Source organism: Oncorhynchus masou, chromosome 5, assembly GCF_036934945.1.
Source record: "Oncorhynchus masou masou isolate Uvic2021 chromosome 5, UVic_Omas_1.1, whole genome shotgun sequence".
NCBI classification, from domain to species: domain Eukaryota; kingdom Metazoa; phylum Chordata; class Actinopteri; order Salmoniformes; family Salmonidae; genus Oncorhynchus; species Oncorhynchus masou.
In genome coordinates, this window is record NC_088216.1 from 12,199,485 (window position 1) to 12,343,663 (window position 144,179).

Here is a 144,179-nt window from a genome sequence, read left to right on the forward strand (position 1 = left end):
TCGAGTCCAGGCTCTGTTGCAGTCAGCCGCAACCGGGAGACCCATGTGGCGGCGCACAATTGGCCCAGCGTCGTCCGGGTTAAGGGAGGGTTTGGCCCAGCGTTGTCCAAGGTTAAGGGAGGGTTTGGCCCAGCGTCGTCCGGGTTAAGGGAGGGTTTGGCCCAGCGTCGTCCGGGTTAAGGGAGGGTTTGGCCCAGCGTCGTCCGGGTTAAGGGAGGGTTTGACCCAGCGTCGTCCAGGTTAAGGGAGGGTTTGGCCCAGCGTCGTCCAGGTTAAGGGAGGGTTTGGCCCAGCGTCGTCCGGGTTAAGGGAGGGTTTGACCCAGCGTCATCCAGGTTAAGGGAGGGTTTGGCCCAGCGTCGTCCAGGTTAAGGGAGGGTTTGGCCCAGCGTCGTCCAGGTTAAGGGAGGGTTTGGCCCAACGTCGTCCAGGTTAAGGGAGGGTTTGACCCAGCGTCGTCCGGGTTAAGGGAGGGTTTGGCTGGAAGGGATGTCCTTGTCCCATCGCGCACTAGCGACTCCTGTGGCGGGCCAGGCGCACTGCACGCTGACACGGTTGCCAGGTGCACAGTGTTTCCTTCGACACATTGGTGCAACTGGTTTCCAGGTTAAGTGGGCATTGTGTCAAGAAGCAGTGCGGCTTGGATGGGTTGTGTTTCGGAGAACGCACGGCTCTTGACCTTCGCCTCTCCCGAGTCCGTACTGGAGTTGTAGCGATGAGACAAGACCCTACGAGGTTCCGGAGATGGTTTTCTGTTCTACCTGATAATTAATTGCACACACCTGGTGTCCCTGGTCTAAATCAGTCCCTGATTAGAGGGGAACAATGAAAAAAGGGGACTGTTGTGTGTTAAAACCTGTTTTGAGTGTTGTTGACCTTCAGACACTATCAGAAGGTGTCTACGTTCAGACTCCTCCTGTCTGGGTCCCACTGTGGTTATCTGGTTTTACTGAGAACACAAGGCTGCCACAGACCTGATGAAACCAGCCCCCTGTCAGAAGATGCTTACACTCGTTCACCTTGTCATGACCCTGTACTTGTGATGAAAGGTCAAATTTCAGTCAAACCCACTTCTGAGTTTTTACTTGCTGAGTTTTTAGTTGATGATGGTTCCTGCTGTCAAGGGGAGGTTAGATTTATTAAAATGTTGTTGCCAGTGAAAGTTACGTAAGGGGGATTGGGGAGGCTAAATTAGTTACAGGATGTCTTAGACATTTTGCAGAACTTGGGGAAAAACTATCATATACTGTCATTCTGTACTCTGTACCAACTTCTGCCTACAAATTGTATTACTGAAGGAGTCTTTTTTTTAATAGTTAAACAACGAGTCTGTGTTTCCTTTCCATTATTAATGTATGTTTGATAATTATATAGACCTGATCATCTGTTGAAGAAACTGACCAACACTACTCTAATGACAGGATCAAAAGGCATCGCTGCTCTCGGATCAGGTTTCTTCATTCAAATCTTACCTTCACATTCAAATTATTTCACAACACTGAAGAAGGATCAGCTCTGAGTGTTGAGGAGGACAGGACATGAGACGGGAGGAGAAACTAACGTGGGCATTGTTTAATGCATTTCACAGGACAAAGCATTCTAAGCATTCCAACGTAGATAAACAACATGATTCTAGGTTTAGCAGGATGTCATGTCATGATGAGAAACGGAGATGAAGGAGAGAGAGAGAGAGAGAGATAGAGAGAGAGACAGAGAGACAGACACAGAGAGAGACTGAGAGATATGGAGAGACAGAGAGACACAGAGAGACGGAGAGACAGACAGAGAGAGACAGACACAGGGAGAGAGACACAGAGAGAGAGGAGACAGAGAGAGACAGACACAGAGAGAGAGACACAGAGAGAGAAAACACAGACATTTGTAATGTCTTTATTGTTTTGAAACTTCTGTATGTGTGATGTCTACTGTTAACTTTTATTGTTTATTTCACTTTATATATTATCTACCTTACTTGCTTTGGCAATGTTAACACATGTTACCCATGCCAATAAAGCCCCTTGAATTGAATTGAAAATTGAATTGAGAGAGACACAGAGAGAGAGAGAGAGACAGACACAGAGAGACAGACACAGAGAGAGACTGAGAGAGATGGAGAGACAGAGAGAGAGAGAGAGAGAGAGAGACAGACACAGAGAGAGACGGAGAGACAGAGAGAGAGAGACAGACACAGAGAGCGAGGGAGAGAGACACACAGAGAGAGAGAGAGACACAGAGAGAGAGAGACACAGAGAGAGAAACACTGTATATATATATAATATGACATTTGTAATGTCTTTATTGTTTTGAAACTTCTGTATGTGTGATGTCTACTGTTAATTTTTATTGTTTATTTCACTTTATATATTATCTACCTTACTTGCTTTGGCAATGTTAACACATGTTACCCATGCCAATAAAGCCCCTTGAATTGAATTGAAAATTGAATTGAGAGAGACACAGAGAGAGAGAGAGAGAGAGAGAGAGAGAGAGAGAGAGAGAGAGAGAGAGAGAGAGAGAGAGAGAGAGAGAGAGAGAGAGAGAGAGAGAGAGAGAGAGAGAGAATGGTTGTGCATCACATTTTTACAACCAGGTAAAGGTGATGAAACAAGGAGCAATATACAATGTCCAAGTCGTGGTCTGGTAAACAATCAGAAACATTGTGGAGACGGGATAAAGTCAGCAGGATGAGGATTCATTAGCAGATCTCTGGTCATAAAAGGTCAATCAGGATTATAGATTTGTCCAAACATGATTTAACTGTACAAATATGTCCATGACAAGATTTGCAGATGTTTTTGTTTTCCAGTGCAACATGTCTTAATGAACATGACCCACCTCATGGGCCTTTCTATTTATATCAAATCTCCAAACAATATTTATTATAAGTACATTCCAATAGAGGGCGCTAAACACCAAGGTTAGAAGAGGCAACGCAAGGGGGCTTTTTTTTGCCTGCCACTGCAAAGGTTAGTGGAGGTGCCTGAAAGAGATCCTGGATGGGAATCAGAGGAGCCTAAAGCATTGAGGAATGGGAGGAGCCTAAAGCATTGGGGAATCAGAGGAGCCTAAAGCATTGAGGAATGGGAGGAGCCTAAAGCATTGGGGAATCAGAGGAGCCTAAAGCATTGAGGAATGGGAGGAGCCTAAAGCATTGGGGAATCAAAGGAGCCTAAAGCATTGAGGAATGGGAGGAGCCTAAAGCATTGGGGAATCAGAGGAGCCTAAATCATTGAGGAATCAGAGGAGCCTAAAGCATTGAGGAATGGGAGGAGCCTAAATCCTTGTCAAAACAAACAGTTAATAATAACCACAGTTAACCTCTCCACCCTGACTGTTGTTAAGTTGGCATGTAGTGAGGGCTTTCCCTGACAGTTGGTTGACTAGCATATTTATAGACAACAGGTGTGAGTGTTTTAGGAAAGGTGTGATCACGGCAGTAGTCAACAAGGGCTTCCCCTGGGCTGGCAGGGAGTAGTTATGGACTACGGTGTGTGTGTGTGTTTTAGGAAACAGGCAGGGGATCACCGCAGTAGATACGTGTGTATGTAGAAGGAAACACAATGGAACATTTTTTCAAAACGTGTATGATTAATGCCTTTGAAATGTCGCATGCCTGCCATAAAGTATTGCTCCTCAGGGATTAATGAGGTTTAGTGCATTAAATTGACGCTTGTTTGTAATTTGTTTCATAATTACAGGATTTAAAATATATATATATATTGCTAGGATGTCATACCATTTTAGGTGTCTAATCTAGTATGAATTGGAACAGAATCGTCTTTTCACTCCTTTGTTCACTGTATTGTAGATCCCTCTCCATTATTCCCGTTGTTGTATTGGCACAGTAAACCTGATATCAATTCAAGCTCCAAGATGGCAGCGATTAGAAAAACTGAAAAAGTAGATTCAGCAAATGTACGGGCGCATTGAACCATGTCGCACGCCATAGCCTTCGTTAGATCACATTAGATCGTGTCTTCTATGTTTGGAAAAGCCTAGAGTGTTGATATTGACCGCTGAATGCATGCATTTTTACTATACAGCATGATGTAAATACAATATACTGGTAGTATGGTAAGTACATAGTATATACACTGAGTGTAGAAAACATTAGGAACACCTGCTCTTTCCATGACAGACTGAGCAGGTGAGAGCTATGATCTGTAATCACTTGTTAAATCCACTTCAATCAGTGTAGATTGCAAGTTCGAATCCCTGAGCTGACAAGGTACAAATCTGTCGTTCTGCCCCTGAACAGGCAGTTAACCCACTGTTCCTAGGCCGTCATTGAAAATACGAATTTGTTCTTAACTGAATTGCCTGGTAAAATAAAAAAATGTATACCTTTTGCCTGATTTTTAAAGGTCAACAGCCATGTGTCACTTTATGTTTGTGAGTTCTTTGCCTCCTGAACCATCTTCCTCTTTGTGCACTGGAATACGATACAGAATAAGGTGAATTCACCAATTTGTAAGTCGCTCTGGATAAGAGCGTCTGCCAAATGACTTAAATGTAAATGTAAATAAGTTCATCACTGTTCTAGTGGTTTTACACTTCTTAGTTGTTGGAATAATAGTGGCCACTATTATTGCTATTATTTTATACCTGTTGCCTGATTTTTAAAGGTCAACACCCATGTGTCACTTTATGTTTGTGAGTTGTTTGCCTTTTCCTATTGTGATGGACAACACATGGATTTTACATTCGCGTTCTCATTTGTAAACCCAAGTGAAACAGGAAGCCATGGAAGTGCACAACACAGTTCCTGACATTAACTTTAAAAAGTAGAATTTTAATGCAGATTTTATTTTTGTTTGATTGTAATTTCTAAGAATTTGTGGCGGTGCCAATCATTTTGACACCCATCTTTCTGAGAGAGAAAAAAGCATTTCAAAATCTCTTTCTCTGGGCAATTGTATTTGTATAGCACACATGCCAGTTCTCCTTGAAGCATCTTATTCATGTATTCTGAAAAATATAAATAACATTCCACCCATGATGCGAAAAGAGGGGTCATTGACTGCAGTAAAGGGCTACAATGCCTGGATTTACAACTAATGTGCCAATCAGGACATTACAGAATGTAAGAAGCAACATTGGCAGAGGAACTGCTAGCTATTCGGCAGCACTTTAGGCTGAGCAGTGAGTTTCACAGATACCCATCTCTTACGTTCACCCCCTAAAACTAACTCCATAGCGACCCCAACGTTGATCTGAGCGCAACTGTAAAGGATGTCATGTTGCTTGCTTAGTGAATACCGCTTCCTCCTTATTAGGCTCATTATCGTGGCTCGAACCCAGGAACTCTACCTCACATATGACCAGCCTCCTGAAGCATCTTGCCCAGTTTCTCCACCCAAAAGCAAATGTAACTATTCAGCAACACAAGTGGAGACGCTGCAGGCTGAGGAGTGCTTTTCGCAGATCTGCTAAACAAGCAATAACAAGTCTATTCCCATTCAGGATTAAAGCATTTCAATGTATTTGGTAATGTTACACTTATCCAGGGTTCAAATTGCATTGAGTTCGATGCCAGATCTCTTTGTCAGCATAGCGGAGGCTTCATACATAGCCGAGGCTTCACACTTTTATGAGACGGCTATAAATAGAATCCACAGTGGCGGGAGAGGTTGGAATGAAGGTCCAACAGTCAGCCAACACAGACTAGATGCATGGTGTCAGAAGGCTTGTTGACATTTGGTTGTCATTTGTATCTTTTTTGTTTGTTTGTTGCGGTAACAAGTAACAACACAAAAACAAAATGCCCACTATACAAAACATTCTAATAAAAATGGTCAACATATGATTTCTAAATTCGTATCTTAAAGCAGAATTGAGAAAATAATTTATTGAATTTGTGACATTTAACGACCCTGTTAAAACTCTGCTATGTGGTTCTTGATAGTGGCTGAATGGAACAGTGGTGAGAGGCGAGAGGAGCGTGTTGTGTTCCTCCATCCAAGTTGATGGGCAAAGTTTCATCCAAATTGTTGTCATATTGGCTTAGATGTGATGGTAGAATGATTTGAATTTAACATTGAACACTGATCTGTGCCGAAGAAGCCAGTGGCCTCATGCACCATTATTGAGATGTTTGCAATTATAAAGTTTACTGTTATTATGACTGTTTGATATATTATACTTTTTGTTGGTACATGGCCCTGTTTGTGGTATAAATTGCAGAACTATAAAGCCGAGGCTCCTATCATCAGGTCTTCAGTCATCCCAGATATAACAGCTGCCATAGAGGTCAAAGCTATTACCAAATCAGCAGTTAAATGTCGACTGCCCTTAAAAACCAACTTCTCCTTTTGGAAACGGCCTATGATGCATGATATGAGTCAGAAACATTTACTCTAGTGTCAAAATTGATTACAAAGTGTAACTAGGATAATTTTGTTCATAAAGTCAGTCTCGTCAAAAACAGAGTTTGAAAAGTGACTGCATAACAACGGGTAAATGAAAGTTGTGTTTGGATTACAATTACTGTACGTCAACAATTCAGCCCTCCCTTTGCATATTAACTAGCGGTGTGCTGATCTCGTATTAGTAATGGTATCATTTTGTTTTTATCCCACTTCATACTCGTAATCGGAATTGATCGGATAACTTACGCTTCGCGCAAACAGTACGCACCATCATTTAGATATGTATGCAACATAAATTCAACATTCAACCATACAGTTTGACGCATACGTTCGATAAATCCAACGTATGTACCATACCGAACGTACTGCAACTGCCTCTGCAACGCAATGTTGCAAGGCAAACGCAGCGTTTAATTGGAAATGAATGTAATTCTGGTGTAAAATGCTAAATCGCTGTCAGTGTGTTCAAAGCAGTTCAAAGATCGCTCCGTAAGCCACGCCCCAGTGGGCAGAGCTAGGCATGTTGGACACGGACAGGGGTTTTAATACCATAAAAAGCCTCTCATGTTACAGTGGGTCCGCAATGGTTCTGTGTAGCCTAGTTATGCTAATATATTTGAGACCAGCATATTGCAGTTAATTCGGTCTTTGACTTAAACAGCACACTATCTTTGAGTAATTAACAGGGAAACAACAAGGATTCCCAGACAGTTCTCAATTGAACATACCAGAGGGGGGCATCGTTTACTAGGCGACCTACATTATTGGGATCATCTGGTCACCACAAGTGTTTGGAATACATGGAGCTCATTGACAGAGCAGACAATGGAACGTCTTTTTACGCAAAGATCCGCGGTGGGTCTGTGTTCGTTATGCGATTATATTTGAGACAGGTTTAATAGCCGCGAATGTCGTCTATAAATGTACTCATAGTATATCTAAGTAGAAGCCAGATAAACTAATTGCTCTGACGTTATGATACAACAGTCAGAAATGTCTGTCTGACTGTGGGGCTTTTTACCTGAATTCTTCTGATTGTCTTGTGATCCCATCAAAACTACTTATTTTGCTCAAATAGTAATATGACAAATTGTGCCTGGCTGAGAATAGAACATTACGTTTTCTGCCTGCGTGTGGCGCTGTTTATGGACCGTGACTGAGTACACCCTGACCTGACACCTGGATGTGCCTGACCCAATCCTACCTGACCCAATCCTACCTGGCCCAATCCTACCTGGCCCAATCCTACCTGGCCCAATCCTACCTGGCCCAATCCTACCTGGCCCAATCCTACCTGGCCCAATCCTACCTGACCCAATCCTACCTGGCCCAATTCTACCTGGCCCAATCCTACCTGGCCCAATCCTACCTGTCCCAATCCTACCTGGCCCAATTCTACCTGGCCCAATCCTACCTGGCCCAATCCTACCTGGCCCAATCCTACCTGACCCAATCCTACCTGGCCCAATTCTACCTTGCCCAATCCTACCTGGCCCAATCCTACCTGGCCCAATCCTACCTGGCCCAATCCCACCTGACCCAATCCCACCTGACCCAATCCTATCTGGCCCAATCCTACCTGGCCCAATCCTACCTGGCCCAATTCTACCTTGCCCAATCCTACCTGGCCCAATCCTACCTGACCCAATCCTACCTGGCCCAATCCTACCTTGCCCAATCCTACCTGGCCCAATCCTACCTGGCCCAATCCTACCTGACCCAATCCTACCTGGCCCAATTGTTATGGCCCAATCCTACCTGGCCCAATCCAATCCTACCTGACCCAATCCTACCTGGCCCAATCCTACCTGGCCCAATCCTACCTGGCCCAATCCTACCTGGCCCAATCCTACCTGACCCAATCCTACCTGGCCCAATACTACCTGGCCCAATTCTACCTTGCCCAATCCTACCTGGCCCAATCCTACCTGGCCCAATCCTACCTGGCCCAATTCTACCTTGCCCAATCCTACCTGGCCCAATCCTACCTGGCCCAATCCTACCTGACCCAATCCTACCTGGCCCAATCCTACCTGACCCAACCCACCTGGCCCAATCCTACCTGGCCCAATTCTACCTTGCCCAATCCTACCTGGGTCAAACCTAGAATCTCAATATCACCAACAGAACTTTTCACAATTGTTATGATAGACGGACCAAGGCGCAGCGTGATTCGAGTTGCACATCTTTATTTAAAGTGAAACTTCAGCAAAACAATAAATACACAACGAACCGTGACCTACGTGGTGTTACATACACAATACAATATCCCATAAATACAGGTGGAAACAGGCACACCTTAAGTATGATCCCCAATTAGAGACAATGATAATCAGCTGCCTCTAATTGGGAACCATACTCAAACCCAAACATAGAAAGACAGCGACTAGAACACCCCCTGGTCACGCCCTGACCTACAACACCATAGAGAACCAAGGGCTCTCTACGGTCAAGGTGTGACATTATAACCAGTTTTAGAAGAGCAAAAAAGCAACAACAAAAAAGCCAGAACCGTAGGAAGTGCTGGCAACGTTTGAATAGAACAAGCTAAAGGCAATGCTACGGGACGATTATCAGCACAAACTGTCGTCACTGCGAGAGCTTTCACCAACGTACGTTGTTTATGCGACATGAACATGCTACTCCAGCACATCAGGGAATATACTGTGGCTGAGGTACACAGAGGGCAAGGAGACTGCCTGTGATCTGTCTGTTGATGAGCGCTTCAGAGAGATCATGCGTTACCTCCGCTTTGAGATCGCAACGCTCGGAAACAGACAAATTCGTCATGGTATCCGACATATAAATAATTGACTCCCGTCATATTGACACTTAATATTCATGATAATGCCTATATTGCTTTTGTGCTGATTTTCACTATTTATCAAGTTCACTTAGCATTTATAATCATGTTTAGGCTACTGATGTTTTCTTAATTTCCCTGTGCGTCTTGGTGTTTGGGGTATTTTGGGTTATTCATGTAATTTTGTCATTAGAAAAGGAAGCTGTTTCCGTGTTCCAACACACATGATGTCTGCTTCATAGTTGGAATAAAGGCTCTCCACCAGTAAAATAGATTAAATAGAAGGTATAGAATAGAAGGTATAGAATAGAAGGTGTATAATAGAAGGTATAGAATAGAAGGTATAGAATAGAAGGTATAGAATAGAAGGTGTAGATTAGAATGTGTAGAATAGAAGGTATAGAATAGAAGGTGTTGAATGAAGGTATAGAATAGGTGTTGAATATGAATAGAAGGTATAGAATAGAAGGTGTTGAATAGAAGGTGTAGAATGAAGGTATAGAATAGAAGGTGTTGAATATGAATAGAAGGTGTAGAATAGAAGGTGTTGAATAGAAGGTGTTGAACAGAAGGTGTAGAATACCTATCCAACACCTATTCATCCTCTTCTATTCAACTCCTTCTATTCAACACCTTCTATTCAACACCTTCTATTCAACACCTTCTATTCAACACCTTCTATTCAACTCCTTCTATTCAACTCCTTCTATTCAACTCCTTCTATTCAACACCTTCTATTCAACACCTTCTGTTCAACACCTTCTATTCAACTCCTTCTATTCAACTCCTTCTATTCAACTCCTTCTATTCAACTCCTTCTATTCAACACCTTCTATTCAACACCTTCAAACACCTTCTATTCAACTCCTTCTTTCAACTTCTATTCAACTCCTTCTATTCAACTCCTTCTATTCAACACCTTCTATTCAACACCTTCTATTCAACTCCTTCTATTCAACACCTTCTATTCAACTCCTTCTATTCAACTCCTTCTATTCAACACCTTCTATTCAACACCTTCTATTCAACACCTTCTATTCAACTCCTTCTATTCAACTCCTTCTATTCAACACCTTCTATTCAACACCTTCTATTCAACTCCTTCTATTCAACTCCTTCTATTCAACACCTTCTATTCAACACCTTCTGTTCAACACCTTCTATTCAACTCCTTCTATTCAACTCCTTCTATTCAACACCTTCTATTCAACTCCTTCTATTCAACTCCTTCTATTCAACTCCTTCTATTCAACTCCTTCTATTCAACACCTTCTATTCAACACCTTCTATTCAACTCCTTCTATTCAACTCCTTCTATTCAACTCCTTCTGTTCAACTCCATCACTGGCAGACAGGAACACTTCCCATTTTCCCCATGATTTAAATCAGTCTTCCAAATGTGCGACTTGATGCGAAGGGTTTAACTCCTAAACATTGATCGTTGGTGGGGTCATCTAGTGGATTGGGCTGTCACTTGTCCTTTCTGTTCCAAAAGGCTTGGCTAGGAAGAGTCCCCTGCTCCCCCAGAGACACTTGTCTTCCAACAGCTGCAGCTGAAGGGAGGTTGTGAGATTCCAAGTTTATTTATGTTCTCTGTTATGGACTTTACTTATATTGTCCTTGACTGTGTCTTCCTGCGATCTCTGTTGTTTTTACATTTGAAAGTCTAAAAATAAAGCTGTCCAAAAGAAGCAGGTTTTTGACTGGTCCGTTTAATGGCCATATCAGTTATAAGTCTGTTTCATATATGGTCATATCCCCTGGTGTACGGCTCAAATTGCAGCAGATCTGCCAATAAACCAATGACAAATTACCTTAGTTAAATTGCTGAGGAAGCTGGATGTATTTCTGACACACTCATTTCTGAAGACGGCCATATTGGGCTTGTAAATGATCTGTTGCTTTAAGTACACTTCTTGTAACTCTGTCATCAACTGTACTGGATCAAATTTGAGTTTCTCAAACAGCTCAGCAATGTGGTCTGCTACCATCTTTATGACGGGTCATGTAGCAATCCTAAACGACTTCAGGCGACATTTATTTCTGACAGCCAGTTTGGATGGTTGGAGAAGGTCACTAACAGGGGGTGATCATTTGGACTACTTGTTAGTCCAGATATAAAGCTTGCTGACAAACACAACAGCTCCCCTGATACAAGATTTGAATCGCTGTACAGTTTCAAAAAGTAATAATATTTCCTTTAACCCTCCATTGACGTCACGCTGCATGTTGAAAGGTGAACACCTCATACCTTTACTGTGGACCACAGAGAGATCTGATACAGGCCAGCACATTATTTTGACCTTATTAGTCGACCATGAGGTCCTCACATTGCTGACACCATAATAGATTTACAGACAGACCTGGAAAATAAGTTCTGAAATCACCTAGCCAAGCTTGGTTGTTTTGTGGATCCATACCACAGCATGTGACATTTCAAATCCAGTTATAGATTTCTATTGGCTTTGACATTTACATGGATTGAATCATGTAAAAAAAAATGCTAACGTGAGCCAAGGTGCTGGGGTGTCTCAGGCAAATTACTTCTTACACAACAAAATATATTGGATCAGGAGTTACTATCTGATCCTCCCAAGGCCCCTTAAAATACGTCAAATATGTACAATAACAGTTTTATAATGACAGTTTTGAACGATTAAACAGCATGATAATTACACAGGTGCACCTTGTGCTGGGGGACAATAAAAGGCCACACTAAAATGTGCTGTTTTGTCACACCACACAATGCCACAGGTGTATCAAGTTTTGATGGAGTGTGCAATTGGCATGCTGACTGCAGGAATGTCCACCAGAGCTGTTTCCAGATAATCAAATGTTCCGTTCTCTACCATAAGCCACCTCCAACATTGTTTTAGAGAATCTGGCAGTATGTCCAACCTGCCAGACCACGTGTATGGCGTTGTATTTGTGAGCGGTTAGCTGCTGTCAACGTTGTGAACAGAGTGCCCTGTGGTTGAGGTGGGGTTATGGTATGGGCAGGCATAAGCTACGGACAACAAATACAATTGAATTTATTGATGGCAATTTTAATGCACAGAGATACCGTGACGAGATCCTGAGGCCCATCGTCGTGCCTTTAATACGCCGCCATCACCTCACAAGACATGTCACTCTTTGAGCATGTTTGGGATGCTCCGGATCAACCTGTACAACAGAATGTTCCAGTTCCCACCAATATACAACAACTTCACACAGCCATTGAAGAGGAGTAAGACCACATTCCACAGGCCACAATCAACAGCCTGATCAACTCTATGTGAAGGAGATGTGTCGCGTTGCTTGGCAAATGGAGGTCACACCAGATATTGACTGGTTTCCTGATCCACGCCCCTACCTTTTTTTAAAGGTATCTGTTACCCACCAACCGACCGACCAGTCCATAGATTAAGGCCTAAGGAATTTATTTCAATTGACTGATATTCCTTATATGAACTGTAACTCAGTAAAATCTTTGAAATTGTTGCATGTTGCATTTACATTTTTGTTCAGTATATAAACAAATTACAAAGAACAGTGGCTGGCGTTTATATCTACAACAAAAACATACGCCGAGAGAGAGAGAGATGTTCTGGTTGTAAACTTCTTTTCTAGTTGTATGTATATCAACTAACCAGATTACAACCAGGTAAAGGTGATGAAAGAAGGAGCAGTATACAATGTCCAAGTCGTGGTCTGGTAAACAATCAGAAACATTGTGGAGACGGGATAAAGTCAGCAGGATGAGGATTCATTAGCAGATCTCTGGTCATAAAAGGTACATAGGGATTCTTTTTCCATGACGTTGCACAACTTTCAGATATTCTATTCCAACCATACATTTTAGTTTCCTTTTGCAACATTTTTGAAGATGTTTTTCATTGGTTGCTCTAATGCAGGGTTTCCCAACCCTCTCCTCAGGGACCACCTGACGTGTCAGATATTTGTTGTAACCTCAAACTGGCACAGCTGATTCCAATAGCCAACTGCCTCCAAGTCCTTGACTAATAGAATCAGGTGTTGCCAGTTCAGGGCTACAACACATTTGTGAAACATCTGGGGATCCCTGAAGAGCGGGTTGGGAAGTATTAATGAACATGACCCACCTCAAGGGCCTTACTCTTTATTGCAGATCTCCAAACAACACCCTTGGGTGTAAAACAAGGAGAAGCCTTTTTTCTGACTTTGATTGCTTTGTTTATAAATGATTTGGCAAAATAAATTAAAGAGTTAAATATTGCAGTGAGATATGATGATGAAATGCTAAGTATTCTTTTATATGCTTTATGATATTATTTTGATGGCAGAAACTGAACAAGACCTGCAGAACATGTTATTGTGTGCAGTCACTTGGTGTAGAAGATGGAGACTCATGATCAACCAGACAAAAACACAGATAATGACTTTTAGAAAACCAGCTACTAAGAAAAGTGCTTTTCAGTTTTGCTTTGGTGAAGACATTCTTGAGTTTACTAGCATTTCTAAATATATATATATATTATATTTTTTATTTATTATTGATGGAAAAAGGAAAAAATGAAACCACTCAAAGATCTTGGTTGTGCCACGTATTCCAAACTGTATCAGACATGCGTGTGGCCTGTTCTGGACTGTTCAGCAGGAATGTGTGGTGCTAAGAAGTATATATTTTTTAAACAAACATGTTCATAACAGAGCAGTACGTTACTTTTAGGTGTCCACAAGTTTGCACCTAAACTTGCAATAACTGGGGACATGGGCTGGGAACCCTGTGAGGTGACATGGAAGGTGTGTATGACAATAACAGGGGACATGGGAGGGAACCCTGTGAGGTGACATGGAAGGTGTGTATGACAATAACTGGGGACATGGGAAACCCTGTGAGGTGACATGGAAGGTGTGTATGACAATAACTGGGGACATGGGAGGGGAACCCTGTGAGGTGACATGGAAGGTGTGTATGACAATAACTGGGGACATGGGAGGGGAACCCTGTGAGGTGAGATGGAAGGTGTGTATGACAATAACTGGGGACATGGGAGGGGAACCCTGTGAGGTGACATGGAAGGTGTGTATGACAATAACTGGGGACATGGGAGGGGAACCCTGTGAGGTGACATGGAAGGTGTGTATGACAATAACTGGGGACATGGGAGGGGAACCCTGTGAGGTGACATGGAAGGTGTGTATGACAATAACTGGGGACATGGGAGGGGAACCCTGTGAGGTGACATGGAAGGTGTGTATGACAATAACTGGGGACATGGGAGGGGAACCCTGTGAGGTGACATGGAAGGTGTGTATGACAATAACTGGGGACATGGGAGGGGAACCCTGTGAGGTGACATGGAAGGTGTGTATGACAATAACTGGGGACATGGGAGGGGAACCCTGTGAGGTGACATGGAAGGTGTGTATGACAATAACTGGGGACATGGGCTGGGAACCCTGTGAGGTGACATGGAAGGTGTGTATGACAATAACTGGGGACATGGGCTGGGAACCCTGTGAGGTGAGATGGAAGGCGTCTCTGACAATAACTGGGGACATGGGCTGGGAACCCTGTGAGGTGACATGGAAGGCGTGTCTGGTGAGACCTCTCCACCCTGACTGTTAAGTTGACATGGAAGGACAATGTGTCTTTTAGGAGACTGGGGATCACTGCAGTACTCCAGAAGGATAGACTGTTGGAGATACCAACTGCCAGAGTAGCTAGGAAAGTTTTTCAATGGGATCTATCCATAGGGGGAGCCTGGGCAACTGACATTCTGATCTATTTCAACAGTCTGACTGTAGACATCTGTATGAAAACCAAATGAAGGGAGACATAGATATGATTAAAAAACAACAGTTGATGCATTATGAAAAAATAGGAGATGAATCATAAACCCAAATTTGAGATTTTTTTGTTTGATCAATCCCCTAAGGGATGGGTTGTCAATTGGCGATTTGACACAAAAACACAATTGAACTAATGAATGAATGAATGAATTCATTAATTCATTCATGTTCATTCATTCATCCCCTACTCATCAATAGGGGGCAACAAAGGGCCTTTTTATGCCTACCACTGCAAGTGTTATTGGAGGTGCCTGAAAGAGATCCTAGAGGGGAATTGGAGGAGCCTAAAGCATGGAGGAATGGGAGGATCCTAAAGCATGGAGGAATGGGAGGAGCCTAAAGCATTGCCAAAACAAACAGTTAATAATAACCACAGTTAACCTCTCCACCCTGACTGTTGTTAAGTTGGCATGTAGTGAGGGCTTTCCCTGACAGTTGGTTGACTGGCTTAAATAGACAATGTGTGCGAGAGTTTTAGGAGACTGGGGATCACTGCAGTACTCCACAAGGGCTTCCCCTGGGCTGGCTGGCAGGATGTATGGACCACCATGGTGTGTGTTATATTTAGGAAACAGGCAGGGGATCACCACAGTAGAAACAAGGGCTTCCCCTGGGCTGGCTGGCAGGATGTACGGACAACCATGGTGTGTGTTATCTTTAGGAAATAGGCAGGGGATCACCACAGTAGAAACAAGGAGCTGGTACTGTGTCCAGATGTGTCATTCAAACAAAAACATAAGCTAGCTAGCTAGCCAAGCAATAAAGAGCTAACCTGCTGGAAAATCTGCAAACCTGTAAATCTGTGGGAACAAGTGAGGAGCTCCAGAGTTCCTCTGTGGAGATGGGAGAAAATTTCCAGAAAGACAACCATCTCTGCAGCACTCCACCAATCAGGCCTTTATTGTAGAGTGGCCAGACGAAAGGCACTCCTCAGTAAAAGGAACATGACAGCACGCTTGGAGTTTGCCAAAAGGCACCTAAAGACTCTTAGACCATGAGAAACAAGATTCTCTGGTCTTATGAAACCAAAAATTGAACTATTTGGCCTGACTGCAAATGTCACGTCTGGAGGAAACCTGGCACCATCCCTACTGTGAAGCATGGTGGTGGCAGCATCACGTCTGGAGGAAACCTGGCACCATCCCTACGGTGAAGCATGGTGGTGGCAGCATCACGTCTGGAGGAAACCTGGCACCATCCCTACGGTGAAGCATGGTGGTGGCAGCATCATGCTGTGGGGATGTTTTTCAGCGGCAGGGACTGGGAGACTAGTCAGGATCCAGGGGAAAATGAACAAAGCAAAGTACAGAGAGATCCTTGATGAAAACCTGCTCCAGAGTGCTCAGGACCTCAGACTGGGCTGAAGGTTCACCTTCCAACAGGACAACGACCCTAAGAACACAGCCAAGACAACACAGGAGTGGCATTGGGACAAGTCTCTGAATGTCCTTGAGTTGCCCAGCCAGAGCAAACATCTCTGGAGAGACCTGAAAATAGCTGTGCAGCGACGCTCCCCATCCAACCTGACAGAGCTTGAGAGGATCTGCAAAGAAGAATGGAGAAACTCCCAAAATTCAGGTGTTCCAAGCTTGTAGCGTCATAACCAAGAAGACTGGAGGCTGTAATCACCTTCAAAGGTGCTTCAACAAAGTTCTGAGTAAAGGGTCTGAATACTTATGTAACTGTGATATTTCAGTTTCAGTATAAAAACTGTTTCAGTATAAATCCAAAAACCCTGTTTTTGCTTTGTCATTATTGGGGAATGAGAATGAGTGACTTCGTGGGTGGCCTTTTATTCTTCATTTTAATGATTTTGTTCATTTAAAAAAAAATTCTTCATAAGAAAGGATCATGGAAGCCATTAAACAATGGCAAAAATAGACATTTCAATGTGTGTTTTTAAGTGTGTAGATTGATGAGGAAAAACAACTATTTCATACATTTTGGAACAAGGCTGTAATGTAACAAAATGTGTAAAAGAGTCAAGTGGTCTGAATACTTTCTGAATGTACTCTATTGGTGGGGAGGCTGCATGTATTTCTGACACAACCTTTCTGAACATGGACATATTGGGCTTGTAAATGATCTGCTTTAGTTTGCTTACTGAATCTCTGCCATGGACTGCATGGGATCAAATTGGAGTTTCAAGAACAGCTCAGCAATGTGGTTTGATACCATCTTTATGACGCAGGGTCATGAACAAATCCCAAATGACTTTAGGCTGCCAGTTCTGGATCACGGTCATGGTGGGAGACGGTCACTGGCAGGGGGTAATAACTGTGGACTTGTTTGTCCAAAGATCTGTACAACTTGCTGAAAAACACAACAGCTCTCCATTTAATCCAAGTGTTTCTCCTTGTAAATGTATTAGGTTCCTATTACATGCATCCCTCCATTGACTTCACTCTGTATGCTGAAAGGTGAAGACCTCATACCTTTACTGTGGACCACAGAGAGATCTGATACAGGCCAGCACATTATTTTGACCTTATAAGTCAGCCCTGAGATCCTCACATTGCTGACACCGTAATAGATTTACAGAGAGATATGTGACCTGGAAAATAAGATCTGAATTGACCGAGCCAAGATTGTTGGTTTTGTGGATCCATGCCACAGCATGTGACATTTCACTCCCAGATTTAGATTTTTAATGGGTATGACATTTTAATGGATTGAATCATGTAAAAAAAATGCTGACGTGAGCCAAGGCTCTGGAGTGTCTCAGGCCAACTACTTCACAGGTCATTTTACAGAACAAAATGTATTGGATCAGCAGTTACTATCCGATCCCCCCAAGGCCCTGCTAAAATACAAATGTACAATAACAGTTTTATAATGACAGTTTACTCAACTGCTTAATGACATCTGTCAGTTAATAACAGTATATCAGGGGGCTGTAACTCCTGCTCTGGACAGCCCATCCACATGGTGTGCAGGCTTTTATTCTGCCCCAGCAATAACACAGCAGGTTCAGCTGAATCAAATGATCATAACCTTCAATTTAGCCCTTAATTACTAGAAATCAGGTTGGGATTCTTATGAGTTGGGAGACATCAGCAAATGAAGAAGAATATAGTTAACTACTCTAAAATGGAGATAGCCTCAATGGCACTGCCCATGCTGTCACAGACACTATAATGGCACAGATACAAATATGAGTCCTCTATCTATCTGTTGTTAACACACAGTATCTGCCCTCTCATTGGCTAAATTGTTCCCACCTCGTCTCGCCTCCTCCCACCTGCTTTCCATCTTTGAGGACATGTATTTCCAATGTTAGAGTGGTCACTCGAATTTCTTGTCAATGTAGTATACAATCTTTGGATAAATCAACTTGTTTCTGAAGAGTCATGCCACTCCGACAGGACTCCCAATTGCTCCTAATTACCCTAGGCCACGCCCCTTCCCTCCACACCTGTTCCCACTCCCCAATCACCTGTTGCTGCCCTTTTCCACCCCTTTCATTTCCCATATAAATAGCATGCTTCTACCTGAGTACTAGTTCATGCTGGTTGATGCCTGATTCTGTCTGTTCTTTGTGTGGAACATGAGAAAGTTAATTCTGCCTTGAACTTGCTCCATGTTAATCCTGATACTCATGCCTTCAGTTTATGCTAAATGCTATTGCTCCCATGTAATGTTTATGACTGTAGCTGTACTATGCCACTCCTTGATTTTCACAGGAGCAAAGTGGAGCTCCAAAACGCTAAGACATTAAGGTTCCCAACACAAGCCTTCTGAATGAATGATAGAAGTACACCCAAATACCAGAAAATAGCTTTTATTTGTAATATTACTCTTTTGATTGAGTAATGGTTCAGTTCTGATCTTTGATAGGGAAATAGTTCATGTACAAAACCACAAATAGCTTGATTCCAATGAAATGCTAGACTCAAATAGAGAGAGAGGCCAAGTCTTACTGATATAAAGAAGTGGTTCACTGCACTCAGTTAGGATAAATGTCCCACTTGATTTCACTGCACATCTATTAAAGTCCCAACACCAGTTTGTACACGTGATAAGTTTCCTCGATAAGTCACACTGCAAAAGGGTAGACTATTGGCCTAACCCACTAAATGACAAGCTAATGTCATATGGGAAGTGGTTTGTCTAATGTTTACATTTACATTTACATTTAAGTCATTTAGCAGACGCTAATGTTTAAAAATACAACTTTTTGTTTCCACAACCTAACCTTCCCATCGGTCTTTACAAGCCCCACTCCAACTCCAACTCCTAAACCTCAATCAAACCCTCCCCTCATGTGCTCTGTGTTCCTGTTCCGCTGTGTAATAAATACAGAACCTGGATTCTTAATCTCAATCTCCTCATTGCATTCTGACCAATGAAAACATCTTATTTTGGGGGATTTGCCTCTATTGTATTGTTAGGTATTACTGCACTGATAGGAACATAAATGTTTCACTGCACCTGTGATAACATATGTAAAATATGTGCTACGTGACCAATAACATTTGATTTACAACTAATCATGATCTTCAATTTAGCCCTTAATTACTTGAAATCAGATCCAGTATGTTAGCGCTGGAGTGGAAGAAGTACAATTCAGTTCAATCAGGAAGTAAACTGAAATTAAACATTTTCACAATGCTTTCCTTTTTTAAAAATATTTCAGTTAACTTCCTGAATTGACTTGAAATTACCCCTGATATGCATTGTGAGAAGACCCATGGCTGTAAAGTCAGTTGAGGTATTTGTGGCCAAATGCACAGTTGTCTTGTTGGGTATGACAGCTGTACATATTCCTCTGACACTGATCTAAGGTCAGCATTATCCCAGAGGGTAACTTCTGCCAAGAGCAAGTTTGGAGCATAGAGAAACATGTCCCTCAAATACAAAAACACAGGCCATAGATCATGCAAGATCTTTGCACATTAAAATAACTTGAATGTCTGCATGGTGCTAATGTTCCCTCCACCCACAAACATGGCAAGTAAATATATTGTCTAATAACAGTGGTATCGGTGCCAGAATTAGGCTGCGTTGGCAGATATACCAAACAATAAACCCTGGCTGCAGTGAAGACGAGACCACAGTCCAAGACATGAAAAGGCCTTTCCCCTCATGGCTCAGCCACATAATGCCAGGGTATAGATGGTGGGCTTCCCCTCATGGCTCAGCCACATAATGCCAGGGTATACATGGTGGGCTTCCCCTCATGGCTCAGCCACATAATGCCAGGGTATAGATGGTGGGCTTCCCCTCATGGCTCAGCCACATAATGCCAGGGTATAGATGGTGGGCTTCCCCTCATGGCTCAGCCACATAATGCCAGGGTATACATGGTGGGCTTCCCCTCATGGCTCAGCCACATAATGCCAGGGTATACATGGTGGGCTTTCTGCATTAAGGATACATGTATTTCATCCTCTATGAGGTCACAACAGTCTTTCCTCTTCTATCTCACCACAATATCGACCTGTTTCAATACGCAGGGGAAATGTCCCTGAATTTCCCTGTTTCAATGCGCAGGGGAAATGTCCCTGATCTTACCTGTTTCAATGCGCAGATAAATGTCCCTGATCTTACCTGTTTCAATACGCAGAGAAATGTCCCTGATCTTACCTGTTTCAATGCGCAGGGGAAATGTCCCTGATCTTACCTGTTTCAATACGCAGAGAAATGTCCCTGATCTTACCTGTTTCAATACGCAGAGAAATGTCCCTGATCTTACCTGTTTCAATACGCAGAGAAATGTCCCTGATCTTACCTGTTTCAATGCGCAGAGAAATGTCCCTGATCTTACCTGTTTCAATACGCAGAGAAATGTCCCTGATCTTACCTGTTTCAATACGCAGAGAAATGTCCCTGATCTTACCTGTTTCAATACGCAGAGAAATTTCCCTGATTTTACCTGTTTCAATACGCAGAGAAATTTCCCTGATCTTACCTGTTTCAATGCGCAGAGAAATGTCCCTGATCTTACCTGTTTCAATACGCAGAGAAATGTCCCTGATCTTACCTGTTTCAATACGCAGAGAAATGTCCCTGATCTTACCTGTTTCAATGAGCAGAGAAATGTCCCTGATCTTACCTGTTTCAATGAGCAGAGAAATGTCCCTGATCTTACCTGTTTCAATGAGCAGAGCAATGTCCCTGATCTTACCTGTTTCAATGAGCAGAGAAATGTCCCTGATCTTACCTGTGCACGTTGCGTATTTTGCTTTTAGGTTGGTTGTACATAATATGCACTAGATGATGTGTGTGGACACCTGCTCGTCGAACATCTAATTTCAAAATCATGGGTATTAATATGGAGTTGGTCCCCCTTTTGCTGCAATGACAGCCTCCACTCTTCTGGGAAGGTTTTCCACTAGATGTTGGAACATTGCAGTAGGGAAATGCTTCCAATCAGCCACACAAGTGAGGTCTGGCACTAATTTGGGCGATTAGGCCTGGCTCGCAGTCGGCGTTCCAATTCATCACAAAGGTATTCGATGGGGTTGAGGTCAGGGCTCTGTGCAGGCCAGTCAAGTTCTTCCACACCGATCTCCACACCACACGGACCTCGCTTTATGCATGGGGGCATTGTCATGCTGAAATAGGAAAGGGCCATCCCCAAAGTGTTCCCACAAAGTTGTAAGCACAGAATAGTCTAGAATGTCATTGTAAGCTGTAGTGTTAAGATTTCCCTTCACTGGAACTAAGGGGCCTCGCTCGAACCGTGAAAAACAGCTCAAGAACCTTTATTCCTCCTCCACCAAACGTTATAATTGGCACTATGCATTCGGGTAGGTAACGTTCTCTTGGTATCCGCCAAACTCAGATTAGTCCGTCGAACTGCAAGCTGGTGATATCAGAGTTCAACCTCCCCCCTGCTCTTCATTAAGTACCTGTGTGTTATCAGAGTTCAACCTCCCCCTGCTCTTCATTAAGTACCTGTGTGTTATCAGAGTTCAACCTCCCCCTGCTCTTCATTAAGTACCTGTGTGCTATCAGAGTTCAACCTCCCCCTGCTCTTCATTAAGTACCTGTGTGTTATCAGAGTTCAACCTCCCCCTGCTCTTCATTAAGTACCTGTGTGTTATCAGAGTTCATTACCTGTGTTATCAGAGTTCCCTGCTCTTCATTAGGTACCTGTGTGCTATCAGAGTTCAACCTCCCCCTGCTCTTCATTAAGTACCTGTGTGTTATCAGAGTTCAACCTCCCCCTGCTCTTCATTAAGTACCTGTGTGTTATCAGAGTTCAACCTCCCCCTGCTCTTCATTAAGTACCTGTGTGCTATCAGAGTTCAACCTCCCCCTGCTCTTCATTAAGTACCTGTGTGTTATCAGAGTTCAACCTCCCCCTGCTCTTCATTAAGTACCTGTGTGTTATCAGAGTTCAACCTCCCCCTGCTCATCCTGGACTTCCAATGGATTTTTTTGTGTCGTTTTGTTCCTAACTTATTAGGTTCCAGAACTGTAGAGTATGTCATATCTGTATCTACTCAAGGTGTAGTAACTGCCCTCTCTGTAATTTGTGTTAGAATTGGCAGTCTTTTATAAAACACATGCTTTCTAAGATGGCCTCTTGTATTCCTATCTTTACACTGTATAAATAAGTGCTCCGCTCTGCACATTACAGACCACAGGTCCCTTAACTCATCATTCCAATAAGGTTTTTTGTTCAGCTTGTAAACCTTCCTCACTTGGGGGTGTATTCTCTATTCAGATAATTGCCCTCCCATTTCAAAATATATGACATCACAAAATGTTTCATACCAATTGTATAAATCAAATTTGTGTCTCTCGAATTCCAAGCAGAGTTTTGATGAGTTCTCTCAGTGTGCCATTTCAGAGCATAGAGAATATTGTGCCACATTTATTTTCATACATTTAGCCCTTTGTAGGGTATGCATATTTTGCCCTGAGTGAAGCTCAGTTATCACTCAGAAAATATATGTCCAACAGAAAAGGTCATAAATAAAGGTCATCATTGAAGCCAGTTCAGCTGCTAAGCGGTTAACTTCAGAGTGTAATAAACGTTTGAGGCAGTTATATCGCTGTCAGCAATATGAGTGGAAAAGATTGTTGAAATACTGTACTGGTGATATGTGTCATAAGAATCCTACTGGACCGTTTTAGCCAACTGACATGTGAGACAAATAAAAGTGCCTCCAGAATCTTTAATAGATCATGGGTCATTCCATGAAATGAGTCCCTTTTGGGTAGTGAAACTTGGTGAATGAAAACATTTTATTTTGCCTAAGTTTAACATTCCTTCATAGACATCATGTGTTCAACTTAATAATACACATGTTTAACCATCTCAAGAGGTTAAATAAAATAAATACGTGGCTATTAAGTGCCAAATAAAGTAACAGGGTGGACCAGGGTTTGAAATCAGCCATAAATCCCCTCGTGACAGGGGGTATGGAAGCTTGCTGTGTGCAACAGGGAAGGGCAATTGAATGCAAGCTTCACAATTAAAAAAAATGGTTATAACATTTCAAGCCTGTTTATCTATGGTAAGAGGCTTGACACGTAATTCTTGACCCCTTTGGATTTCCAGCACAAAACAATAAGAGTAGAACCAGCTCACCTGCTTTTACACCAAGATTTGACTATAAGATGTTTGTTTGCTTTGAAAAAAATATTTTAAAAGGAATAGATTCATCATATTAAAACGAGTTTTAACAGAGATGCAGGGAGTCAGGAAGCAGGTGCAGTGGTGAGTTTAATAATAATGAACATGGAGAGATTCAAAACAATAGCAATACACTACATGACCAAAAGTATGTGGACTGCCTTCGACCAGCTAATTCCAAAAATCATTAGCCCGCACCATCATTAGCCCTCACCATTATTCCTCCTCCACCAAACTTTACAGTTGGCACTATGCATTTGGGCTGGTAGCGTTCCGCCAAACTCAGATTAGTCTGTCGGACTGCCAGATGATGAAGCGTGATTCATCACTCCATAGAACGCGCTTCCACTGCTTCAGAGTCCAATGGCTTTACACAACTCCAGCCAACGCTTGGCGTTGGGCATAGTGATCTTAGGCTTGTGTGCGGCTGCTCGGCCATGGAAACCCATTTCATGAAGCTCCCGACAAACAGTTATTGCGCTGACTTTACTTCCAGACCGTGGCAGCTCTATCAGGGCAGAAATTCGACAAACTGACTTGTTCGAAAGTTGGATTTCTATGTGGGTGCCACGTTGAAAGTCAATAAGCTCTTCAGTAAGGCCATTCTACTGCCAATGCTTGTCTATGGAGATTGCATGGCTGTCTGCTCGATTTTATACACCTGTCAGCAACGGGTGAATTTCCGAATCCACTAATTTGAAGGGATGTCCAAATACTTTTCTATTTACATTCAGAAAGTTTTCAGACCCCTTCCCCTTTTCCACATGATGTTACGTTAAGCCTCATCAATCTCCACTCAATGCCATGCTTCACGGTGGGAACCACACATGCAGAGATCATCCCGTTCACCTACTCTGCGTCTCACAAAGACACGGCGGTTGGAACCAAAAATCTCAAATTTGGACTAATCAGACCAAAGGACAGATTTCCACCGGTCTAATGTCCATTGCTCGTGTTTCTTGGCCCAAGCAAGTCTCTTCTTCTTATTGGTGTCCTTTAGTAGTGGTTTCTTTGCAGGAATTCGACCATGAAGGCCTGATTATCACAGTCTCCTCTGAACAGTTGATGTTGAGATGTGTCTGTTACTTGAACTCTGTGAAGCATTTATTTGGGCTGCAATCTGAGGCTGGAAACTCGAATGACTAACTTATTCTCTGAAGCAGAGGTAACTCTGGATCTTCCTTTCCTGTGGCGGTCCTCATGAGAGCTAGTTTCATCACAGCTCTTGATGGTTTTTGTGAATGCACTTGAAGAAAAATGTCTGTATTGACTGACCTTCATGTCTTAAAGTATTGATGGGCTGTCATTTCTCTTTGCTTATTTGAGATGTTCTTGCCGTAATATGGACTTGGTCTTTTACCAAATAGGGCTCTCTTCTGTATACCACCCCTACCTTGTCACAAGACAACTCATTGGCTCAAACACATTAATAAGGAAATAAATTCCACACTTGTTAATTGAAATGCATTCCAGGTGACTACCCCATGAAGCTGGTTGAGAGAATGCCAAGAGTATGCAAAGCTGTCATCAAGGCAAAGGGTGGCTACTTTGAAGAATCTCAAATCTCAAATATATTTTGATTTGTTTAAGACTTTTTTGGTTACTAGATCATTCCATGTGTTATTTCATAGTTTTGATGTCTTCACTATTATTCTACAATGTAGACAATAGTAAAAATAAAGAAAAACCCTGTAATGAGTAGGTGTGTCCAAACTTTTGACTGGTACTGTATGTACTGTATATGTAAAGTGGTTGATAAGGATTAATGCCACTAAAGTTTAAATAAATAAGGCTTAGATTTTCAAGAAAACTGTATTAGTTGTAGTGGGGCAACATGGACTCAGTGGGAGGTGCTAGTGAGACACAGACACACAGAGGTCTCTCAGTCAATACATGTCCTTTCCCAGAGTGGTCCATAATTAACTTTTGCTTGGTTGGCACTTCCAACCAGATATAAGGAGGCTGAGGCCCCAGCATCCATAAGTCAGAAACCTTCTTCCTCTGTGGTAAGACCTCTCCACCTCCTTAGATGTTTACATTTATCCCATCTTTGTACTCAGCATCTGAGGCAGTAGCTAACTGCACTGTTTGAATTGACTTCTGCATGTCTCTTGTAAGATTTGACAATATGATATCAAGTGGCATTTCTAAAAAAATATGTCAAAAATATATATATATATTTGTATTATGTGTTTTACTTTAAATTGGTAACTTTCATTTACAGTCAAAGGTGGTGCTCCTGCACTTGAAAGGGTGTTCTAGAATGTAACTGGGTTTTATAGGAATTTATTTGAATTCCTGACAGAATGTGTAGTATAGTGAGTTGGTGTTCTAGAATGTATTGAGTTTCAGGGGAATTTATTTGAATTCCTGACAGAATGTGTAGTAAAGTGAGTTGGTGTTCTAGAATGTATCTGAGTTTCAGGGGAATTTGTTTGAATTCCTGACAGAATGTGTAGTAAAGTGAGTTGGTGTTCTAGAATGTATCTGAGTTTCAGGGGAATTTATTTGAATTCCTGAAAGAATGCTTAGTAAAGTGAGTTGCCAATAGAACAATAAAAGATATCAGTTGCACCTGTAGTTGAATTTGACATGGCTGTAATGATTGAGTTACATGTTTTCTAGCCATTCGGGGCTAATTGATAAGGCTTTGGTTATGTGTGTTTTCACAACACTCTAATGTGTCACAGGGTCCTTCAAGAAGTACACATTCATCTTTAGGAGGGGAAAAAGAAGGTGAGACATGGTTTGAGTCTTCACATAATAAGTGATGAGAATATTCTGAGAGATACCGCTCACCTAATCGTGTTGACTGGGGAGGAAGCACCACAGAGTCAATCATGTTTCTTGTTTCATCTCTTTCCTAGTTATCCGTCACCATGAGTACGGACGCGGAGATGCAAATCTACGGCAAGGCTGCCATATACCTTCGTAAGTCTGAGAAGGAGAGGATGGAGGCACAAGCCACGCCCTTTGATTCAAAGAACGCCTGCTATGTGGCAGACAAGGTGGAGCTGTACCTTAAGGGTCTGGTCACTGCCAGGGCCGACGGGAAGTGTACTGTAACAGTCACGAAACCTGACGGCACTAAGGAGGTAAGCCTGATCTGAAAAGTATTCAAATTCAAGTATGTGTACTCTAATTCTTGTAAAATCTACTAAATGCAACAGCAAAGAAATACTCATGTTTTTTGTAAGCAGAATATAACCTTCAAGTACATCATTTTCATCGCTGCTATTTAAAAATGGCATGGATTGTTTGTTATTGACTAGTAAAAAAACAGTCATGTGTCAGTGGGTGGTAAAAAGAAGTAGTTGGATTAATGTGGGCATTTTGTTACTGATTATACTTGTATTTAATGAGCAAAAAGCATTCAGTCATGTCCACTTTGATCTGTGTTGTAATCTAGATTTCTGAATGTTTCAGGAAGGAAAAGTGTTCAAAGATGCAGACATCTATGAGATGAACCCCCCTAAGTACGACAAGATTGAGGACATGGCCATGATGACCTACCTGAATGAAGCCTCTGTGTTGTATAACCTCAAAGAGCGTTATGCAGCATGGATGATCTATGTAAGAAACCTGCACATACAAAAGACACACATACATGAACATAATAAATATACACATACAGTACTACACATAAATTAATGGTAGAAAACATATCAATAGTTAGACCCACATCAGTTTACCAAAGTACACCCACATTCTCACATAAATCCAGGTAAATGTCAATCTGACTTTGTTAATCTCCTAAATTAATTATGCTTTCATCCAGACCTACTCTGGGCTCTTCTGTGCCACGGTGAACCCCTACAAGTGGCTCCCAGTGTACGACGAAGAGGTTGTCAACGCCTACAGAGGGAAGAAGAGGATGGAGGCTCCACCCCATATCTTCTCCGTCTCTGACAACGCCTTTCAGTTCATGATGATTGGTACGATATCTCATGGATGGATGGTTGGATGGATGGATCAATCAATCACATTTATTTATAAAGCGATTTTTACATAAGCAGATGTCAGAAAGTGCTTTTACAAAAACCCAGCCTAAAACCCCAAACAGCAAGCAAAGCAAATGTAGAAGCACTGTTGCTAGAAAAACTCTATAGAAAGGCAGGACCTAGAGAGGAACATGTCTCTGTGGGGTGGCCAGTCCTCTTCTGGCTGTGCCGGTTAGAGATTATAAGAGTATATGGCCATTAAGGCCAGATTGTTCTTCAAGAGGTTCAAACGTTTATAGATGACCAGCAGGGTCAAATAATAATCACAGTGGTTGTAGAGGGTGCAACAGGTCAGTACCTCAGGAGTAAATGTCAGTTGGATTTTCATAGCTGAGCATTCAGAGGTCGAGATAGCAGGTGGGGTATAGAGAGAGGGCGTGAGAGAGAGAGAGAGAGAGAGTGGGAAAGAGAGAGAGTCAAAAACAGCAGGTCAAGGACAAAGTAGCACATCCAGTGAACGGGTTAGGGTTCCATAGCCAGAGGCAGAACCGTTGAAACTGTCGCAGCAGCACATCTAGGTGGACGAGGGAGTCATCAGGCCAGATAGTCCCGAGGCATGGTCCTAGGGCTCAGGGCTTTAGAGATAGAGAGAATACTTAAGTTCACACAGGATACCAGATAAGACAGACATACCCAAGCTCTATTCTTCAGTAAAGACTGAAAGGTTGAGACAGAGTCTGCGTCTCTTACATGGATAGACAGACCAATCCATAAACATGTCCACAAGTGCCGATGGATGGATGGATGGGTGGATTAAAATATGCTTCAGAGAGGTAGGTATCTACTGTTTTCTAGTCTAGCTAACAACAGTTTGCTGGGAAAATCTGATTTCACTACCCTTGAATGGAAAATGTTCCAAATTGAAATTTGTGATGATGCTATGAATTAAATAATGTCCCCTGAATGTTGCTTGAGTATGATAAGCAATGTGTTTTTTTGGTTCCAGATAAGGAGAACCAGTCCGTCCTGATTACGTAAGTTGTTTACTAAAATGTCACTTGAGAAAGTGTTTCTATTGTAATAAGTTGGGTCACTTGGTGTGTTGAAATACATGACAATATGAATGGATTAGAGCATCAGGTTATGTGTAATAGAGAGTCGATGAAAGGGAATATTTGTTAATGATTTACTTATGTTAGAAAACAGGTATTTTTCTATGCTATTTCTAGTGAAAGCCAATCTGACACTCAAACATGTAACTAAAACCCCTCTTTCTCTGTCATATAAACCAGCGGAGAATCCGGTGCAGGAAAGACTGTCAACACCAAGCGTGTCATCCAGTACTTTGCCACCATTGCAGTGTCTGGTGGCAAGAAGGAAGCAGACCCCAACAAAATGCAGGTAAGTTGTGCTTATGTTTGATTTTTAATCACATTTCAGTTTGGTTTTCTGAGCAAACTTTTTTTCCAGCTGTGAATCATGTTTCAAGAAATTTGTTCAAGCAATCGAGCGAAAACAAACTTTAACACTTTTCCAGTTTCTGAGCAACTTGTGTTTGTCTCAATCAGGGGTCTCTTGAGGATCAGATCATTGCAGCTAACCCTCTGCTGGAGTCTTACGGTAATGCCAAGACAGTGAGGAACGACAACTCGTCTCGCTTTGTAAGTATGAAGGGCGACTGTGGAAGTTACCTTATATTGGAAACATTTATTTCAGTAGTTCACTATTGTTATATCAATAGATGTCCAACAAACTGTATAATTTAAAAGGGTCTTCAAAGTAAAATGTTGATTAATTTGTTGACCTATTTCTGACCCCCATGCTCTACTACAGGGTAAATTCATCAGGATTCACTTCCAAGCTGGTAAACTGGCTAAAGCTGACATTGAGACCTGTGAGTTGGTTTTGATTGTTTCTCAATTCTTTCCTAAATTCAAATACTTTTGGGGGGAGATTATATCATTAAATGTTATCTCATGTTCTCTCTCTCTTTCTCACTCTCCTTGTGTCACTAAAACTTTCTCTCCCAGATCTGCTGGAGAAGTCCAGAGTGTCCTTCCAGCTGCCCGATGAGAGAGGCTACCACATCTTCTTCCAGATGATGACAGGCCACAAACCTGAGATAGTTGGTACGACAAAGTAGAGGTTCATGGGAAATTATTCCCACCCCCATCTGTGGAACTTGCTAAAAATATTCATAGTCCACACTAATAATACTATTACAATGATTACATCCAAGGTAACAAGGCATCTAGACATGGGTCAGGTCTTTGGGAAATATCTATCAAGTAATGCACTGTGATGCACTAGTCCACAAGTCTCAGTCTCCTCTTTTGATCCTATTCAATATATACTACATGTATTATTGAGTCCATCTATTGAGTAAAGGAGGGAAAGATACTGCAAAGTTAGAACAGCAGAATTCTAACATATTTAACTGACAAGCTGTTCTCTGTTGTCCACAGAAATGGCGCTCATCACCACTAACCCCTACGACTTCCCCATGTGCAGCCAGGGACAGATCACTGTGGCCAGCATTAATGACAATGAAGAGTTGGATGCCACAGATGTGAGTCAAACAAAGGGTTAACCAAACTCTAGATATAGAATGGGTTGGATCACCATACACACTGAATGCTATGTGCAATTAAAAGTTGGTAGCAGCTGAGAATGTATGATTTTTTATTTAGTCATTTAGGAGACTCCATTATCCAGAGAGACTTACTGTAAGTGAGTGCATACATTTTCATACTGGTCCCCCGTGGGATTTGAACCCACAACTCTGGCGTAGCAAGTGTCCTGCTCTACCAACTGAGCTACATGGGACAAATTACTTACTGTATTTATACACATACAGCATATGAGTCCATTCCATATGTTAATGAATTTACTTCCCTCAGGTCATCTGCCACCATTATCTTTCAGTCCAGACTTTCTGCTTGTTCATGCCCAATAACGCCTGTATCCGCTCTTGATTAGATTACAATGGTGGCAGGACCCTCTCGTGTCCTAAAATTAATATATGTCTATCTTACCCTAAGCACTTATGGCCTTTAACCTAAGCACTTATGTCCTTTACCCTAAGCACTTATGGCCTTTACCCTAAGCACTTATGGCCTTTACCCTAAGCACTTATGGCCTTTACCCTAAGCACTTATGTCCTTTACCATAAGTGTAACTGTGAGCAGCTTACGGCCTTTTAAAAAGAATAGAAAACAAAGTATAACTGGCACTGTACGTGCATTATTTGGTCAGTCCAGAAAGTTTACTCATTAAAAAGTATTAGTAAATTCATAGTATGTGAGAATCTTAAAACATCTAAGGTAAAAAGATGCACTTTGTTGATAGAGATCGATAACATTCATATAATTGTGTTAAAGTTCAAATCTGTCAAAGTTTACCCTAACTTTATTTTGTTTAAAAGTGTTAATCTAAGCACTTACGGCCTTTAATGTATAACAGGCTATGAACACTTTAACCTACGGTCCTTTACCCTAAGCACTTATGTCGGCCTTTACCCTAAGCACTTATGGCCTTTACCCTAAGCACTTATGTCCTTTACCCTAAGCACTTATGTCCTTTACCCTAAGCACTTATGGCCTTTACCCTAAGCACTTACGGCCTTTACCCTAAGCACTTAAGGCCTTTACCCTAAGCACTTACGGCCTTTACCCTAAGCACTTACGGCCTTTACCCTAAGCACTTATGGCCTTTACCCTAAGCACTTATGTTTGTTCCTCTCTATCTAATCTTTATAATGGTGCCCTGCTCTTTCCATAATAGATCATGTATTTAAGTGTCACCACCTCCTCTTTGCCCTAAGCCCTTATGCACTTTAAAGCACGTATGGCTTCGGCCATTACACTTATGTCTGTTTCATCTTTGGTTTCCTGTCCTCTTTCTGTTTGTGGTCTAATGTACACCTGTCCTACCTCTAATTTGTCATATCTGTCTCTATGTCTAAGCGCTTACTCCTACAGAGTGAGCCCAGAACTGTAGTGTAACTGAGAAAACTACTGTTCAGTTCATCTCTGTTGTACTTCCTCTTTAATGCCAGGATGCCATTACCATCCTGGGCTTCACTAATGAAGAGAAGATTGGCATCTACAAGCTGACAGGAGCTGTAGTGCACCATGGAAACTTGAAATTCAAGCAGAAGCAGCGTGAGGAGCAGGCCGAGCCAGACGGCACAGAGGGTGAGTCCCACTCATAGATATACAATATGTAGAGCATTCGTCCCATTCCCCAACATAGAAATAGAACACCTAAGACAGACAGTGCCACATGAAAGTCAGGCAGGAGATTTTTGGAGACCAAAATACTACATTCAGATATGATTTGGCCAAACTATTTTGTCAGTGTGACATCATAAACAATTGATCTTGTGTCCCTGAGTCTGTTGTTGTTGGTTCTCTCTCCAGTGGCTGATAAAATTGCCTACCTGTTGGGCCTGAACTCAGCTGAGATGTTGAAGGCTCTGTGCTACCCCAGAGTGAAGGTCGGCAACGAGTATGTGACCAAGGGACAGACTGTGGCTCAGGTAAGGCGGCCAAACACAGCATCTAACATTTTCTGAGCACAGGAATCTTTGTGGAGATGAGTGCTATGCTTTTTTGAATAGTGATGTTGTTTTTTTCCAAGCTTGTATCACCTTATCACTGGACATGGTCAATATTATGTATTAATTTGAGGGATTATCATTGCAGGTTAATAACTCAGTCAGTGCTCTGGCCAAGTCCATCTATGAGAGGATGTTCTTGTGGATGGTCATCCGTATCAATGAGATGTTGGACACCAAGAATCCAAGACAGTTCTATATCGGTGTGCTTGACATTGCCGGGTTTGAGATCTTTGATGTGAGTATGAGACCAAAACAAGACAATTAGTTGTGATTCAGATGGATTACAGCCTTGTATGATGAAATTATCCCTTTTAAAATTCCATCAACAGTACAACAGCATGGAGCAGCTGTGCATCAACTTCACCAATGAGAAACTGCAACAGTTTTTCAACCACACCATGTTCGTCCTGGAGCAAGAGGAGTACAAGAAGGAGGGAATCGTCTGGGCCTTCATTGACTTCGGCATGGACTTGGCTGCCTGCATTGAGCTTATTGAGAAGGTAAGATGTCTGTGAGGATTATAATGGACCTCAACAGCAAAACTCAAATGGAGCGCTGTGTGATATATTATCAGTATCTGAGATCTCAATATGTTTCCTATTATGTGCCTCTAAATGAATATAATCATATAATAGCATGATTACTAAAGGAATAAATATGATCCTAAATGTAAATATCACTAATTTGATCTACATCTCTTTTCGTAAAGCCATTGGGCATCTTCTCCATCCTTGAAGAGGAGTGCATGTTCCCCAAGTCTTCAGACACTACCTTCAAGGACAAGCTGTACGCCCAGCATCTTGGCAAAACACAGGCGTTTGAGAAGCCCAAGCCTGCCAAAGGCAAGGCAGAGGCCCACTTCTCCCTGGTGCACTACGCCGGAACTGTGGACTACAACATCACTGGGTGGCTGGAGAAGAACAAGGACCCACTGAACGACTCAGTTTGTCAACTGTACGGGAAGTCCGCAGTCAAAATTCTGGCTGCCCTGTATCCTGCTGCCCCACCTGAGGGTAAGACTAGCCTCATGTCAAAATAATTAATGAAGCACTAGTTACAACTTCGAAGTAAATGTTCTTTAAAGTCTTTGAATGTATCACAATTTCTCAGGGTTAAGCACTGTGTTCATTTACTCATACACTCGGTTAATTTAATCATACAATTAGTCTTATTTTACAGTCTCATTGGCAGCATTTGCCTCTAGATACCTGTGAAGTTAACCAGAGATTCTCTGGTTTATAATTAGTGTGCTTGCTGAAGACAAGACCACTCTAGACTTCTTACATACTCTTATTATTATTCTATTTATTCCACCCGCTCTAGGAAATGTACTTTTCTAGTCATCTTTAACTTTACCCCATTTTAACAGATAAAGCCAAGAAAGGAGGCAAGAAGAAGGGTGGTTCCATGCAGACTGTGTCCTCCCAGTTCAGGGTGAGCTTTTGAAATGTGTAGATTCAGTCCTTCAAAAGGTGCATTGATTATCATAAATGATGTCTGAGAAAATGGTTTGTAACCCTCTTACAGGAGAACTTACATAAGCTGATGACCAACTTGAGGAGCACTCATCCTCACTTTGTGCGCTGCCTGATCCCGAACGAGTCAAAGACTCCAGGTACAGGAAATATTGAGTTAAATATGTCATCTTATCACTACAGTATCAGTAACTTTAACAATCCCAATATTTAACCTGTTTATGAGTATTAAAAGAGACTTGTTTTGGTTTACCAGGTCTGATGGAGAACTTCCTGGTTATCCACCAGCTCAGGTGTAATGGTGTACTGGAGGGTATCAGGATCTGCAGAAAGGGATTCCCCAGCAGAATCATCTATGCTGACTTCAAACAGAGGTACACGTACACACACACACACACACACACACACACACACACACACACACACACACACACACACACACACACACACACACACACACACACACACACACACACACACACACACACACACACACACACACACACACACACACACACCACATAAAATATCTGCTCCAAGGGTTTTCCCAGCATCAGAACAGGCTTACCTTTTATGAAATATAACCAACCTATTACAACTTGACATACTTTAAAACTGTCCTCTCATTCAGGTACAAAGTACTGAATGCCAGCGTCATCCCTGAGGGCCAGTTCATGGACAACAAGAAGGCTTCTGAGAAGCTGCTTGGGTCCATTGATGTGAATCACGAGGATTACAAGTTTGGACACACCAAGGTCAGTCAAAACCCCCAGTAAAAGCTGACAACAAAACACAACTTTAATGATAATTTAAACCCGTACCGTATAGAATCTCTCCAGGTGATCTATCCATCCTTTTGTTCTTTCTTCTTCATTTAACTAATGGAAAAGGTGGCAAAACATTGTACTGTTTTTTTCTTCATACATGACAAGTATAGAAGAGAAACTAAACTCATTATCATTTGCATTTTGTTAGTCGTATGGCTGCAGTTATCTGTATCAGTGCACATTATTTATCTACAGTGCCTTCAGAAAGTATTCACACCCCTTGACTTTTTCCACATTTTGTTGTGTGAAAAGTTGGGATTTAATTGTGATTTGTTTTCAATGAGCGACACAAAATATTCTAATGTCAAAGTGGAAGACAAATTCAAACATTTGTAAATAACAATTATGAAAAATAAAACATGATTACATAAGTATTCAACCCTCTGAGCCAACACATTTTAGACTTACTTTTGGAAGCGATTACAGCTGTGAGCCTTTCTGGGTAAGTCTTTAAGAGCTTTCCACACCTGGATTGTACAATATTTGAACATTACTCTTTAAACAATTCTTCAAGCTCTGTCAAGATGGTTGTTGATCATTGCTAGACAGCCATTTTCAAGTCTTGCCATAGATTTGCATGCCGATTTAAGTCAAAACTGAAGCTTGGCCACTCAGGAACATTCAATATCATTTTGGTTACAACTCCAGTGTAGATTTGGCCTTCTGCTTTGGGTTATTGTCCTGCTGAAAGGTGAATTTGTCTCCCAGTGCCTTTTAGCAAGCAGACTAAACCAGTTTCTTTTTATCGTAAAAAAAACTCAAAAGTTTTTGTCAACAACAAGCATACCCACAACATGATGCAGCCACCACCATGCTTGAAAACATGTGGAGTGGTACTCAGTGTTGTGTTGGATTTGCCCCAAACATAATGCTTTGTATTCAGCACTTAAAGTACATTTCTTTTCCACATTCTTTTGCAGTTTTACTTTAGTGCCTTATTGCAAACAGGATGCAAGTTTTGGAATATTATTAATCTGTACAGGCTTTCTTCTTTTCACTCTGTCATTTATGTTAGTGTTGTGAGGTAACTACAATTTTGTTGATCCATCCTCAGTTTTCTCCTATCACAGCCATTAAACTCTGTTTTAAAGTCACTATTCGCCTCATGATGAAATCCCTAAGCGGTTTCCTTTCTCTCTGGCAACTGAGTTAGGAAGGATGCCTATATATTTGTAGTTACTGGGTGTATTGATACACCATCCCAAGTGTAATCGATAACTTTACCCATCTACCAATAGGTGCCTTTCTCTGTGAGGCATTGGAAAAATATCCCTGGTCTTTGTGGTTAAATCTGTGTTTGAAATGCACTGCTCGACTGAGGGACCTTACAGATAATTGTATGTGTGGGGTAGAGATGAGAAAGTCATTAAAAAATCATGTTAAACACTATTATTGCACACGGAGTGAGTCCATGCAACTTATTATGTGACTTGTTAAGCACATTTTTACTCCTGAACTTATTTAGGCTTGCCATAACAAAGGGGTTGGATACTTATTGACCAAAGACATTTCAGCTTTTCATTTCAAATTAATTAATTTGTAAAAATGTGTCTAAAAACATATTTCCACTTTGACATTATGGGCTATTTGTGTGAAGGCCAGTAACACAACATCTCAATGTAATTCATTTTACATTCATGCTGGGAAAAGTTGAGGGCTGTGAATACTTTCTGAAGGCTCTGTACAACAGTACAATAACTAACCACTTAGAAACAACCTGTCACATGGTTTGTTTGTGACCATTGCAGAGTTAATGTTGTTTAAATCAATCTAGTGGTGTTGTTCCCCTCTTTTGATTCAACCCTTTCTGTCACATCTGTGGTTCCATTGACCATGTTAACCTGTGTCTCAGGTGTTCTTCAAAGCCGGTCTGCTGGGTGTCCTGGAGGAGATGAGAGATGAGAAGCTGGCCACTCTGGTCGGCATGGTCCAGGCTCTCAGCCGTGGGTTCCTCATGAGGAGAGAGTTTAGCAAGATGATGGAGAGGAGGTGAGGAATAGTAGACATCTTGGCAAAGCTTTCTGTCAACCACCTGTATCTAATGCATTTAATTACATACTGTATATGCTGTGAGTTCTTCAGAATGAGAAGGTACATCTTATAATTCTCTACTAAAGCTTTTGGGTGATTCAGTTAGTCCAGAAATGGATATAGCAACTAACGATTCTAGCTTTATAGCTGCAGTTTGGGATTTGGATGTTCAATTGTCATTTAAATGTGTGGCATTTAAATATTCATTCTTGAAGAATATAAAATGCCTCATTCAGCTTAAAATGCATGACCCGTCAGGCCTTGCATCTAGAGCACTGTCTATGAATTTAGGAGGGGTTACATTTCCCTAGCCCCATTCAGCTGTAAACAAACAGTGGCAGGTGGTTCTGTTTTGTTGTTCATCTAATCCCAGAATGTAGCTTTAAGCATGTCACTCACCATGCTACTGTATCCTTTCTGTCGACCAGAGAATCAGTTTACGCCATCCAGTACAACATCCGCTCATTCATGAATGTCAAAACCTGGCCATGGATGAAGTTGTACTTCAAGATCAAGCCCCTGCTGCAGAGCGCTGAGACTGAGAAGGAGCTGGCCAACATGAAGGAGAACTATGAGAAGATGACAACAGACCTGGCCAAGGCTCTGGCTACAAAGAAGCAAATGGAGGAGAAGTTGGTGGCCCTGACACAGGAGAAGAACGACCTGGCGCTCCAAATAGCATCTGTGAGTGAAAAACTACCCTCAAATGGGCACATTTACACACACATGAATAGAAACACATAAACACTCTCTGATGTATGTGGCTAACTCACATTCTATTGCCCATGTTATATGCTGTATATGTTTCATGAATGTCTATTGATTTGCTCTGACATCTTTCACTAAAGTGAGGCCTCTGATTTTTTCCCTCCCTGTTCTGAAACCAGGAAGGAGAAAGTCTGAACGATGCTGAGGAAAGGTGCGAGGGGCTCATCAAGAGCAAGATCCAGCTGGAGGCCAAACTCAAAGAGACGACCGAGAGGCTGGAGGATGAGGAGGAGATCAATGCTGAGTTGACTGCCAAGAAGAGGAAGCTGGAGGATGAGTGCTCTGAGCTGAAGAAGGACATTGATGACCTGGAGCTCACCCTGGCCAAAGTGGAGAAGGAGAAGCACGCCACTGAAAACAAGGTATTGTGTTTTACCATAGACAGTCTAACCAAACAATAAACAACTCAAAACATAGCATAACAGAAATGGAATTCAAGTTGTATTGTGGGTGCAGGAAAAATGAAGACACAATAGTAGAATTTCAGTTGTGGGTTACTTTCCATCTAGTGTTGAATCTACAGTGCAGTAATTGTTGACACATTTCTAATCTAAATTAAATGAATGTAATATATAACAAACTAAATCTCCCCTTTATGGTGAAGTATAATTATGTTGTGGCCATTTTCAGGTTAAAAACCTGACAGAGGAGATGGCGTCTATGGATGAGAGTGTTGCCAAGCTGACCAAGGAGAAGAAAGCCCTCCAAGAGGCCCACCAGCAGACACTGGATGACCTGCAGGCAGAGGAGGACAAAGTCAACACTCTGACCAAGGCCAAGACCAAGCTGGAACAGCAAGTGGACGACGTGAGTGGAGTTTGACATTTTGGCCATGATAGTATGTAAGATGATATTATCTTCAGTTGTTTAGATTTTAACAATACATGTGTTTTTATCTTCTAGCTTGAGGGTTCTCTGGAGCAAGAGAAGAAGCTCCGTATGGACCTTGAGAGATCCAAGAGAAAGCTGGAGGGAGATCTGAAACTGGCCCAGGAGTCCATAATGGACCTGGAGAATGACAAGCAGCAAGCTGATGAGAAAATCAAGAAGTAAACACAAACACATAAGAACAGTATTACCTGCTATAATGGTTGTTCTTGACTAATTATTGTAATTATGAATTAGCATTTGATTCAGTAAAAAGTGAATGGTATAATACTCTCCCTTTACACTATCAAAGCAAAAACAACTCTGCAATCAACGTGTTTGTGTTTCTTAGGAAGGAGTTTGAGACCACCCAGCTCCTCAGCAAGGTTGAGGATGAGCAGTCTCTGGGAGCTCAGCTGCAGAAGAAGATCAAGGAACTCCAGGTACAGTACAGGATATAAGCTCCAGTACAGAAAAGCAAACACCTGACTCATTTCATGTGAAACATTATTCTGGTAGCAAACATTTTTCCCGGTGGCTTCTGATGGCTGAGTAGGTTGGAAGGTGATGCTGTTTTCTGGTGCTTCCAAACGTTGTAAAGATGGTGCTTATTAACCTTGTGGTTTTTGTTCCTGCATGGAACGCTGTCTGCTGAATAAATTAGTGTAACTGTCCTTGTCGTAACACATTTATGAAAAATATACATACTATTATTATTTTGTTGAGTTTCAATTGTTTCAACTGTATTGTAGTGTTCATCCCCCTGCTCCTACCCCTGTTCTAGGCCCGTATTGAGGAGCTGGAGGAGGAAATTGAGGCTGAGCGTGCTGCCAGGGCTAAGGTTGAGAAGCAGAGGGCCGATCTCTCCAGGGAACTTGAGGAGATCAGCGAGAGGCTGGAGGAGGCCGGAGGCGCCACTGCTGCTCAGATTGAGATGAACAAGAAGCGTGAGGCTGAGTTCCAGAAGCTGCGTCGTGATCTTGAAGAGTCCACCCTGCAGCATGAGGCCACAGCCGCCGCTCTGCGCAAGAAGCAGGCCGACAGTGTGGCTGAGCTCGGGGAGCAGATCGACAACCTGCAGCGCGTCAAGCAGAAGCTGGAGAAGGAGAAGAGCGAGTACAAGATGGAGATTGATGACCTCTCCAGCAACATGGAGGCCGTCGCCAAGGCTAAGGTGAGTAGTGATGTTTTGATCAAGCAGTGTTGAGGAGGGTCAACTACATTACCATTCAAGTGACATGAAGTTGACAGGAGTCACATATATAAAGTAATGATGGAACATGTTTCACTAACAGGGCAATCTGGAGAAGATGTGCCGTACTCTTGAGGACCAGCTGAGTGAGCTCAAGACTAAGAATGATGAGAATGTTCGCCAGGTCAACGACATCAGCGGACAGAGGGCCAGACTCCTGACAGAAAATGGTACCATCAACAATGAACAACAAGCCAATGCTTTCCTTCAGTAGAACACAACATGTATTAGGGGCTATATCCACAGAGTTTCTACTGTACTATTCCCCACCTAACATTGCCCTATGATACCTCAGAATCCATATTCAATCTTAGAGAACAAAGACCCTATTAACAAGATGTCCCTCTGTCCCTGCAGGTGAGTTTGGCCGACAGCTGGAGGAGAAGGAAGCCTTGGTGTCTCAGCTGACCAGAGGAAAACAGGCCTTCACCCAGCAGGTGGAGGAGCTGAAGAGGGCGATTGAGGAGGAGGTCAAGGTAAGGGACCCAAAATGGAAAGTTTAGAGCCATATATTTACATAGACGGTGACAACGCCACCCTCAGAGACTCCTACTGTCTCTCCATCCTGAGAGACCCCTACTGTCATTTGTTTGGCTTTCTCTCTCATCTCTCTTTGCATTTTGTCTTTCTTTCTCACAGGCTAAAAATGCACTGGCCCACGGTGTTCAGTCTGCCCGCCATGACTGTGACCTCCTGAGGGAGCAGTTTGAGGAGGAGCAGGAGGCCAAGGCAGAGCTGCAACGCGGCATGTCCAAGGCCAACAGTGAGGTGGCTCAGTGGAGGACTAAGTATGAAACTGATGCCATCCAGCGCACAGAGGAGCTGGAGGAGGCCAAGTGAGTCGCACGCAACAGAAAAAACTCAAATATAGGGTGTGGATGATGAGGGGGGTATATGATTTAACATTTCTTTCAAACTGTAAAACCGACCTCTATTGTCTAACAGGAAGAAGCTGGCCCAGCGTCTGCAGGATGCTGAGGAGACCATTGAGGCGACCAACTCCAAGTGCGCCTCCCTGGAGAAGACCAAGCAGAGGCTGCAGGGAGAGGTGGAGGACCTCATGATTGATGTTGAGAGAGCCAACGCATTGGCCGCCAACCTCGACAAGAAGCAGAGGAACTTTGACAAGGTGAAAATGAATAAACCTCACCATAGGCTGATATTTACTGACTGCTATATGATCAATTGTAGTAAAATTGTAGAATATTTCTGATTCAAAACTCATCACTTGACTTCTGATGAAAATCCCATGTATTTTGCTAGGTTCTGGCAGACTGGAAGCAGAAGTATGAGGAGGGCCAGGCTGAGCTGGAAGGAGCTCAGAAGGAGGCTCGCTCTATGAGCACTGAACTCTTCAAGATGAAGAACTCCTACGAGGAGGCTCTGGATCATCTGGAGACTCTGAAGAGAGAGAACAAGAACCTGCAACGTGAGCATTTGACAGCAGTTCTATTTGGCTCATGTTTAATCCGCAAGATGATTTGCTGTTAATAAACTTGTTCATGATTCAATGTCAACATTGGCGATATCCACTTAAAATCTCCCAAGTCTAAACTTCTCGTGTAAACTGCTTCTGTGTGTGTGTGTGTGTGTGTTTGTGCAGAGGAGATCTCTGACCTGACTGAGCAGATCGGAGAGACTGGCAAGAGCATCCATGAGCTGGAGAAGGCCAAGAAGACCGTGGAGACAGAGAAGTCTGAGATCCAGACCGCTCTGGAGGAGGCTGAGGTACAAACTACAGCTGTTTGATGGGAAAGCAGTGTTAACTAACCAATGCCAGCTAGAGTGAAATGCCCTCTGTATTGGTGTTATTGTAGTAATATATATTTAATTCCTACATCCAAATGTATTGAACACAATTGGCCTGACTGCCTCTGTTTGTCCAGGGAACACTGGAGCACGAGGAATCCAAGATTCTGCGTGTGCAGCTGGAGCTGAACCAGATCAAGGGTGAGGTGGACAGGAAGATCGCTGAGAAGGACGAGGAGATGGAGCAGATCAAGAGGAACAGCCAGAGGGTGGTTGACTCCATGCAGAGCACCCTGGACTCTGAGGTCAGGAGCAGGAATGATGCCCTGAGGGTGAAGAAGAAGATGGAGGGAGACCTGAACGAGATGGAGATCCAGCTGAGCCACTCCAACAGGATGGGCCTCTGAGGCCCAGAAACAGCTGAGGAACGTCCAGGGACAGCTCAAGGTAAAGGGACTGGGACATCAGGTTCAAACACCTGAACATGGAGAGGGATTTGTTTGTGAATCTGTAGAAAATAACAGAACAGAGGAATTAAATAGACTGAACTATATACTGTAGAAAGGTAGGGATATTGAGTAAATTCTTCACAATGAACATTTTTATCACCCATCTATCACCCCTACACAAGTCCTAATGAACGTATGTCATTGTGAACCCCAGGATGCCCAATTGCACCTTGACGATGCCGTCCGCGTCGCAGAGGACATGAAGGAGCAGGCAGCCATGGTGGAGCGCAGAAACGGTCTGATGGTGGCTGAAATCGAGGAGCTGAGAGTTGCTCTGGAGCAGACAGAGAGAGGCCGCAAAGTGGCTGAGACTGAGCTGGTTGACGCCAGCGAGCGTGTTGGACTGCTGCACTCCCAGGTATCTGTCTAAAGCCATTTCTAATGAAACTCAACCAAGCATACTATTTAAACACACCTTGAATTCAACAGTTCTTGCTCTTAGACTTTCATAATTTCAGGCTTGTGCTTGTAGGTTATCTTGAGAGTCAAACAAATTGTCTTGTTTCCTCCTTCAGAACACCAGCCTTCTGAACACCAAGAAGAAGCTGGAGACTGACCTGGTGCAGGTGCAGGGAGAGGTGGACGATATCGTCCAGGAGGCCAGGAATGCAGAGGAGAAGGCCAAAAAGGCAATCACTGATGTGAGTCTTTGAATTACATCAACTTGACTTGTCCCTAAGGCCAATGGTAGCTGTGCTGGTTAACCACAATAAAGATCTCAGAGACGTTATGATTGGTGCCAATTGGTGCATGAATTAAACAAACTACTTTTCCAGGCGGCCATGATGGCTGAGGAGCTGAAGAAGGAGCAGGACACCAGTTCTCACCTGGAGAGGATGAAGAAGAACCTGGAGGTCACAGTCAAGGACCTGCAGCACCGCCTGGATGAGGCTGAGAATCTGGCCATGAAGGGAGGCAAGAAGCAGCTCCAGAAACTGGAGTCCAGGGTGAGTTACCAGCAGGGTGGATTAGGGTGGATTGAAAGACTGATTGCTGGAAAAGTATTTGATCATGTTAAATACAAAGGAGCATTGTGTCATGACTTTTCTCGATCAGGGGTTCCCAAATTTCTTTGCATTGGGGACCCATTTTGTGATCAGGGACGCCTTCATAATATCGGAACACAATTCCTACATGAGAGTGGGATAAAACATAGTTTCCAAGCAGTTTTACTATTACTTCTGCAGTGCATGGTTGGACTAATCAAGTCTCGGACCCTAATAAATAACATTATAGAGCTTAAATTGGTCTCTCTTTATGTAGCGTTGTGTTGTCTCAGTTATCGTTGATGTGTGTTTTGTCCTATATTTATATGTTATTTATTATGACATTTTTAATCCCAGCGCCTGTCCCCGCAGAGGTCTTTTGCCTTTTTGTAGGCCGTCATTGTAAATAAGTATGTGTTCTTATTAACTGACTTTCCTAGTTAAATAAAGGTTAAATAAATACAAATAATTACAGTGCAATTATGTCCAAATAAAAAACGTTGGGAATGTGTTACACTTATGCAGTGGAGTTGAGAAGAATTGGAACCAAGAACTTCAAATAAATTGAAGACATAAAAAAAATGTATTTATCTGGTTGTTTCATTTAGGCTTCTTCTAAACTGCTATTCAATTAATAGAATCAATAATAATTATAATAATAATACAATTTCTGATACATTAACACACATTCATCCAATTCATCTCACAGTGATATTTGATATACATCTAGTGTGTTTCATTTATCTCTCTATATATATCGCTATCAGCTTCATGTCTCATTCATTCTGCTGCAAAAGGGCTGTTACTAGGGAAGCTAGCGTTGCTATGCGGGGCTACCAGCTAGCACTCTAACGGCTAAATTAGCTTGTGAGCTAGAGGACTTTCATAAGTTCATAAAAACATAAAATCTCAACAAACATATGTACATACCCCGGAAACATTACACTGAAATATGGTGCTTCTCAATTTGCTTACCTTACAAATAAATACATCAAAAATGTATTATTTTAGCTGCTTTTGTCTTGCTGTTGACTCACTTGACAAATTTATGTCAACAGCGCGAGCCCATAATTGAAGTCACGTCACAACCAGAGTTGTCAGGCTCAGCCAAAATTTCTAGACCAATGACGACCCAAAACCTGCCCACAAGGCCTGAAAACAAGCCAAAAATAATAATTCAAAAGCAAGAGAAAAGCAAAAGCACATTTAAATAATCATTATTGTGAGCTAATGTGACTGATAAAGGAAATATGTTACAAGAGAAAATATAATTAAACTCGCCAGGCAATTTTCAATCAATGGATGTTAACTTGTTTGACTGCAATGATTGTCAATAAATCCCTTGTGCGTATGTGCATAACTATAGATCATTCCAACAGTAGAGTTTGAGGGATGAAAATTGAGAGAACTTTTTTTAACCTGTAGCCTAATCTGACTGACTGTTACCTTCAGTCTAATGCATTCTCTCAACAGCTAATTACTAAAGAACTGTGACCCGAATCACAATTTTCAACATCAAATTTCAGTAACTAAACATGGTCATTAATCATTGAATAGGAACACAGCGCTATTTATTCAGTACTTTTGCCAGCACCATGTAGGCTACACAAATGGCAAAAATTTATTTGCAATTATTCCAGTGATGTCGTCATTTCAACATATTTATTGTATCAAATGGTAGGCTATAGTACCCTACATAGGCATTGAAATTAATCGGCTAATTAATGGCCACATTTAATGTTAGTTTCATTGTGGACTTTTCCCCTTTACAGAGGCGCATACTGTATTTCCATAACTTCAGTCTAAAATGTCCACTCGCGCAGCACTCCAGACCCAAGAACTGTACATGCGTAAAATCGTTTGCTTGTTATAAACAACGTCGACATTAGAATGCTGTTTAAACCACCTCCGACCAAATGTATCTAATGCGCTCTAGAGCGCCTTAAGTCGTTATCCTGTGCTTTGTCGCCTTATTTCTTGATGCACATCAGTTCTAGCGCGTTAGTATGTTTTATGGAAATCTAAATTGCCTACCTACAACTGGTAAGAAGTTGTAATGAGGTGCAGGCACATCCATCTGGCCCTCCACCTCCACCTCCCCACCACTCAATTCAATTCAAAGGGCTTTATTGATATGGGAAACATGTTCAGTTAAAAATATATATGTAACCTTTATTTAACTAGGCAAGTCAGTAAAGAACATATTCATATTTACAATGACAGCCGACACCGGCCAAACCCGGACGACGCTGGGCCAATTGTAGTGACGCCTCAACCACTGAGATGCAGTGCCTTAGACCGCTGCGCCAATCGGGAGCTCCTGGTTTACATCTATATAGTTTAAAGAAAAATGCTATGGCCGCCGCAATGTAATTTAGAAGTAACCTAAAAACCCGAAACATCGTTTTCAAAGTCGACCAATTTTGTTGGAAAACCGCAACATGGCAAACCCTGCTCACAACATTTAAACAGTGGCCTCTAGTGGTCATACTGGTACTGCATCATACACCGCTAAATGCATGACAAAATAGGAACAGACAATTGTGCCTCCTTGACTGGGTAGAAGACTCTACCTGTTTTACAAGATTTGTTACATCTGATTTCACCACTTCAAACAAATGCCTAAATGTATTTGTTCCACAAAGGTGCGTGAGCTCGAGACTGAGGTGGAGGCTGAGCAGAGAAGAGGTGCAGACGCAGTCAAGGGAGTCCGGAAGTATGAGCGCAGAGTCAAGGAGCTCACTTACCAGGTAAGAGAAAGTGCATTCTTCACATAGACAGGTTTGTGTATATAACTATGGGACATTGATTCTTTGCTCTTCTCCCACAGACTGAGGAGGATAAGAAGAACGTTAGCAGACTTCAGGACCTGGTAGATAAGCTGCAGATGAAAGTGAAGGCCTACAAGAGGCATTCTGAGGAAGCGGTGAGTCACAGACTGAGTCAAATACTCTGAAAAAAACATTCAAGAAAAAAAATCCCTAGTAAACATTACAAAACTTAATGTCCATAAAATGTAGTTTGAAGAAAGTGTTGCTACAGCACATCAGTCAACAATGACAATTGATAGTGCAAGTAATTGCTGATGAAATTGTACACATTCGTGACTGCCTCCTATTCGTTACCAACATAAAGGAGAGGGGGTTGAATATGAATTTGCTGCAGTGATCGTGCTGGATCTTCTAGCTCCCTGTATACATTGTTATCCTAAAAACAGAATATTAATTTGCTACCTGAAGCTTCAAACTTTAAATGCTGATGTTCTGCTCTCCCTCTCCTTTCCTCACCCAGGAGGAAGCGGCAAACCAGCACATGTCTAAGTTCAGGAAGGTTCAGCATGAGCTGGAGGAGGCTGAGGAGCGTGCTGACATCGCTGAGACTCAGGTCAACAAGCTAAGAGCCAAGACCCGTGACTCTGGAAAGGTACAGAACTGCTTCTAAACCTGTACCTGACTCATGTTCAGATATGACCACATCAACACCACCTATGATTCAGTCTCCTCAGAGGTCAATACGGACCTTTTACACTCAACTGTATTGAAGATCTCCAAGAAGAACATTTCAGGAAGGACTAAACAATAAAGATGAATTCAGTTGGAAATTCAAAATTGAAAATCCAAGCTGAGCACTGAGCATTAAATGCTTGATATATTATATTCTATCCAAGTCTATCCATATATTTATCATGTTCATTATTATTACTGATCCATTATATTCTATCCATATATTTATCATGTTCATTATTATTACTGATCCATTATATTCTATCCATATATTTATAATGTTCATTATTATTACTGATCCATTATATTATTTCTTTTCTTACAGGGAAAAGATGTTGCTGAATAAACAAGACCAAAGAATTGAAGATCACCGTCTTACCATTTTCCTGTGTTTCATAAAATATGATTTTCATGGTGAAATGTTGAGCATTGATTAAAAACATGTGGATCTACATACACTTCCTTTGTGACTGTGGACTTATTACTCAGCAAACAGCTTTTTAATACCATAAAATATTGCACTTTAATTAAAGGAGCTATCTGGGATTCCAACAACAACAAAGTGGTACCCCATCAAAGCGTTCACATCAGCTGAGGGATTAGGCTGGAGAAATGTAACCCCTCAAATTAATAGACTGAGCTATGGATGTAAGGTCTGACCAGCTAAACATCTAATTATAGTTTTAACCCTTTACAGTCAGGGGAATTGGCCTACATTGACAGGCCCAAATTGAAATGTTTAGAGAGTGTAATACAATACAAAATTATGAATCCACTATGTTAGTTCTTAACACTTAGAGGCACAACGTCCCTGGGAGGCTTACAGTGATATTTTAGTCACTCTCTCCAATTTGTTCCACTTGATTTTATTTCGAGTAAAATAGCAGCCTACATGTTGCCTAGCTTCCCAGACTCCATGCTCCGGCCAAACACTACGCCACGTCCGAGGACACTAGTTTTCTCTCCGCAATGAAGTGTGTAGCAAACGACAGATCAGCGGAAGGATTTGGTGTGAGTCGTCAGGCTCGCTTACACAAGAAAATACTTGTAATATTGGTAGTCACCGTTTGGATGCCACGATGATACAGACTACACTGCTCAATGGGGAGAGTTTGCACCGGCAACACAATGACATGAGGCAGGCACAGTGTTCTAGCTCCTGCTTTCCTCAGTAAGAAATGGGAAGTAGTTAGACAGTGTAGTTAGACAGTGTAGCCAATATCAGGCCAGGGGAATGGCTAAAGCACATTTATCAGTGATGTAAAGTACTTAAGTAAAACTACTTTAAGTTTAAGTATATTTTTGACCATTTTTATTCCACTATATTTCTAAAGAAAATAGTGTACTTTTTACTCCATATATTTTCCCTGACACCCAAAAGTACTCGTTTCATTTTGAATGCTTAGCAGGACACGAAAATGGTCCCATTCACGTACTTATCAAGAGAACATCCCTGCTCCTCCCTACTTCCTCTGATCTGGCAGACTCACTAACACGAACGCTTTGTTTGTAAATCATGTCTGAGTGTTGGAGTGTGCCTCTGGCTATCCGTAAATTCAAGACACAAGAAAATATTTCCATCAGCTTTGCTTGCATCCACTTATATCAGTGCATTCGCTACAAACTTAGCATTATGAAATTTCTATTCGATCAAATAAGCCTCACGTTGTCACATGGAATGACGCTGGAGAGACGAAGCAGGTACGGGGAGTAAAACATTTAATAGAGAACGGACATGGAACGAACATGGAATACATTTCGAAATCTATATTATTCAATTATTGCACCCACACTGCTCGCGCGCGCCACCGTGCGTCTGTGTTGCCAAGGGCTAAAATAGAAGTCAGTTCTAATCCGGATGCAGATTGTGCTGCAAGTCCTGCCTCTCCCATCTCCTCATTGGTTTATAGAAGTAGGTACCCACGTGCCATCTCCTCATTGGTTTATAGAAGTAGGTACCCATGTGCCATCTCCTCATTGGTTACATCCAAGTGGGTGACTGAAAGAGGAACGAGATCGGTGGTAGTAATGCACCTAATTTTTGAAAGTTGCCAATCGCAATATAAAGTCAAGAGAAGAAAAAGCCTAGAAGGAGGAGAGATGAATAGAAACGATTTAGTTGACCGTTTTATGTGTGGATTAATTGTGGACCTTGTGCATTTCAGGTAAAATAACAACTTAATATTTATATCCCAGGACAAATTAGCTAGCAACAATAAGCTAGCTAAATAGGAAAATTAGCTACCAAGTGCAAGCTAGCTAGCTAAATTGCCATAAAGGTTTAATTATTTTCGACCTGTCCCCAATTAATGTAATTGGTTCAGAGTTTGTTTTGATATTTTAACCTGCGTGTCGTGATGACGTTTGGTGTGGGGGGACAGATACATTTATGTACGATGGCGCACACACACAGCCAGTTTGGGTTCCGTGTTAGGGATCCCTGGTTCCATCGGCGGCGACCCAGAGCGGATGCCACCGTACCTACCGGAACGCCTGTACTCCCCGATGCTTTGTGTGTCGGCTGCTGCATTCTGCCACATGGAATGATGCTGGAGAGACGAAGCAGTTACGGGGAAGGCAGGTGTGCGTAAGAGATGGAAGGAGTGCGTGATGCCTGGTACCCTTAAGCTCTGGGGGGAGGGGGGGGGGCTGCACTGTGTTAGTGCTGTGTTAGTGCTGGGATGGAACAAGAGCCTGCACACCATGTGGATGGGCTGTCCAGAACCGGAGTTGCAGGCCCCTGATATACTGTTATTAACTGTCATTAAGCATTTGAGGTGACTGTCATTATAAAACTGTTTGTACACATTTGATGTATTTTAGCAGGGCTTTGGGAGGATTGGATAGCAACTCTTGATCCAATACATTTTAAGGGTGCTTTAAACAACTCAGTCTGTGCTCACAAAGTAGTTTTATCACCACAGACAGCAGTTTGCCTGAGACACCCCAGAGCCTTGGCTCACGTCAGAGTTATTTTCATGATTCAATCCATTAAAATGTTACAGCCAGTAAAAATCTGAAACTGGATGTGAAATGTCAAATGCTTGTGGCATGGATCCACAAAACAACCCATCTTGGCTCAGTTAATTCAGATTTTATTTCCCAGATCACATATCTTGCTGTAAATCTATTATGGTGTCAGCAATGTGATGACCTCATGGTCGACTAATAAGGTCAATATAATGTGCTGGCCTGTATCAGATCTCTCTGTGGTCCACAATATAGGTATGAGGTGTTCACCTTTCAACATGCAGCGTGATGTCAATGGAGGGGTAATGTAAAATAATCTAATACATTTACAAGGTTGAACACTTGGATAAAATGGGGAGTTGTGTTTTTAGCAAGATTTACAGATCTTTGGACAAACAAGGAGTCAAAATCATTACTGTCAGTAACCTTCTCCAACCATGAGCCGAAACTGGGTGTCAGAAATACATGCAGCCTGAGGTTGTTTAGGATCGATTCATGACCCTCCGTCATAGAGATGGTATCAAACCACATCTTCTGAGCTGTTCTTGCAACTCCAAGTTGATCCCATACAGTCCATGACAGAGTTACAGGAAGCAAACTAAATCAACAGATCATTTACAAGCCCAATATAGACATTTTCAGAAACAGGTGTGTCAGAAATACATCCAGCTTCCACAGCAATATATCTCAGGTAATTTGGCATTGCTTTATTGCATCATCAGCAGATCTGCTTCCATTTGAGCCGTACACCAGAGGATATGACCATATATGATATAGATTGTAGGAAGACACAGTCAGGTCCATAACAGAGAACATAAATAAAACTGGGAATCCCACAACCTCCCTTCAGCTGCAGCTGTTGGAACACAAGCATCTCTGGGGATGCAGGGGACTCATCCTAGCCAAGCCTTTTGGAACAGAAAGGACAAGTGACAGCTCAATCCACTAGATGACCCCACCAATGATCAATGTTTAGTATTTTTGTTGTTGTTATATTTTTTGTAAAAACAACAGAGATCGCAGGAAGACACAGTCAATGACAATAAAAGTCAAGTCCATAACAGAGAACATAAATAAAACTGGGAATCCCACAACCTCCTTTCAGCTGCAGCTGTTGGAACACAAGCGTCTCTGGGGGAGCAGGGGACTCTTCCTAGCCAAGCCTTTTGAAGGGTCAGGACAAGTGGGCAGACCGATCCACCAATGATCAATGTTTAGAAACGATTAATTGGAAGACGGATTTAAATCATGGGAAAAATTGAGTGTTCCTGTCTGCCTGTGAATGAGTTGAATAGAAGGTGTTGAATAGAAGTTTGTCCAGTTTAACTGCTGCTCTGGTAATAGCTTTGACCTCTATGGCAGCTGTTATATCTGGGATGACTGAAGACCTGATGATAGGAGCCTCTGCTTAATAGTCCTGCAATTTATCCCACGAACAGGGCCATGTACCAACAAGTCCTAATATGTTAAACAGTCATAATAACAGTCAACTTTAGTATCACAATCATCTCAATAATGTTGTCCTCAACTTGTTGGATCAGAATCAGGGCTGTGTTCATTAGGCACACCGTAGCAAAACTATAAGAAGCCGGTGGCCACCGGCTTCTAAAGAAGGCACTGTTCAATGCTCAATGTTAAATTCAAGTCTTTCTACCATCACATCTAAGCCAATATGACAACAATTTCAATGAGCCTTGAGCATTCAACTTGGATGAAATTACACAGCACGCTCCCTGCCTCTCGTCATGTTCCGTTTCCGAGAACCACCTGATTTTTAATTGAATTCATTGAATTATTTCTCAAAAATGCGTTAAGATACAGATGTCAACAACCCTTCTAGGGTTAGAATTTCATTAGGATCCTCATTAGCTGTTGCTAAAGCAGCAGCTACTCTTCCTGGGGTCCACTCAAATCATGACATCATACAGAACTTTAATAGACAAGAACAGCTCAAGGACAGAACTACATACATTTAAAACAATAAGAATAGAAGTTAAAAAGTCCTGTACAGACACAACAGTGAGATAAACAGAGAGACCTATTACTGTAGACCTACATTAACATACATATGTTACATTTACACACATTAGCATCTATCAGGTACACAGATACCTATCAGTATACAGGCCTACAAGTTATTTAGGTCAGATAGGGGAGAAGCGTTGTGCCGTGAGGTGTCATTTTAAATGTATTTTCTGTATCTCATTTTGATGTGATCATGGTTCTATATAATACTATGGGTTTCCTTGAATTTGTTTAGAATTTGGGGACTGTGAAGATACTATCTATGGATTAAATGTTGTTTAAATCGCCTAAGAAATCATTGAAATGACATTGAAGTGCCAAGGAAACTAAACCAAAGTATGCATTGCTGTCATACAGTGTAAGGAAACTAATGTGTAATTTTGTAAACATCAATTCAAGCGGTTATGAGATCTAGCATGCATCTGCAATTGTGTTTAAGAACCACAGATGTCACAAAACCTGCAAATGAAAGTAAGCTGACAGAACTGCTCACTGCTCCAAAACCTGCCTTCTGACACCATGTCTAGTCTGTGTTGACTGACTGTTGGGCCTTCATTCCAACCTCTCCCGCCACTGTGGATTCTATTTATAGCCTTCTCATAAAACTGTGAAGCCTCCGCTATGCTGACAAAGATATGTAGCCTCAAACTCATTGAAATTTGAACCATCTGGTAAATCTATATAAGTATAACATTACAGAATAGATTTTTGTTGTTGTTGTTGTCCTAAACGGGACTATTTCTGTCCTATTTCAATAATTGTCTTGCAAATTCATAGGCCTGTTGTGTGTGTGTGTGTGTGTGTGTGTGGGGAGGGGTTCTTCACCTCTGATAAACAATCAGCATTTAGTGTGAGTACTTCAGTCCCCCCTGTTCTTTTCAGCTGTAAGGTCTTGTCAAGCGAAGACGTTCGCCGGAACATCGATGGTCCCCTTTCAGTCAGTCAACTTCAATACCACATACAGTAGTATGGGGTGTCACACTCTCGAGACTTCAGGATCTACAATCACACCTGGTGAGACCAATGACATCCTCGCCTAGCTGGAAGGCCTGCCTAGGTGGACCTGGCTCCAACCAGTCCCAGTGCTCATTGACATGTTGATATAGAATTTTATTATCAATTTTCATACATTTCAATTATCCTAATCGGTTTGCAACCCAGAGTGTGTAAAGTTCTGGTTTAAATGAAAATTCCCAGCTCACAATTAGTCAAACACAAGTTTATTCACGAGAGCTCTCCCATTCACGTACAAAGATGTTTCTTTTATAACATTCTTCTGACCGATGCACACACATACACACTAACATTAGGAGAGCTTTCTTCTTCTCTTCAATTCTCACCACAGTTTATCACTACCCAGCGGACAGTTCCAGTCCCCCCCAGATAAAGGAAACCTGGAGGGGTACTCCCTGTCCCCTGTCATCCAACGTTCCTGCTTTTGTCAATAGTTGCTCAGTTCTCTCCACCTGCCCCCTCATGTTAGCCATGTCTGGCATGTGCTTCAGCTGTGCACTGTGGTATTGGACAGATGCCACATGTTTATGGCGATACATCAGTGCAAAAGTGGAGAGAACCGTCACAAAGCCTGTTGATTTTGATGATGGTTTGATGGTTGATTTTGGAGCGTTCGCAATTTCGGCTGTTTTTTCGCTAATGGCATAATTAGGGTTGGTATTGCTGCTGAGGTCAGAGATCAATCCTTTTATGGGGGGAGGTTCACTAATTAGCGGAGGAGTGGTGACCACCTCTGATAGCTTGCACATTATTAGAAAAATTTAGAGGAAAATTGTTCCTATTTTTTTTTTTCAAAGTTTGGGTTTGGAATTCATTGGAAGCTGCAAAGACAAGTTTAATCTATTTATAGATGTTGATGAACCATCAGTATCGTACCAGTAATGTGGAAGTTGGACATGAATTAATTTGCAAAAGCAAATTGAATTAATTAATCAATACCAATGATTAACCCTTGCTTCACCTAGGTTAGTTTAGAAAAGGTTTACAATGTCTTATTTAGAAAACTCATCAATTGGGATATTATTTAAAAGATCTATTTCAGAATGTAAATTGCCAGATTTACACTTATTAATTCAATTGGATAAGACATTGACATCCGTCTGGATATCATAAGTAATGACTTGAGTGTGACCTGAATAATTCTTCATGAACGAATGTAGTAGGGCACACTTCAGCGGTCAATGATTTCACACGCTGAAATCAAACGGAACTACCCAGGGCGGGACTTCCGTTCCGCAAGGCGGAGGAATTTCAACGAGGCACAAGAAAAGCTAGCTTTAGCCTCTCATGCAAGCTAAACCTACTTTGTGCCTGAAAAATGCAGCACATAGGATTCCCTTAGCAAGGGAAAGGTTTTACTTATAACGTATTATGTTCAAACCCTTTTCGGCGTTTTTTGACGATGTTTTAACCGGAACACGCGGCAAACAACGAAATGCACTGGGGTCTACTCACGAGGAAGATAAGAGATATATATATCGCTGGTCAAGCTTATATCTATTGAATTTCAATCGGCTGGCTCTTTGTCCTCGCTCGAGAAATTAATAATGACCGAGCCTACCCGCGTCTGATACGCGCTAGGCAGAAATAGCCCTACGTTTGGCCAAACGCTCTATTTCTCAGATTTCTATAATTAGCTTTATCAGCCCTCATACAGAAATGTATTCGCTTACGTTACCCACTGTCTATGTCAGAGAACAACACGGAGGCGGGGAATCTTCAGCACACACACACCCAATAATCATTGTCTCTATCACTCCACAAATGTGTATGTTATGTAATCTGCTTTTCAATTATATACAGGCTGAATCAAAATGAAATCTTCATTCTATATTAGATTCCTCGCACGGGAGACCCAATAATGCCGTGTCTTTGGCTATGCCTGATTAAGTGATATGACATGCTATTCTATAAAATCATTTCTCCGTAATTAATATTACCTGATTGAGCTAATCATGTAAATGTAATTAATTAGAGAGTCGGGGCACCATTAAAGAATATTTATAGAGCTGTTATCTTCTGAATAAACTCTTAAAGACCTAGTAATATTTTACATCATGAGCAGTCAATATTAATCGTCACCTTAATTCAGTCTCATCTGAAAGTTGTAAATTCTTGGTTATCTTCACGAACCCTGGCCAACAAGTTGAATCAGTCAAAATGTGTTTAATTATTTATTTACTAAATTCCAACTAATCACACAGAATTACAAATAATTAATTATACCTTGATTAAAATTAGGTCAAAAGCCTCCCTATGCTGACAAAGATATGACAGCTGGTTACACAAATTGAAATTTGCTGGGTTTAAATCTATATAAGTATAACATTACAGAATAATTTTTGGTTGTTGTTGTCCTAAACGGGAAGACTGAGAGACAAAACTGGAAATTCAAGCCTGTTGTGTCGTAAATACAGTATCTTATGCATTCTAAATTACCACCCATTTGGAAAAAAAATGCATTTAATATTTACTCTGAGTCCCCCTTTCTTTTCAGGTTGGTGGTAGATGGAAGGCTGTGTTGCCAACATCGATGTCCTTTATCCTTTGAAGAATGTCTCTGGTGGTCAATTGGATACGTTGTAGTATGGTTTTGTGATAGACGGGATACTCTGTCTGGATCCTTCCTAACCCTCGTTTGCAGCTGCTGAACTCCTCGCCAGGAGGTATCACTTCTGTAGTGAATACCATTTGCAACCATAGCTCCCAGTGATGTTGACATGTTCTGTAGTTATTATCTGAGCCATTCTGACATCGGACCGCCGTCCTTACATCCTCGGAACAGGAGATTACATTTTCAAGGGCTTATATAGTGTTTCATAGTTTACAACATATGTCTCTTCAGGTGGACGGGTGTAAAGTTCTGGTTTAAATGAAAATTCACTGAGTCAAACACAAGTTTATTCACGCCCAATTCATTCTTCATGAAAATGCACCAATTCTCACATTTTAGAAGCTAAAATCACTTTTCATCCCATCACAAATAATTTAATATTCAAACATTTAAATTGAACCAATTCCATGTAATCCGATAACTCTGATGTGTAGACTTTCCACTGTCATTTATGTCATCTTATCATTGATGAGAATGTCTCAGATGACAACCACCTGACATCATATTCATTAAGTACCACTGCATATGTTCAATTGGTCAGATTACCAGAATACAGTTAATTTCCCCACCTTCTGATGTTCCCAGAATCATCATGTTAAAAGGGGTTTTCAAATGTAACAACAGCAGAGTGATTTTGATGATGGTTTGAAAGGTTGATTTTGACTGTCATAAACCTATCACCAGGGCATCATGACACTGGCATAAAGCAGCAAGGGGCAATGGATACCTATGGGGTATGCGCCCACTCTACCAGGGGTCTGGCAGGGGTCTACCAGGGGTCTGGCAGCACCATCTACACTGATTGCACATTATTTAACAAGTGACATCAAAATTGTCATATCTTTTTTTTCAAAGTTTGGACTCACCTTGGAAGTCTATGCAAAGACAAGTTTAATCTATTTATAGATGTTTTGTAACTCAGTGGGATAAAGTAATGTGGAAGTTGGACTGAATTTTTGGGCAAATTGAATTCATTAAAATGTATTTAATGATTAACCCTTGGCTCATCAGGCTTGAATTTTCTTGAAAAGGTCAAATGTCTAATCAAAATCCAGAAATTATATCAATTATAGGATATTATTTAAAACATCATATTTCAGAATGTAAATTGCCAGATTTACACATTAATTCAATTGGATAAGACATTTTACATCCCCTGGGATGATCTTAATTTATTATTAGAACCGACCCGAATAATTCTTCATGAACGAATGCAGCCCGGCACATCTTTTACACGCACCAATATTTCACATTTCCCAAATCAAACGGTGACGCACCGAGCAGTAGGCTGCTTCATTTCAATATTTATTGGCACAGCAGTCGTCAGCATCACAGTAAAATTAACTTTCAGATACCCATCAAAAATGGCAAAAAAGGTGGACACTGAGAACCGGGGGTTTCAAACAAGGTGGGAGGTTTATATGTTCACGGATTATGTTGGAAAACCTGTGTGTCTTCTTTGGAGAAAGTGTTAACGGTACTGAAAGGCAAACAGACGAAATTATGAAACTACTCACGCGGAAAAAACAAGAATATGGACATGGAACAAAGGCTTAAATCAGATTGAATTTCAATCGGCAAGGCCAGTTTTATTTTGGCAGAAGAAATTAAATAAGCCCGGCCATTTACCCGGGGATTTCATCAAAAACTGCATGATTAAAGTTTGTGACGTTTGCCCAGAAAAAAGCTCTATTTCTTTTCTAAATGTGAGTCTGAGCAGAAACACCATTGCCGAGAGAGTAGACCAGTTGTCCATCAATCTAAAAGAGCAGCTTGTGAAAAACGCTCTATTCTCAGATTTCTATAATTAGGAAAAGATTTCATTGCATATTCATTGGCTGTGGATCAGAGCACCACAAATTTCTGATAAACTTGCCCATGTTATGTAATTTTCATTTCAATTGGACTACAGCCTGAATCAAAAGAAAGCTTTTCTATATTAGATTCCTATGCATGGCAGACAACTAATGCCATGATTTGTTGAAGATGTCAAGATTAAAATGAGATGGACATGCTATTCTATAAAATCATTTCTCCGTTTAATATTACCTGATTGAGCTAATCATGTAAATGTAATTAATGGTGGAGAGTCGGGGCACCATTAAAGAATATTTATAGAGCTGTTATCTTCTGAATAAACTCAAAGACCTAGTAATATTTTACATCATGAGCAGTCAATATTATCATCACGCACATCTGAGTTAACTTTATCAGAGCCAAAGTTGAATGAATTGGGTTTAATTATTTTCAAGGCATTTCTAACACACAGAATTACAAATAATTAATTTGCCTTATCACACAGAGGTGCGATGGCTAAGCAAAAGGTGCTTCAAAGATGTTTCGTCATAAGATTTGTCTGTTCTTGGACAGCAAAGGGAAAGACACAACACAACTCCGAGACGGAATGTTTCTGATATGAAACTGGTTTTCTGTGTGACAAAAGAAAAGGGCTCTTGAGTGAAGGAACTTGCAGCTGAGAGACAAAGGAATGAATCTCTGATATGTAAATACAGTATCTTATGCATTCTAAATTACCAAACTGATTTGGAAAAGGAAAATGCAATAAATATTTACTCTGACTTTCCTTCTGTAGCTGCCAGAGATGGAAGGCTGTGTTGCCAAATCGAGTCCTTTGTCCTTTGAAGAATGTCTCTGTCATGGATACTTGCCGCTGACTTTCGACCTTCCTAACCGATTTGCTGACTTTTGAAGCACAAAAAATCACTTTGGAACTTTGCTCGGTAACCCATTTGCTGTTGATCGTTCTGAAAGCTCACCACCAAATCCTCCAAATGGAGTTGCTTGCTAACTCAACGGCCAGGAGGTATCACTTCTGTATTGACCTCCAATGCAATGATGTTTCATAGTTTACAACATATGTCTCTTCAGGTGGGTGCCACTGAGTTCGCCCAATTCACTCCCCGAAAATGCCCCAGCTCACATTTTAGAAGCTCAAATCACTTTTCATCCCATCACAAATAATTTAATATTCAAACATTTAAATTGAACAAAACATTCACATGTGAATCCGATAACTCTGATGTGAACACCTCCACTCAATTCTAGGGTTTATCAGTCATCTTATCATTGATGAAATTGTCTCAGATGACAACCAACTGACATCATATTCAAACCACTGCATATGTTCAATTGCAATCACAGATTTAGAGTTTTTACTCAGTTCAAGTTTAAATGTTCCCAGAATCTTTGTTTTCACTGCATGTTACTTCTCCTTAAACAAAGTGTTGTTTTTGATTAATAGATTTTTGCAATTTTATGTATTTCAATCCAATTATATTTTAAAAATATTTCAGCAGGGTAGAGAGAGGAAAAAGGGGGAAAGAGGTGAGTGGATGGCATAAAAATTGCAATGGATTTTTTCTTTGAAGTAAATTTAGCCCACTCTAAAATAGGGGTCTGGCTAGGGGTGCCAGGGGTCTGGTTTCACCATTTAATGTTTGAATGTGGATTTTTAACAAGTGACATCAATAAGTCTTTTTGTCCTGGACTCACCTGGTAAAGTCTATGTCATGGATAGAGCAGGTGTCCTTATTTTTGATCACTAGTGGGATAAAGGCACAGTTCAATTTGGTTTTTAGGGCTTGAGCTCATAAAATGTATTTAATGTATGGCTCATCAGGCTTGAATTTTCTTGCAGGTCAAATCTCTAATCAAAATCCAGACATATTATATCCATTATAGGCTATCCTTTAGAATGACACTTTCGGGATGAATACTGGGTTATCCGGGAGAAAAATTATTTATTCTCGGGATGTAACCGGGAAAATATTCAACCCTAATTTGGATGGTCAGTCCTTACAGTCTGAGAACTGGGGAGTGGTTACATTTCTCCAGGGTTGGGGAGTAACGGATTACTAAACAACTGTAACTGTAATCCGTTACGTTACGTTACCAGCACAAATATTGTAATCAGATTAGATTCTTTTGAAAAACTAGATGATTACTTTTAAATTCTGAAAAACAAATCTTCGACACCTAAGTTTTCTCAATGACATTGAAATCAACGTTTAAAAAAGCCGCAAGTTTAAATATGTTCAACGTGAGCCAGTCTGACCATGACTCAGAGAACACTATGATGACGCAACAAATGTGTTTGACGGATCGGGGAAAAGAGCTTATATAAACGCTTGTAGGTAAGGATGACAGCAGTGATACGGATATCACTTATTATTGATATCTATATAGCATATTGATGTGAATCACACCGCTGCATTCTCATTTAGGTATATGCACCTTACGGATTGTGGGTGTTCTGGATGGCTGTTCACAAATCTATATGTGTATTTGAACCCAATAATGGTTGAATTCAAGAAGTTTAAGTTGCCTATCAATAATTGTTTTTGAAACCAGTGGACAGCCAGGGGAAAATGCGTTCTTGCAACAGCTGCATAGTGAGGATCCCAGCCTATGGAATAAAAGTGAGGCTTTTATTGCTCAATCTAATTCATGCTGATAAAAATCTATATATCAATAGGACTAATGGACACTTGCTCAAACTCAGACACTTTTGATGGACTTCAAGGGGCAATCTGTAGTTCTTACATATACTGGACATACATGTATATATGTATATACATTTATTATTGAAGAATATAACTTATAAATGCCTCATGAACTTAGTTCAACTGTCACACTCCGTGAGAATCCAAAATATAAGCTTGTTGTATTCCAATGTTTGTAAACATTGTTAATGTAAACAAACACTGTGAGAGCCTCATAACATGGATAAAACAATACTTTTGATGTCATAGATGGTCAGTACTTGCATTCATAGCTATGTCTATTCATCTGAGAGTGGTTAAATTTGACCAAAACAGAGGCAGGGTGGCCGTTTTGATATTGTTTCGTCTGTCTATTTTCCCTTTGAAAAGCTGCATATTATCAAGATATCAAATTGTTACCAACAAAAAGGTCAAGAGCAAATGTAGCATATGGCATTCATTTGTCACATGCAAATAGTACTTTTCAGTCGAGCTCAAAGCATGAGCGCAGCATTTCCTTTTCAGCTTGAATCAATGAGCCAAATGAGTCCTACATGACAACAAAATCATAAACAACAGAGTAGGGCTGGCTAATAAGTCCTTCGTTTTGGGGTTAAGCTCTGGTAAAACAATTAGGCTAATCTATACTCCCATATTTCCAAGTCCTATTCTTGAAGATCAAGGGGTATAACATTATTTGAATGCCTGGAATTCTGATAGACTTTGGTTTTTAATGTAAAGATACAATTTAATCATATTATTATATGAAGTGGAAAGCGATGGGTTAGAAGAAGCCAAAATAACCACCACAAAGTAAAATGTAACATCTATATATAGCCAGCTATGTAAACATTAACATTGATTTATCCTGCAATAGATGTCGTTCAAATGTTAACATACATTATTGTCTTCTTCTAATGGCTCTTCAGGGGAAAGTAATCTAAAAGTAATGAAATGTAATCAGATTACATTACTGAGTTTGGGTAATCCAAAAGTTACATTACTGATTACATTTTTTGGACAGGTAACTAGTAACTGTAATGGATTACATTTAGAAAATAACCTACCCAAACCTGCATTTCTCCAGCCTCATCCCTCATCCCACTCAAGTGACTGCTTTGTTGTGGTACCACTTTGTTGTTGTTGGAATCCCAGATTGCTCCTTTAATTAAAGTGCAATATTTTATGGTATTAAAAAGCTGTTTGCTGAGTAATAAGTCCACAGTCACAAAGGAAGTGTATGTAGATCCACATGTTTTTAATCAATGCTCAACATTTCACCATGAAAATCATATTTTATGCAACACAGGAAAATGGTAAGACTTTGATCTTCAATACTTTGGTCTTGTTTATTCAGCAACTTCTTTTCCCTGTAAGAAGAAAGAAATAATATAATGGATCAATAAAAATAATGAACATGATAAATATATGGATAGAATATAATGGATCAGTAATAATAATGAACATGATAAATATATGGATAGAATATAATGGATCAGTAATAATAATGAATATGATAAATATATGGATAGAATATAATGGATCAAGTCTTTAGTGCTCAGTACTCAGCTTGGATATTTGATGTTGAAGTACCAACTGAATAACTCATTAGATTGTTTAGCCCTTCCTGAAATGTTCTTCTTAGGGATCTTCAATACATTTGTGTGTAAAAGGTCTGTATTGACCTCTGAGGAGACTGAATCATAGGTGGTGTTGATGTGGTCATATCTGAACATGAGTCAGGTACAGGTTTAGAAGCAGTTCTGTACCTTTCCAGAGTCACGGGTCTTGGCTCTGAGCTTGTTGACCTGAGTCTCAGCGATGTCAGCACGCTCCTCAGCCTCCTCCAGCTCATGCTGAACCTTCCTGAACTTAGACATGTGCTGGTTTGCTGCTTCCTCCTGGGTGAGGAAAGGGAGGGAGAGCAGAACATTAGCATTCATTATATACCTTTTTCTGAAGATTAATATATTTTCAAATGTATGCATTCAGTGTATTTGACTAAGTCTGTGACTCACTGCTTCCTCAGAATGCCTCTTGTAGGCCTTCACTTTCATCTGCAGCTTATCTACCAGGTCCTGAAGTCTGCCAACGTTCTTCTTATCCTCCTCAGTCTGTGGGAGAAGATCAAATGATCAATGCCCCATAATTATACACACAAACCTCTCTGTGTTGGTGTCAAGTGTGTGAAGAATACACTTTCTCTTACCTGGTAAGTGAGCTCCTTGACTCTGCGCTCATACTTGCGGACTCCCTTGACTGCATCTACACCTCTTCTCTGCTCAACCTCCACCTCAGTCTCGAGCTCACGCACCTTTGTGGAAGAAATACATGTAGGCATTTGTTTGAGCTGGTGAAATAAGATGTAACAAATCTTGTAAAACAGGTAGAGTCTTCTACCTGGTCAAGGAGGCACAATTGTTGTCTGTTCCTATGTACTATTTACAATTTTTATTGAAGGGGTCTATAATTATAACAATTTTTCATTTTCTCGGTCAGTGGTTCCCAAAGTGGAATTTACATTTCAAATGTTATGAATATTGATCGTCAAAAGCAAGACAGAAGCACTGACATAAATTCATTTGGAAAGTAAGTGGGAAAGCACCATATTAAAGTAATGTTTCCAGAGTATGTACATATGTTTGTTAAGATTTTATGTTGTTTTTTCACGTTTTTATGAACTTGATAGTCCGCTAGCCTACAAGCTAATTTCGCCTTCCAGCTGGTAGCCCCACATAGCAACGCTAGCTTCCCTAGCAACAGCCCTTTTGCAGCAGAGTGAATGAGAAGCTAGCGATCTGGAGAGAGAGAAATTAAACAATGTAACTGGATGAAGCCTAACAAATGATTACAATAAGATTAATTGGATTCATGTACAGTATATTATATCGTGTGTTGATATTTATCTAGAATTTTTATTATTATTATTATGAATGAAATGGCAGTTTAGAAGAAGTCTGCCAGGACTATTTTGAACGAAGCAACTAGATTAATACATTTGTATATCTTTATTTTAAGGTCTTGGCTACAATTCTTCTCAACTCCACTAAATAAGTGTAACATATTATCTTAATACATTTACTCGAGTCTAGGTCTTGCCTTTAGATTTCAAGGAAATTAACAACCAACTATGAATTTTTCACTTCTCCCATAGACATCTCAAACTCTGGTCTGGTCTGAATCGCAAGCGTTCCCGGAAGTCTTGCAATGTTGCACCTCTGGGTTTAGAAACACTGTGGTAAAACTACCTGGATGCTATTTTTACTACACTCTAAAGTAGGAATTATATTCCGATATTATGAGGGGGTCACTAATTAATTTTCTATCACCAAAGGGGTCCCGTTTCAAAACGTTTAGGAACCCTTGATCGAGGTGGTTTAGGGTGGCAGGTATCCTAGCAGTTAAATGTTGCTGGTTCAAATACCTGAGCCTTCAATGTGAAAAATGTGTTGATGTCCAAGGGCACTTAACCCTAATTAGCACCTATCTGGTGGATATGACTTTATAGGATCAAATGCATGTCCAGCAATCAGTCTTTTAATCCACCCTGCTGGTAACTTACCCTGGACTCCAGTTTCTGGAGCTGCTTCTTGCCTCCCTTCATGGCCAGATTCTCAGCCTCATCCAGGCGGTGCTGCAGGTCCTTGACTGTGACCTCCAGGTTCTTCTTCATCCTCTCCAGGTGAGAGCTGGTGTCCTGCTCCTTCTTCAGCTCCTCAGACATCATTGCTGCCTGGAAAAGTAGTTTGTTTCATTTATGCACCAATTGGCACAAATCACAACATCCCTCTGACATCTTTATTGTGGTTAACCAGCACAGCTACCATTTCTCTTGAGGACAAGTCAAGTTGATGTAATTCAAGGACTCACATCAGTGATTGCCTTCTTGGCCTTCTCCTCTGCATTCCTGGCCTCCTGGATGATGTCGTCCACCTCTCCCTGCACCTGCACCAGGTCAGTCTCCAGCTTCTTCTTGGTGTTCAGAAGGCTGGTGTTCTGAAGGAGGAAACAATACTATTTGTTTAGCTCTAAAGATAATTTACAAGATGGAAATGATTAAACTCTCAATGCAAGCATTGTTGAATTCAAGGTGTGTTTAAACAGTATGCTTGGTTGGAAATGGCTTTAGACAGATACCTGGGAGTGCAGTAGTCCAACACGCTCGCTGGCGTCTACCAGCTCAGTCTCAGCCACTTTGCGGCCTCTCTCTGTCTGCTCCAGAGCAACTCTCAGCTCCTCGATTTCAGCCACCATCAGACCGTTTCTGCGCTCCACCATGGCTACCTGCTCCTTCATGTCCTCTGCAGCGCGGACGGCATCATCAAGGTGCAATTGGGCATCCTGGGGTTCACAATGACATACGTTCATTAGGACTTGTGGAATTAGGGGTGGTAGGATGGGTGATAGAAACGTTCATTGGTAAGAATTTACTCAATATCCCTACCTTTCTACAGTATATAGTTCAATCTATTCAATTCCACTGTTCTTTTATTTTCTACAGATTCACAAACAAATCCCTCTCCATGTTCAGATTTTTGAGCATGATGTCCCTTTACCTTAAACTGTCCCTGGATGTTCCTCAGCTGTTTCTGGGCCTCAGAGGCCTGCCTGTTGGAGTGGCTCAGCTGGATCTCCATCTCATTCAGGTCTCCCTCCATCTTCTTCTTCACCCTCAGGGCATCATTCCTGCTCCTGATCTCAGAGTCCAGGGTGCTCTGCATGGAGTCAACCACCCTCTGGCTGTTCCTCTTGATCTGCTCCATCTCCTCATCCTTCTCAGCGATCTTCCTGTCCACCTCACCCTTGATCTGGTTCAGCTCCAGTTGCACATGCAGAATCTTAGATTCCTCGTGCTCCAGTGTGCCCTGGACAAACAGAAGCAGTCAGGCGAAATGTGTTCAATACATTTGGATGTAGGAATTATATATATATATATGACTACGCTAAACACCATTACAGGGAGCATTATCCTGTAGCTGGCGTTGGTTAGTTAACACTGCTTTCCCCATCTAACAGCTGTAGTTTGTACCTCAGCCTCCTCCAGAGCGGTCTGGATCTCAGACTTCTCTGTCTCCACGGTCTTCTTGGCCTTCTCCAGCTCATGGATGCTCTTGCCAGTCTCTCCAATCTGCTCAGTCAGTTCAGAGATCTCCTCTACACACACACACACACACAGGAGCAGTTTAGACTTGGGAGAATTTATGTGGATATTGCCAATGTACTGAAGTTGACATTGAATCAATAACAGTTAATTAATTAACAGCAATTCATATGGTCTTGTAAATCTAATTGCCCTCCACATCCTTTGGTTGTTCAAAGGAATAGTGATCACAAGTAAAAATAAATATATATTTTGATCTGTACATTTGATGCTTACAGTCCATTTTCAAAACACTAGTCAAACATGAGCCAAATAGAACTGCTGTCAAATGCTCACGTTGCAGGTTCTTGTTCTCTCTCTTCAGAGTCTCCAGATGATCCAGAGCCTCCTCGTAGGAGTTCTTCATCTTGAAGAGTTCAGTGCTCATAGAGCGAGCCTCCTTCTGAGCTCCTTCCAGCTCAGCCTGGCCCTCCTCATACTTCTGCTTCCACTCTGCCAGAACCTAGGGGAATCAATGGGATTTTCATTAGAAGTCATTGATGAAGAGTTTTGAATCAGAAATATGCTACAGTTAATCATATAGCAAACAGAAAATATCACCCTTGGGTGAGGTTTCTTTGTTTTCACCTTGTCAAAGTTCCTCTGCTTCTTGTCGAGGTTGGCAGCCAATGCGTTGGCTCTCTCAACATCAATCATGAGGTCCTCCACTTCTCCCTGCAGCCTCTGCTTGGTCTTCTCCAGGGAGGCGCACTTGGAGTTGGTCGCCTCAATGGTCTCCTCTGCCTCCTGCAGACGCTGGGCCAGCTTCTTCCTATTGGACAAGAGAGGGAGGTTTAATGAGCTGAAACAAATGTTACAATACATGTTGATGTAACATTTCCTCAGAGCCCAATCCACCCTCACCATCAATACCCTATATTTGATTTTTTTCTGTTGCGTGCGACTCACTTGGCCTCCTCCAGCTCCTCTGTGCGCTGGATAGCATCAGTTTCATACTTAGTCCTCCACTGAGCCACCTCACTGTTGGCCTTGGACATGCCGCGTTGCAGCTCTGCCTTGGCCTCCTGCTCCTCCTCAAACTGCTCCCTCAGGAGGTCACAGTCATGGCGGGCAGACTGGACACCGTGGGCCAGTGCGTTTTTAGCCTGTGAGAGAGAAAGACAAAGAAAGATTGGAGTCAAACAAATTATAGTAGAAGTCTCTGAGGGTGGTGTAGTCACCATGTATATCAAGATATGTCTTTAAACCAGGGTTCTCGAGCTGGAAGGCCGCGATTTTATTTGGCTCCTCACGTTTTCTGAATAAAAAATATAATTTTTGACAGGGGGACCGTAAAAGACTGTAACAACACCAACAAATCAGCTCCAAGTTATTTTATTTTTGGAAATCGAATCCAGCACAGACAGATCTATGTGATCAGAGGCGTTATGCCCATAGGGGGCACCGGGGGGCACGTGCCCCCTCAGATTTGTCCTGTTGTTGTTTCTCTGTAATACTACTAGTTACCTTGCAATGCCATTTCAGGCTATCAATCGAGGTAGAGTGGCTAGCTTGTCTAACTAGCTTAGTTTGCATGCCTGCTAGAAAGGCTGGTAGACTTAAGAAAAGCAAGCAATAACGAAATGTACTGAATAAGACTCAAATTCCTTTCAATCTTTTACCCAGATTTTAGCAGAGATGGAGAGAAGCATATTTAGTTTCTTTTAAAAAAGAACCACCAGTCAGGAAGACACAGACAGCTGAAACTGTTTTTTTGTTGTTGTTTTTTTACAATGAATTAAGTATAAAGATTACGACTACAGATTGACTAGACTAGACTACTACTAATACTATTGACTATAGATTGCAGGAAAAGCTGTTTCAGCTGTTTGAAAAATGCTACAAAATTTTACAATGAATTAAGTATAAAGATTACGACTACAGATTGACTAGACTAGACTACTACTACTAATACTATTGACTATAGATTGCAGGAAAAGCTCTATCAGCTGTTTGAAAAATGCTAAAATCTCCAACTTCAGGATAGGGGCCTAACCTGACTGGACCGCACCCCCAGCTACCCTCACATACTTTGTGACCCATCTGATTTTTTTTTCTTCTTTTTTTTTGGGGGGGTGGGGGTGTATTCTGTCCCTGTACGTGATCGCATACAAATGTAAGCAAGGTTTGAAAATATTATGTTTTAGTCAAATATTATATCTGTCTGTGCTTCTTGCATTCAATTGGCAGTCTACAAATGATTTGTAATTATGTCCTGACCATCCCCACAAGAAAAAAAATCAGCACGCAGCTGAATATAGTTGATGATCCCTGCACTAAACTCTGGGGTCGGTGGAGTCCATCTTGGGTCCCTTACCTTGACCTCCTCCTCAATCGCCCTCTTCAGCTCCTCCACCTGCTGGGTGAAGGCCTGTTTTCCTCTGGTCAGCTGAGACACCAGGGCTTCCTTCTCCTCCAGCTGGCGGCCAAACTCACCTGTAGGGACAGAGGGACATCTTGTTAATTACGTCTTTTGTTTTCTAAGATTGAAAATGTATTTTAATGTATCATGTGGAATGTTGTTCGCTGGTGAATTGTACAGTAGAAACTATGTGGACCATTGGAGGCTCCTCAGAAGAGGAAGGGGAGGACCATAATCCTCAGTGAAATTAATAAAAATAAAAATAGTGAAACATTAAAAAAGTTTGATAAACTATACCAAATATATTCACACCACCAAATCATTGATTAAAACACAATGTTATGCAATGAAGGTCCACAGTAGCCTCAACAGCAATCTGTAGCGTAGCACCATGGTGTAGCCATGTTTCCATTCAACAGCAAGTCTCCATCCTCCTCGGGTGACATTGACTTCAATACAAAACCAAGGAGGCTCATGGTTCTCACCCCCTTCCATAGACTTACACAGTAATAATGACTACGAACTGCAACCTATCATAGCTCTTGCAGCATGAACTAACATGTTGTCCACTCAATCAAAGGACTAGAGAATTAAGATATTTTTTTCATCTGATCACAGACAGCTGATGTGTTTTGAACTGAAGTCCAGAAGGGAAAAGGAGGAGACGAGGAGAGCGTGTACGATACGATACGAGAAGGAATTATACAACGAGCAAAATGATCATGCTGTTTGTATGTGGCTTCTATGAAAGTGAACTGTGTCTGCGTGGGATCAGGGTAGTATTCATTCCGCACATTCTGTTGAAAACCTTTCTTAAACGGAACCAAATAGAACAAAATTAGGATAACATATACCTGAATTTGTCCAAAAGAAACTCTCGTTTGCAACTTTTCATTACAACCTAGATCAGCTAGATGCAGGCAAGAGTCTGCAAGGCAGTATTGAATGAATCACGGTCTCTCATCTCGATTACTCAAATTCTTCTCTCGACCTGTGCACATACGTTGTAAACTGTCATTCATTGGCTAGGTTGTAGCAACCTCATGATGGGTATATGGAACATTTGAGTATCATGTAGTACTCTAAACCTATCGATGTTACATTGAGCTGGATCAATCGAATATGAAAGAGTCATCCAATATGCTGTAATAGAAATAAGGCCAAGCTCCTAAAAAAAATGATTGTCCTCCTTCATCTTAAACATCACCGACCGGCACTAATGTGGACTATGGACATAAATCCCCAACACATTTTATTGTGGTTTAGTGAAGTAAAGCATTAGTTTGTTGTTCATTGTTGATGGTACCATTTTCTGTCAGGAGTCTGGCTCTCTGTCCGCTGATGTCGTTGACCTGGCGAACATTCTCATCATTCTTCGTCTTGAGCTCACTCAGCTGATCCTCAAGAGTACGGCACATCTTCTCCAGATTGCCCTGTTAGTGAAACATGTTCCATCATTACTTTATATATGTGACTGCTGTCAAATTCATGTCACTTGAATGGTGATGTAGTTGACCCTCCTCAACACTGCTTGATCAAAACATCACTACTCACCTTAGCCTTGGCGACGGCCTCCATGTTGCTGGAGAGGTCATCAATCTCCATCTTGTACTCGCTCTTCTCCTTCTCCAGCTTCTGCTTGACGCGCTGCAGGTTGTCGATCTGCTCCCCGAGCTCAGCCACACTGTCGGCCTGCTTCTTGCGCAGAGCGGCGGCTGTGGCCTCATGCTGCAGGGTGGACTCTTCAAGATCACGACGCAGCTTCTGGAACTCAGCCTCACGCTTCTTGTTCATCTCAATCTGAGCAGCAGTGGCGCCTCCGGCCTCCTCCAGCCTCTCGCTGATCTCCTCAAGTTCCCTGGAGAGATCGGCCCTCTGCTTCTCAACCTTAGCCCTGGCAGCACGCTCAGCCTCAATTTCCTCCTCCAGCTCCTCAATACGGGCCTAGAACAGGGGTAGGAGCAGGGGGATGAACACTACAATACAGTTGAAACAATTGAACCTCACAAAATAATAATAGTATGTATATTTTGCATTAATGTGTTTAAAACAAAGACAGTTAATATATTCAGTAGAGTGTGAGCTCTCTGGATAAGAGCGTCTGCCAAATGACTTAAATGTAAATGTAAATGTAAATGTCCAATGCAGGCTCCAAACTACCATTTTGATGCACCATCTTTACAACAGCAAGAAGCACCATCTTCCAACCCATTCAGCAATCAGAATCCACCGGGAAAATGTGTGCTACCAGAACAATGTCTTTCAAGTCTGTGCTTTTCTGTTCTGGAGCTTTGTACCTGGGTGAGTCTGTAGCTTAGACCCCTAGATCCTCTACTGTACCTGGAGTTCCTTGATCTTCTTCTGCAGCTGAGCTCCCAGAGACTGCTCATCCTCAATCTTGCTGAGGAGCTGAGTGGTCTCAAAGTCCTTCCTACGAAAAACAAATATGCCGATTGCAGAGTTGGTTTCGGTTCGAAAGTGTAAAGGGAGGGTATTATACCATTCACATTTCTTTTAGTATTTTGGCAATGATGGCCTGTATCTACTTCCCCACAGACAGATGAACTTGTGGATACCAGTTGTATGTCTCTGCATCCAGTATGAAGGAAGTTAGAAGTAGTTTTGTGAGCCAATGCTTACTAGCATGCTAGCAGTTACCATAGAATTCCAGTCATTGCGCTAACAGTTAGCAACTTCAAACTGCATGCAGAGACGTACAAATGGTATTCACGAGTTCATCTGGCTCTGGGGAAGTAGATAAAGGGCTTCCAAAATCCTGACGTATCCCTTTAAGAATCACATGTATATGCTGATTCACAATTACAAGAATTAGCCAAAAACAACCATTATAGCAGATAATACTGTAGTCATAGGTTTGTGTTTACTTCTTGATTTTCTCATCAGCTTGCTGCTTGTCATTCTCCAGGTCCATTATGGACTCCTGGGCCAGTTTCAGATCTCCCTCCAGCTTTCTCTTGGATCTCTCAAGGTCCATACGGAGCTTCTTCTCTTGCTCCAGAGAACCCTCAAGCTAGAAGATAAAAACACATATATTGTTAAAATCTAAACAACTGAAGATAATATCATCTTACATACTATCATGGCCAAAATGTCAAACTCCACTCACGTCGTCCACTTGCTGTTCCAGCTTGGTCTTGGCCTTGGTCAGAGTGTTGACTTTGTCCTCCTCTGCCTGCAGGTCATCCAGTGTCTGCTGGTGTGCCTCTTGGAGGGCTTTCTTCTCCTTGGTCAGCTTGGCAACACTCTCATCCATAGACGCCATCTCTTCTGTCAGGTTTTTAACCTTTAAATGGCCACAACATAATTATACTTAACCATAAAGGGGAGTTATGTATATATATTCTTATATTTTGCATTCAGTTCGTTTAGATTAGAACTGCATCAACAATTACTGTACTATAGATTCATAAATGTGGGGGAGCAGAACATACAATGAGTGTTGGGAGTGCCCCGCAACTGAAATTCTACTATTGTGTCTTCATTATTCCTGCACCCACAATACAACTTGAATTCCATTTCTGTTAAGCTATGTTTTGGAAGACCTTGTTTTCAGTGGCGTGCTTCTCCTTCTCCACTTTGGCCAGGGTGAGCTCCAGGTCATCAATATCCTTCTTCAGCTCAGAGCACTCATCCTCCAGCTTCCTCTTCTTGGCAGTCAACTCAGCATTGATCTCCTCCTCATCCTCTAGCCTCTCGGTCGTCTCTTTGAGTTTGGCCTCCTGCTGGATCTTGCTCTTGATGAGACCCTCACACCTTTCCTCAGCATCGTTCAGACTCTCTCCTTCCTGGTTTCAGAACAGGAGAAAAAATCAGCGGCCTACTTTTGTGTATGAAAATATAGACTTCATTTAGTCAAATATGTCAGACCAAATCATGAAATATATAAATAACATGGGCAATAACAGTGTGCCTGTGTGTGTATGTAAATGTGTGTTTAAATGTGCCCTCATGTAGGTTGTTGCTCACTCACAGATGTTACTTGGAGCGACAGGTCGTTCTTCTCCTGTGTCAGGGACACCAACTTCTCCTCCATTTGCTTCTTTGTGGACAGAGCCTTGGCCAGATCTGTTTTCATCTTCTCATAGTTCTCCTTCATGTTGGCCAGCTCCTTCTCAGTCTCAGCGCTCTGCAGCAGGGGCTTGATCTTGAAGTACAACTTCATCCATGGCCAAGTTTTCACATTCATGAATGAGCGGATGTTGTACTGGATGGCGAAGATAGACTCTCTGTTCAACAGAAAGGACAGAGTGGCATGGTGAGTTCAACGTGTTGTTTTGGTTGAGTTGTCAACTGATGTGAATTCAACATGAAATTGAAGTCGGAGTAAAAGAACAACAAATCCTCTGCCCCCTTTTTGAGGAATCGGTGTCGGGAAATGTAACCCATCTTAAACTCACAGACAGCTCTCTAGATGCAAGGACTGACAGGTCATGCATGTTAAGCTCAACAAGAATTTGATATTTTTCAAAAAATGAATGGGTTAATATCACAAATTTAAATGACAGTTGAACAGCCAAATCCCAAACTGCAGCTATTAAGCTAGAATCCTTAGTTGCTACATCCATTTCTGGACTAAATGAATTAACCCAAAAGCTTTAGTTGACCATTATAAGATGTACTTTCTCATTCTGAACAACTCACAGCATATACAGTATGTAATCATAATGCATTAGATACAAGTGGTTGACAGAATGCTTTGCCAAGATGTCTACTATTCCTCACCTCCTCTCCATCATCTTGGTGAACTCTCTCCTCATGAGGAACCCACGGCTGAGAGCCTGGACCATGCCGACCAGAGAGGCCAGCTTCTCATCTCTCATCTCCTCCAGGACACCCAGCAGACCGGCTTTGAAGAACACCTGAGACACAGGTTAACATGGTCAATGGAACCACAGACAGAAAGGGTTGAATCAAAAGAGGGGAACAACACCACTAGATTGATTTAAACAACATTAACTCTGCAATGGTCACAAACAAACCATGTGACAGGTTGTTTCTAAGTGGTTAGTTATTGTACTGTTGTACAGAGCCTTCAGAAAGTATTCACAGCCCTCAACTTTTCCCAGCATGAATGTAAAATGAATTACATTGAGATGTTGTGTTACTGGCCTTCACACAATAGCCCATAATGTCAAAGTGGAATTATGTTACATTTTTTACATATTCATTAATTTGAAATGAAAAGCTGAAATGTCTTCGGTCACTAAGTATCCAACCCCTTTGTTATGGCAAGCCGAAATAAGTTCAGGAGTAAACATGTGCTTAACAAGTCACATAATAAGTTGCATGGACTCACTCTGTGTGCAATAATAGTGTTTAACATGATTTTTTAATGACTTGCTCATCTCTACCCCACACATACAATTATCTGTGAGGTCCCTCAGTCGAGCAGTGAATTTCAAACACAGATTCAACCACAAAGACCAGGGAGGTTTTTCCCTTGACTCTCAAAGAAAGGCACCTATACATTTGAGCCACAGTCAATACACCCAGTCAATACTAAGATATAGGCATCCTTCCTAACTCAGTTACCAGAGCGGAAGGAAACCTCTCAGGGATTTCACCATGAGGCCAATGGTGACATTAAAACAGAATTTAACGGCTGTGACAGGAGAAAACTGAGGATGGATTAACATGTAGTTACTCCACAACACGAATGTAAATGACCGAGTGAAAAAATGGAAGCCTGTACAGATTACAAATAATCCAAAACTTGCATCCTGTTTGCAATAAGGCACAACAGTAAAACTGCAAACGAATGTGGCAAAGAAATGTACTTTAAGTGCTGAATACAAAGCATTATGTTTGGGGCAAATCCAACACAACACTGAGAACCACTCCTCATTTTCCAAGCATGGTTGTGGCTGCATCATGTTGTGGGTATGCTTGTTGTTAACAAAAACTAGGCAGTTTTTTTTACGATAAAAAGAAACAGAGTAGAGCTAAGCACAGGCAAAAACCCTAAAGCAGAACCTGGTTCAGTCTGCTTTACAATAGACACTGGGAGACAAATGCACCTTTCAGCAGGACAATAACCCAAAGCAGAAGGCCAAATATACACTGGAGTTGTTACCAAGATGACACTGAATGTTCCTGAGTTGCCAAGTTCAGTTTTTGACTTAAATCGGCATGAAAATCTATGGCAAGATTTGAAAATGGCTGAAAGCAGACACATCTTCTAGCAATGATTAACAACTAGCTTGAGAGAGCTTGAAGAATTTTTTAAAGAATAATGTTCAAATATTGTACAATCCAGGTGTGGAAAGCTCTTGGAGACTTACCCAGAAAGGCTCACAGCTGTAATCGCTGCCAAAAGGAAGTCTAACATGTGTTGTCTCAGAGGGTTGAATAACCAAGACGTATTAGTGTTTTATTTTTCATAATTGGTTTTTACAAATGTTAGAATTTTTCTTCCACTTTGACATTCAAATATTTTGCGTAGCTCATTGACAATGAATCACAATTAAATATTTTTAAATCACAACTTTTCACAAAAAAAAATGTTTTAATCAAGGGGTGTGAATACTTTCTGAAGGCACTGTAGATGAATAATGTACACAGATACAGATAACTGCAGCCATACCACTATAACACCATGCGCATGATAATGACTTTAGTTTCTCTTCCAAACTTGTAATGAATGACTTTGAAGGAAGAAAAAAAACTACAATGATTTTCCACTTTTCCCATTAGTTAAATGAAGAAGAAATAATAAAATAGTGGGTATACCAACTGAAGTGATTTTAAATTATCATAGTAGTTATGTTTTGTTGTCATATTTTCCTGGGAGTATTTGACTGACCTTGGTGTGTCCAAACTTGTAATCCTCGTGATTCACATCAATGGACCCAAGCAGCTTCTCAGAAGCCTTCTTGTTGTCCATGAACTGGCCCTCAGGGATGACGCTGGCATTCAGTACTTTGTACCTGAATGAGGAGACATTTTTAACATGTCAAGTTGTAATAAGTTGGTTATATTACATAAAATGTAAGCCTGTTCTGATGCTGGGAAAACCCTTGGAGCAGATATTTTATGTGGTGTGTGTGTGTGTGCAGTTGTGTGCAGTTGTGTTTGTGTGAATGTACCTCTGTTTGAAGTCAGCGTAGATGATTCTGCTGGGGAATCCCTTTCTGCAGATCCTGATACCCTCCAGTACACCATTACACCTGAGCTGGTGGATAACCAGGAAGTTCTCCATCAGACCTGGTAAAACAAAACAAGTCTCTTTTAATACTAATAAACAGGTTATAGATTGGGATTGTTAAAGTTACTGATACTGTACTGATTAGATGGCATATTTAACTCAATATTTCCTGTACCTGGAGTCTTTGACTCGTTGGGGATCAGGCAGCGCACAAAGTGAGGATGAGTGCTCCTCAAGTTGGTCATCAGCTTTTGTAAGTTCTCCTGTAAGAGGGTTAGAAACCATTTTCTCAGACACCATTTATGATAATCAATGCACCTTTTGAAGGACTGAATCTACACATTTCAAAAGCTCACCCTGAACTGGGAGGACACAGTCTGCATGGAACCACCCTTCTTCTTGCCTCCTTTCTTGGCTTTATCTGTTAAAATGGGGTAAAGTTAAAGTACATTTCCTAGAGCGGGTGGAATAAATAGAATATTAATAAGAGTATGTAAGAAATCTAGAGTGGTCTTGTCTTCAGCAAGCACACTAATTATAAACCAGAGAATCTCTGGTTGACTTCACACTTATCTAGAGGCAAATGCTGTCAATCAGATTGTGTAGAATAACACCTATTGTATGAGTAAATTAACCCAGTAATAAACCCTGAGAAATTGTGATATATTCAAGGACTTAAAAAAAATGTAACTGGTGCTTAATTAAATATTGTGACGTGATGCCAGTCTTACCCTCAGGAGGGGGAGGGGGATACAGGGCAGCCAGAAGTTTGACTCCTGACTTCCCATACAGCTGACAAACTGAGTCGTTCAGGGGGTCCTTGTTCTTCTCCAGCCATCCAGTGATGTTGTAGTCCACAGTACCGGCGTAGTGCACCAGGGAGAAGTGGGCCTCTTGCTTGCCTTTGGCAGGCTTGGGCTTCTCAAACGCATTTGTTTTGCCAAGATGCTGGGCGTACAGCTTGTCCTTGAAGGTAGTGTCTGAAGACTTGGGGAACATGCACTCCTCTTCAAGGATGGAGAAGATGCCCAATGGCTTTACGAAAAGAGATATCAAATTAGTGATATTTCCATTTAGGATCACATTTATTCCTTTAGTAATCATGCTATAATATGATTATATTCCTTTAGGGACACATAATTAGGAAACATATTGAGATCTCAACAGTCAGATTTGGATAATATCTCACACAGCGCTCCATTTGAGCTTTGCTGTTGAGGTCCATTATAATCCTCACAAACATCTTACCTTCTCAATAAGCTCAATGCAGGCAGCCAAGTCCATGCCGAAGTCAATGAAGGCCCAGACGATTCCCTCCTTCTTGTACTCCTCTTGCTCCAGGACAAACATGGTGTGGTTGAAAAACTGTTGCAGTTTCTCATTGGTGAAGTTGATGCACAGCTGCTCCATGCTGTTGTACTGTTGAGTTTTGAAAGGGATCATTTCATCATACAAGATTGTAATCCATCTCAATCACAACTAATTGTCTTGTTCTGGTCTCATACTCACATCAAAGATCTCAAACCCGGCAATGTCAAGCACACCGATATAGAACTGCCTTGGATTCTTGGTGTCCAACATCTCATTGATACGGATGACCATCCACAAGAACATCCTCTCATAGATGGACTTGGCCAGAGCACTGACTGAGTTATTAACCTGCAATGATAATACCTCAAATTAATACATTAACTATTGACCGTGTCTGGTGATAAGGTGATAAGACCTTGGGATAAACAGCATCACAATTTTTAAAAAGCAATGCACTCATCCCCAAAAATATTACGGTGCTCAGAAATTGGTAGATGCTGTGTTTTGCAGTCTTACCTGAGGCACAGTCTGTCCCTTGGTCACATACTCGTTGCCGACCTTCACTCTGGGGTAGCACAGAGCCTTCAACATCTCAGCTGAGTTCAGGCCCAGCAGGTAGCCAATTTTATCAGCCACTTGAGACAGAACCAACAACAACAGACTCAGGGACACAATATCAATTGTTTATGATGTCACAACAACAACAACAGACTCAGGGACACAATATCAATTGTTTATGATGTCACAACAACAACAAGAACAGAATCAGGGACAGAATATCAATTGTTTATGATGTCACAACAACAACAGGAACAGACTCAGGGACACAATATCAATTGTTTATGATGTCACAACAACAACAGGAACAGACTCAGGGACACAATATCAATTGTTTATGATGTCACAACAACAACAGGAACAGACTCAGGGACACAATATCAATTGTTTATGATGTCACAACAACAACAACAACAGATTCGGTCACACAAGAATGCTTTTTTTCTGATGTTAAACTGTCAAACTGTGGGGTAGGTTTTGATTCACCCACATCCATCATTTCAAGTCATTTGTGGAGGTTTTAATTTGTTCTCCAAAAATGATCTCCTGCCTGACTTTCATGTGGCACTGTCTGTCTTAGGTGTTCTATTTCTATGTTAGGGAATGGGACTAATGCTCTACATATTGTATATCTATGAGTGGGACTCACCCTCTGTGCCGTCTGGCTCGGCCTGCTCCTCACGCTGCTTCTGCTTGAATTTCAAGTTTCCATGGTGCAATACAGCTCCTGTCAGCTTGTAGATGCCAACCTTCTCATCATTAGTGAATCCCAGGATTGTAATGGCATCCTGGCATTAAAGAGGAAGTACAACAGTGATGAACTAGCTTTGGTCAGTTACACTACAGTTCTGTGCTGCTCACTGCAGAACAAATGGGATAGATAGATTTGACTGGCCTCTCTGTTCCACATGATTACGCTTGGAAAACACATTAGTAGATGGCAGCACAAAAGGAGTTTTCACAGTTCCACAGGGCACATAGTGGCGCTCTCTTGTGGATGTCTTACATGAATGTGCCTCAAGGCGAAGTGTGAAGGCATGAAGTGTTCCTTGAGGCACATGCTTAACTAACACAAGGCATTTAGAATCAAACAAAAATATCTGAAAATTCTCAACTGCCACCAAGTTGGAATAGCACAGAGCATTCAGTGTGTATGGTGGTCCTACCCATTCCCTATCTAGAGTTTGGTTCACCCTTTGTTTGACTCACATCTGTGGCATCCAGCTCTTCATTGTCATTGATGCTGGCCACAGCGATCTGTCCCTGACTGCACATGGGGAAGTCGTAGGGGTTGGTGGTGATGAGCGACATTTCTATGGACAAAGGAGAACAGCTTGTCAGTTAAATCTCTTAGAATTCTGCTCTCCTACCTTTACAGTATCTCTCCCTCTTTTACTCAATAGATGGACTCAATAATACATGTAGTATAACTAGTGCATCACAGTGTATTACTTGATAGATATTTCCCAGAGACCTGACCCATGTCTAGATGCCTTGTTACCTTGGATGAAATCATTGTAATAGTATTATTAATTTTGACTATGAATATTTTTTTGAAGTTCCACAGATGGGGTGGGAATAATTTCCCATGAACCTCTACTTTGCCGTACCAACTATGTCAGGTTTGTGGCCTGTCATCATCTGGAAGAAGATGTGGTAGCCTCTCTCATCGGGCAGCTGGAAGGACACTCTGGACTTCTCCAGCAGGTCTGGGAGAGGAAGAGAGAGAGAAAGAGAGAGAGTATATTATAATATAATATAATATTAGATTATATTTGTCTATATGATCTTCAAAAAAAGATCTGTGTGGATTTAGGAAGGCATTGAGAAATAATCAAAACCAACTCACAGGTCTCAATGTCAGCTTTAGCCAGTTTACCACCTTGGAAGTGAATCCTGATGAATTTACCCTGTAGTAGAGCATGGGGGTTAGAAATAGAAATAGGTCAACAAATAAATCAACATTTTACTTTGATAGACACCTTTAAACATTACAGTTTGTTGCACATCTATTGAAATGACAATAGGGAACTACTGAAATACATCTTTCCAATATAAGGTAACTTCCACAGTATGCCCTTCATACTACTTACAAAGCGAGACGAGTTGTCGTTCCTCACTGTCTTGGCATTACCGTAAGACTCCAGCAGAGGGTTAGCTGCAATGATCTGATCCTCAAGAGACCCCTGATTGAGTCAAACACAAGTTGCTCAGAAACTGGGCAAAGCACATTTTTCTCGATTGATAACTTTTCTTGAAACATGATTCAACCAAACTGAAATAAAAAGGCAAACATAAGAACAACCTACATGCATTTTGCTGGGGTCTACTTCCTTCTTCTTCTCTCCACCAGACACTGCAATGGTGGCAAAGTACTGGATGACACGCTTGGTGTTGACAGTCTTTCCTGCACCGGATTCTCCGCTGGTTTATATGACAGAGAAAGAGGGGTTTTAGTTACATGTTTGAGTGTCAGATTGGCTTTCACTAAGAAATAGCGTAGAAAAATACACTGTTAACCTGTGTTCTGACAAATAATCCTTCTCATCGACTCGTTATTACACATAACCTGATGCTCTAATCCATTCATAATGTCATGTATTTCATCACACCAAGTGACAAAACTTATTACAATAGGAACACTTTCTCAAGTGACATTTTAGTAAACAACTTACGTAATCAGGATGGACTGGTTCTCCTTATCTGGAACCAAAAAACACATTACTTATCATGCTCAAGCAACATTATGGGGACATTATTTAATTCAAAGCATCATCACGAATTTCAATTTGAAACATTTTCCATTCAAGGGTAGTGAAATCAGATATTCCCAGCGAACTGTTATTACCTAGACTAGAAAATAGGAGATACCTCTCTGAAGCATATTTCAATTTCCATTGATGCATCCATCCATCCATGAGCACTTAATGGACATTCATCCAACTATCCAACCAACCAACCATCCATCCATCCCTCCATCCATCCAACCATCCATTCCTCCATCCATCCAACCATCCATTCATCCATCCAACTATCCAACCAACCAACCATCCATCCATTTGGCCATCCATCCAATCATCCATTCATCCAACTGACCATCCTTTCATCCGTCCTTCCATCCATCCATCCGTCCGTCCATCCGTCCGTCCATCCATCCATCCATCCATCCATCCATCCAACCATCCATCCAATCATCCATCCAACAATCCACTCTTCCGTCCATCCATCCAACCATCCTTCCATCCGTCGATCCATTTATCCATCCATCCATGAGATATCGTACCAATCAGCATGAACTGAAAGGCGTTGTCAGAGACGGAGAAGATATGGGGTGGAGCCTCCATCCTCTTCTTCCCTCTGTAGGCGTTGACAACCTCTGAGTCGTACACAGGGAGCCACTTGTATGGGTTCACCGTGGCACAGAAGAGCCCAGAGTAGGTCTGGATGAACGGATAATTAATTTAGGAGATTAACAAAGTCAGATGTACTTTTACCTGGATTTATGTGAGGATGTGGGTGTACTTTAGTAAACTGATGTGGGTTTACTGTATTGATATGTTTTGGTTTCTTACATAGATCATCCATGCTGCATAACGCTCTTTGAGGTTATACAACACAGAGGCTTCATTCAGGTAGGTCATCATGGCCATGTCCTCAATCTTGTCGTACTTAGGGGGGTTCATCTCATAGATGTCTGCATCTTTGAACACTTTTCCTTCCTGAAACAGTCAGAAATCTAGATTACACAAGGATCAAAGTGGGCATGACAGAATGCTTTTTGCTCATTAAATACATGTTGAATCTTGAAAAAAATGCATATCAACATTTAATTCAACTACTTTGTAATCACCCACTGACACATATCTGGTGTTTCTTGACTAGTCAATTACAAATAATCTATGCCATTGCTGCATTAAAGACGATGTGTTTGAAGGTTATATTCTGCTTACAAAAAAAACAAGAAATGCTTCATAATATTTATTTAAATATTTTATATTGAAATGTTTTTGATCATTTCGATGAGTTTTCAAGACATTGAGTAATTGCACAAACTTGAATACTTTTCAGATCAGGGTTACCTCCTTAGTGCCGTCAGGTTTTGTGACTGTTACAGTACACTTCCCGTCGGCCCTGGCAGTGACCAGACCCTTAAGGTACAGCTCCACCTTGTCTGTCACATAGCAGGCGTTCTTTGAATCAAAGGGTGCTGCTTGTGCCTCCATCCTCTCCTTCTCAGATTTACGAAGGTATATGGCAGCCTTGCCGTAGATTTTCATCTCAGCGTCCGTACTCATGGTGACAGATAACTAAGAAAGAGATGAAACAAGAAACGTGATTGACTCTGTGGTGCTTCCTCCCCAGTCAACAGAGTTAGGTGAGTGGTATCTCTCTCAGAATATTCTCATCACATTTTATGTGAAGAGTCAAACCGTGTCTCACCTTATTTTCCCCTCCTACAGATGAATGTGTACTTCTTAGAGGACCCTGTGAAACATAAGGTGTTGTGAAAACGCACAAGTCTAAAGCAGTGGAGGCTGCTGAGGGGAGGAGGGCTCATAGTAATGACTGGAGCGTAGCAAATGGAATGGCATCAGACACCTGGAAGCCATGTGTTTGATGTATTTGATACCATTCCACCTTTTCCTCTCCAGTCACTACCACAAGCCCCTCCTCCCCAATTAAGGTACCACCATCCTCCTGTGGTCCAAAGCCTCATCATTTAGTCCCTGAAGGCCTAGAAAGCATTTATCTCAATCATTACAGCCATGTCCAATTCATCTTTTATACCTTCATTTAACTAGGCAAGGCAGTTAAGAACAAATACTTGTTTTGCAATAACAGCCTAACCCCGCCAATCCCTCCCCTAACCCGGGCTGTGCCAACTGTGCACTGCCCTATGGGACTCCCGATCACAACCGTTTGTGATACAGCCCGGAATCGAACCAAGGCCTGCAGTGACACCTCTAGCACTGAGTTGCGGTGACTTAGACCAGGTCGCAGTTGCAGATGAGAACGTGTTCTCAAGAAGTCGGCAGGGTAGCCTAGTGGTTAGAGCGTTGGACTAGTAACCGAAAGGTTGCAAGTTCAAATCCCTGAGCTGACAAGGTACAAATCTGTCATTCTGCCCCTGAACAGGCAGTTAACCCACTGTTCCTAGGCTGTCATTGAAAATAAGAATTTGTTCTTAACTGACTTGCCTAGTAAAATAAAAAAAAATAAAAGTCTCCCTGGTTAACTGAAGATGGAATTAAAGAGTGCTGAGGTGCCACTGTTAACTTTCATTATCGTCGTGACAACACACTTTACCACTATTTTGTTATTTGATTCAAATGAATACCGCTGAAAACCCAGTTACATTCTAGACCCTTCAATTTACAAACAAATTAAAATTAGAAATTTTAAAGTAAAACATTTATAAGTAAGAAAAAAGTGTTACATTTGATTGCATATTGTCAAATCTTACAAGAGACATGCAGAAGTCAATTCAAACAGTGCAGTTAGCTACTGCCTCAGATGCTGAGTCCAAGGATCAGACAAATATACAACTCTAAGAAGGTGGAGAGGTCTTACCACAGAGGAAGAAGGTATCTGACTTATGGATGCTGGGGCCTCAGCCTCCTTATATCTGGTTGGAAGTGCCAACCAAGCAAAAGTTAATTATGGACCACTCTGGGAAAGGACATGAATTGACTGAGAGACTTCTGTGTGTCTGTGTCTCACTAGCACCTCCCACTTCCAGGAGCACCACACTCCCATTACATGACTTTTTAATGTCATATTTGTCTCTGAGTTGAATTTCACTGAATTTACTTAAGCAAGATTTCATTACTAATTGTTATAACAATATCAAAAGTTTGATTTATCAAAGAGATTCCAATGTTACTTCCACTGACCGTCAAATACTGTAATGGACTGAGTCCACGTTGCTTCTACTGAACCTCATATACTGTAATGGACTGAGTCCACGTTAGTTCTACTGAACCTCATATACTGTAATGGACTGAGTCCATGTTGCTTCTACTGAACCTCATATACTGTAATGGACTGAGTCCACGTTGCTTCTACTGAACCTCATATACTGTAATGGACTGAGTCCATGTTACTTCTACTGAACCTCATATACTGTAATGGACTGAGTCCATGTTACTTCTACTGAACCTCATATACTGTAATGGACTGAGTCCATGTTGCCCCACTACAACTAAAATAGTTTTCATTAAATCTAATCTGACTTTATTTAGTTCCATTTTAGTGGCATTAATCCTCATTAAGAACTATATATATATATATATATATATATATATATATATATATATATGTATATATATTAATCGTCATCAACAACTTTATATATATGTTCACCTATTATTTATATTGTTTAGCTTGTAAACACATCTGAACTGTCTCCTCACCTCATGCTTGTGACGTAGATGGTCGTTACCTCGTGCTTTGCTCACTTTGATTTATCACCCCTGTGGAACCACATTAAATTCATATTTAACAGATAGAATGAAAACATTTCAATTTCAGTTTATAAAACCGTATAAATTGAATGTGTCGTTTTTATCTACAGTTTGATATATTGAAGATACTGGAGGCTTGTTCTATTTGTCTCACATTTCAGTTGGTAAAAACTTCTTATGACTTACATAACACCATACCAGTATTTCAATCATCTTATCCACTCATATTGCTGACAGCGATGTAACTGCCTCAAAATTTAATTACTCTCTGAAGTTAACCACTTAGCAGCTGGACTGGCTTCAGTAAAACTGTTAGAAAATGAAGAGGGAATAGTTACAATAAAGTAACAGATTCCTTTACATTTACATTACATTGTCACCACCTGAATACACCCTGTGTGTTTGGGGTGCTGTGTCCACCCAGCACATTAGTAGGGGGGACTGGGGTTGGTTTTATTTGTCTCACATGTCAGTTGGCTAAAACGGTCCAGTAGGATTCTTATGACACATAACACCATACCAGTATTTCAATCAGTAAAACTGTCATAAAATGAATAGGGATGAGTTACAATAAAATAACAGATTCCTTTACTTTATTACATTACATTTCAGTCAATCATTAATATTACAGTTTTTCTAACTTTTATAAAAGACAGCTCTAGCAACTTGTAGAGAGAAATTATTTTGAAGTAATTAAGCAAGTTCTTTTTTGAAGTTAGTTATTTCACACATTCTTCAGTGTTGATCGCATCTCTTCTGCTTTCAAACCTTCACATTCAATTCGTCCTTTAAATTATTTGTGTCTCATATGGTGCAGCTAAATCAATGTTCAATAGGGCGAAACCTTACAGCACGTTCAGATAGAAATGTATTGTGAAGAACAGATAGAACTGTCTGTCAGGTAGAACAGGGAATCGTGTCAGATCTATACAATACATTTCTATCAGCAATGTTCAGAACATTTCACCTCACTGAATACACCCTGTTTGTTCAGGTTCAGTGTCCACCCAGCACATCAGTACAAGAAGCCCCATATAGAGGGGAGCTGCTGGATACACTAGTTGAGCAGGGTGACCATCTGGAAGGATCCCATCAAGGCCTTTTCATTTCTTGGACTGTGCTCTCGTCTTCACTACAGCCAGGGTTTATTGTTTGATATATCTGCCAACGCAGCCTAATTCTGGCACCGATGACACTGTTATTAGACAAGATATTTACTTGACGTGTTTGTGGGTGGAGAGAACATTAGCACCATGCAGACTAAATGTTTATGGCATTAAGTTATTTTAACGTGCAACAATGTAATATATACACCTGCAGGGCCGGCTCCAAGCATAAGTGACCAATGTGGTTGCTAAGGGGGCCCCAGAGGTTGCTAGGGGGATTCAGTCAGGGTCTCAACTTACTGTTGAGAGTTACAATAGTGTAATAAGGTGCAAGTTATACATGTGGTTATGCATCAGCAGTTTTTCTCTTGTTATGTCAGTCACTGACAATCACTCAACTATGCATGTCAGCTAGCAATTTTTAGATTGTTAACTTACTCTAGCCAGCTATCTAAACTTGTAGTAATCATGGCTGAATACCGACCCGACAGGGCACGTGCCGAGGACCTCTGAACTCCAGGGGGACCCCATTGATATTGTTACTCAATCTCATTCAGATATCATTAACATGGCAAAAAATCATGGCAAAATGTTTAGAATTGCAAGAAATTAGCTTAAAAGAGCAACAAACAAAAAACTCTGCCCAATGGAAAAATGTGTAGAACTGGTATCCTAGTGGATAGAGCGTTGGACCAGTGATGTTGTAGTTCACAGTACCGGCGTAGTGCACCAGGGAGAAGTGGGCCTCTGCCTTGCCTTTGGCAGGCTTGGGCTTCTCAAACGCCTTTGTTTTGCAAAGATGCTGGGCGTACAGCTTGTCCTTGAAGGTAGTGTCTGAAGACTTGGGGAACATGCACTCCTCTTCAAGGATGGAGAAGATGCCCAATGGCTTTACGGAAAAAATATGTATATCAAGTTAGCAGTGTGTAAAGTACTTAAGTAAAAATACTTTAAAGTACAACTTAAGTAGTTTTTTGGGGTATCTGTACTTTATATACTATTTATATTTTTGCCAACATAAGGTCGGCAGGTAGACTAGTGGTTAGAGTGTTGGGCCAGTAACCGAAAGGTTGCTGGATCGAATCCCTGAGCTGACAAGGTGAAATTCAGTTGTTCTGCCCCTGAACAAGGCAGTTAACCCACTGTTCCTTGGTAGGCTGTCATTGTAAGTAAGAATTTGTTCTTAACTGACTTACAGAGGTAAATAAAGGTAAAAATTCTCTCCACCCTAAGGCAAAATGGGTAGAATCTAAGGAAATTAGCTTAAAATAGACAAAAAAATATATCTCTGCCCCATGTCTAACAGTAATAAGTGTTGCATGTTCATGTTGTCAACAAGGCAATGTGATTCATAGTTCAGAAACATACAACATCTCTTTTCCATAAGATATGTTTGAATTTTCAAACTAGTTTTCATTGGGAAGGCAGATAAAGACTTTAATCAAAAGTAATGACTTTTGTACGTGAAAACATGGAATCGTACTCATCACTCCACGTTCCTATTTAATTCACTTTTGTTTTGAGACGACTTCGCCTTCGGACAAAATGGGGAACCTGGCTCACACCCGGGAGGCAGCCTGGTTCCAAAATGAATGCAATAGACACTAACCCCTTTGACCCGGGGCACTGGACATTAATAGAACTCCCTCACTGGTATTTTCACCACCCCTTTTAAGAGCTGATCTGATTGGTGAAAATACCAATGATTGAAAAAAGGTTCAGAATTGGTCTGCCTGTCTAAACCCATCCTAACATACTGAATCTGATTTCAAGTAATTAAGGGCAATATTTAAGATTATGATCATTTGATTCAGCCGAACCCTCTGTGTTATTGCTGGGGTAGAATAAAAACCTGCACACCATGTGGATGGACTGTCCAGAACAGGTGTTGAAGGCCCCTGATATACTGTTAAACTGCCAGACATTATTAAGCAGTTGAGCAAACTATCACTATTAAATTAATTGTACATATTTCACGTATTTTGGCATTGCCTTGGGACGATAGCATCTCTTGATCTAATAAATTTAAAGGTGCTTTAAACAACTCAGTCTGTGCTCACAAAGTAGTTTTTTAACCACAGACAGGAGTTTGCCTGAGACACCCCAGCGCTTTGGCTCACGTCAGCATTTTCTTGACATGATTCAATCCATTCAAATGTCACAGCCAGTAATATGAGAGGCGGGGTCATGCTGTGACATGGATTCACATGACAACCAAGAATGACTAATTAAGGTTTTATTTCCCAGGTCACATATTTCACTGTAGATCTATTATGGTGTCAGCAATGTGAGGACCTCATGGTCGACTAAAAAGGTCAAAATAATGTGCTGGCCTGTATCAGATCTCTCTGTGGTCCACAGTAAAGGTATGAGTTCTTCACCTTTCAGCATACAGTGTGTTGTCAATGGAGGGATAAATGTCATTTTAATCTAATACATTTACACGGATAAACTCTTTGTAGTCCAAATTATTACTCGCTGTCAGTGACCTCCAACTATGGCCATGATCCACAACTGGGTGTCAGAAATACATGCAGCCTGCTCTATGACCCTCCATCAAAGAGATGGTATCAAACCACATCTTCTGAACTGTTCTTGAAACTCCAATTTGATCCCATACTGCCCAAATCAGAGTTACCAAAGCCACAGATAATGTACAAGCCCAGTATGGACATGTTCAGAAATGGTTGTGTCAGAAATAATCCCAGCTTCCACAGCAATATATCTAATTTAATTTGGCATTGCTTTATTGCTTCATCAGCAGATCTGCTTCCATTTGAGCCGTACACCAGAGGATATGACCATATATGATATAGATTGTAGGAAGACACAGTCAGGTCCATAACAGAGAACATAAATAAAACTGGAATCCCACAACCTCCTTTCAGCTGCAGCTGTTGGAACACAAGCGTCTCTGGGGGAGCAGGGGACTCGTCCTAGCCAAGCCTTTTGAAGAGTTAGGACAAGTGACAGTCCATTTATATTTTCCGACAGGGCTATACATTTGGTGGAGTTTATTTTCTCGCCTGAGGAGCCTCGTTTCACTGCCAAAAATAAAATTGAACCATCTAGTGTTCAGCAAAAAAGCAAATATAATTAACAAATAATTAACATCCAATCACATAAACCGTTACTCTCTCGTGGGAATTCCACTAACAGTCCGTATGTAGCCAAACGTACAGCCTTTTTTTCAATTTTCAGCTAAAATGACCCAAATCTAAATGCCTGTAGCTTAGGACCTGAAGCAAGGATATGAATATTTGGGAAACCATATCAATGGAAACACTTTGAAGTTTGTGGAAATGTTAAATTAATGTAGGAAAATATAACACATTAGATCTGGTGAAAGATAATACAAAGAAAAAAACGTATTTATTATTATTATTATTTCATTTTTTTGTAGCATCATCTTTGAAATCCAAGAGAAAGGCCATAATGTATTATTCAAGCCCAGTCGCAATTTAAATTTTGGCCACTAGTTGGCAGTAGTGTATGTGCACAGTTTTAGAATGACCCAATGAACCATTGCATTTCTGTTCAAAATGTTGTATCAAGTCGGCCCAAATGTGCTTAATTGGTTTATTAATACATTTTCAAGTTCATAACTATACACTCTACTCAAACTATAGCATGGTATTATTTCACTGTAATAGCTACTGTAAATTGGACAGTGCTGCCCATATCAGATATGTCTATGTCCCGGGAAATGTTCTTGTTACTTACAGCATCATGCTAATCACATTAGCGCACGTTAGCTCAACCGTTCCACGGGGGGGGGGGGGGACCGATCCTGTAGAGCAGGTTGATTGTGTTGGTATCTGTAAGCCATGACAGGGAGACATAGTCGAGTGGTAACGCGTGTGTATGCAGTTGCTCCCGACGCCACTTGGGTACACTGCAGCAACCACCGAGAGGCTCTTGCTGCCAAAGGGAATGTCTGAAAGCTTGAAAGACGTTTTGGACACTACAGTGAAAATGGTCAACTTTGTTAAAGCAAGGCTCCTGAACTCTTGTGTATTTTCTGCATTATGCAATAGTATGGGCAGCGACCATGTAACACATTTACAACATACAGAGGTGCGCTGGTTATCAAGGGGCAAAGTATTGACACGTTTTTTTAAATTGAGAGACAAGCTTTTTCTTTACTGACCATTATTTTTACTTGTCTGACCGCTTGCATAATGAAGAGTTTCTCACACGACTGACCTATCTGGGTGATGCTTTTTCTCGCATGAATGATCTGAATCTAGGATTACAGGGACTCTCCGCAACTATATTTAATGTGCGGGACAAAATTGAGGCTATGATTAAGAAGTTGGAGCTCTTCTCTGTCTGCATTAACAAGGACAACACACAGGTCTTTCCATCATGGTTTGATTTTTTGTGTGCAAATGAACTCAAGCTTACAGACAATGTCAAATGTGAAATAACGAAGCTCCTAAGTGAGTTGGGTGCGCAATTACGCAGGTACTTTCCCGAAATGGATGACACAAACAACTGGATTCGTTATCCCATTCACGCCCTGCCTCCAGTCCACTTACCGATATCTGAACAAGAGAGCCTCATCGAAATTGTAACAAGCGGTTCTGTGAAAATTCAATTTAATCAGAAGCCACTGACAGATTTCTGGATTGGGCTGCGCTCAGAGTATCCTGCCTTGGCAAATCGCACTGTTAAGACACTGATGCCCTTTGCAACCACTTACCTATGTGAGAGTGTATTCTCAGCCCTCAATAGCATGAAAACTAAATACAGGCACAGACTGTGTGTGGAAAATTATTTAAGACTGAGACTCTCTCCAATACAACCCAACATTGCAGAGTTATGTGCATCCTTTCAAGCACACCCTTCTCATTGACCTGTGGTGAGTTATTCACCATTTTCAACGAACAAATAAGGTTTTATATGTAAGATGTTGTTGTTGTTTTTTTTCACCTTTATTTAACCAGGTAGGCAAAGAGCAAAATTATTAATTATTGTTATATTATTATTTGGGCCCTGATCCTATAAGAGCTCTTTGTCACTTCCCACGAGCCGGATTGTGACAAAAACTCACACTCATTCTTATGTTTAATAAATGTATCGTATAGTGTGTGTGTGGCAGGCTTACAATGATGGAAAAAAAAACATTTGAGAGTGTGCTGACCCTGGTGCTAGAAGGGGTATAGCCGAAGATTGAATGTTTGAAGGGGCACGGGACTATATAAAGTTTGGGAACGATTGCTGTAGAGGAAGACATTGTTCAATGCTCAAAGGCCTACCTTCAAACTCAATGCCTCTGCTTGACATCATGGGAAAATCAAAAGAAATCAGCCATGACCTCAGAAAAAAAGTGTAGACCTCCACAAGTCTGGTTCATCATTGGGAGCAATTTCCAAACGCCTGAGGGTACCACGTTCATCTGTACAAACAATAGTAAGTATAAATGGGACCACGCAGCCGTCATACCGCTCAGGAAGGAGACACGTTCTGTCTTCTAGAGATGAACGTACTTTGGTGCGAAAAGTGCAAATCAATCTCAGAACAACAGCAAAGGACATTGTGGAGATACTGGAGGAAACAGGTACAAAAGTATCTATATCCACAGTAAAACGAGTCCTACACCTGAAAGGCCGCTCAGCAAGGAAGAAGCCACTGCTTTAAAACTGCCATAAAAAAATCCAGACTATGGATTGCAACTGCACATGGGGACAAAGATCGTACTTTTTGAAGAAATATCCTCTGGTCTGATGAAACCAAAATAGGACTGTTTTGCCATAATGACCATCGTTATGTTCGGAGGAAAAAGGCGGAGGCTTGCAAGCCGAAGAACACCATCCCAACCCTGAAGCATGGGGGTGGCAGGATCATGTTGTGGGGGTGCTTTGCTGCAGGGGGGACTGGTGCACTTCACAAAATAGATGGCATCATGAGGAAGGATATTTATGTGGATATATTGATGCAATATTTCAAGACGTCAGTCAGGAAGTTAAAGCTTGGTCGCAAATGGGTCTTCCAAATGGACAATGACCACAAGCATACTTCCAAAGCTGTGGAAAATGGCTTAAGGACAACAAAGTCAAGGTATTGGAGTGGCCATCACAAAGCCCTGCCCTCAATCCTATAGAAAATGTGTACTTAAAAAGCAGGTGCGAGCAAGGAGGCCTCCAAGCCTGACTAAGTTACACCAGCTCTGTCAGGAGGAATGGACCAAAATTCACCCAACTTATTGTGGGAAGCTTGTGGAAGGCTACCCAAAAAATTTGACCGAAGTTAAACAATTTAAAAGCAATGCTACCAAATACTAATTGAGTGTGTGTAAACTTCTGACCCACTGGGAATGTGATAAAATAAATAAAATCTGTAATAAAACATTCTCTCTACTATTATTCTGACATTTCACATTCTTATAATAAAGTGGTGATCCTAACTGACCTAAGACACGGAATATTTACTAGGATATTAAATGTCAGGAATTGTGGAAAAACAGGGTTTAAATGTATTTGGCTAAGGTGTATGTATTTGGCGAAACTTCCGACTTCAACTGTATGTAATGGCTAGCTAGTACAAGCAAAGGTATATTATATTAGGGGTTTTAACCATTTCAGGGAGCAGAACTAAAAACCGGAAAATAACGTAATTTTCAGAGAAACAGAAACAGAGCAATGTATTTAGCCTGTTAATGATGTGTATTACCTGGTTTATAATGTGTATTCTGCCTTTGAATCGCGTTCCCATTCAAAACTGGACAGATAGCTAACAACTAAGTCTTCAATAAAACTCCCAAGGAGTTTCTTTTCTTTTCTTGAATGAATATATTGAAAATGTTTATGTTGTGAACAAAATATTCATTCAAGAAAGGTCTCGCCTTGGGAGTTTTATTGAAGAGTTAGCATTTCAAGGGCAGAATAGTGAAAAACATCATCACAGCGAGCTCAAGCACAAAAATAACCGCACACGGTGGTTATGTTTCTACGTTCATCAGCCAACAAAGCCTCTGTTCCTAGGGAAGACCAGCAGTCTACGATGCAACAACCAGAGCCAGGTGTTCAACAGAGAGAGATGGAGGAGCCTCTTCAGAACATTTGGACCAAGTCTCACTCTACAAGATCAAGGTTTATCAAAACAGTCAAGCAGATCCTCAACTGCGAGTTCTGCAGCCATCAAAGCACGCGCAAAGGTGGACGCAGTGTGTGCTCAAGTCTCCTATACCTATAAGGAAGCTTCTGTGATGAAACAAAAGGCGAAAATAGAGGCCAGCTTGTTGAATCAAAAAGCTGACCTCGAGGCAAGTTTATATGTTCTCCAAGTTGAGAGAACAGCTGGCGCTGCGCTGGCTGAAGCACTGTGTTGGCTGAAGCTGCTGCGTTGACTGAAGCTGCTGTGTTGGCTGAAGCTGCTGTGTTGGCTGAAGCTGCTGCATTGGCTGAAGCTGCTGCGTTGGCTGAAGCTGCTGCATTGGCTGAAGCTGCTGCTTGGCTGAAGCTGCTGCATTGGCTGAAGCTGCTGCTCTGGCTGAAGCTGCTGCATTGGCTGAAGCTGCTGCTCTGGCTGAAGCTGCTGCATTGGCTGAAGCTGCTGCATTGGCTGAAGCTGCTGCTCTGGCTGAAGCTGCTGCATTGGCTGAAGCTGCTGCTCTGGCTGAAGCTGCTGTGTTGGCTGAAGCTGCTGCGTTGGCTGAAGCTGCTGCATTGGCTGAAGCTGCTGCATTGGCTGAAGCTGCTGTGTTGGCTGAAGCTGCTGCATTGGCTGAAGCTGCTGTGTTGGCTGAAGCTGCTGTGTTGGCTGAAGCTGCTGCATTGGCTGAAGCTGCTGTGTTGGCTGAAGCTGCTGTGTTGGCTGAAGCTGCAGCCTTTGAAGAAGCTGTAAGATCAGAACGCAGAGAGCTTCGCAAAGAACTAGACACAGGGACACCGCCCTTAAGTCCAGTCCAACGTACATGTGAGTATGTGCAACAACATGCCAGGCCCTACTTTGCTGAACTTCCATTTGAAGTAGAGACACAAGAGCTTAGTGTTGACCCAGATACATGCCACAATCTAGAAAGTAGCAAACAATGGAGCATGAACAGAGACACTCCGTTCAAAAGAAAGGAACAGCAGCATGGTGGAATTGGAAAACAAGCCACTTTATGTCACACACACACAAAGCTTCCCTGAGTAACAAGTGTCACCAGACCTCATCAAGTACCTCCTACGCCGTGAGATGGTGAGTTCCGGACTCCTGAAGTTTGATGATCGAAAAGAAAGCATCCTTTTTCAATGCGACCAGAGACTTGCATTTGTCAGCCAGGGAAGAGTTAGATCTAATTACCAAGTGGCTTGGGGCAGAGTCGTCTGAGCAAGCAAAGAGAATTAGATCTGTCCATATTTTCAACGCAACAGCAGTGTCTAGAAGAGTGCTATGGTACATGGTAGTGATCGAGAATGCACTGTTGAAGAAAATTTATGATTTTCCAAAACTGGCTAACAAAGACAATCACCAACTTAGAGAACAAGGTTGCATTCTTCTCGAACTGGAGTGTGCTGAAGTAGAAGGGTACGTTCCAGGCCTCGTCTATCTGGATACATCTGAGGGGGTAAACCCTATAGGAGAGAAACTTCCATTCCATTTACTAGAAAAATGGATAGCACAGGGATCCATATACAAGGAGGACTATCGGGTAGCATACCCACCAGTCTCGTTCTCCTCGAGATTTATCAGGAACCAGTCGAAAACTAGAAACGACCCCAGTTTCACCCTCTACACCTCAACTACCCAGGTGTCTACAAAAAGCGAGAGCCCTACCAGGTACAGCAGCAAGACACCTGTGACTGTATACAAAACAGATGTGTCATCTGAGCCCTCAGGCCACCAAACCAAACCCAGTAAGACAAAGGTTGAAAGCCCTGACCATCACTGCCCAATACATAACAAGCCTCATCCTCTTAAAAAGTGTTGTGGGTTTAGATTTTTTTTAAACTCTAGATGAGCACAAATCATATCTCAAAGAGAATGGCATTTGTTTCCGATGTTGTGGGTCAACTCAGCACAGAGCTAAAGACAAAGGTGACAATCAAGTGCTCCGAGTTTGACAGCTACAGACATCTTGCTGCTCTGCATCCAGGCCCCTTCAAATACAGACACCGCCACAGCAGAGACAGAGCATGGCAGGGAGCAAGGTGACGATGCTCTTCTATCTGTCACCTCAAAGTGTCCCGAGATCTGTGGTGAGGCAGTGAATCCAAGATCATGTTCAAAAATATGCCTAGTCAAAGCTTATCCATCTAGGAAAAGAGAGAAAGCTGTCAAAATGTAGGTATTGCTTGATGAACAGAGCAACAAATCTCTGGCCAAGACAGAGTTTTTCAATCTCTTCAACATCAATGACAACTCTGCTCCATACACCAGCAGCTGTTCTGGGGTAACAGAGACTTCAGGCAGGAGAGCCGTCAACTTCATGGTGGAGTCTATTGATGGACACATGCAGCTCACTCTCCCTACTCTGATTGAGTGTGATATGATGCCAGACGATAGGATGGAGATTCCCTCCCCCGACATTGCATAACATCATCCCCATCTGCAACCAGTGACGGACAAAATTCCAGCTGTGGACCCAGACACTCCCATCCTCCTGCTTTTAGGACAAGACATCTTAAGGGTACAAAAGGTACAAGAGCAAATCAATGGGCCCCACGACACCTCTTAGGCACAGCGATATGACCTCGGGTGGGTCATCGTGGGTGAGGTCTGTCTGGGAACGGCTCACCGACCACCCAGTGTCAACGTGTTCAGGACAAGCATACTTCAAAATGGTCGCACATCCTATCTGAGCCCTTGCCCTGACATCATTCAGGTGAAAGAGAACTACAACAGCGTAGCTCAGAAACACATCTCTCCCTCTACAGTGCACTCGAGAAATCCAAGCACAACTGTGAACACAGACAGCCAGGGATGTTCCGTGTTCAACAAAACACAAGACGATGATAAACCAGCACTTTCAGTGGTGGAGAAAGCCTTTTTGGACATTATGGATGAACAGGTTTTCCAGGATGATGGAAACAGCTGGGTGGCTCCACTACCCTTTCGCCCCACTAGACGTCGCCTTCCTAATAACACGGAGCAGGTCATGAGCCGTCTCACATCACTTCCTAATAACACGGAGCAGGTCATGAGCCGTCTCACATCACTTCCTAATAACACGGAGCAGGTCATGAGCCGTCTCACATCACTTCCTAATAACAGGGAGCAGGTCATGAGCCGTCTCACATCACTTCCTAATAACAGGGAGCAGGTCATGAGCCGTCTCACATCACATCACTTCCTAATAACAGGGAGCAGGTCATGAGCCGTCTCACATCACTTCCTAATAACATGGAGCAGGTCATGAGCCGTCTCACATCACTTCCTAATAACAGGGAGCAGGTCATGAGCCGTCTCACATCACTTCCTAATAACACGGAGCAGGTCATGAGCCGTCTCACATCACTTCCTAATAACAGGGAGCAGGTCATGAGCCGTCTCACATCACTTCCTAATAACACGGAGCAGGTCATGAGCCGTCTCACATCACTTCCTAATAACACGGAGCAGGTCATGAGCCGTCTCACATCACTTCCTAATAACACGGAGCAGGTCATGAGCCGTCTCACATCACTTCCTAATAACAGGGAGCAGGTCATGAGCCGTCTCACATCACTTCCTAATAACAGGGAGCAGGTCATGAGCCGTCTCGCATCACTTCCTAATAACAGGGAGCAGGTCATGAGCCGTCTCGCATCACTTCCTAATAACAGGGAGCAGGTCATGAGCCGTCTCACATCACTTCCTAATAACAGGGAGCAGGTCATGAGCCGTCTCACATCACTTCCTAATAACAGGGAGCAGGTCATGAGCCGTCTCACATCACTTCCTAATAACAGGGAGCAGGTCATGAGCCGTCTCACATCACTTCCTAATAACAGGGAGCAGGTCATGAGCCGTCTCACATCACTTCCTAATAACACGGAGCAGGTCATGAGCCGTCTCACATCACTTCCTAATAACAGGGAGCAGGTCATGAGCCGTCTCACATCACTTCGCAGGACTTTAGACAAAAAGCCTGACATGAAACGTAATTTATTGACTTCACGCATAAGATGCTGGATAACGACCAAGCCGAACCGCCACGAGAGGGAGACAAAGAATGCTGGTATATGCCCATATTTGGTGTTTACCATGTGCAACATGAAGCCTTCAAAGAGGAATTCAAATGCCTTGAAAAAGGAAAAGAATAGCTGAACCCAGTGATTGATGAGGATGGGTTGCTGAGGGTGGGAGGGCCGCTTATCCTCCACCGACATGTCACAAGACGAAAAACATCCTCTCATCATCCCACGGACTCATCATGTCGCCACCTGCTGGTAAGACATTATCACGAGCAAGTGGCTCACCAGGGCCGTCATTTTTCAGATGGAGCTATTCGAGCAGCAGGCTTCTGGATTATTGGGAGCAAACGTCTGCTATCATTCACAAGTGTGTCACCTGCTGCAAAGTTAGATGGAGGTTAGTTGACCAAAAGATGGCTGACTTGCCTGGAGACAGACTCACATCTGAACCGTCATGGAATGTCATCACTCGTCACACTAGAGGTGGTGGTGCAGACTCCAAGGAATGGCCGGTGCTCTACGAGAGCAGTCCATATTGAGGTCATCGAATCCATGTCCACATCCAGCTTCATCAATGCGCTGAGGCGTTTTTCCTCTATCTGTGGTCCAGCAAAAGTGCTATGCTCTGATCGAGGTACAAACTTTATAGGTGCCTGCAGGGAACTGGGTATCGACACAAATGACTCAGAACTGACTAAATACCTGTCAGACAAGGGATGTACTTGGATATTTAATCCTCCACACTCATCTCATATGGGTGGTTCTTGGGAGAGACTCATTGGGGTTGCCAGACGTATCCTAGATGCTATGCTGTTTCAGACGGGCTCCAAACGTCTCACACATGAGGTCTTGAGCACTCTTATGTTTGAAGTTATGGCAATAGTCAATGCGAGACCCCCAGTGTCAGTGTCAACTGACCCTGACATGCCTGCCATTCTCACACCCTCAATGTTACTGATACAAAAGACCAGCGCGACCTCAGCCCCTTCTGGATACTTCAGCATGAATGACCTTCATGGAAAACAGTGGAAGTAGGTCCAGTGTCTCGCTGACACCTTTTGGAAAAGGTGGAGATAGGAGTACCTGACAGCGCTGCAGAGATGCAGAAAAGCCAAATGTAAAAGTGGGAGATGTTGTCTTATCGAAAGACAGTCAGGTGCACAGAAATGACTGGCCAGATGGGCTTGTGGTCAAAACCTTTCCCAGTACTGACAAAAAGGTTAGGAAAGTAGAACTAAAAATTGTCAAGCGAGGAGCTGCTCAGGTTTCTGAGACCAATCTCAGAGATTGTTGTTCTTCTTTCTGAAGCATCCTAGAGACAAAAGATAAAAATAGAAAAATATCACTCTTTGTTTTTTGATACATGTTTTATTTCATAGTGGCACAATTTCATTATACCAGGCGGGGAGTGTGCTGCCATCGTGTTAGAAGGTAACAGATGATTTTATTACAGTGGTTAAGATTTTCATTGTGTTCCATGATGTTTATCGCCCCCTTAGTGGAGCTTTCTGGTACTTAGAAAGACTGTACGGAAACCGGAAGTAGAGTAGACGTTCTGCACGCAGAGAAGCAGCTAAAAACAACGCTACGGTACAGGTCTTTCAGTGCCGTTATTTCTTGTCACGCTTCTGCCTCGGGACAATATTTGTTTGTAAGTTCGATTCAAGCATATTGCTAGTGATGATAATCTTGTTATTGATAGAATTGCTTACTTATTGATGTTAGTTGGTTTCATTTACTCACACAAATTGCCTTTCATGTATGCCATCAGCTGTATTACTTTGCTCGTGCGTCATGTAAACGAATTGTAAAACATACAACACTGAAGTTTTGTTACTGTTTCTAGTGTAACATGCTTTGTTATTGTACAGAGGTGGTTGCACATTATTAGAGTAATTATAGGAGTTAGCTAATTCCCATATGAGTAACAATTAGCTATATGGTTTGGCATCATGCCAGATGCATGGAACCTTGGCACGCGCTTTATATTTATGCAACTTTAACTTGATATGTAAATGTACAGCTGCAGTATGTCGATGTTTCTGTATTTTGCAGTTACACAACATAAACGTTTTCAATATATTCATTAAAGAAAAGTCACGCCTTGGGAGTTTTATTGAAGACGTAGTTAGCTGTCTGTCTAGTTTTGCATGGGAACGCAATTCAAGGGCAGAATAATGCGCATTACTGTGTTCATAATGCATATTACCGTGTTTATTACTGTGTTTGTGTATTACTGTGTTTGTAATATGTATTACCGTAATTTCACCACGAGAGGACTCATCATTATGGAAGTGTATATATGCCCAAAAATCTATTGGTAATCCAAATTGGAAAATTTGGCGCATAATATCAGTTAAACACAGAAATAAAGGCTTCTCTCAGAACTGTGTTCTCCTTTTTAAGTTCAGTCACTTCGGTTTCAATCTTATTGAATGTCCCTTTTAGCTTGTGTGTATCTTTCTCCAATGTCACAGCTTTTTCATCTCTCATCTCGAGGCCTTCAACTGTTTTATATCCTTACTGACTAATTCAAGTATACCCAGTTTGACATGTATTGATTTGAACAGATAGGTTTCGACTTTTACCATTCCCGGTGATTAAAATATGAAATCACCTGTGTCTGTGGAAGAGTCACGTTTTCGTTTTGAAATTGGTTCCCCTGTCTTATTAGTAACCGGAAGGTTGTTCAAACCCCCGAGCTGACAAGGTACAAATCTGTCGTTCTGTAACTGAACAGGCAGTTAACCCACTGTTCCTCGGCCGTCATTGAAAATAAGAATTTGTTCTTAACTGACTTTCCTGGTAAAATAAAAAAAATGTTAGTGGGTTGCTTGTTTTCGTAATATTTTTCGATACATTTCTCTAGTCGTAAGATTTGTTTTTTGTTGTTATCCAGATTGAAGGTTGTCACCCACCAAATTGTGTAGTGCTATTATTTAGTGTAATTTACCGATATTGAACATGACGTTTTTATCTGGAGGTGCTCTACATAACTACGTTCAGGCCACCATCTTCTCTCAGTAGAGGGCTAATCATTATGGAAGTGTGTATATATATCCCAAAAAATCTATTGGTAATCCAAATTAGAAAGTTGACGCATAATATCAGTTACAGAAGTAAACTCTCACGTCATTTTTTCAGATGCTCGATAAACATTTATTTTTTACATAGTATTTCCACTTGTGATTCATGTGCGAATAATCTGTGACAAAAATGTAAATGCAAAAATCGGTTCTATTGTTTCCCCACAATATCCAAACTGTTCCCCTTCGATTGCTACCACAGTTATGTTTCCCCACAATATCCAAACTGTTCCCCTTCGATTGCTACCACAGTTATGTTTCCCCACAATATCCAAACTGTTCCCCTTCGATTGCTACCACAGTTATGTTAACCCACAATATCCAAACTGTTCCCCTTCACTGTTCCCCTTCGATTGCTACCACAGTTATGTTTCCCCACAATACCACAGTTATGTTTCCCCACAATATCCAAACGGTTCCCCTTCAATTGCTACCACAGTTATGTTAACCCACAATATCCAAACTGTTCCCCTTTGATTGCTACCACAGTTATGTTTCCCCACAATATCCAAACTGTTCCCCTTCAATTGCTACCACAGTTATGCATGTTCTCCCCATAGTTTTTATTTATTTTAGAAGCATTTACATTTGGGCCAGTCCATATAAGTCCATACAAGTCCATATAAGCCAATTTCTGCAAGTGTAAATGGTTAAAACTATCATTTTGATGTTGTGAATGGTCAGTCCTTACATCCATAGCTCAGTCTGTGAATTTGAATGTTTACATTTCTCCAGCCTCATCCCTTAGCTGTTTACCAAAAAAAGTGACTGCTTTGTTGTGGTACCACTTTGTTGTTGTTGGAATTCCAGATTGCTCCTTTAATTAAAGTACAATATTTTATGGTATAAAAAGCTGTTTGCTGAGTAATAAGTCCACAGTCACAAAGGAAGTGTATGTAGATCCACATGTTTTTAATCAATGCTCAACATTTCACCATGAAAATCATATTTTATGCATCACAGGAAAATGGTAAGACTTTGATCTTCAATACTTTGGTCTTGTTTATTCAGCAACTTCTTTTCCCTGTAAGAAGAAAGAAATAATATAATGGATCAGTAATAATAATGAACATGATAAATATATGGATAGAATATAATGGATCAGTAATAATTATTAACATGATAAATATATTATGAACACTTAAAGAATACTGTATAATGGAACAAGCATTTTAAGACTCAGTCCTCAGCTTGGATTTTCAACTTTTAAGTACCAGCTTAGTTTGAAATAATATATTTTTTGCCCTGCTTAACATGTGATTCTTAGAGATATTCAATACAGTTGAGTGTAAATGGTCTGTATTGACCTCTGAGAAGACTGAATCATAGGTGGTGTTGATGTGGTCAAATCTGAACATGAGTCAGGTACAGGTTTAGAAGCAGTTCTGTACCTTTCCAGAGTCACGGGTCTTGGCTCTGAGCTTGTTGACCTGAGTCTCAGCAATGTCAGCACGCTCCTCAGCCTCCTCCAGCTCATGCTGAACCTTCCTGAACTTAGACATGTGCTGGTTTGCTGCTTCCTCCTGGGTGAGGAAAGGAGGGGAGAGCAGAACATCAGCATTCATTATATATTTTTTCTAAAGATAAATATGTTTTCCATTGTATGCTTTCAGAGTATTTGACTAAGTCAGTGACTCACCGCTTCCTCAGCGTGCCTCTTGTAGGCCTTCACTTTCATCTGCAGCTTATCTACCAGGTCCTGAAGTCTGTTAACGTTCTTCTTATCCTCCTCAGTCTGTGGGAAAAGAGCAAAGAATCAATGTCAGTATAGTTTTATACGCAAACCTCTCCTAGTGTCAGTCAAGTGCGTGAAGAATGCACTTTCTCTTACCTGGTAAGTGAGCTCCTTGACTCTGCGCTCATACTTGCGGACTCCCTTTACTGCGTCTACACCTCTTCTCTGCTCGGCCTCCACCTCAGTCTCGAGCTCACGCACCTTTGTGGAAGAAATAAATGTAGGCATTTGTTTGAGCTGGTGAAATCAGATGTAACGAATCTTTGTAACACAGGTAATATTCTACCTAATCAACGAGTTCTGTTCCTTTTCACAATTTTTATTGAAGCCGTCTGTTATTATAACAACTTTTAATTGTCAAGGTCAGTGGTTCCCAAGGTGTAATTTACACTTCAAATGTTATGAATATTGATACCAACAGCAGGGTAAACTAACATGGAACCGTGGATAATGTGTGCTATACAATGTCATAATATTAATCCACAATTGATGTTCTTAACCCTTAGATGCACAACATGAGCCTGGGAGTATCTCTACCTGCACATGACCATCTGATCAGTTATCACTCCAGTGTTAATCTGATAAATTGTAATTATTCGCCCACCTTCTCATGCATTTTGCACACAATGTATATAGACTCTTTTTTTCCTACTGTATTATTGACTTGTTTATTGTTTACTCCATGTGTAACTCTGTGTTGTTGTCTGTTCACACGGCTATGCTTTATCCCTGGCCAGGTCACAGTTGTAAATGAGAACTTGTTCTCAACTAGCCTACCTGGTTTAAATAAAGGCGAAATAAAAAATAAATAAAAATAAACGGTGATATTGGTATCCACAGTACTCAATCACAGATCCTTTTTTCCCAAGTCAATTCATCTTGTATTTGTAATATATTGTATATTACTATTTATACATTGTGGCATGTATTTAGCAGTGTATAGTTTAGTAACCGTATGGCCTCGAGAGGCCGACAGTGGCCTGATAGAACAATGTTTCTACCATGAGGAGCTCGTGCCATGGCATTTATTAAGAGACGTTTGCCAAGTGAGTCAACAGCGAGACAGAAGCACCGACATAACATTTATGTCATAAATTCATTTGGCAGGTAAGTGGGAAAGCACCATATTAAAGACAGTAATGTTTTCGGAGTATGTACAAATGTTTGTTAAGATGTTACGTTGTATTTTCACGTTTTTATGAACTTGTGAAAGTCCGCTAGCCTACAAGCTAATTTAGGCTTCTCGCTGGTAGCCGCACATAGCAACGCTAGCTTCCCTCGCAACAGCCCTTTTGCAGCAGAGTGAATGAGAAGCTAGCGATCTGGAGAGAGAGAAATTAAACAATGTAACTGGATGAAGCCTAACAAATGATTACAATGAGATGAATTTGATTCATGTACCGTAAATTATATTGTGTGTTGATATTTATTGAGAATTGTTATTTATTATTATTATTATGAATGAAATGGCAGTTTAGAAGAAGTCTGCCAAGACACCTGTACAAGCCTGAACGAAGCAACTAGATAAATACATTTGTATATCTTTATTTTAAGGTCTTGGCTACAATTCTTCTCAACTCCACTAAAGTGAGTTGCAAAAATCACTGTAGCTGGAGACCCATATCTCCCTCACTAACTGCCAAAGCAGCTCACAGATCACTGCACCTGTACATAGCACATCTGTAAACAGCCCATCCAATGTCCTCATCCGCAAACTGTTATTTTTATTTTTTATTTTTTGCTCCTTTGCACACCATTATCTCTACGTGCACATTCATCTTTTGCACATCTATCACTCCAGTGTTTAATTGCTAAATTGTAATTATTTCACCACTATGGCCTTTTTATTGCCTACCTTCCTTATCTTGCCTTATTTTCACACACTGTATATAGACTTTTTCTCTATTGTGTTATTGACTGTATGTTTGTTTATTCCATGTGTAACTCTGTGTTGTTTGTGTCGCATTGCTTTGCTTTATCTTGGATGGCTCGCAGTTGTAGATGAGAACTTGTTCTCAAGCCTACCTGGTTAAATAAAAGTTAAGTTAAAAAAAAATGTTTTTTAAAGTGTAACATATTCCCCAAAATTTATATTTTGAAGATAAATGCATCCTGAATTAAGCTTTTAAAACTGCTACATTTTCTCTCCGCCACATGGCAAAATGTGTAGAATTTCAAGAAATTAGTTCTAAAATAACCAAATGCCATTTCTGTCCAAAGGCAAAATGAATAGAATAGCTGAACATTTGTTTAAAACTGCAAATGTTGTTTCTGATGCCAAAAGGTGACTTTAAAATGTTATTTCCCAGGGGCCGAGACATGATTAGTCCAGCCATGCACTGCAGAAATCGTAGCAAATCCAAAAGATGAGGACTTGAAGACAATCCCATTGCGACCTTAGCTAGCTAAGCTCATGCACAGAAACATTGGGTTTAACGGTTGTGCTGAACTGCACATGCAGTCAAAAGCACTCCTTCAGTAGAAAGTTGTTTTTGATGAAAATTAAAACGTGTTGGTTTGTTACTTTCACTAGGTTGTAATAATGACAGTTTCAGCTACTTAAAGATGCACTCCAGTATCTTAATACATTTACTAGAGTCTAGGTCTTGCCTTTAGATTTCAAGAAAATTAACAAAGAAGGATGAATTTTTCACTTCTCCCATAGACATCTCAAACCCTGGTCTGGTCTGAATCGCAAGCGTTCCCGGAAGTCTTGCAATGTTGCACCTCTGGGTTTAGAAACACTGTGGTAAAACTACCTGGATGCTATTTTTACTACACTCTAAAGTGGGAATTGTATTCTGATATTATGAGGGGGTCACTAATTAATTTTCTATCACAAAAAGGGTCCCGTTTCAAAAAGTTTAGGAACCCTTGATCGAGGTGGTTTTGGGTGGCAGGTATCCTAGCAGTTAAATGTTGCTGGTTCAAATACCTGAGCCTTCAATGTAAAAAATGTGTTGATGTCCAAGGCACTTAACCCTAATTTTCACCTATCTGGTGTATATGACAATAAAAAACATTTTAATTAATTTAGAGAAAGAGTCTCCTGAGTAATTTTATATGATCAAATACATGTCCAGCAATCAGTCCTTCAATACACCCTAATCCACCCTGCTGATAACTCACCCTGGACTCCAGTTTCTGGAGCTGCTTCTTGCCTCCCTTCATGGCCAGATTCTCAGCCTCATCCAGGCGGTGCTGCAGGTCCTTGACTGTGACCTCCAGGTTCTTCTTCATCCTCTCCAGGTGAGAACTGGTGTCCTGCTCCTTCTTCAGCTCCTCAGCCATCATGGCCGCCTGGAATGGTAGTTTGTTTAATTTATGCACAAATCATAACATCCCTCTGACATCTTTATTGTGGTTAACCAGCCCAGCTACCATTTCCCTTGAGGACAAATCAAATTGATGTCATCCAAGTACTCACGTCAGTGATGGCCTTCTTGGCCTTCTCCTCTGCATTCCTGGCCTCCTGGACGATGTCGTCCACCTCTCCCTGCACCTGCACCAGGTCAGTCTCCAGCTTCTTCTTGGTGTTCAGAAGGCTGGTGTTCTGAAGGAGGAAACAAGATGATTTGTTTGACTCTCAAGAGAACTGACAAGTCACAAATTCTGAAAATGTGAAAGTAAGGACTGTCGAATTCCAGGTGTGTTTAAATAGTATGCTTGGTTGAGTTTCATTGGAAATGGCATTTGACCAATACCTGGGAGTGCAGCAGTCCAACACGCTCGCTGGCGTCTACCAGCTCAGTCTCAGCCACTTTGCGGCCTCTCTCTGTCTGCTCCAGAGCAACTCTCAGCTCCTCGATTTCAGCCACCATCAGGCCGTTTCTGCGCTCCACCATGGCTGCCTGCTCCTTCATGTCCTCTGCAGCGCGGACGGCATCATCAAGGTGCAATTGGGCATCCTGGGGTTCACAATGACATACGTTCATTGGGACTTGTGGAAGTAGGGCTGATAGAAATGTTCATTGTGAAGAATTTACTCAATATCCCTAACGTTCTACAGTACATAGTTCAATCTATTCAATTCCTCTGTTCTATTATCTTCTAGATTCACAAACAAATCCCTCTCCATGTTCATGTATTTGAACCTGATGTCCCAGTCCCTTTACCTTGAGCTGTCCCTGGACATTCCTCAGCTGTTTCTGGGCCTCAGAGGCCATCCTGTTGGAGTGGCTCAGCTGGATCTCCATCTCGTTCAGGTCCCCCTCCATCTTCTTCTTCACCCTCAGGGCATCATTCCTGCTCCTGACCTCAGAGTCCAGGGTGCTCTGCATGGAGTCAACCACCCTCTGGCTGTTCCTCTTGATCTGCTCCATCTCCTCATCCTTCTCTGCGATCTTCCTGTCCACCTCACCCTTGATCTGGTTCAGCTCCAGCTGCACACGCAGAATCTTAGATTCCTCGTGCTCCAGTGTTCCCTGGACAAAAAGAAGCAGTCAGGCCAATTGTGTTCAATATATGTAGGAATTAAATATATATGACTACAATAAACACCAATACAGGGATCATGGACTGTAGCTGGCGTTGGCTAGTATAACACTGCTTTTCCCAACAAACAGCTGTAGTTTGTACCTCAGCCTCCTCCAGGGCGGTCTGGATCTCAGACTTCTCTGTCTCTACAGTCTTCTTGGCCTTCTCCAGCTCATGGATGCTCTTGCCAGTCTCTCCGATCTGCTCAGTCAGGTCAGATATCTCCTCTGCGCACAGACATACAGGAGCAGTTTAGACTTGGGGGATTTTAAGTGGATATGTCAATGTACTGAAGTTGACATTTAATCATAATAACCATTCATTCATTAACAGCACTTCATATGGTCTTGCAAATCTAATTGCCCTCCACATCCTTTGAGGTTTCAAAGGAATAGTGATCACAGGTTAAAAAAATATATATATTTTGAACTGTACATGAAAACTCTGAAATGGTGTAATAGTAGTTTTGATGTTTGCAGTTCCCTCCATTTTCAAAACACTAGTCAAACATGAACCAAATAGAACTGCTGTCAAATGCTCACGTTGCAGGTTCTTGTTCTCTCTCTTCAGAGTCTCCAGATGATCCAGAGCCTCCTCGTAGGAATTCTTCATCTTGAAGAGTTCAGTGCTCATAGAGCGAGCCTCCTTCTGAGCTCCTTCCAGCTCAGCCTGGCCCTCCTCGTACTTCTGCTTCCACTCTGCCAGAACCTAGGGGAATCAATGGGATTTTCATTAGAAGTCATTGATGAAGAGTTTTGAATCAGAAATACGCTCCAAGTAATCGTAGAGCAGACAGAAAATATCACCCTAGGGTGAGGTTTCTTTGTTTTCACCTTGTCAAAGTTCCTCTGCTTCTTGTCGAGGTTGGCGGCCAATGCGTTGGCTCTCTCAACATCAATCATGAGGTCCTCCACCTCTCCCTGCAGCCTCTGCTTGGTCTTTTCCAGGGAGGCGCACTTGGAGTTGGTCGCCTCAATGGTCTCCTCAGCATCCTGAAGACGCTGGGCCAGCTTCTTCCTATTGGACAACAGAGGGAGGTTTTAGGGGCTGAAACAAATGTTACAATACATGTTGATGTAACATTTTCTCAGAGCCCAATCCACCATCACCATCAATACCCTATATTTTAGTTTTACTGATCTGTGGGACTCACTTGGCCTCCTCCAGCTCCTCTGTCCGCTGGATAGCATCAGTTTCATACTTAGTCCTCCACTGAGCCACCTCACTGTTGGCCTTGGACATGCCGCGTTGCAGCTCTGCCTTGGCCTCCTGCTCCTCCTCAAACTGCTCCCTCAGGAGGTCACAGTCATGGCGGGCAGACTGAACACCGTGGGCCAGTGCATTTTTAGCCTGTGAGAGAGAAAGACAAAGAGAGATTGGAGAGATAGTCAAACAAATTATAGTAGAGCTCTCTGAGGGTGGTGTAGTCACCATGTATATGAAGATATGTCTTTCAACCAGGGTTCTCCAACTGGCGTGGCACGATTTTATTTGGCCCCTCAAGTTTTCTGAATAAAATAATATTTTGGCGGGGGGGACCATAAAAGACTGTAAAAACACCAACAAATCTGCTCCGTGATTTTAATTTTGTAAACAGACAGATCTATGTGATCAGAGGCGTCATGCCCACAGGGGGCACAGGGGCACGTGTCCCCTCAGATTTGTCCTGTTGTTGTTTCTCTGTAATACTACTAGTTACCTTGCAATTTTCTGAAGTTGGCTTTAGTCAGCCCAGATACCGTAGGTTCCCAAAATCCCAACCTCATAACTAGCTACCAAGAAGCCATTTCTGGCTATCAATCAAGGTAGAGTGGCTAGCTTGTCTAACTATCTTAGTTTGCATGCCTGCTAGAAAGGCTGATAGACTTAAGAAAAGCAAGCAATAACTAAATGTACTTGAATGAGTCTCAAATTCCTTTCAACCCAGATTTTAGCAGAGATGAAGAGAAGCATATTTAGTTTCTTTAAAAAAAGAACCACCAGTCAGGAAGACACAGACAGCTGAAGAGGTATGCTGAGATATGTTTTTTTTTTTTTACAATTAATTAAGTATAAAGATTACGACGATAGATTGTAGGAAAAGCTGTTTCAATGCAAAAATCTCCAACTTCAGGATAAGGGCCTAACCTGACTGGACCACACCCCCAGCCACCCTCACATCAGATTTTATTTTTGCGTGATCGCATACAAATGTAAGCAAGGTTTGAAATGATTATGTTTTAGTCAAATATTATATCTGTTTGTGCTTCTTGCATTCAATTGGCAGTCTACAAATGATTTGTAATTATGTCCTGACCATCCCCACAAGAAAAAAAATCAGCACGCGGATGAATCTAGTTGATGATCCCTGCACTAAACTCTGGGGTCGGTGGAGTCCATCTTGGGTCCCTTACCTTGACCTCCTCCTCAATCGCCCTCTTCAGCTCCTCCACCTGCTGGGTGAAGGCCTGTTTTCCTCTGGTCAGCTGAGACACCAGGGCTTCCTTCTCCTCCAGCTGGCGGCCAAACTCACCTGTAGGGATAGAGGGACATCTTGTTAATGACGTCTTTGTTTTCTAAGATTGAAAATGTATTTTAATGTATCTTGGGGGCAATGTTGTTCGGTGGTGAATAGTACAATAGAAACTATGTGGACCAGTAGAGACTCCTCAGAAGAGGAAGGGGAGGACCATCCTCCTCAGTGAAATTACATTGACTTCAATACAAAACCAAGGAGGCTCATGGTTCTCACCCCCTTCCAGAGACTTTCACAGTAATAATGACAACGTACTGCAACCTATCATAGCTCTTGCAGCATGAACTGACATGTTGTCCACTCAATCAAAGGACCAGAGAATGAATCTAGTACAGAAAGCATAAGCTACAGTTATCTAGCACTGCAGTGCATAAAATGTGGTGAGTAGTTGACTCAAAGAGAGAGAAAGAACATAGTTTAACAGATTAATTACTTTAAAAATGAAGGAGAAGCAAGAGAGAGAGAGAGATGTATTTTTTTCACTTTTACTTAGCTAGCAAATGCAGCTAACTAGTTTAGTCTACTCAAACACCCGGCTCAAACAGAGAGGGATGCTATGTTAGTTAGCTGTCTGTGGCTATCCAACAATAGAACTCTTCCAAGCCAAGGTAAGCTTTTGGTTTTATTAATTTATTGCCAGCGGGATCCATTGTGTAACTGTAAACTGCTTGCTGACTGTACTGCATTATTGTAGTGAGTTTACTAAAGTGTTAGTTCCAGTAGCTACGTTGACTAGCTATGACGTTAGCTAATATGGTGACGTCGATTTAGGCTGTGTGTAGTGGTTAGTGGTTATGCTATGAAGTTTTGGCTTGGAAAGTTTTTTTTTTTTGTCTGATCACAGACAGCTGATGTGTTTTGCACTGAAGTCCAGAAGGTAAAATGTGAGGCGAGAAGGAGTTATACAACGAGCAAAATGATCATGCTGTTTGTATGTGGCTTCTATGAAAGTGAACTGTGTTTTTCGTGTGATCGGGGTATTATTCATTCCGTTGATTTCTGTTGAAAAACCTTTCTTAAACGGAAGCAAACGGAACAAAATTAGGATAAACATACCTGAATTTGTCCAATAGAAACTCTGATGGACTAATGATTATAACCTAAATCAGCTGGCTGCAGGCAAGAGTCTGCAAGGCAGTATTGAATGAATCACGGTCTCTCATCTCGATTACTCAAATTCTTCTCTCGACCTGTGCATATACGTTGTAAACTGTCATTCATTGGCTAGGTTGTAGCAACCTCATGATGGGTATATGGAACATTTGAGTATCATGTAGTACTCTAAACCTATCGATGTTACATTGAGCTGGATGAATCGAATATGAAAGAGTCATCCAATATGCTGTAATAGAAATAAGGCCAAGCCCCTAAAAAAAATGATCGTCCTCCTTCATCTTAAACATCACCGACCGGCACTAATGTGGACTATGGACATAAATCCCCAACACATTTTATTCTGTTCTACTGAAGGAAAGCATTGGCATATTGTTCATTGTTGATGGTACCATTTTCTGTCAGGAGTCTGGCCCTCTGTCCGCTGATGTCGTTGACCTGGCGTACATTCTCATCATTCTTAGTCTTGAGCTCACTCAGCTGGTCCTCAAGAGTACGGCACATCTTCTCCAGATTGCCCTGTTAGTGAAACATGTACCATCATGACTTTATATATGTGACTCCTGTCAACTTCAGTTCACTTGAATGGTGATGTAGTTGACCCTCCTCAACACTGCTTGATCAAAACATCACTACTCACCTTAGCTTTGGCAACGGCCTCCATGTTGCTAGAGAGGTCATCAATCTCCATCTTGTATTCGCTCTTCTCCTTCTCCAGCTTCTGCTTGACGCGCTGCAGGTTGTCGATCTGCTCCCCGAGCTCAGCCACACTGTCGGCCTGCTTCTTGCGCAGAGCGGCGGCTGTGGCCTCATGCTGCAGGGTGGACTCTTCAAGATCACGACGCAGCTTCTGGAACTCAGCCTCACGCTTCTTGTTCATCTCAATCTGAGCAGCAGTGGCGCCTCCGGCCTCCTCCAGCCTCTCGCTGATCTCCTCAAGTTCCCTGGAGAGATCGGCCCTCTGCTTCTCAACCTTAGCCCTGGCAGCACGCTCAGCCTCAATTTCCTCCTCCAGCTCCTCAATACGGGCCTAGACCAGGGGTAGGAGCAGGGGATGAACACTACAATACAGTTGAAACAATTAAAGAGCTGGATTGAAACAATTGAAACAATTGAACCTCACAGTAATAATAGTATGTATATTTAGCATTAATGTGTTAATATAAAGACAGTTAATATATTCAGAAGAGTGTCCAATGCAGGCTCCAAACTACCATTTTGAAACACCATCTTTACAACAGCAAGAAGCACCACGTTCCAACTTATTCAGCCATCAGAATCTATCGGGAAAAATGTGTGCTACCAGAATAATGTTTTTCAAGTCTGTGCTTTTCTGTTCTGGAGATTGTACCTGGGTGAGTCTGAAGCTTAGATCCCTAGATCCTCTACTGTACCTGGAGTTCCTTGATCTTCTTCTGCAGCTGAGCTCCCAGAGACTGCTCATCCTCAATCTTGCTGAGGAGCTGAGTGGTCTCAAACTCCTTCCTGAGAAACACAAATTCGCCGATTGCAGAGTTAGTTTTGGTTCGATAGTGTAAAGGGAGAGCATTATACCATTCACATTGCTTTTAAAGGAATACTCCAGCATTTTGGCAATGATGGCCTGTATCTACTTCCTCAGAGTCAGATGAACTTGTGGATACCAGTTGTATGTCTCTGCATCCACTATGAAGGAAGTTAGAAGTAGTTTTGCAAGCCAACGCTTACAAGCATGCTAGCAGTTACCATATAATTCCAGTCATTGCGCTAACAGTTAGCAACTTTAAACTGCATTTAGAGACATAAAAATGGTATTCACGAGTTCATCTGGATCTGGGGAAGTAGATAAAGAGCTTCCAAAATCCTGAAGTTTCTCTTTAAGAATCACATGTATATGCTGATTCACAATTACAAGAATTAGCCAAAAACAACCATTATAGCACATAGTACTGTAGTCATTTGTTTGTGTTTACTTCTTGATTTTCTCATCAGCTTGCTGCTTGTCATTCTCCAGGTCCATTATGGACTCCTGGGCCAGTTTCAGATCTCCCTCCAGCTTTCTCTTGGATCTCTCAAGGTCCATACGGAGCTTCTTCTCTTGCTCCAGAGAACCCTCAAGCTAGAAGATAAAAACACATATATTGTTAAAATCTAAACAACTGAAGATAATATCATCTTACATACTATCATGGCCAAAATGTCAAACTCCACTCACGTCGTCCACTTGCTGTTCCAGCTTGGTCTTGGCCTTGGTCAGAGTGTTGACTTTGTCCTCCTCTGCCTGCAGGTCATCCAGTGTCTGCTGGTGTGCCTCTTGGAGGGCTTTCTTCTCCTTGGTCAGCTTGGCAACACTCTCATCCATAGACGCCATCTCCTCTGTCAGGTTTTTAACCTGTAAATGGCCACAACATAATTTTAATTATACATAAGGGGGAGATTTAGATTGTTAAATATTGCATTCATTTAATTTAGATTAGAAATTAATCAACAGCTACTGTACTGTAGATTCAACACTAGATGTCAGTGTTCACCATGCCTATGTTTCGAATGGAAGTCATAAATGAGGGGGAGCAGAACATGCAATGAATGTTGGAAGTACCCCACAACTGAAATTCCACTATTGTGTCTTAATATTTCCTGCACCCACAATACAACTTGAATTCCATTTCTGTTAAGCTATGTTTTGAGTTGAATAATGTTTGGATTATTGTTGGTTAGACTGTCTATGGTAAGATACAAGACCTTGTTTTCAGTGGCGTGCTTCTCCTTCTCCACTTTGGCCAGGGTGAGCTCCAGGTCATCAATGTCCTTCTTCAGCTCAGAGCACTCATCCTCCAGCTTCCTCTTCTTGGCAGTCAACTCAGCATTGATCTCCTCCTCATCCTCCAGCCTCTCTGTCGTCTCTTTGAGTTTGGCCTCCAGCTGGATCTTGCTCTTGATGAGCCCCTCACACCTTTCCTCAGCATCGTTCAGACTCTCTCCTTCCTGGTTTCAGAACAGGAGAAAAAAATAATCAGCCTAACTTTATTTATGAAAATATAGACTTAATTTAGTCAAATTGGTCGGACCAAATCATTAAATATATAAATAATATGGGCAATAACAGTATGTGTGTTTAAATGTTTGTGTAAATGTGCCCTTATGAAGGTCGTTGCTGACTCACAGATGCTACTTGGAGCGCCAGGTCGTTCTTCTCCTGTGTCAGGGCCACCAACTTCTCCTCCATTTGCTTCTTCGTGGACAGAGCCTTGGCCAGGTCTGCTGTCATCTTCTCATAGTTCTCCTTCATGTTGGCCAGCTCCTTCTCAGTCTCAGCGCTCTGCAGCAGGGGCTTGATCTTGAAGTACAACTTCATCCATGGCCATGTTTTGACATTCATGAATGAGCGGATGTTGTACTGGATGGCGAAGATGGAATCTCTGGTCGACAGAAAGGACAGAGTGGCATGTCAGTGACATCCCACTGGGAACAGATGTCAGTTCAACATCTAGTTTTGATTCACATTTGGTTGAGTTGTCAACTGACGTGAATTCAACGTGAAATCAACAAAGTATTTCACCATGTTATTGGTTTTCGGTTAAAAGTTGAGTGAAAAATATGAAATTCCCTAAGTTTGATGATATTTTTGAAATCCACTTTTTTTACAATATTATCACATTACATTTTTTGGTTGATTCACGTTACCATTTTTTTTAACCTATAGGGATGCTTTAAAAAGCGTCTTTCTGGGAGTCAAAGAACAACAAAACCTCTAACCCCTTTTGTTAACAGCTGAGGAATCGGTGTAGGGAAATGTAACCACACTTAAACTCATAGACAGCTATCTAGATGCAACGACTGACAGTCATGCTGAGCTCATGAGGAATTTTATGTTCTTCAAGAATAAATGGATAAATATCACAAATTTAAATGACAATTGAACAGCTGAATCCCAAACTGCAACTATAAAGCTAGAATCCTTAGTTGCCACATCCATTTCTGGACTAAATTAATTAACCCAAAAGCTTTAGTTGACCATAATAAGATGTACTTTCTCATTCTGAACAACTCACAGCATATACAGTATGTAATCATAATGCATTAGATACAGGTGGTTGACAGAAAGCTTTGCCAAGATGTCTACTATTCCTCACCTCCTCTCCATCATCTTGGTGAACTCTCTCCTCATGAGGAACCCACGGCTGAGAGCCTGGACCATGCCGACCAGAGTGGCCAGCTTCTCATCTCTCATCTCCTCCAGGACTCCCAGCAGACCGGCTTTGAAGAACACCTGAGACACAGGTTAACACGGTCAATGGAACCACAGATTGTGACAGAACGGATTGAATGGAAAGAGGGGAACAAAACCACTAGATTGACTTAAACAACATTAATTAACTTTGCAACAGTTAGAAACAAACCATGGGATGGGTTGTTTCCAAGTTGTTAGTTATTGTACAGTTGTAGATTAATAATGTACACAGATACAGATAACTGCAGCCATACCACTCTAACACAATGCACATGATAATGACTTTAGTTTCTCTTCTATACTTGTGATGCATGAATTTGAAGAAAAACACTACAATTTTCCATTAGTTAACTGAAGAAGAAAGAAGAAAATAATGGATATACCAACTGAAGAGATTTAAAATTATCATTGAAGTTGAGTTTTGACTGACCTTGGTGTGTCCAAACTTGTAATCCTCGTGATTCACATCAATGGACCCAAGCAGCTTCTCAGAAGCCTTCTTGTTGTCCATGAACTGGCCCTCAGGGATGACGCTGGCATTCAGTACTTTGTACCTGAATGTGGAGAAACGTGTAACATATGTCAAGTTGAAATATGTTGGTTATATTACTTAAAAGTGAAGACTATTCTGACGCTGGGAAAACCCTTGGAGCAGATCTTTCTGTGATTGTGTATGTGTGTGTGTGTGTGTGTGTGTGTGTGTGTGTGTGTGTGTGTGTCTGTGTATGTGTGCGTATGTACCTCTGTTTGAAGTCAGCATAGATGATTCTGCTGGGGAATCCCTTTCTGCAGATCCTGATACCCTCCAGTACACCATTACACCTGAGCTGGTGGATAACCAGGAAGTTCTCCATCAGACCTGGTAAAACAAACCAAGTCTCTTTTAATACTAATAAACAGGTTATAGATTGGGATCGTTAAGGTTACTGATACTGTAGTGATTAGATGACATATTTAACTCAATATTTCCTGTACCTGGAGTCTTTGACTCATTGGGGATCAGGCAGCGCACAAAGTGAGGATGAGTGCTCCTCAAGTTGGTCATCAGCTTATGTAAGTTCTCCTGTAAGAGGGTTACAAACCATTTTCTCAGACATCATTTATGATAATTGCACCTTTTAAAGGACTGAATATACACATTTCAAAAGCTCACCCTGAACTGGGAGGACACAGTCTGCATGGAACCACCCTTCTTCTTGCCTCCTTTCTTGGTTGTATCTGTTAAAATGGGGGAAAGTTAAAGATAACTAGAAAAGTACATTTCCTAGAGCGGGTGGAATAAATAGAATAATTTAAAAAGTATGTAAGAAGTCTAGAGTGGTCTTGTCTTCAGCAAACACACTAATTATAAACCAGAGAATCTCTGGTTAACTTCATACTTATCTAGAGGCAAATGCTGCCAATCAGATTGTGTAGAAATACACCTATTGGATGAGTAAATTAACCCAGTAATAAACCCTGAGAAATTGTGATATATTCAGACTTTAAAGAAAATTGTAACTAGTGCTTCATTAATTATTTTGACGTGATGCCAGTCTTACCCTCAGGTGGGGCAGCAGGATACAGGGCAGCCAGAATTTTGACTCCTGACTTCCCATACAGCTGACAAACTGAGTCGTTCAGGGGGTCCTTGTTCTTCTCCAGCCACCCAGTGATGTTGTAGTCCACAGTGCCGGCGTAGTGCACCAGGGAGAAGTGGGCCTCTGCCTTGCCTTTGGCAGGCTTGGGCTTCTCAAACGCCTGTGTTTTGCCAAGATGCTGGGAGTACAGCTTGTCCTTGAAGGTAGTGTCTGAAGACTTGGGGAACATGCACTCCTCTTCAAGGATGGAGAAGATGCCCAATGGCTTTACGAAAAGAGATGTATATCAAATTAGTGATATTTACACTTTGGATCACATGAATTCCTTTAGTAAACATGCTATTATATGATTATATTCATTTAGAGACACATAATAGGAAACATATTGAGATCTCAGATTCTGATAATATCTCACACAGTGCTCCATTTCAGCTTTGCTGTTGAGGTCCATTATAATCCTCACAGACATCTTACCTTCTCAATAAGCTCAATGCAGGCAGCCAAGTCCATGCCGAAGTCAATGAAGGCCCAGACGATTCCCTCCTTCTTGTACTCCTCTTGCTCCAGGACAAACATGGTGTGGTTGAAAAACTGTTGCAGTTTCTCATTGGTGAAGTTGATGCACAGCTGCTCCATGCTGTTGTACTATTGAAGGAATTTTAAAATGGATAATTTCATCATACAAGACTGTAATCCATCTCAATCACAACTAATTGTCTTGTTCTGGTCTCATACTCACATCAAAGATCTCAAACCCGGCAATGTCAAGAACACCGATATAGAACTGCCTTGGATTCTTGGTGTCCAACATCTCATTGATACGGATGACCATCCACAAGAACATCCTCTCATAGATGGACTTGGCCAGAGCCATGACTGAGTTATTAACCTGCAATGATAATACCTCAAATGAATACGTGAGATATTGACCATGTCCAGTGATGAGGTGATGATACATTTGGGAAAACAACAACACTATTCAAAAAAATCAATGCACTCGTCCCCAAAATAATTTCTGTGCTCAGGAAATGGTAGATTCTGTGTTTGGCTTCCTTACCTGAGGCACAGTCTGTCCCTTGGTCACATACTCGTTGCCGACCTTCACTCTGGGGTAGCACAGAGCCTTCAACATCTCAGCTGAGTTCAGGCCCAGCAGGTAGCCAATTTTATCAGCCACTGGAGAGAGAGAGAACCAACAAGAACAGACTCAGGGACACAATATCGCATTTTTATGATGTCAAACTGGCAAAATATTTTGGATAACTTCTTTGTGGGTTAGGTTTTGATTCACCCACATCCATCATTTCAAATCATTTGTGGAGGTTTTAATTTGTTCTCCAAAAATTATCTCCTGCCTGACTTTCATGTGGCACTGTCTGTCTTAGGTGTTCTATTTCTATGTTGGGGAATGGGACTAATGCTCTACATATTGTATATCTATGAGTGGGACTCACCCTCTGTGCCGTCTGGCTCGGCCTGCTCCTCACGTTGCTTCTGCTTGAATTTCAAGTTTCCATGATGCACTACAGCTCCTGTCAGCTTGTAGATGCCAATCTTCTCTTCATTAGTGAAGCCCAGGATTGTAATGGCATCCTGGCATTAAAGAGAAGTACAACAGTGATGAACTAGCTTTGGTCAGTCACACTACAGTTCTGTGCTGCTCACTGCAGAACAAATGGGATAGATAGATTTGACTGGCCTCTCTGTTCCACATGATTACGCTTGGAAAACACATTAGTAGGTGGCAGCACAAAAGGAGTTTTCACAGTTCCACAGGGCACATAGTGGCACTCTCTTGTGGATGTCTTACATGTATGTGCCTCAAGGCGAAGTGTGAAGGCATGAAGTGTTCCTTGAGGCACATGCTTAACTAACACAAGGCATTTAGAATCAAACAAAAATATCTGAAAATTCTCAACTGCCACCAAGTTGGAATAGCACAGAGCATTCAGTGTGTATGGTGATCCTACCCATTCCCTATCTAGAGTTTGGTTCACCCTTTGTTTGACTCACATCTGTGGCATCCAGCTCTTCCTTGTCGTCGATGCTGGCCACAGCGATCTGACCCTGGCTACACATGGGGAAGTCGTAGGGGTTGGTGGTGATGAGCGACATTTCTGTGGACAACGGAGAGCAGCTTGTCAGTTAATCTCTTAGAATTCTGCTGTTCTAACTTTACAGTATCTCTCCCTCCTTTACTCAATAGATGGACTCAATAATACATGTAGTATATAATGAATAGCATCAAAAGAGGAGACTGAGACTTGTGGACTAGTGCATCACAGTGCATTACTTTATAGATATTTCCCAAAGACCTGACTCATGTCTAGATGCCTTGTTACCTTGGATGAAATCATTGTAATAGTATTATTAATTTTGACTATGAATATTTTTTAGAAGTTCCACAGATGGGGGTGGGAATCATTTCCCATGAACCTCTACTTTGTCATACCAACTATCTCAGGTTTGTGGCCTGTCATCATCTGGAAGAAGATGTGGTAGCCTCTCTCATCGGGCAGCTGGAAGGACACTCTGGACTTCTCCAGCAGGTCTGAGAGAGGAAGAGAGAGAGAGTATATTATAATATAATATAATATTAGATTATATTTGTCTATATGATCTTCAAAAAAGATCTGTGTGGATTTAGGAAGGCATTGAGAAATAATCAAAACCAACTCACAGGTCTCAATGTCAGCTTTAGCCAGTTTACCACCTTGGAAGTGAATCCTGATGAATTTACCCTGTAGTAGAGCATGGGGGTCAGAAATAGGTCAACAAAATAATCTAACATTTTACTTTGATAGACCCCTGTAAATGTTAGTCTTTAAATGTTACAGTTTGTTGGACATCTATTGATATACCAATAGGGAACTACTGAAATACATTTTTCCAATATAAGTTAACTTCCACAGTATGCCCTTCATACTTACAAAGCGAGACGAGTTGTCGTTCCTCACTGTCTTGGCATTACCGTAAGCCTCCAGCAGAGGGTTAGCTGCAATGATCTGATCCTCAAGAGACCCCTGATTGAGTCAAACACAAGTTGCTCAGAAACTGGTAAAGCACGTTTTTCTCGATTTAACACTTTTTTTGAAACATGATTCAACCAAACCGAAATAAGAAGTCAAACATAAGAACAACCTACCTGCATTTTGCTGGGGTCTACTTCCTTCTTCTTCTCTCCACCAGACACTGCAATGGTGGCGAAGTACTGGATGACACGCTTGGTGTTGACAGTCTTTCCTGCACCGGATTCTCCGCTGGTTTATATGACAGAGAAAGAGGGGTTTTAGTTACATGTTTGAGTGTCAGATTGGCTTTCACTAAGAAATAGCATAGAAAAATACACTGTTAACCTGTGTTCTGACATAAGTCTTTAACAAATAATTCCACTCATCGACTCGTTATTACACATAACCTGATGCTCTAATCCATTCATAATGTCACGTATTTCATCACACCAAGTGACCCAACTTATTACAATAGAAACACTTTCTCAAGTGACATTTTAGTAAACAACTTACGTAATCAGGACGGACTGGTTCTCCTTATCTGGAACCAAAAAACACATTGCTTATCATACTCAAGCAACATTATGGGTACATTATTGTATTCATAGCATCATCATGAATTTCAATTTGGAACATTTTCCATTCAAGGGTAGTGAAATTAGATATTCCCAGCAAACTGTTCGAACCTAGACTAGAAAACAGTAGATACCTCTCTGAAGCATATTTCAACATCCCATCCATCCAACCAACCATCCATCCATCCATCCATCCATCCATCCATTCATCCATCCATCAGAGCTCTTACCAATCAGCATGAACTGAAATGCGTTATCAGAGACGGAGAAGATATGGGGTGGAGCCTCCATCCTCTTCTTCCCTCTGTAGGCGTTGACAACCTCTGCGTCGTACACAGGGAGCCACTTGTAGGGGTTCACCGTGGCGCAGAAGAGCCCAGAATAGGTCTGGATGAAAGCATAAATAATTTAGGAGATTAACAAAATCAGATGGACTTTTACCTGGATTGATGTGATGATGTCGGTGTACTTTGGTAAACTGATGTGGGTCTACTGTATTGATATGTTTTGGTTTCTACCGTTAATTTATGTGTAGTACTGTATGTGTGTATTTATTATCTTCATGTGTGTGTGTTTGTATGTGCAGGCTTCTTACATAGATCATCCATGCTGCATAACGCTCTTTGAGGTTATACAACACAGAGGCTTCATTCAGGTAGGTCATCATGGCCATGTCCTCAATCTTGTCGTACTTAGGGGGGTTCATCTCATAGATGTCTGCCTCTTTGAACACTTTTCCTTCCTGAAACAGTCAGAAATCTAGATTACACACAGATCAAAGTGGACATGACTGAATGATTTTTGCTCATTAAATACAATTACAATCGTTTAAAAAATGCATATCAAAATGTAATCCAACTACTTTGTTTTCAGCCACTGGCATATTCTTGACTAGTCAATAGCAAAAAATCTATGCCATTTTTAAATAGCTGTGTTGATGTGATTGAATGTTATATTCTGGCTACAAAAAAAACAAGAAATCCTTCATAATATTTATTTTGTTAAAGATTTTATATTGAAATGTTTTTGATCATTTTGATGATTTTTCAAGAAATTGAGTAATTACACAAACTTGAATACTTTTCAGATCAGACTTACATCCTTAGTGCCGTCAGGGTTGGTGACTGTCACAGTACACTTCCCGTCGGCCCTGGCAGTGATCAAACCCTTAAGGTACAGCTCCGCCTTGTCTGCCACATAGCAGGCGTTCTTTGAATCAAAGGGTGCGGCTTGTGCCTCCATCCTCTCCTTCTCAGACTTACGAAGGTATATGGCAGCCTTGCCGTAGATTTGCATCTCAGCGTCCGTACTCATGGTGACGGATAACTAGGAAAGAGATAAAACAAGAAACGTGATTGACTCTGTGGTGCTTCCTCCCCAGTCAACAGCGTTAGGTGAGTGGTATCTCACAGAATATTCTCAAACCATGTCTCACCTTATTTCCCCCCTCCTACAGATGAATGTGTACTTCTTAGAGGACCCTGTGAAACGTAAGGTGTTGTGAAAACGCACAAGTCTAAAGCAGTGGAGGCTGCTGAGGGGAGGAGGGCTCATAGTAATGACTGGAGCGTAGCAAATGGAATGGCATCAGACACCTGGAAGCCATGTGTTTGATGTATTTGATACCATTCCACCTTTTCCTCTCCAGTCACTACCACAAGACCCTCCTCCCCAATTAAGGTACCACCAACCTCCTGTGGTCCAAAGCCTCATCATTTAGTCCCCAAAGGGATAGAAAGGGATATTTTTATTAAAATGAATACCACTGAAACCCCAGTTGCATTCTAGACCCCCCCACCCCTCAATTTACAAACAAGTCCATACATGAAAGTTACTGATTTAAAGTAAAACATTTAAAGTAATGTAACGTTGTGTACCAATGCCATTTGATTGCATATTGTCAAATCTTACAAGAGACATGCAGAAGTCAATTCAAACAGTGCAGTTAGCTACTGCCTCAGATGCTGAGTACAACGATCAGACAAATATACAACTCTAAGAAGGTGGAGAAGTCTTACCACAGAGGAAGAAGTTATCTGACTTATGGATGCTGGGGCCTCAGCCTCCTTATATCTGGTTGGAAGTGTCAACCAGGCAAAAGTTAATTATGGACCACTCTGGGAAAGGAAATGAATTGGATGAGAGACCTCTGTGTGTCTGTGTCTCACTAGCACCTCCCACTTCCAGGAACACCACACTCCCATGACATTACTTTTTAATTTGTCTCTGAAGCGAGATTTGATTACTAATATTTATAACAATGTCAAAAGTTTGATTCATTCCAATGTTAGTTCTACTGACCCTCATATTTTTATTTACCTTCATTTAACTAGGCAAGTCAGTTAAGAACAAATTCTTATTTTCAATGACGGCCTAGGAACAGTGGGTTAACTGCCTGTTCAGGGGCAGAACGACAGATTTGTACCTTGTCAGCTTGGGGATTTGAACTTGCAATATACTGTAATGGACTGAGTCCATGTTTCCCCACTACAACTAAAATAGTTTTCATTAAATCTAATCTGACCTGATTTAGTTCCATTTTAGTGGCATTAATCCTCATCAAGAACTATATATATATATGTTTACCTGTTATTTATATTGTTTAGCTTGTAAACACATCTGAACTGTCTCCTCACCTCATGCTTGTGATGTAGATGGTCGTTACCTCGTGCTTTGCTTACTTTGATTTATCACCCTGGTGGAACCATATTAAATTAAGATTTAAAATCTAGAATAAAAACATTTCTATGTCAGCTTATAAAGCTTTTAAATCTAATGTGTAGTTTTTTTATCTACAGTTTGATATCTTGAAGATTCTCGAGGCACTTTTATTTGTCTCACATGTCAGTTGGCTAAAACGGTCCAGTAGGATTCTTATGACTTACATAACACCATACCAGTATTTCAATCATCTCATCCACTCATATTGCTGACAGCGATATAGCTGCCTCAAACTTTTATTACTCTATGAAGTTAACCGCTTAGCAGCTGAGCTGGCTTCAGTAAAACTGTTATAAAATGAATAGGGAATAGTTACAATAACAGATTCCTTTACTTTATTACATTACATTGCAGTAAATCGTTAATATGACAGGTTTTGAGAACTTTAGCAAATTGTAGAGAGAAAAAAAACATTTAAACAGTTGAGCAAGTTCTTTTATTTACATTTAACATTTACATTTAAGTCATTTGGCAGACGCTCTTATCCAGAGCGACTTACAAATTGTCAAGTCAGGCATTTCACATTCTTCAATGTCGATCACATATTTTCTGATTTCTAACCTTTTGCATTCAAATTGTTGTTTAAATGCTATTTGTGTGTAATATGGTGCAGCTAAATCAATGTTCAATAGGGCGAAACCTTACAGAACGTTCAGATAGAAATGTATTGTGAAGAACAGATAGAACTGTCTGTCAGGTAGAACAGGGAATCGTGTCAGATCTATACAATACATTTCTATCAGCAATGTTCAGAACATTTCACCTCACTGAATACACCCTGTTTGTTCAGGTTCAGTGTCCACCCAGCACATCAGTACAAGAAGCCCCATATCTGCTGGATACACTAGTTGAGCAGGGTGACCATCTGGAAGGATCCCATCAAGGCCTTTTCATTTCTTGGACTGTGCTCTCATCTTCACGACAGCCAGGGTTTATTGTTTGATATATCTGCCAACACAGCCTAATTCTGGCACCGATGCCACTGTTATGAGACAAGATATTTACTTGACGTGTTTGTGGGTGGAGAGAACATTAGCACCATGCAGACTAAACATTTATGACATTAAGTTATTTTAATGTGCAACAATGTAATATGTACACCTGCAGGGCCGGCTCCAAGCATAAGTGACCAATGTGGTTGCTAAGGGGGCCCCAGGGGTTGCTAGGGGGATTCAGTCAGGGTCTCAACTTACTGTTGAGAGTTACAATAGTGTAATAAGGTGCAAGTTATACATGTGGTTATGCATCAGCAGTTTTTCTCTTGTTATGTCAGTCACTGACAATCACTCAACTATGCATGTCAGCTAGCAATTTTTAGATTGGTAAGTTACTCTAGCCAGCTATCTAAACTTGTAGTAATCATGGCTGAATACCGACCCGACATGTAGGGCACTTGCCGAGGACCCCTGAACTCCAGGGGGGACCCCATTGATTTTGTTAAACAATCTCACTCAGATATCATTAACATGGCATAAGTCATGGCAAAATGTGTAGAATTGCAAGAAATGTGTTTAAAAAAGAAAAAGTATCTTTGCCCCATGGCAAAATGTGTAGAACTGCTTTAAAACTGCAACATTTCTCTTCATGTCGTTCAGTACAAACCATTCCGCAACATAGCAAATGTTCAAGCGAACTAAACACAACTCATGTGTTTAAATGTTTGTTAAATAGTGCAGTTTGGAGTTAGAGGTCTGCAAGGAAAGACCTGTTTATTTTATTGTTTTATTGCAGTTTCACCTTAGCGACAGTCGGATGTGATGTGAACAGGCAAAAGCGGTGAGGGAGGAGCGCCCTTCTCAAATCTAACAGTAATCTGCACCCCTCGGTCATATTGTCAACAATTTTTTTTTTTTTAATTTAACCAGGCAAGTCAGTTAAGAACACATTCTTATTTTCAATGACGGCCTGGGAACAATGGGTGAATTGCCTGTTCAGGGGCAGAACGACAGTTTTGTACCTTGTCAGTTCGGGGGTTTGAACTCGCAACCTTCCGGTTATTAGTCCAACGCTCTAACCACTAGGCTACCCTGCCTCTAACCACTAGGCTATCCTGCCTCTAACCACTAGGCTACCCTGCCTCTAACCACTAGGCTACCCTGCCTCTAACCACTAGGCTACCCTGCCTCTAACCACTAGGCTACCCTGCCTCTAACCACTAGGCTACCCTGCCTCTAACCACTAGGCTACCCTGCCTCTAACCACTAGGCTACCCTGCCTCTAACCACTAGGCTACCCTGCCTCTAACCACTAGGCTACCCTGCCTCTAACCACTAGGCTACCCTGCCTCTAACCACTAGGCTACCCTGCCTCTAACCACTAGGCTACCCTCCTTTAACCACTAGGCTACCCTGCCGCCCCACAAGGCAACGTGATTCATTGTTCAGAAACATACATCTCTTTTCCATAAAATATGTTTGAATTTTCAAACTAGTTTTTATTGGGAAGGCAGATAAAGCTTCTTTTTTTGTATGTAAAAACACAGAATCGTACTCATCACTCCACGTGCTTAATTCATTAACTTTTGTTTTGAGACGACTTCGCTTCAATGAGAATGGGCTGTCCAGAACAGGTGTTGAAGGCCCCTGATATACTGTTATTAACTGCCAGACATTATTAAGCAGTTGAGCAAACTATCTCTATAAAATTAATTGTACATATTTGATGTATTTTGGCAGGGCCTTGGGAGGATAACAACTCTTGATCCAATACATTTCAAGGGTGCTTTAAACAACTCAGTCTGTGCTCGCAAAGTAGTTTTTTTAACCACAGACAGGAGTTTGCCTGAGACACCCCAGCGCTTTGGCTCACGTCAGCATTTTCTTTACATGATTCAATCCATTCAAATGTCACAGCCAGTAAAAATCTAAATCTGGATATGAAATGTCACATACTGTGGCATGGATCCACTAAACCACCAGTCTTGGCTCGGTTCATTCAGATCTTATTTTGCAAGTCACATGTCTCTCTGTAAATCTATTATGGTGTCAGCAATGTGACTAATAAGGTCAAAATAATGTGCTGGCCTGTATCGGATCTCTCTGTATTCCACGGCATAGGTTACAGTGGCGTGTATTCATGGTTGCCAAGGGAAACCAGGCTTTCCCCCCCAAAAAAAGAATTATCAATAAAAATATGAATTAACATATAACATAAATTATCTTTCGTCTCTCTGTGTTTTTACAATTTTCCTTCAACTTGCAAGAGGCTGAATGTATCTCACCGGGGAAAGCATTCGAGCGAAACAGAACCCCCTCTGTCTCTGTATGTGTAAGCCATCTATCTGATGCTGTCTGGTCAAAAAGAGTATGGTAATGTTGCGACCCGTAGCATTGAATGCAAGGGGAGCCAGCGAACATTTGACCTCCCTTGATATTTTTTCTTCATACAATAATAGCCAATCAGCATTGAGCTAAACTGAGGGCGCACCAAAACAAAGTATCAACCTTTAGTTGCCACTGTATTAGACTAAGCACAGGTGAGTTAATGATGTTGAAATGTTGAAATGGTGCTGGAATAGTGGAGAGAGGCAGCTCCTGTTTTCTTCGCGACTTGAGGTAATTCTCTGTGGTCCTAAATCAATAGTTGTTTAGTAGTCCAAAAATGTAGGAGAAATGAACTTGCTTGACCGTGCTGTAGGTCATGTACTTGTCTGTTACTGTACATGCAATATGCTTTGTCGACTCTACTGGGCAGATGTTGCTCTCCGGTTTCATGGTTAAACAAAGGTGTGGTTGAATTTCTTCTTATTGTCTCGGTCTTAGGCCTGTATATCACGGTGGCAAGGCACATGAACTTTAACAGGTTATAGAGCAAACAATGCAATTATCACAACACATAGGTTGCAATATGACTTTTTGTTCCTGGCTTGGCTTCCCCAGAGATTTTACCCACTCGCCTCTGCTGATAGGTTATGAGGTCTTCACCTTTCACCAGCATGCAGTGTGAAGTCAACGGAGGACTAAATGTAATATGAATCTAATACATTTACAAGGAGAAACACTTGGACACTTGTGTTTTTCAGAAAACTGTACAGATCTTTGGGCAAACATACTAAATGGTGTAAAGGGCAGTTACAAGACGTCGTCAACAGTTTGACCCTCAGGGACCTTCTTCAACTATGGCCATGATCCAAAACTGTCTGTCAGAAATACATGCAGCTTGAAGTCGTTTAGGATTACTTTATGGCCCTGCGTCATAGAGATGGTATCAAACCTGCTGAGCTGTTCTTGAAACTCCAATCTGATCCCAATACAGTCGATGGCAGAGTTACGGGAAGCAAACTAAAGCAACAGATCATTGACAAGCCCAATATGGCCACGTTCATAAAAGGGTGTGTCAGAAATACAAAAATAAAACGCCGTAGGGGGGGAGAGAATTGAGAACCACTGACTTTAGTCAACCGTTCTCTATTGATACAAGGCCATACGTGAGTCTTTCACAAGACACCGTCAATGGCTATAATCATATATAAAAAGGTAATGGCATGACACAACAGATTAGATGAACTGGAATTACACTCTCACTCACTGCTGCACAAGAACAACTGCGAACAAACCCCACCCCAGATTTTTCAAAAGAGCCAACTCCTCTTTTTTCCATGAAATATATGTTCGAATTTTCTAAACTAGTTTTCCCCATATATAGACTTCAGATAAAGCGATCACTTCAGTATGTGAAAACACAGAATCCTCCTCATTACTCCACATGTTAATAACCTATGTCACTTCAGTATGTGAAAACACAGAATCCTCCTCATTACTCCACATGTTAATAACCTATGTCACTTTAGTTTTGAGCCAACGTTGCCGTCGGCCACAATGGGGCACCTGGCTCATGTACGAGAGGCAGCCTGGTTCCAAAACGAATGCAGTCAACCCTAACCCGCATCACCCGGGGCCCTGGACATTCATAGAACTCTCTCACTGGTCTTTTAATCAATCACAACAGACAATTTCACATCAGATCCTTTTCAGAGATGTTCTGATTGGTCAAAAATGTTGGGGGGGAAAAAAATCTGAATTGGTCTGCCTGTCTATACGCAGCCTAACATACTGAACCTGATTTCAAGTAATTCATGGCTAAATTGAAGATTATGATAATTTGATTTATCTGACGCTGCTGTGTTATTGCTGGGATGGATTAAAAGCCTGCACACCATGTGGATGGGCTGTCCAGAAGAGGAGTTGAAGCCCCCTGATATACTGTTATTAACTGACAGATGTCATTAAGCAGTTGAGTAAACTGTCATTGTAAAATGGTTATTGTACATTTTGTATTTTAGCAGGGCCTTGGGGGATCGGATAGTAACTGCTGATCCAATACATTTTGTTCTGTAAAATGACCTGTGAAGTAGTTGGCCTGAGACACCCCAGAGCCTAGGCAGTGCCATTGAGGCGATCTCCATTTTAGAGTCGTTAATTCTATTCTTCTTCATTGGCTAATGGCTCCCAACTCACAGGAATCCCAACCTGATTTCTAGTAATTAAGGGCTAAATTGAAGGTTATGTTAGTGCTGGGATGGATTAAAAGCCTGCACACCATGTGGATGGGCTGTCCAGAACAGGAGTTGAAGCCCCCTGATATACTGTTATTAACTGTCAGATGTCATTAAGCAGTTGAAGAAACTGTCATTATAAAACTGTTATTGTACATTTTGTATTTTAGCAGGGCCTTGGGAGGGATCGGATAGCAACTGCTGATCCAATACATTTTAAGGGTGCTTTAAATGATCAGTCTGAGCTCGCAAAGTAGTTTTATCACCACAGACAGGAGCTTGGCTGAGACACCCCAGAGCCTTGGCTCACGTCAGCATTTCTTTTACATCGTTCAATCCATTCAAATGTCACAGCCAGTAAAAATCTAAATCTGGATGTGAAATGTCACATGCTGTGGAGAGGCGGGGTCATGCTGTGGCATGTATCCACATGACAACCAAGCTTGGCTAATTCCGATTTTATTTTCCAGATCACATATCTCGCTGTAAATCTATTACGGTGTCTTCTGATGGCCTTAGATGAGACTGGGGCACTGAGACTGGGGCACAGAGACTGGGGCACAGAGACTGGGGCACTGAGACTGGGGAACAGAGACTGGGGAACAGAGACTGGGGAACAGAGACTGGGGCACAGAGACTGGGGAACAGAGACTGGGGCACTGAGACTGGGGAACAGAGACTGGGGAACAGAGACTGGGGAACAGAGACTGGGGAACAGAGACTGGGGCACAGAGACTGGGGAACAGAGACTGGGGAACAGAGACTGGGGCACTGAGACTGGGGAACAGAGACTGGGGAACAGAGACTGGGGAACAGAGACTGGGGCACTGAGACTGGGGAACAGAGACTGGGGCACTGAGACTGGGGAACAGAGACTGGGGAACAGAGACTGGGGAACAGAGACTGGGGAACAGAGACTGGGGCACTGAGACTGGGGCACAGAGACTGGGGCACTGAGACTGGGGAACAGAGACTGGGGAACAGAGACTGGGGCACAGAGACTGGGGAACAGAGACTGGGGCACTGAGACTGGGGAACAGAGACTGAACAGAGACTGGGGAACAGAGACTGGGGCACTGAGACTGGGGCACTGAGACTGGGGCACTGAGACTGGGGAACAGAGACTGGGGAACAGAGACTGGGGAACAGAGACTGGGGAACAGAGACTGGGGCACAGAGACTGGGGCACTGAGACTGGGGCACTGAGACTGGGGCACTGAGACTGGGGAACAGAGACTGACTGAGACTGGGGCACTGAGACTGGGGAACAGAGACTGGGGAACAGAGACTGGGGAACAGAGACTGGGGCACTGAGACTGGGGAACAGAGACTGGGGAACAGAGACTGGGGAACAGAGACTGGGGCACTGAGACTGGGGCACTGAGACTGACTGAGACTGGGGAACAGAGACTGAGACTGGGGCACAGAGACTGGGGCACAGACTGGGGCACTGGGGAACAGAGACTGGGGCACTGAGACTGGGGCACTGAGACTGGGGAACACTGAGACTGGGGAACAGAGACTGGGGCACTGAGACTGGGGCACTGAGACTGGGGCACTGAGACTGGGGCAGAGACTGGGGAACAGAGACTGGGGCACCGAGACTGGGGAACAGAGACTGGGGCACTGAGACTGGGGAACAGAGACTGGGGCACTGAGACTGGGGCACTGAGACTGGGGAACAGAGACTGGGGCACTGAGACTGGGGCACTGAGACTGGGGCACAGAGACTGGGGCACTGAGACTGGGACACTGAGACTGGGGAACAGAGACTGGGGAACAGAGACTGGGGCACAGAGACTGGGGAACAGAGACTGGGGCACTGAGACTGGGGCACTGAGACTGGGACACTGAGACTGGGGAACAGAGACTGGGGCACTGAGACTGGGGAACAGAGACTGGGGAACAGAGACTGGGGCACTGAGACTGGGACACTGAGACTGGGGAACAGAGACTGGGGCACTGAGACTGGGACACTGAGACTGAGAGACTGGGGCACTGAGACTGGGGAACAGAGACTGGGGAACAGAGACTGGGGAACAGAGACTGGGGAACAGAGACTGGGGCAATGAGACTGGGGCACTGAGACTGGGGCACTGAGACTGGGGAACAGAGACTGGGGCAATGAGACTGGGGCAGAGACTGGGGCACTGAGACTGGGGCACTGAGACTGGGGAACAGAGACTGGGGCAATGAGACTGGGGCACTGAGACTGGGGAACAGAGACTGGGGCACTGAGACTGGGGCACAGAGACTGGGGAACAGAGACTGGGGCACTGAGACTGGGGCACTGAGACTGGGGAACAGAGACTGGGGCAATGAGACTGGGGCACTGAGACTGGGGCACTGAGACTGGGGAACAGAGACTGGGGCAATGAGACTGGGGCACTGAGACTGGGGCACTGAGACTGGGGAACAGAGACTGGGGCACTGAGACTGGGGCACTGAGACTGGGGAACAGAGACTGGGGCACTGAGACTGGGGCACTGAGACTGGGGCACTGAGACTGGGGAACAGAGACTGGGGCACTGAGACTGGGGAACAGAGACTGGGGCACTGAGACTGGGGCACTGAGACTGGGGAACAGAGACTGGGGCACTGAGACTGGGGCACTGAGACTGGGGCACAGAGACTGGGGAACAGAGACTGGGGCACTGAGACTGGGGCACTGAGACTGGGGAACAGAGAATGGGGCACTGAGACTGGGGAACAGAGACTGGGGCACTGAGACTGGGGCACTGAGACTGGGGCACTGAGACTGGGGCACTGAGACTGGGGAACAGAGACTGGGGCACAGAGACTGGGGCACAGAGACTGGGGCACAGAGACTGGGGCACTGAGACTGGGGAACAGAGACTGGGGCACAGAGACTGGGGCACAGAGACTGGGGCACTGAGACTGGGGAACAGAGACTGGGGAACAGAGACTGGGGCACTGAGACTGGGGCACAGAGACTGGGGCACTGAGACTGGGGCACAGAGACTGGGGCACTGAGACTGGGGCCAAGTGAGTCTCATGAAATAGTCAGGGAAGACAGGTAAGGAAACTCCCTCTTAAAACACCCAACATGGCATGCCAATAAAATACATGTTCGAACATTCAAACTAATTTTCATTGGGAAGGAAGACAAAAAAAATGTAATCAAAAGCAATCACTTTTGCATTGTGAAACCGCAGAATTCTACTCATTACTCAACCTGTGTCACTTTCATTTGGAGCCAATTTCACCGTCAGCCATAACGGTGCAAACACGGGAGTAGACACTAACATGCTTCCCCCGGGGCATGCCTGGGACAGTAACTCCCTCACTGGTCTTTTGACCAATCACATCTTTTCACATCAGATCTTTTTTCAGAACTTGTCTGAATGGGCCAAAAGAACCCACTGTGTTAGTGCTGGGCTGGAATAAAAGCCTGCACACCATGTGGATGGGCTGTCCAGAACAGGAGTTGAAGCCCCCTGATATACTGCTATTAACTGCCAAATGTCAATAAGAAGTTGAGTGAACTGTCATTATAAAACTGTTATTGTACATATTTGAAGTATTTTAGCAGGGCCTTGGGGGGATCAGATAGTAACTCCTGATCCAATTCATTTTAAGGCTGCTTCAAATGGTTTTATCTCCACAGACAGGACTTTGACTGAGACACTTTTCAAGCATCAACATCTATACGTGACTTTGTTGAGCTTCACAATACATTTTTGATACTTCGAATGATTTGGACATGATGCCCGAAAAATGCTAAAATCGGTCCCATGACTTGAATGGAAATTGTGACACAAATGCTAAAACTCTAGCATTTGGAAACAGTGCCAGGGAAACTAAACCCAAGCATGGATTGCTGTAATACCTTGTCCATATAATTCTTACAGGGTTAGAAAACCAATGTGTAATTTTGTAATTTGGATGAACTATCCCTAAACATCAATCCAGGTGTTCTGACATCTGGCATTCATCTGCAATGTAGTCAACTTGGACGGTGGACATTTGCTTAAGAACCACTGGTTTTTAAAAAGAAAAATGGAAAAAAATGCAACTAAAGTTAGCTGACAGAATGGGTAACTGTTCACTGCTCCAAAACCTGCCTTCTGTCACCATGTATCTGGTCTGTTTTGACTGACTGTGTAGGTCTTTATTCCAACCTAAAGGCCAAGCAGTCCGTGGATTCTATTTATAGCCGTCTCATAAAAGTGTGAAGCATCCGCTATGTGTGAAGTCGACGCTATGCTGACGAAGCTCTCTAGGGGGTCACGGTGGCATGAGTTTGGGGGGGTGAATGTAGCAGATGTGGATCTCTCAGCCTGATGTGTCTCGACTGAATAGCTAGGTTTTGGGCGGCGCGACAGGGTAATGTGTTTCAGGAGGGCAGTCGGTGCCAAGCAGCCTGACATCCTTTACACGTGGTTCAAAGTGAACGTTGCACAAGTAATAAAAAGCTTCTGAGTCTGAAACCTGTCTTGCCTACTGCTTAGAAGTGCAGTCACCTCCAAAATGATTGGCACCCTTGATAAAAATGAGCAAAAATACTGTATAAAATAAATCATTCAAATACTAAGCTATGTTGTATACAAAAAAATATATTTTATACTAATTCACTTGCTCAGAGATAGATAGTTTTTGAACAAGTCATATTTTCTTCGGAGTGGCTGCAGATCAGACTATTCCCTGACCTTTTCATTTCTTCTGCTGACCAGCTAAAAGTCTCGGAAGCTTCTGCGCGTCTGCGGGATTCTCTACGTAGATTTTTCAAATCAAATCCAATTGTAGCTGCTCAAAGCCCGTAACAAAGGGGGACAACGTGGAGATAAGGAGTAACAAAATATATTTTATTAACCAAAGCAACTAAGGAAAATATACAATGGTGTTGTAATCAGTAATTTTAAGTAGTGTTTTGCATGCATGAATGTGATAATGCAGGGTTTGTTGAAAGGTGCCAATGCAACAAACAAAAGGCCATTGAACCACACCACGATCTAAGTGTGCACAAATCTCCTCCATGAATGTGGAAGAGGTCTATTTATCCTGGGACACACCTGCTGTTTCCCATTTATAGTCCCCAACTCCGCCCACCAGCATCCTAAAAGGAAACAAGAACAAGACAGAATACAGACAGAGTGGGAGGGTCTCAACAATCAAATCAAATTTTATTTGTCATTACATTGCAGATGTTAATGCAATGTAGCTAAATGCTTGTGCTTCTAGTTCCGGCAATGCAGTAATAACCAATGAGTAATCTAGCTAACAATTCCAAAACAAATTTCTTATACACAGCATAAAGAATATGTACAAAAGATATGAATGAGTGATGGCACTGGGCCTGTTAGGCAAGATACAGTAGATGGTATCACTATATAACTATGAGATGAGTATGTAAACAAAGCTGGCCAGTTAAAGTGGTTAGGAACATCTATTACATAAGGATGCAGTAGATTATCAATACATATACAGTATACATCAGATGATAATGTGGTACTAAACATTATATTAGGTAGCATTGTTTAAAGTGGTTAGTGATATATTTTACATCATTTCCCATTATTAAATGGCTAAAGTCAGTGTGTTGGCAGCAGCCACTCCATGTTAGTGGTTGCCCCAACAGTCTGATGGCCTTGAGATAAAGCTGTTTTTCAGTCTCTCGGTCCCAGCTTTGATACATCTGTACTGACCTCGCCTTCTGGATGATAGCGAGGTGAACAGGCAGTGGCTCGGTGGGTGTTGTCCTTGATGATCTTTATGGCCTTCCTGTAACATCGGGTGGTGTAGGTGTCCTGGAGGGCAGGTAGTTTGCCCCCGGTGATGCGTTGTGCAGACCTCACTACCCAGAGCCTTACGGGTTGTGGGCGGAGCAGTTTTCTGGCGGTGATACAGCCCGCCAGGATGCTCTCGAGTGCATCTGTAGAAGTTTGTGAGTGCTTTTGGTGACAAGCCGAATTTCTTCAGCCTCCTGAGGTTGAAGAGGCGCTGCTGCCCCTTCTTCACGATGATGTCTGTGTGAGTGGACCAATTCAGTTTGTCTGTGATGTGTATGCAGGAACTTAAAACTTACTACCCTCTCCACTACTGTTCCATCGATGTGGATAGGGGGTGTTGAGTTTCCTGAAGTCCACAATCATCTCCTTAGTTTTGTTGACGTTGAGTGTGAGGTTATTGTCCTGACACATAGGGCCCTACCTCCTCCATGTAGGCAGTCTCGTCATTGTTGGTAATCAAGCCTACCACTGTTGTGTCGTCCGCAAACTTGATGATTGAGTTGAGGCGTGCGTGGCACGCAGTCGTGGGTGAACAGGGAGTACAGGAGAGGGCTCAGAACGCACCCTTGTCCCCAGTGTGAGGATCAGCGGGGTGGAGATGTTGTTGCCATCACCTGGGGGCGGCCATCATTGGTTGCACAGGGCGGGGTCGAGACCCAGGGTCACGAGCTTGATGACGGTTGAGGGTTGGAAATGCCGAGCTGTATCATGAACAGCATTCTCACATAGGTATTCAGATGGGTTATGTGCAGTGTGGTTGAGAGTGTTGTGGACCTATTTGCTAAGCAAATTGGAGTGGGTCTATATCAGGTAGGGTGGAGGTGATATGGTCATGACTAGTCTCTCAAAGCATCATGAGAGTAGCTGCTGCTCACTCTGCTACTGCTACCGCTCTGCTACCGCTCTGCTATTTTAGCGTAGTCTACAAACTTCTTTGTCTGTTGTAACAGTAGGCTATTGTTAACATAAGTATGACACAAATAACAGGCAGTCTATTTAGGCAAGCTATTTATAGTTACCATATCAAACACAAGGTTGAGACACAGACAGGCAGTCTAAACAGCAATTACATTTTATTTTTCATTCATTGCACATCATGGCTAAGCGGGAGGCAGAGAGGCCGTTCAAAGTAGGTAGTGTTCTGCATGATATGACAAGTAGCAGTAGGCACTGGGCCTGTTGCAGAACGAACTCGCCCACTATCAAACTCTGGTTGAGCTGCCCAGGGTTGGAACACATCTGGCGAATTTCAATCATGCACAGTCTATCAAATCATGTGGTACTCAGCAACTCAGGCAACGGTATAAATATTACACCATCATTACAAATGTAAACGTGTGGTTAGAAGGCAGATTGTTTTGCCCCAATGCTATGTGTAGACTAAACCCTGCTTCTGCTACTGCAATATCCTCACTGAAAACATCATTGTAGCCTACATCCTAAATTAGCCTAGAAAATAGATGTATTTTTTGGAATGTTCATTCAAATAGCATCAGGGTTGTTCTTTCTGCTGTTCAGAAATATGAGGCAGAGACATAGGCTACATCATCGTGTCGGTCATATCAGTTGAGGGTTGAGACATCGGCTACATCATCGTGTCGATCAAATCGGTTGAGGGTTGAGACATCAGCTACATCATTGGCTACATCATCGTGTCGGTGAAATCGGTTGAGGGTTGAGACATCGGCTACATCATCGGCTACATCATCATGTCGGTCATATCAGTTGAGGGTTGAGCCATCAGCTACATCATCGTGTCGGTCATATCAGTTGAGGGTTGAGACATCAGCTACATCATCGTGTCGGTCATATCGGTTGAGGGTTGAGACATCAGCTACATCATTGTGTCGATCATATCGGTTGAGAGTTGAGACATCAGCTACATCATCGTGTCGGTCATATCGGTTGAGGGTTGAGACATCAGCTACATCATTGGCTACATCATCGTGTCGGTGAAATCGGTTGAGGGTTGAGACATCGGCTACATCATCGTGTCGGTCATATCGGTTGAGGGTTGAGACATCAGCTACATCATCGTGTCGGTCATATCAGTTGAGGGTTGAGACATCAGCTACATCATCGTGTCGGTCATATCGGTTGAGGGTTGAGACATCAGCTACATCATCGTGTCGGTCATATCGGTTGAGAGTTGAGACATCAGCTACATCATCATCATCGTGTCGGTCATATCGGTTGAGGGTTGAGACATCAGCTACATCATTGGCTACATCATCGGTCATATCGGTTGAGGGTTGAGACATCAGCTACATCATCGTGTCGATCATATCGGTTGAGGGCTGAGACTTCGCCTATTTCATAATGTCGATCATATCGGTTGATGGTTGAGACATCAGCTACATCATCGTGTCGGTCATATCGGTTGAGGGCTGAGACATCAGCTACATCATCGTGTCGGTCATATCGGTTGAGGTTTGAGACATAGGCTACATCATTGGCTACATCATCGTGTCGGTCATATCAGTTGAGGGTTGAGACATCGGCCACATCATCGTGTTGATCAAATCGGTTGAGTGTTGAGCCACATCATCGTGTTGATCAAATCGGTTGAGGGTTGAGACATAGGCTACATCATCGTGTCGGTCATATCAGTTCACAGTTCAGAAGAAGGGGATTAAAGAGAGAAATGTGGGAGGGAGGATGAGCAGCAGAAATGTAAGAAACATTTCAGGACAATTTGTGTTATAGTCTTGGAAAGTGTTGGGTGTTTTAAGAGGGAGTGTCCTTACCTGTCTTCGCTGACTATTTCATGAGACTCACTTGGCCCCAGTCTCAGTGGCCCAGTCTCAGTGTCCCAGTCTCTGTGCCCCAGTCTCATCTAAGGCCATCTGCTCCTTCAAGAGTATCAAGTGTTTTTTTTATTCAGTAAGTTGTTGCTAGGGCAATTGAATTCAAGTTCTGATCCTCTACATATATTAATTTTCAGGCCTGTTTATGTAATTGTTGTGCTAATACATAGGCCTGTTGTCTTCTAAGGGGATATTTTTCTTCACCTCTGCTAGGCAAGTGGCAATTAGACTGGGTACTTAGTGTCTCCCTTGATTTTTCAGCAGCAGCTGTAAGAGGCGGTGTTGTCTCCAAAACTAAGACTGTCTCTGAAACAAAAATGTTCTGAGTTATTCAAAGATGTACAGAGTTATTCAGAGGAAGGAAAGAGAGGAAGGCTCTCTCACTTGAGTATCTTCATTATTTTTAGGTTATATACTTTTGGCTATTTTGTAGCTTTGTCATCTATGTGTGTGTTTTCTATCTCTGTTCGTTCCTCTACTTGTAGGTTCTACAGACGTCCATGGCGCCCCACTGCCCATGGTTGCCAACCCTTCTAATTTAGTGGACCCTGCGCACACAGCCCATGTGGAATTCCTGGCCTCCGGCAGTGTCTGAACTGTGGATCTGCGGTCATTTCAGCCTATGCTGGTCCATGACAGAGACATGGATAACTTAAATGGAGATTCTCTTTTCCCCCTCTCTCCTGTCCATCTCCTCATTTGAATTCCATGCTGTCACTGTAACTCAGCCCCTACCCACTCAATGCAGAGAGAAACAACAGGTGTGGACTAGCCGTGAAATGCTTACTTAAGGGCCCGTCCCAGCAATGCAGAGAGAAACAACAGGTGTGGACTAGCCGTGAAATGCTTACTTAAGGGCCCGTCCCAGCAATGCAGAGAGAAACAACAGGTGTGGACTAGCATTTTAGAGTGGCCTTTTATTGTCCCCAGCACAAAGTGCACATGTGTAATGATCATGTTGTTTAATCAGCTTCTTGATATGCTACACCTGTCCGGTGGATGGATTATCTTTGGCAAACGAGAAATTCTCACAAACAGGGATGTAAACCCATTTGTGCACAAAATGTGAGAGAAATACGTTTTTGTGCATATGGAAAATGTATGGGATCTTTTATTTCACCTCATGAAACATGGGACCAAAACTTTACATGAAGTGCTTCTATATTTTTGTTCCGTATAATAGTGTAAAAACAGTTCAACTGTTTCTAAACAGGTGAGCTGGTTACATGTTCTGGTGTTTTGTGGTGGAAAACTGAGTGGGTTGAGCTTAATAGGCCAACCATGTTACCCATATATATACGGGCTAGAAATGTTTTAACAATTAGAACAACAACAAAAATGCAAGTTCTTGCACCTCTTCTTTTTATTAGGGGTCATGGTTCCATCTTTTTTTTTGGGGGGGGGGACTCAGTCTGTGTCAGAATAGCCACTATTATCACCCATTACATTCATCACAGCTTCACTGATGTCTCTTCAAGTAGGTTTAAGCTGTCAGTTATGGGGAGTGTGTCTGTTGGTCATGGGGAGAACACTCCTGTGGTCCTGGGAGCTCCATGACTGGAGGTGGAAGGGGGTCTGAGAGAGGGGGCTGGGTAGGGATCTGGAGGTGGAAGGGGGTCTGAGAGAGGGGGCTGGGTAGGGATCTGGAGGTGGAAGGGGGTCTGAGAGAGGGGGCTGGGTAGGGATCTGGAGGTGGAAGGGGGTCTGAGAGAGGGGGCTGGGTAGGGGTCTGGGGGTGGAAGGGGGTCTGAGAGAGGGGGCTGGGTAGGGATCTGGAGGTGGAAGGGGGTCTGAGAGAGGGGGCTGGGTAGGGATCTGGAGGTGGAAGGGGGTCTGAGAGAGGGGGCTGGGTAGGGATCTGGAGGTGGAAGGGGGTCTGAGAGAGGGGGCTGGGTAGGGATCTGGAGGTGGAAGGGGGTCTGAGAGAGGGGGCTGGGTAGGGATCTGGGGGTGGAAGGGGGTCTGAGAGAGGGGGCTGGGTAGGGATCTGGGGGTGGAAGGGGTCTGAGAGAGGGGGCTGGGTGGGGGTCTGGGGTGGAAGGGGGTCTGAGAGAGGGGGCTGGGTAGGGATCTGGGGGTGGGAAGGGGTCTGGGTGGGGGTGGAAGCTGGGTCTAAGGGATCTGGGGTGGAAGGGGGTCTGGGAGAGGGGGCTGGGTGGGGATCTGGGGGTGGAAGCGGGTCTAAGGGGTCTGGGGGTGGGAGAGGGGGCTGGGTGGGGGGTCTGGGGTCTGGAGGGAAGGGGTCTGGGGCTGGAAGAACACAGGGTCTGGGTGGGGGGTAAGGAATACACAGTACGCTATTTAAACCTATCAAAAACATATGCCTGACAAACCCGACTAACTTGAAAGGGTGGTTTACCAAACACAAGTTAAGCCTGGTCAATGGAGGTTTGTCCATCGGTTACTAAGGGGACCCCCAGGAGACTGGTCACACTGGGTACCAGGTCAGCCCGCAGCTCCCACCTGGAAAGAGAGAGAAGTAAAACAACAGTCAGTCAATAACACAGTCAGTCTATTCTATTCATGGGTGTGTAGATAGGGGGATCATATATAGAATTTAATGGCAGGTTGTCTTATAGGTGATATGTGGTGTTTGTCCTGAACTTTGGCTGTTTTTAATATCGTTTTTGAGAAATGGGGTCTCAGGGGTATACTACTTAGCAGGATTAATGATTTAACATTTTTTAGAAAGATAAGTGTGGGGATGGTGGAATTAAATCAACAACCAAAAACACATATTGGTTTATCTTTCTTAATTCACTTGAAAATCAATAGGTATTTTTGGTTGTCAAGGGGCTAACTCATTGATTCTGGGCTGGAGAGAACATTATATACAAATATATTAAAACAGCTCTCATATAGACCCCTCTGGGTGAGTGAGGTTTCTAATGTATTTACTTCTTTGTCCAGAGTCCTCCTCTTCCTTGACAGGTATCTCTTCTTCCTCTTCTCTCATTTAAACTGCTATCAAAAACATATGCTCCCCTGACAAATCTCCCCTTTGACTAACTCCCCTGACTGCTCTCTCCTCCACCTCCCCAGTGACTGCTGGTTTACTGCAAACTCCTCTCTCCTCCACCTCCCCTTCTTTCACTCCTCTGTGACTGCTCTCTCCTCCATCTCCCCTGTGACTGTTAAGCCTGAAAATCATTTTCAATGGACTGATTTGTCCATCCCCTGTGACTGCTCTCTCACCTCCCCTGTGACTGCTCTCCATCCTCCACTCCCCTGTGACTGCTCCCCTCCATCTCCCCTGAGACTGGTCACGCTGGACTGCTCTCTCCTCCAGGTCATCTCCCCACTCCTCCCCCCCCTGGAAAGTGACTCCTCTCTCCTCCAAGTGTGACTGCTCTCTCACAACTCCCCTGTGACTGTCATCTCCCCTGTGACTGCTCTCTCCTCCAACACAGTCATATCTCCCCTGTGATCTATTCTTTCACTCCTCTGTGACTGCTCTCTCCTCCATCTCCCCTGTGACTGCTCTTTCCTCCATCTCCCCTGTGACTGCTCTCTCATCCAACTCCCCTGTGACTGCTCTCTCCTCCATCTCCCCTGTGACTGCTCTCTCCTCCATCTCCCCTGTGACTCCTCTCTCCTCCACCTCCCCTTCTTTCACTCCTCTGTGACTCTCTCTCCTCCACCTCCCCTGTGACTGCTCTCTCCTCCATCTCCCCTGTGACTTCTAATCTCCCCTGTGACAGCTCTCTTCTCCATCTCCCCTGTGACTAGGTGATATCCATCTCCCCTGTGTCTCTCCTCCATCTCCCCTCTTTGTCCTGAATCTCCCCTGTTGACTGCTCTCTCCTCCACCTCCCCAGTGACTGCTCTCTCCTCCACCTCCCCAGTTTTTAATCCATCTCCCCTTTTGACTGATCTAATGTGACAACTCAGTGACTGTATACTACTCTAGCCAGGATGACTGCTTTAACCCCTCCCCTGTGACTGCTTTTCCCCTGTGACTGCTCTCTCCTCCATCTCCCCTGTGACTGAAATCTCCCCTCCTTGACTCCTCTCTCCTCCACCTCCCCTGTGACTGCTCTCTCATCCAACTCCCCTGTGACTGCTCTCTCCTCCATCTCCCCTGTGACTCCTCTCTCCTCCATCTCCCCTGTGACTGCTCTCTCCTCCATCTCCCCTGTGACTGCTCTCTCCTCCATCTCCCCTGTGACTCCTCTCTCCTCCATATTGTGACTGCTTTATCTTTCTTAATTCACTTGAAAATCAACTAGGTATTTTGGCTTGTCAACTCCCCTGGTTAATCTCCCCTGGACTAACCTCCCCTTCTTTCATCCTCTGTGATTCTGTGACTGTCTTTCCTCCATCTCCCCTGTGACTGCTCTCTCATCCAACTCCCCTGTGACTGCTCTCTCCTCCATCTCCCCTGTGACTGCTCTCTCCTCCATCTCCCCTGTGACTCCTCTCTCCTCCACCTCCCCTTCTTTCACTCCTCTGTGACTGCTCTCTCCTCCATCTCCCCTGTGACTGCTCTCTCCTCCATCTCCCCTGTGACTGCTCTCTCCTCCATCTCCCCTCTGCTCTCTTCTCCATCTCCCCTGACTCCTCTCTCCTCCATCTCCCCTGTGACCCTCTCCCTCCATCTCCCCTGTGACTGCTCTCTCCTCCATCTCCCTCTGTGACTGCTCTCTCCTCCAACCTCCCCAGTGACTGCTCTCTCCTCCACCTCCCCAGTGACTGCTCTCTGTGACTCCTCTCTCATCCAACCTCCCCTCTTTCACTCCTCTGTGACTGCTCTCTCCTCCATCTCCCCTGTGACTCTCTCCTGTGACTGCTCTCTCCTCCCCTCCCTGTGACTGCTCTCTCATCCAACTCCCCTGTGACTGCTCTCTCCTCCATCTCCCCTGTGACTGCTCTCTCCTCCATCTCCCCTCCTTGACTCCTCTCCCTCCACCTCCCCTGTGACTGCTCTCTCATCCAACTCCTCTGTGACTGCTCTCTCATCCATCTCCCCTGTGACTCCTCTGTGACTGCTCTCTCATCCATCTCCCTGTGACTGCTCTCTCATCCAACTCCTCTGTGACTGCTCTCTCCTCCATCCAACTCCTCTCTCCTCCACCTCCCCTGTGACTGCTCTCTCATCCAACTCCCCTGTGACTGCTCTCTCCTCATCCAACTCCCCTGTGACTGCTCTCTCATCCATCTCCCCTGTGACTGCTCTCTCATCCAACTCCTCTGTGACTGCTCTCTCCTCCATCTCCCCTGTGACTGCTCCCATCTCCCCTGTGACTGCTCTCTCATCCAACTCCTCTGTGACTGCTCTCTCCTCCATCTCCCCTGTGACTGCTCTCTCATCCAACTCCTCTGTGACTGCTCTCTCATCCAACTCCTCTGTGACTGCTCTCTCATCCAACTCCTCTGTGACTGCTCTCTCATCTCAACTCCTCTGTGACTGCTCTCTCCATCTCCCCTGTGACTCCTCTCTCCTCCACCTCCCCTGACTGCTCTCTCATCCAACTCCCTGTGACTGCTCTCTCCTCCATCTCCCCTGTGACTGCTCTCTCATCCAACTCCTCTGTGAACTGCTCTCTCCTCCATCTCCCCTGTGACTCCTCTCTCCTCCATCTCCTCTGTGACTGCTCTCTCCTCCACCTCCCCTGACTTCTCTCTCCTCCAACTCCTCTGTGACTGCTCTCTCATCCAACTCCTCTGTGACTGCTCTCTCATCCAACTCCTCTGTGACTGCTCTCTCCTCTCCTCCAGTTTTTTTTACAGTCCCACAGAAAACATGACAAAGTAGGCCTACCGAGTGGTGCATCAGTCTAAGGCAATATTTAACTAAATCATTACAGCCATGTCAAATTAGGCTTTCAATAGCAGCTTATAAACCGGTAAAATCTCATGTGTATTTATTTACAGTATCTACAGTATGATCTAATGAAGCTGCTGGAGGTGCTTTTATTTGTCTCACATTTCAGTTGGCTAAAACGGTCCAGTAGGATTCTTATGACACATATCACCAGTCCAGTATTTCAATCATCTTATCCACTCATATTGCTGACAGCGATATAACTGCCTCAAACGTTTATTACACTCTGAAGTTAACCGCTTAGCAGCTGAACTGGCTTCAGTAAAAACTGAATAGGGAATAGTTACAATAAAGTAAGAGATTCCTTTACATTATGTTACATTGAATCCCACCGCCGACCCACTCATTAGGCAGGATTAGGTGTCACGCCTATGTTGGCAGATTGACGAGGGCGGCATTTTTGAAACTGACCAAAGACGTACCTCCAACAACACATAAAACATAATTCTGCCCAAAAACCATGACAATTGATTTCAACCAGTGCCATATGGGCATTTTAGGTGAGCTTTAGATGTCGCCCTTTGACAATCAGTGCCAACTTTGTCAAAGGCAGGGACACAAAATATTGTGCTTGTCCATTCCCCGCACGCCTCTCCAGGGTTCTTTTGGAGAGAAGACCAACTTTCCATTAAAATAAATGATCTAACAAATCATGTAGCAGATATAGGACGTGGTAGAGAAAGTATGTGGCATTTTCTGTAGCCTACTGGCTGGAAACAAATTGCATGACAATGTAATGAGAGGGACACTTTTTACATCATGCAGGTTTCTCCGATCAAATAGCCAAACCTAAATGGCGCTCAATCAAATACAAAATGAGCTGTCATGTTAACAAAGCAACATATCCTAAAGACACAACAGTTCAAAGTAAAATGGACAATATGGAATGGACAATATGGAATGGACCATATGGAATGGACAATATGGAATGGACAGTATGGAATGGACCATATGGAATGGACAATATGGAATGGACAATGGAATGGACAATATGGAATGGACAATATGGAATGGACCATATGGAATGGACCATATGGAATGGACAATATGGAATGGACAATATGGAATGGACCATATGGAATGGACCATATGGAATGGACCATATGGAATGGACAATGGAATGGACATATAATGGAATATGGAATGGACCAATAATGGAATGGAATGGACCATATGGAATGGACAATATGGAATGGACCATATGGAATGGACCATGGAATGGACCATATGGAATGGACCATATGGAATGGACCATATGGAATGGACAATATGGAATGGACAATATGGAATGGACAATATGGAATGGACCATATGGAATGGACCATATGGAATGGACATGGAATGGACAATATGGAATGGACAATATGGAATGGACCATATGGAATGGACAATATGGAATGGACCATATGGAATGGACCATATGGAATGGACCATATGGAATGGAATGGAATGGACAATATGGAATGGACAATATGGACCATATGGAATGGACCATATGGAATGGACAATATGGAATGGACCATATGGAATGGACAATATGGAATGGACAATATGGAATGGACAATATGGAATGGACCATATGGAATGGACCATATGGAATGGACAATATGGAATGGACCATATGGAATGGACCATATGGAATGGACAATATGGAATGGACAATATGGAATGGACAATATGGAATGGACAATATGGAATGGACAATATGGAATGGACAATATGGAATGGACCATATGGAATGGACCATATGGAATGGACAATATGGAATGGACAATATGGAATGGACAATATGGAATGGACAATATGGAATGGACCATATGGAATGGACCATATGGAATGGACCATATGGAATGGACAATATGGAATGGACAATCACAACTGCTGTATAGGAGTTTCACCCCATTGTCATGATCAGTGGTTTCCAGTTTGTATCCATACATTTTTGACAAGCTGATCATAGCAAAAAAATATACTTATTTTTCACAAAATGTGTGTAAACACATTGCAAATAGGCTCATGATTGTAATATTCATATGTGTAAACATACTGAATTGTAATTGGATGCATTTTACCGCCATATCATACTGTGCTATGATTGGTTAAGACCACCCACATGGTTAGGTCATGGTCAGTTTGATCCTGGTTGGCGATACGTGAACATGCCAGTTATAGCTAGCTAATAAAGAGCTACGTTAAGAAATATCCTGTATTACCGCATTTTATTATTTTGTACAAAGTGTGCAAAACAAGACGATGATGATGCCTGATAAAGTTGGGTAGCTGATATTCAGGGTTTAAATAGCCAAATTGATTAGTCACAGGAATTAGGACGAATAAAGCCAATGCAATGGCGTGTTTTACAAACGCCGGGCCTACCACATGGATGGGCATTCATCAAATCCCATTGCAGGCCGACATGGTAGGCTACAGCCCAGTACGAATGAGCCAACGTCTTTTGGACGTCTTTTATTGGTCCTGTCTGGACGTCGTTTTTTTGGTGTTTTACAAACCGTAGGCTTACCATAATAGACGGGCATTCATAAAATTCAAATTTCAAATGTAATTTTGGGCAACACCGTAGGCTACATCTCAGTAAGCACAGACCGACCTCAATGCAAGTTCCAGACCGGCCTTGATTTCCACATCCACAGACATTGGTTTTTGGTCTGGTCCGGTCCAAATCTGAACCAATCATAGACATCTACGTTTGGTTCAGATTTTGTTCGATCTGGACCAGCCTTGATTTGGCCCAATCATAGACGTCTACGTTTTGTTCAGATTTTGTTCGGTCTGGACCAGCTTTGATTTGGCCCAATCATAGACGTCTACGTTTTGTTCAGATTTTGTTCGGTCTGGACCAGCATTGATTTGGCCCAATCATAGACGTCTACGTTTGGTTCAGATTTTGTTCGGTCTGGACCAGCCTTGATATGGCCCAATCATATATGTCTATATATTACTTATTTTTAACTTTCATTCAGAACCGAAAATTAGCCTGATTTCAACATCCAGAAAATACATACTTCAACTTCAATTCAGAACTGAAAATGAACCTGATTTCAAGGTCTGGGAAATATGTATTTTAAACATATGGAAAATACCTTTTCACCTTTCATTCAGAACCTAAATCGAGCCTAACTTCAACGTCTGGAAAATACGTGTTTTAGACATCTTTTCAACGTAATTTTGTTTACTGGGACGAATCTATTTTGGCAAGGGCAGCATTTTTTGGTCTCATCTATGGCCGAAGAATAGCAAGGACCTGGCTTGATTAATCCTTTACATTACAGTTTGTATATCTTTCTTAAACACAGCTCAAGGAACTTGTAAAGGAGTCACCATCAGCAGAGACTTTGATTTGAATGATTTTTAATACATAACTGAGCAAGTTCTTCTTTCAAGTCGGGCATTTCACATTCTTCAATGTTGATCACCTCTTCTGTTTTCAAACCTCTAAGTTCAAATAGTTGTTTAATGTGTGTTGTGTCTAACATGGTGCAGCTAAACTACTGTTCAACAGAGTGAAACGTCTCGATAGAAATGTATTGTGAAAAACAGATATCACTGTCTCTCAGGAATCATGGAATCATGTCAGCTTTATTCAATACATTTCTATCAGCAATGTTCAGAACATTTCACCTCACTGAATACACCCTGTTTGTTCAGGGTCAGTGTCCACCCAGCACATCAGCACAAGAAGCCCAATATGGGGGAGCTACTGGATACTGGCTGGCCATCTGGAAGGATCCCATCAAATCCTTTTCATTTCTTGGACTGTGCTCTCATCTTCACTGCAGCCAGGGTTTATTGTTTGGTACATCTGCCAACACAGTCTAATTCTGGCACCTATGCCACTGTTATTCGACAAGATATTTACTTAACGTGTTTGTGTGTGGAGAGAACATTCTCACCATGCAGACTAAACATGTATGATATTGATTTTAATGTGCAAAGATCTTGCATGATATATGACCTGCATTGTTGTATTTGAGGGACATGTTCAGCTCCAAACTTGCTCTGGGCAGAAGTTACCCTCCGGGATAAAACTGACCTTAGATCAGTGTCAGAGGAATATGTACAGCTGTCATACCCAACTAGACAACTGTGCATTTGGCCACAAAGATCTCAACTGATGTTACAGCCATGGTCTCTTCACAATGCAGTGATCACTGTGTCGAGATCAGGGCTGGGGTCAATCCAGGTCAATTCAGGAAGCGAACTAAAAGTATTTGTCATTTCAAAGTATTGTGAAAGATTTTAAGTTCAGTTTTACTTCCTGAATTAACTGAATTGAATTTCTAACATACTGAACCTGATTTCAAGAAATTAAGCGTTACATTAAAGAAGATTTATTTTTAGGATTATGATTTTAAAAACAAAATGTAGTAGGACATTTTCTATTTAACTGACTGGTTTAGGATTTCTGCTGCCAACATGATGAACCGGCAAGAATAATGCATTGAGGAGATGGAGAGGAGGAACACAGGTTTATGGTATTTATTAAACACATTTGAACACCAACCCAGAGCACATAGGGGAGGGTTTGGAACGGATGTTGATTAAGGTTTGAGAGTTGGAGGTTGAAAGGCCAGGTAGGAAGGTTAGGTTGTGGAAGGATGTGGTCTGGAAGAGAAACAAGAGGGAAACATAGTAGGAACACAACATAAAAGGTGGCTCAAGGTGACTAGATAAAGGGAATGGGCTTACAACTGCAGCAACATACAGCCACCAACTTAGGAGACCGCCAGGATAAACATAACAAAGTCATAGCATTTAGCATAAACTGATAAACGGATGAATATATGGGTTAACATACATACATACGTACGTACGCACATA

The 144,179-nt window shown here is 42.3% G+C and overlaps 2 protein-coding genes and 1 pseudogene across 2 annotated transcripts; 1 reads left to right on the plus strand and 2 right to left on the minus strand.

Annotated features, from left to right (window-relative positions):
* The first annotated feature begins 25,568 nt into the window (after window positions 1-25,568).
* Window positions 25,569-46,565, plus strand: LOC135533091 (myosin heavy chain, fast skeletal muscle-like; annotated as a pseudogene).
* Window positions 46,566-60,469: 13,904 nt separating this feature from the next.
* On the minus strand, window positions 60,470-80,063 carry LOC135533197 (myosin heavy chain, fast skeletal muscle-like). Its single transcript, XM_064960614.1, has 39 exons — window positions 79,848-80,063; window positions 79,341-79,487; window positions 79,052-79,208; window positions 78,444-78,471; window positions 78,078-78,192; window positions 77,862-77,954; window positions 77,618-77,678; window positions 77,379-77,477; window positions 76,978-77,081; window positions 76,418-76,556; window positions 75,727-75,845; window positions 75,409-75,558; window positions 75,148-75,318; window positions 74,622-74,934; window positions 74,256-74,314; window positions 74,075-74,162; window positions 73,841-73,958; window positions 73,558-73,681; window positions 71,478-71,614; window positions 70,726-70,981; window positions 70,298-70,540; window positions 69,862-70,038; window positions 69,620-69,765; window positions 69,075-69,165; window positions 68,289-68,678; window positions 68,041-68,167; window positions 66,690-66,808; window positions 65,282-65,478; window positions 64,961-65,144; window positions 64,670-64,835; window positions 64,262-64,386; window positions 63,789-64,097; window positions 63,370-63,573; window positions 63,103-63,228; window positions 62,795-62,965; window positions 61,442-61,546; window positions 61,251-61,346; window positions 61,002-61,133; window positions 60,470-60,602 (listed from the first exon to the last, which is right to left on the minus strand). Exons 1-39 carry the CDS (start codon window positions 80,061-80,063, stop codon window positions 60,582-60,584), a joined length of 5,823 nt encoding a protein of 1,940 aa, XP_064816686.1. The 3' UTR covers window positions 60,470-60,581.
* An 18,357-nt stretch (window positions 80,064-98,420) lies between these two features.
* On the minus strand, window positions 98,421-118,226 carry LOC135533151 (myosin heavy chain, fast skeletal muscle-like). The gene is made up of 40 exons (XM_064960561.1): window positions 118,180-118,226; window positions 117,843-118,070; window positions 117,340-117,486; window positions 116,975-117,131; window positions 116,683-116,710; window positions 116,304-116,418; window positions 116,089-116,181; window positions 115,839-115,899; window positions 115,611-115,709; window positions 115,172-115,275; window positions 114,613-114,751; window positions 114,216-114,334; window positions 113,898-114,047; window positions 113,633-113,803; window positions 113,120-113,423; window positions 112,732-112,796; window positions 112,554-112,641; window positions 112,320-112,437; window positions 112,009-112,132; window positions 111,481-111,617; window positions 110,511-110,766; window positions 110,090-110,332; window positions 109,563-109,739; window positions 109,321-109,466; window positions 108,763-108,853; window positions 108,009-108,398; window positions 107,761-107,887; window positions 106,134-106,252; window positions 104,894-105,090; window positions 104,574-104,757; window positions 104,283-104,448; window positions 103,843-103,967; window positions 103,380-103,688; window positions 102,969-103,172; window positions 102,692-102,817; window positions 102,394-102,564; window positions 99,361-99,465; window positions 99,169-99,264; window positions 98,921-99,052; window positions 98,421-98,553 (listed from the first exon to the last, which is right to left on the minus strand). The coding sequence occupies exons 2-40, from the start codon at window positions 118,056-118,058 to the stop codon at window positions 98,533-98,535; spliced, it is 5,820 nt and encodes a 1,939-aa protein (XP_064816633.1). The 5' UTR covers window positions 118,059-118,070; window positions 118,180-118,226; the 3' UTR covers window positions 98,421-98,532.
* Window positions 118,227-144,179: the final 25,953 nt, after the last annotated feature.

Excerpts from the sequence above, each read along its gene's own strand:
- LOC135533197 (XM_064960614.1), bottom strand. The coding sequence starts at position 80,063 with ATGAGTACGGACGCTGAGATGAAAATCTACGGCAAGGCTGCCATATAC. Across the intron at positions 68,168-68,288 it reads AGGCCGTCGCCAAGGCTAAG|GGCAATCTGGAGAAGATGTG; the intron begins GTGAGTAGTGAT and ends TTTCACTAACAG. Across the intron at positions 60,603-61,001 it reads AGACCCGTGACTCTGGAAAG|GGAAAAGAAGTTGCTGAATA; the intron begins GTACAGAACTGC and ends TTCTTCTTACAG.
- LOC135533151 (XM_064960561.1), bottom strand. The coding sequence starts at position 118,058 with ATGAGTACGGACGCTGAGATGCAAATCTACGGCAAGGCTGCCATATAC. Across the intron at positions 104,758-104,893 it reads GAGGAGCTGGAGGAGGCCAA|GAAGAAGCTGGCCCAGCGTC; the intron begins GTGAGTCCCACA and ends GTTGTCCAATAG. Across the intron at positions 104,449-104,573 it reads AGCAGAGGAACTTTGACAAG|GTTCTGGCAGAGTGGAAGCA; the intron begins GTGAAAACAAAG and ends TGATTCCCCTAG.